Genomic DNA, 144,179 nt, shown 5'->3' on the forward strand with positions numbered 1-144,179 from the left:
ATTATTTTTTGTAACTTAGTTCTTTTTTATTTTTTGTACTTTAGTTAGTTTATTTCATTGTATTTATTTGTAGATATTGTATTTAATTAATTTATTGATAGTGTAGTGTTAGGTTTAATTGTAGGTAATTGTAGGTATTTTATTTAATTAATTTATTGATAGTGTAGTGTTAGGTTTAATTGTAACTTAGGTTAGGATTTATTTTACAGGTAATTTTGTAATTATTTTAACTATCTTAGCTATTAAATAGTTCTTAACTATTTAATAGCTATTGTACCTGGTTAAAATAAATACAAAGTTACCTGTAAAATAAATATTAATCCTAAAATAGCTATAATATAATTATAATTTATATTGTAGCTATATTAGGATTTATTTTACAGGTAAGTATTTAGCTTTAAATAGGATTAATTTATTTAATAAGAGTTAATTAATTTTGTTAGATTTAAATTATATTTAAGTTAGGGGGGTGTTAGTGTTAGGGTTAGACTTAGCTTTAGGGGTTAATACATTTATTAGAATAGCGGTGAGCTCCAGTCGGCAGATTAGGGGTTAATGTTTGAAGTTAGGTGTCGGCGATGTTAGGGAGGGCAGATTAGGGGTTAATACTATTTATTATAGGGTTAGTGAGGCGGATTAGGGGTTAATAACTTTATTATAATAGCGGTGTGGTCCGGTCGGGAGATTAGGGGTTAATAAGTGTAGGCAGGTGGAGGCGACGTTGTGGGGGGCAGATTAGGGGTTAATAAATATAATATAGGGGTCGGCGGTGTTAGGGGCAGCAGATTAGGGGTACATAGGGATAATGTAAGTAGCGGCGGTTTACGGAGCGGCAGATTAGGGGTTAATAATAATATGCATGGGTCAGCGATAGCGGGGGCGACAGATTAGGGGTTAATAAGTGTAAGGTTAGGGGTGTTTAGACTCGGGGTACATGTTAGAGTGTTAGGTGCAGACGTAGGAAGTGTTTCCCCATAGCAAACAATGGGGCTGCGTTAGGAGCTGAACGCGGCTTTTTTGCAGGTGTTAGGTTTTTTTTCAGCTCAAACAGCCCCATTGTTTCCTATGGGGGAATCGTGCACGAGCACGTTTTTGAAGCTGGCCGCTTCCGTAAGCAACTCTGGTATCGAGAGTTGAAATTGCGTTAAATATGCTCTACGCTCCTTTTTTAGAGCCTAACGCAGCCATTCTGTGGACTCTCAATACCAGAGTTATTTAAAAGGTGCGGCCAGAAAAAAGCCAGCGTTAGCTACGCGGGTCATTACCGACAAAACTCTAAATCTAGCCGTAAGAGTTTAAGTTGTCAGGAATGTTTCATCCACTTATAGGAAATTATAAATTACCACTGCAGTGCTATACTGCTTCCTGTACTTTTAATTACACAGAGGAAACAATTTCCAGCAAAAGGAAGCAAGCAATTTGAAGAAAGTTATAGAAGAGATCTAGAAGAGATCTAAATTAATAAAATATAATTCATGTATTCGTAGAAAATACTCAAAAGTCTCATCTCTATCACCACAAACCGCAAATAGGACCAGTATTTTACTAAATATTCCAAACAAGATCAACACATGCACACCTGGGCACAGAATTGCAAATGGTGATTTTTTGTAGTAGAATTTGCAAAATCATGTCTTTATTACAATTTCACTATATAATTACAATTAATATTATTAGAATTACAATTTAACAAAATATAATTATATTAATGTCCCTTTGCTAGTTATAAAGTACCAGTAGCATTCAGTGGGAACTAGCCAGACATCCAAAGGGTTAAATGTAACATCAAATGACAAATGGTATTTTCATTACACAGGGTGTCTGATCAATCACCAGTTTAAAAAACATATTACATATATTACAGGTATGTATATTATCCTCTAGTAACTCCTCTGCATTAGAATAAATCATCATTAAAGAAGTTGATGTTATATTTATACTGTTACTGTTAAGATTCATATCACTATTAAAGTCTCTGTAGAATATCATCTGAAAACTTTTTGTCTGATTTTGGGGTTCCTGACTGGCTATCTGTCTATTGTTTTCACAACTTTATAACTGAGGTTAGACCTGAGTACAGTAATAGTCATTACGACCTTCGGAGGTAATAAGTGTTGTTGATGTCCATAACTCTCCGACAAACAAGGTTTTGGGTTTTTTAAAGAGACTTTATTATATGGCATCTACTTATCAAAGCAACGACTTTTTTGCATTCAACGGCACCAATACGCTCGCCTAAGATCGCCTAACATCGCTGCCGCAGACCTGAATACGCTCTCCAAAGTTACCAAAAAAGCTTTCAAAAAGCTGCGCACCAAGTACGGTGCGATGAGCAGCGGACTATTGTTAACTAACAGTCAATCGATCTTGCTGCTCTTCGGCTTTTTTACAGCTTTCTTGGTATACTGTCACTAAACACCCACACTATACTATACTGTTTTACCCCTATACGGCCGCTCCTGGACCCGCCGCAACTAAATAAAGTGTTTAACCCCTAAACCGCCACTCCCGGAGCCCACCGCAACTAAATAAAGTGTTTAACCCCTAAACCACTGCTCCCGGACCCCGCCGCCACCTACATTATACTTTTTAACCCCTAATCTGCTGCCCCGACACCGCCGCCACCTAAATAAAAGTTATTAACCCCTATCCCGCCGCTCCCGGACCCCGCTGCAACTAAATAGGATTGAGCTCACATTCTATTGGCTGTTCCAATCAGCCAATAGAATGCAAGCTCAATCCTATTGGCTGATTGCATCAGCCAATAGGATTTTTCCTACATTAATTCCAATTGGCTGATAAAATTCTATCAGCTAATCGGAATTCAAGGGACACCATGTTTGATGACGTCATTTAAAGGAACCTTCATTCTTCAGTTGGATGTCGTTTGAAGATGATGCTCCTTGTCGGATGTCTTGAAGATGGAGCCGCTCCGCGCCGGATGGATGAAGATAGAAGATGCCGCCTGGATGAAGACTTCTGCCCATCTGGAGGACCTCTTCTTCCCAGCTTGGATGAAGACTTCTGCCCGTCTGGAGGACCACTTCGCCCGGCTTTGTTGAGGACTTCGGCCTGGTTGGGTGAAGACTTCTCATGGTAGGGTGATCTTCAAGGGGTTAGTGTTAGGTTTTATTAAGGGGGTATTGGGTGGGTTTTAGAGTAGGGTTGGGTGTGTGGGTGGTGGGTTTTAATGTTGGGGGTTATTGTACTTTCTTTACAGGTAAAAGAGCTGATTACTTTGGGGCAATGCCCTGCAAAAGGCCCTTTTAAGGGCTAGTTGTAATTTATAAACCCTAAGCTAGATACAATTTAATTATTAGTTATATTGTAGCTATCTTAGGGTAGTTTTTAGTTTTAAATAGGAATAATTTATTTAATGATAGTTAGTGATGTCGCGAATAGTTCGCCGGCGAATAGTTCCCGGCGAACATAGCATGTTCACGTTCGCTGCGGACAGTGAAAATATGCGATGTTCGGTCCGCCCCCTATTCGTCATCATTGAGTAAACTTTGACCCTGTACCTCACAGTCAAAAGACACATTACAGCCAATCAGCAGCAGACCCTCCCTCCCAGACCCTCCCACCTCCTGGACAGCATCCATTTTAGATTCATTCGGAAGCTGCATTCTTAGTGAGAGGAGGGACAGTGTAGCTGCTGCTGATTTAATAGGGAAATCGATAGCTAGGCTAGTGTATTCAGTGTCCACTACAGTCCTGAAGGACTCATCTGATCTCTGCTGTAAGGACAGCACCCCAAAAAGCCCTTTTTAGGGCTAGAACATCAGTCTGCTATTTTTTTTCCCCTGTGTAATCTAATTGCAGTTGCCTGCCTGCCAGCGTGTGTGTCAGACTCACAGCATATACTGTACCCACTTGCCCAGTGCCACCACTCATATCTGGTGTAACAGTAGTGTACATTTAAAAAAACAACAACACTTTTTTGACTGTGAAATAATAGCAGACAGCTGCCAGTACCCAAGATGGCCACCAATAAGTCAGATGGGGAGGATTAGAGAGCTGTTTTAGGGGGGTCAGGGAGGTTGGGGGCTAAGGGGGATGCTACACCACAGCATATGTAAATATGCTAAAAAATTAAAAAAAATTAAAAACATTTTATTTTAGTACTGGCAGACTTTCTGCCAGTACTTAAGATGGCGGGGACAATTGTGAGGTGGGGGAGGGAGGGGAGCTGTTTGGGAGGGATCAGGGGGTCTGATGTGTCAGGTGGGAGGCTGATCTCTACACTAAAGCTAAAATTAACCCTGCAAGCTCCCTACAAACTACCTAATTAACCCCTTCACTGCTAGCCATAATACACGTGTGATGCGCAGCAGCATTTAGCGGCCTTCTAATTACCAGAAAGCAATGCCAAAGTCATATATGTCTGCTATTTCTGAACAAAGGGGATCCCAGAGAAGCATTTACAACCATTTGTGCCATAATTGCACAAGCTGTTTGTAAATAATTTCAGTGAGAAACCTAAAATTGCGAATGGGCCTAGATCAATACTTTGGGTTGTCTACTACACTACACTTAAGCTAAAATTAACTCTACAAGATGCCTACATGCTCCCTAATTAACCCCTTCACTGCTGGGCATAAAACACGTGTGGTGCGCAGTGGCATTTAGCAGCCTTCTAATTACCAAAAAGCAACGCCAAAGCCATATAAGTCTGCTATTTCTGAACAAAGGGGATCCCAGAGAAGCATTTACAACCATTTATGCCATAATTGCATAAGTTGTTTGTAAATAATTTCTGTGAGAAACCTAAAGTTTGTGAAAAAGTGATCAATTTTTTTTTATTTGATCGCATTTGGTGGTGAAATGGTGGCATGAAATATACAAAAATGGGCCTAGATCAATACTTTGGGTTGTCTACTACACTTAAGCTAAAATTAACTCTACAAGATCCCTACATGCTCCCTAATTAACCCCTTCACTGCTGGGCATAAAACACGTGTGGTGCGCAGTGGCATTTAGCAGCCTTCTAATTACCAAAAAGCAACGCCAAAGCCATATAAGTCTGCTATTTCTGAACAAAGGGGATCCCAGAGAAGCATTTACAACCATTTATGCCATAATTGCATAAGTTGTTTGTAAATAATTTCTGTGAGAAACCTAAAGTTTGTGAAAACGTGAACAAATTTTTTTTTATTTGATCGCATTTGCGGTGAAATGGTGGCATGAAATATACCAAAATGGGCCTAGATCAATACTTTGGGTTGTCTACTACACTTAAGCTAAAATTAACTCTACAAGATGCCTACATGCTCCCTAATTAACCCCTTCACTGCTGGGCATAAAACACGGGTGGTGCGCAGTGGCATTTAGCAGCCTTCTAATTACCAAAAAGCAACGCCAAAGCCATATAAGTCTGCTATTTCTGAACAAAGGGAATCCCAGAGAAGCATTTACAACCATTTATGCCATAATTGCATAAGTTGTTTGTAAATAATTTCTGTGAGAAACCTAAAGTTTGTGAAAAAGTGAACAATTTTTTTTTATTTGATCGCATTTCGCGGTGCAATGGTGGCATGAAATATACCAAAATGGGCCTAGATCAATACTTTGGGTTGTCTACTACACTACACTTAAGCTAAAATTAACTCTACAAGCTCCCTACATACTCCCTAATTAACCCCTTCACTGCTGGGCATAAAACACGTGTGGTGCGCAGTGGCATTTAGCAGCCTTCTAATTACCAAAAAGCCATATAAGTCTGCTATAATGGCATGTCTGGCACACAGTGTTGGGGCAAGGGTCCATCTGACCACTGATAAATGGTCTGCAAAGCATGGTCAGGGCAGGTATATCACCTACACTGCGCACTGTGAATCGGGCGTAACCCTTACACTACCTGATCGATACACCATCATACCTGATGTTTTAAAGCACGTTATTCCAAACAATTTAGGAATGTTAGGTGATTTATACCCTTTATGGATTAAAACCAGACTCTGCATTAACTATGTAATTTCCCATGGGAATTTTGCCATGGATCCCCCTCCGGCATGCCACAGTCCAGGTGTTAGTCCCCTTGAAACAACTTTTCCATCACTATTGTGGCCATAAAGAGTCCCTGTGGGTTTTAAAATTCGCCTGCCTATTGAAGTCTATGGCGGTTCGCCCGGATCGCTCGTTCGCAAACTTTTGTGGAAGTTCGCGTTCGCCGTTCGCGAACCCAAATTTTTATGTTTGTGACATCACTAATGATAGAAATATTTATTTAGATTGATTTTAATTATATTTTTTAGGGGGTGTTAGGGTTAGGGTTAGACTTAGGTTTATGGGTTAATAAATTTAATATAGTGGCGGTGGAGTAGGGGGGCAGATTAGGGGTCAATAAGTATAATGTAGGTGGCAGTGAGTTATGAGAGCGGCGGTTTAGGGGTTAATATGTTTATTTAGTTGCGGCGGGGTCCGGGAGTGGTGGGATCGGGGTTAATAACTTTTATTTAGGTGGCGGCGATGTTGGGGCGGCAGATTAGGGGTTAATAAGTATAATATAGTTGGTGGCGGTGTAGGGGGGCAGATTAGGGGTGTTTAGACTCGGGGTACATGTTAGGGTATTAGGTGTACACGTTCCCATAGGAATCAGGTAGCAGCGTACATGAGCTCTCTATGCTTTCCTACTCCCATTGATTCCTATGGCATCCGCCGCCTCCAGGGCGGCGGATTGAAAACCAGGTACGCTGGGCCGGAATAGTGCCGAGCGTACCTGGAAGATATTTGATAACTTACAAAAGTAGTCAGATTGTGCCGAACTTGCGTTCGGAACATCTGTAGTGACGTAAGCATCGACCTGTGTCGGACTGAGTCCAGCGGATCATATGTTACGTCACCAAATTCTACTTTTGCCGTTTTTTAGGGTTTGATAACTAAGGCGAATCAGGATCGCCACAAATACGCTGCGGAATTCCAGCGTATTTGCGGTTGATGGCTTGATAAATACATGCTTTTGGCTGTAATCACATAATATACAAGTATTAATAGTACCTTATCCTCTTATATACAAATCTAAGAGCAAGTTTTCTCTGTGAAAAAAATCACAAAAAGACAAAGGCGCCTCCTAGTGTAATACAGTTGGTGAAAGAGATTTGATAGGTAATCAAAAAGGTACTCACAAGTGGAGCAGCACCCAATTGTGCTAAATCAAACAGACTGGGATCTCACAGTGTCCCAGCTCACTGACACTGCAAGGAAACTGGTTTCTCCAATGTCTTGCCGGACTGACAGAGCTCAGACTCTCACAAAGAGGTTTACATAAAACCAAATTTTATTAATAAAATAAAAATCTCAGTGTCTCATGACACTACATATTAAAAGTACAAGCAACGCGTTTCTCAGACTGCTGTCTGTTTCATCAGTCTGTTTGATTTAGCACAATTGGGTGCTGCTCCACTTGTGAGTACCTTTTTGATAACCTAACAAATCTCTTTCACCAACTGTATTACACTAGGAGGCGCCTTTGTCTTTTTGTGATTTTTTTCACAGAGAAAACTTGCTCTTAGATCCTGATTTCCCTGACAAAGCAGCTGACTCCAGTCATCATCTGTGTTCCTGATCATTGATCATCCTGGTATTTGATCATATTCATCATTTGGGACTATACCCACCCCAATTGGGACATTTACCATCTATATAACATTGCAGAAGAAGACAGCATTTCCAGATAGGAACCTTTCAGGAATTTCTTATTACTGTATTTGTTATTATTTGTGTTGTATCCTATGTTTCTCATAGTCCCATATTTATAAGAACTGTTTCTTATTTGTTTACATTATTTCGTATAGTATATTTTATTATAGTTATTACATGTAATTTCTTGTTCTCTTCTCTCTTAGCCTATTTACATAATAATCATATAAGGTCCTGTGCGCCCCCTAGTAGTAACACACCCTTAGTCTTACTGATTGTTTCTATATACAAATCTGTCATTTATTTTTTTATGGTTCATCAAAATTAGTTTTTTTTTATTATTATTATTTTATGGACCTCCATTAAATTCTGTGTGGGTGATACTTGGGGGTGTGATTGCTTTGGTTCGCCTTGCTCTGTCTCAGCTGAAAACTTTTCTTGCAGCAAATACACTGTCAGAAAATAGGGTACGGTTGGGGTCCGTTTGTGAACACTTATGGTACAACTGCTGTGGTTGTACCCTCAATGGATCATAAGTACACCTTAAGGAACTTATATGTACCATTTAGGGGTAAATAAGGTACAAATATGTTTCCAACTGTCAAAGGGTCCATGTCTGTACCATTTAAACCCCCAAAAAAGGTACAATAACTTGTGCGACTAAAAGGTTGAGGGGGATGGGTGGTTCAAGGCTGCCAAACCCTGCAAGTCCATATAATTTGTGCACCTTAATTATTCAATGAACACATAACTGGCAGTCACCCAAAATGAATTCAACATACTTGTTATACAGCAAAATAATTTATCTTCAATGGATGTTGGTAATATTCTACAAGTGGGCAAGGCAACAAAAAATACTTAAAGGGCCATAATACCCAAATGTTTAAACACTTGAAAGTGATGCAGCATAGCTGTAAAAAGCTGACTAGAAAATATCTCCTGAACATCTCTATGTAAAAAAGAAAGATATTTTACCTCAAAAGTTCCTCAGTAGCCACCTCCCATTGTAAAGGATTTTTGAAGCAGCATTTTAGTGTGTCTGTCCTGGGACATCTGAAGGGATGAGCATCGTGCACTCTCATATTATTTCACCAATCAGGTAAAGGAAGCTTACTATGAAATCTCATGAGAGTTAAGTCATATCTCATGAGATCACTGTAAGAGTTCATGACCTCAGCACTGCTGATGCTGATTGGCTGCTGTTCATTTCTTCATTTTTTTTATTTTTTTTACCTGCAGCTGGGAGCAGGTGAATATAACTTTTACACAGAACTTACTCTGCTGAGCTGAGGAGATTGTGAAGAAAAATATCTTCCTTTTTTACATAGAGATGCTCAGGTGATATTTTCCTGTTTTTACAGTTATACTGCATCAGTTTCAAGTAATTTAGCATATGAGTATTATGTCCCTTTAACCCATATCTTCAATAACACTGTGTTGCTGGTTCTAAATAGCACACAAGCACTTAACATTTTAAAGTTTATATTTAGAGCATCAATATGATAACTCTTAAACATAAAGCAAACATTTTAACTTAAATTACAAATAAATAAAAAAAGGTTTTAAATTCTATAAATTAAACAAGAGCTGTTTAAGAACCTGTTTAAAAAAAATAAAATAAAATTGTAACCGTTCCCCAGTCACATACATAGACATTGTCTAACTTGCCATAGCGCCATCTATTGGTTGAAAGTTCCTTGACACAGCTCCATCTATTGTGTAACACAGCTCCATCTATTGGTAGAAGGTACATAACTAAAATGTGTACTGGGGAAATAGACTCATTTTCATACATTTTGCATAGAGTGACAATTCAATGTATGGTTTTGAGTTTTATCGTTTATCCCTCTCCTGAATCCCCCTTCTTTTCGTTAGCATTATGTTTTATTATTATGTTGTTTTCTATATGTTTTCTATATATTTATGTTTTATGTGGCGTGTCACCCTAAGTTAAATGGGGTGTTGTTAGAGACTAGTACAGAGGGAAATAAAACATTTTGAGTATCTCCTTCTGGAATTGTTTGTTTAGCCTGGTTATTTCAGAAATTTATGTAGCAGTCTCAGGACCTGCTATTTGGCTACACTATCCAATCTTATCAAACTGCACTATGGCTATTGTAATACTGTCTTAACAAGCACACATTAGGTGAATGTATAATTGAATGTTATATAAAAAATTTGATAAAACAGCATTTTTAATATGCTGAGTTGAGTACAAATGTGCCATCATGAGGTACAAAGGGCTTGTCACTGGGGCAGTACCTTATAAAGGGCAAATTTGCCCCATTTATAAGGGTACATTATGGTACCATAGTATTCAGGTCCAATCTAGTCACCAAAGGTACATATTTGCCTTTGAAAGGTACAATCTGCAAGGGTACCAATATGTACCTATGTTAAAGGGTACAGCGGGTGTACCTTTGAGGGTACTGCCCCAGTGACAAGCTGTTGTACCCCTAAAGGTACAATTTTTGCACATTTTTTGTGACAGTGTAGTCAGCAGCACATACTCTGGTTGTTTCAAAGTAAGTTAGTTAAAAGTGTTTTTATGTAGTCCACTGTTTAGAATCACATAAGGCCTAGAACCGCTAAATAAAATTTGCTGTCGCTAATTTTTTTTCATAGTTCCTCCCTTATACCAACCTGCATAGGCAAAAGATTTCAATATTATATATTAGTAAAAAATAATACATTGCTCCGTAGCTTGAAATTACATTTAATACAAATTGAGACAAGTTATTTGTATGTAATACTATCAGACTTCATCAGGTTATGAGGGGCAGTGGGAACTTTCAATTTTTGATAAAGTTTAATGCTTGTAGTCAACTGAACCTACAGAAATTCTTTGGGCATCTGTATCATCATCAATCATTTGAATTTGCAAAGAATTAGGAATGTCTGCAAACTGAGCATTTTGGTAAGGTTTCTTAGTACCGGGAGGTTATAACACCAGAAATAATAAGAAGTTTGCATGGTGGACATTAAACATGTACTGGTATTCTACATGATACCTTTGTGTTGCCTGTTACTAACCAAGCGTGTACTACTGTTTATAATTTCTGGAACTAACCATTTCATAACATCTCATACCTGTTCTTGTCCACTGATTTGGCATATGCTCTCTTGATTGTGTTTTGATCTTTCCCTTGGACTTCTGATACTCTTCTGGATCTTGGATCCACTACATATACGTAACATGTCCAAGCTTTGTAAGCACAGGATCAGGCTAGATCCCAATTATATTATGATAAATAATAAGGCTGTTCCATCCTCAGTTTTTCTTTAGTAACCCCCGCTATCACAGTTCATAATTGCTCATATAATTAATCACTCGGCAGTGAGAAATTAATGTTTCTTGTCTCTTGTCATTGGTAACAATGTATATGGAGTTTTACTGGGTAAAGGAAAGCAGGGATACTTGCCTAGATGTGCTAATTGACTATTCAATAATTGCTATTGATTTACTTTTGCAATATGGAGAATTTTAATCTCATGCTTTTATTTCCACCAAAATTGTATTGAATTTTGATTTTGCCCTGGAATGAGCTTTACCTAGCAGCAATCAAAAGTCTATCTACTGCTGATGAGTTCTAATAAGAACAAAACAGCTGTCCAGTAGTGATTTTTTGTATTTGCTGCACTTACCCCATTAAGGGACCCCTGTGTGTTAACACAGTATCTGAAGCAAAAATCCTGAGATGTTGCATATCTAATTTGCATATGTTATCCAGAATCCTCTTGTGCATTGGTAACAATATATATGGAGTTTTACTGGGTAAAGGCAAGCGGGGATACTTGCCTAGATGTGCTAATTACCTTTTATAATTTATTGATTTAAAACTAATGAATTTATAGTGGTAGAATGAATGCTTGATGGCACTACTTATAAAATCACTTTAAATGAGGGATATTGCCACTTGAAATATCTGTTAGGCCCTTATATATGGTACAGTATATCTGATGGAATTTTTGCAAAAAGGTATATCCATACCTATCTATATGGATGATTATATATATGATATAGATATATACATTTATATATATAGGAATATCTATTTAGAAATAATTATAATATAATCTGCTATTTATGTGTATAAATGTGTGTAAATGTCTGATAGGTGCTGTGTATCTAGTTAAACTTGAACTTATTCAGCTATAGAAAACTGAAAAATGGATACACTTATAAGCACTTTGTGTTCCCTCTTGTGTATATGTATGTGGTTACGTCAACACGAATAATTCAAATCACACTTTATTAGGAATAATTAAAAATGGGCTGAATTAAAAACAGGTACTAGAAATTGTGAGACTGATAGATATTATGGAGCCCTAGTTAATATATACTATGGGTCACCATTGATAATCTCTTGAAATATATTAAGTCAGAGTCTAGTAATAATGTTCGATGAAAGACACTTGGTATGACAAGGGAATAAGGAGTAACTCATATGTAAATACTGACTTATTAACACTGCTTCTAGATTTTTTGTATTTACTGCACTTACCCCATTAAGGGACCGCTGTGTGTTACCACAGTATCTGAAGCAAAAGTCCTGAGATGTTGCATATCTAATTTGCATATCTTACCCAGAATCTTCTTGTGCATTATTAACAATGTATATGGAGTTTTACTGGGTAAATGCAAGCAGGGATACTTGCCTAAATGTGCTAATTGCCTATGCAATAATTTCTATTGATTTAAAACTAATGAACAAATATGAAAATTCATTCATTTAGTTTACCCTATTGATTAAATGAAGAAACAAAAGAATGAATGAACAAAGTTTATATTCATTTATTAGTTTGTTTGGATAATGAATGAATTTCAGACATAATTAGTTCAAATTCGCTCATGCATTTTACAAGTGAATACTGAAATCTTTTGCATGTTTGCATTCTATTGAACAAATACAAATGCTGTGCAGTAATGGTAAAATAATATATTAAATTGACTGATATATTTAAAATAAAGAAAAATTCCACTGAATATTATTGGAAACATTAATATTTTAAATGTTTAATGTTTAGAATTAAATTTGATGTAATTTTACTGATATTATTTTGCTGACTTATAAGTGATAGTAATTTATTTCCCTTGGAGGGAAAAAAAAAGATTGTGTATCTTTGATGTGAGCTATACCATGCATTCATGGAAAGTTAAAGAAAATGTTCTTAAGGGATTAAAGGCCTATTGGTCTGTTTCCAGCAAATGAGGAACTTAACACTATATACATACATACACTACTTAATTACTGAAATAAGACACAGACAACTTGTTGTTGGGAAAAATGTTTGACCGTCACAGGTCAAAATTTATTTTATTAACTCTTAACTTATTCTAAATATGAACCAACAGATGACTATGATGACGGCAACAGAGATCAACCTAGCCCAGTACCACAGGAGATCAATGCCCCCCCCAACGGGGTCAACAGTTGACGTGGCTCTGCCCACAGGAGATGTAACTGAGAGGTTGCTGAGGTCACATGACCCCCACTCCCCATAGGGTGGGGGAGGGAGAGGGGTTACCTCCTGTGCACATGAGGTCTACTGCCTCCCCTCGCCAACTTTACCATAACTCCCTCTAGTGACCTTCTCCAACTCAACGGGGCTGTGACCTCCCGCAGCCAGGGTGCAAATTACTTCTCCACCTGTTGTAAGGTCCCTCTGCCCCAAGCCGCTCAAACCCAATGGCCAGAGGTAGGAGAGTCTTACCTTACTGCTATGGTCTTATGTAGGCTAAGATAGATTATTCATAGCCCTGACATTGGCTGTTGGTGATTCCACCGCCATCTGTCAAAAGGAAACAAAAGGGGGAAGGGAGGGAAACTTCTCAGCCTTTGTATCCAGATGAAGAAAGAGGAAGCAGCAATGCCTGGTGTCCAGCTTATAAGGTAAGGAGAGGGGCCCATCCCCTAGTCCTGCAATTTTTATTGCCCCAACTATGCCCACCCTCTTCTCCTATCTCACATTCATTTAGCCTTAACCCTTAGCACGCTCCAGGCCCATGCTGGGCCCTGCACTTCCTTAAGGGATTAAAGGCCTATCGGTCTGTTTCCAGTAAAAGAGGAACTTAACACTATATACATACATACACTGCTTAATTACTGAAATAAGACACAGACAACTTCTTGTTGGGAAAAATGTTTGACCGTCACAGGTCAAAATTTATTTTATTAACTCTTAACTTAATCTAAACATGAACCAACAGATGACTATGATGGCGGCAACAGAGATCAAACTAACCCAGTACCACAGGAGATCAATGCCCCCCCCACGGGGTCAACAGTTGACGTGGCTCTGCCCACAGGAGATGTAACTGAGAGGTTACTGAGATCATGTGACCCCCACCCCCCATAGGGTGGGTGAGGGAGAGGGTTTACCTCCTGCAAACTTGAGGTCTACCACCTCCCCTCGCCAACTTTACCATCACTCCCTCTAGTGACCTTCTCCAACTCAATGGGACCATGACCTCCACAAGGAAGCATTTTTCCTGATGCCCTTGCCGCCACCAACCTCAATCTGACTTACAGGAAGGGTGCAGTAGCTTTATGTAGGTTTGCAATAAAGAGATCTAGACCCACATCTGATAAATGTACCTGATCCCTCCTATATAGTTCTGATCTGTCGGCCGTAATGGAATCGTGTCGTACCACGAAACCACCCGACTCTGTGACAGTCCTAGCCATGGAGAAATTCACTTTCTTTATTACTCTATAAGCTGCTCCATGAGCCGCCATGTGGTGCCAATGCCGGCGGGATATAATGTTGGACCAACCCAAGGTGATCCTGGGTATGTGTGTTTTGTTCCAACTAATTTCTGCCTGCATATCCTTTGTTAGGAGTAACACCGGGACAGCACCCAGGTCATTTCCCCCTAGATGAAGTATGAGAATATGAGGCATCCCCCATCTTAACAGGGCTTCTGTAATGATTTCTGGTAACTGTGGCCAACACATGCCCCTATTTCCCAACCATCTGATGGATGTTCTTGAAGAGGAAAAACCTATATTCTGGCCCCCGGGGCATGAGATGCAATGTATGGAAGCCCAGTGGATGTAGGAATGTCCCACGATCCAAATTAGCTTTGCTCCCGATGACATTCCTGTGAAGACACAGCAGATTAGCATTATTTTTTTTTTTCATTTTACACGATTGGCCGGACGTAATCCTTAAAGCAATTAGAGTGCCACCAGCCCATGCGCTTGATGTCCTTGTTTGAGGAACCCATTAACGCAAGCACTGGTGCAATTTTTTGGACATCTAACCCTGCTGCCGCAGCAGTGCTATTCAAGACCCACCTAAATTGGAATTTAGAAAGGGACTTGCCATCTGCGTGAATTAAAAACTCTCCGTGCCTTTTTGGTCGCTGCGCCAAATAAGCATTAATTAGGCACACTGGGCAGCAAGGGCTGTCCGCAACTGTATTAATAGTAAGCCATTGGCCCTTCCTTGATTGGTCCATTTTGGATCGGGGAATAAACAAAAGAATAGCACCTGGGGAAGCCATGACGTGGTCTAATTGCACTCCTACGCCTAATGCAGATTTGTTAAGGGCTACCAACTCCCTTACCCTGAGAGCCGCTGAAAAAGCCAATGTAAATGCTGTGCTGAAAAATAATATTTCAAATGGAGAGTGGCAGACACCCTCCAACTTGGAGACCAACCGCTCAAGCCAATCCCGCATAATGGGCTCTCTGACATCTTTGTGCGTTGGCTGAGATCTACCCCAGCCCTTTACCACTTGTCGGACAAAGAAGGAATTAGTTGGGTTTGGTAAGGCCAATGATCGGTAGAAAAAAGATAGCGCTGCAAGGCGTGACTGAATGGCACCCTTCCGCGCGCCAGTGGCATGTAAACTCACCAGCCATTCACATAATATTGCCTGGGATCCCTCAGTAGTGCCTACGCCCTTTGAGCTGCAAAATTGATCCCATTCGTCCCAGAGTCTGACATAGGAGTACCAAGTGGCCGTGGCTAAGGCGGCCCATACTAGGGTCAATAAGGCTATCCAGGACCTATAAGCTGCCAAAGGAAATCAGGAAATTTTAAACCTATTACGACTGCGTTTGGAACTAAACGTCTAAAAGTCTATCACTCAGATCTAGACAAAGCATCTGCCACTACGTTGTTAACCCCTGGCACGTGTCGAGCTTGAAACTGAATATTGAGCTCTAGGCATCGCAGTACTAGGTGACGAGGGAAGGTAACCACTGTGGCTGACAAGTTGTTGATGGCATACACTACGCTGATATTATCCGTCCAGAACACCACTGTTTGGTAGCAAAAATTTTTACCCATAGTTCTACTGATAGGACTATGTGAAATAGTTCGAGGAGAGTAAGATTGCGGGTCAGGCCTAACGTCGTCCATTGAGTCAGCCACTGACCCGCTACAGTCTGTCCCTGAAAATATGCCCCATAGCCATACGCTTCTGCTGCATCTGTGAATAGGTGCAGAAGTTGACTCAATATTGGTCTGGTGCGCCACAACCACACCCCGTTGAACTGTTGAAGAAAGGACTCCCATACCAATAGGTCAGCTACCATATCCTTAGATATGGAAATGTTGTCCTTGGGCCTACACTTTCCACTAAGCTGCTTTTCCAATCTGCGATTAAAGACCCGTCCCACAGGTATGACCCTGCATGCAAAGTTATGTAGTCCTAAGAGGGGTTGTAATTGATTTAGGGTAATGACCCGTGCTGAAGGAGCCGCTCGAACTGCCTCCAGCATAGCTTGCACTTTCTCTTCTGGAAGTCTACAAAGCATTTTCCCAGTGTCTATCTTTGTTCCCAGGAAAGTTAAACGAATGGTTGGGCCTTTAGTTTTGTCCTCAGCTAGGGGGACGCCAAATTGGGCCATAAGTCTCCGCGTCTCGCTCATTAAAGCCAGACATTCATCCGTGTCATGCTTACAGACTAGGATGAAATCATCTAGATAATGGGCCAAGGAGTCGCTGCCCGTGCTGTGGGCCACTGTCCAATGCAGGAAAGTACTGAATGTTTCAAATAGTGCACAAGAAAGGGCGCAACCCATAGGCAGGCAGCAATCCACATAATACATGCCCTGGAACTTACAACCCATAAGGGAAAATACGGATGGATGAAGGGGCAACAAGCGGAATGCGGATTCTATGTCAAGTTTCGCCAATAAAGCACCCCTTCCCACCTGTCTCACTACGTCTAATGCAATATCAGAGGACTGATATCGCACTGACGTGAGTTGAGGGTCTATGGCGTCATTAACTGAGCTACCCTTAGGGTGAGAATGGTGCTGAATGAGGCAAAACTTCCCCTCTTTTTTGGTCACTACCCCCAGTGGGGACACTACTAGGTTTGTGAGTGGTGGGCAGGAAAAGGGGCCTACCATCTGTCCTAGAGACAATTTTGCCTATGACTGCCTGGGGGTGTTGATAAGCAGAAATCAGGTTCCTGTGTACCCATGAGCCCTTGATTTGTGCGAGTATTGGGATGCTAAACCCCTTGATAAACCTTTCCCACAATAACCTTGCAGCCGCCTGATCTGGATATGCCCGTAACCATGACTCAAGCATGCAAGCCTTCACCGGAGACTCTGCTTTTTTCCATAGGGTTTGCTGCATGTGTTCTTCTGACTGTGGCGTTATCCTTACTTTTGGGGCATTCACATCCTGGATGTGTGCCCGTGCAGAACCTGCAGGTGTGTCTAAAATTACATGAGTTACCCCTTTCACATTCCCTTTCCTGATATGACCAACATGTTCCCCCTCTCTTCCTATTCCTGTTCCCTCTAAATGGCTGTTTATGAGTGGATTGAAGTGTGTAAGCACTATGGCGGCCTATTCGCTGCCATTATTGCGAATCAGTGGCGTCAAATGTTAGAATGGGGTTACCTGACATTTTTTGTCTAAACTCGGAGTCAAAGTCCCTCCATGTCCCCTCCGCATAATATTTCTGGATCCAGTGTATGGTATCTGTGTATTTCAGGATAGCTAAGCTTTGTGAGGGGGTCTTTCTCTAAATAGCATGCCGAGAAGACCCTAAAAAATAAAAGCCATTCATCGAACGTGTCAGGGCGCTTGAATCTTTTAGGCCCTGTCCCGTCCGAGCTTCTTTCCCTTTGTCTATAGGCTTCCACGGACAAGTCAAATATGTTAACATATTTACCCTGTTGAATCCGCTTTATGACCTTTGGCCGTAAATGGGCGTGTAGGGAATACATTTTTGATGGGTGAGAGTCACTGTATACTGCTGCCTTTCTCTCTGATGTGGCAGCATGTGCGTGTATTAAATTATGAGTTACAGAGGGGCCTATTTCTCTTTGAGGGGGCTGTGCTGGTGCTACACTGGTTTGTTTCCCAGCCCTTGACTTATGCCCCTTTAGAATTTTCTTAATCATCCTGAACATCCGCTGTTGACCCTTACTCTGAAGTCCTAAAAATGTGTCACTATCTGAATCAGAGTCTGTATGAGAGAAGTCAGAAGAGTCATGGCGGTCATGCGTAAATTAAATGAACTAACCATGCTCCACCGACCTGTGCTCTTGTATGGGCCAAGCAGGATCTGCTGCTCACTCCTGTGTCACCGATGATGTGGCCGTGGATGGCAATGTGTGAGTTCTGAAAGTGTTCATGGCCACACGATCCCTCTGAGGTACTGCAGAAGCCGATGTTGATGCTGCTTCAGCTGTTCCTAAAACTCCCTGTAAAAGATTTAACAACTGGCAAGCGCTTTGTATATTGAGGTTGGAGGAGTCAGGGTTAGAAACAAGTGAGGGGGAAGGGTCTTGCAAGGAATACAGATTGTGATTAACATGGCCTCCAGTCTCCCTGTCATCAACTAACCTAGCCACCCCTTCACCTGCAGTCCATCCCCTGCCCAGAGATCCCACTGCTGGGGAACAATGTGGCCCTTGTGCAGATCCATCCGCAACACCATCATTCACACTAGAGCGTGCTGCGGTGTGCCCTCGTGCATGGCCATTCATAACCCCTTATTCACACTGGTGCAGACTACCTGGTCAATGGGGTTTAGAGCATTCAAAACAAGTGACCCTGCATTAGGCCCTTGTGCAGGGCCATTCATAACCCCATCATTCACACTAGTGCATGCTATCTGGTCAATGGGGGGGGGAGCATTCAAAGCATGTGACACTGGATTGGGGGGTGCTGCAGGGGGACCAGCACTATTCCCAGCAATACACTCGTCATTCACCACATATGTGTGTGAATTCATCCTGTGCTGAGATGGATCATATCTAGGCAAATTGCTGCTAATAAACTGTAGTGGTTTCTTGGACTGCCGTCCCTTAATAAGTGTGTTTTTCTTATGTGTCACACCCAGCTTTGAATTTCTTGCGTAAACTTTGCCTCTGAATTGTTTCTGAGGCTTTAAGGGCATGGTAACAACTGGCGGCCTACTCCGTGTTTCCCTATGGGCCACATTAACCCTCACATTCATTGGCGTTTTTGTATTAACCCCCAGATGTGACCCCAGTGCCTGCTGAGCTACGCCATCCTTTCCACTGCTGACCCACTCCCTGATGTCCCTACCCTGGCTCCCCCCTCCCAAGGTCGCCTCTTAGTGCTCCCCTTCTCTGAGCTCCTGAGGGACCACCTGTTTCTGCTGCCGCCCGCCGCAATATAAACCGGAAGTTGTTGCTACCGACGCAACCACTTCCGGTGAAATCACCAAGGCTCCCGGTAAACCGGAAGTAGGCCACATGGCCTGAAGATTGGCGAGTACCGGAGAGTAAGGGGGCCACCCATGGGGCTGATTGTGGACTGATCTGTATGGGGGCAGCCCTGGGGGTACTGCAGTGATCTGGCAGGGCCTGCGACCTGCAAAGGTGCTGATTGGTATAAGGTGGGCCCTGGGGGCAAGTTAATGGCTGGCAGCTGGGGGGCGGAGGGCCTACAAGCAGTCACATCTGCATTTGGTGCCCCCCCCCCCCCCAAAGACTTATAAGTGAGAGTCATTTATTGCCTTTGGAGGAAAAAAAAAGATTGTGTGTCTTTGATGTGAGCTATGCCATGCATTCATGGAAAGTTAAAGAAACTGTTCTTTATAAAGTAAGTTGAATAGCACTGCTTTTTAAAATTACTTTACAATTTCCATCTTAAAAGCTTTAAAATCTGTTAAGAAATACCCATGGAACCAAATATAAATACTAAATTCCTAATTTATTGTATATTTTTTTTACTACCATATGCAGTATATACTATATAATTACATCCAATGTGGTTTTGTTTGTGGGAGATCATTTCCATTTTATTTCATTTTTTTAATTTGCCTTTTTCTACTTGTTGTTAATCCTTTTTTACCCATACCAATGCATCTTAAATTACCAGTGATAATAAATTAAAAATAATTAGCATTGCAACCATTAAAGTTGTGTGAACAATCACTTAAAGGGGTATTTTTAGTGTAAAAATAGAAAGTTTTATTTTGGTAGAGCCTTTTATTTAAAAAAGGAGATACAGCTCTTGGCTGACACATATGGGGACTTTTCGATGTGAACATCCCAAATGTAGGGCATGTAATTACATTAAATATGAGATACATTTACCTCCTACATGTTCGGAGATTAATTTGAGATCTACAGAGAGTAGGGTGCAGTATTTAGGGATTACCCAAGGGAAAGTTAGATCAAGAACTAGAGAATAGTTAAATATTATTAAGAACTATACAGAATGTTCAGCATTATCAAAACACTTTATTTATTTACATAATCATTGTAGGGCTACATTTTGCTATAAAAAAGAGGTATACGGAATCTTTAAGTTGAAGATCCTGAACCCCCTAGGTTTCAACTCAAAGTGGCCTAGATTACAAGTTGTGTGGTACGGCTATACCGCTGAAAAATTAGCCTTTGCAAGTGGAATAGTCAGCTCCCCCGTATTACAAGTCACAGCGGTACAGCTATACCACTAGCGTTTTAGCCTATACAGCAACTCTCCATTAAGCAATCAAAAATGGCCTTTTAATGTGGAATTTTCAGGTTGCCCGTATTACAGGTTGTGGGGTCCGGCTATTACGCTAGCGTTAAAGATTATACCGTCACGATCCATTCCACTATCAAATGTTTAAATGTTTAAAAAAACTCATAACAAAAATGTTACAAAGTAATCTAACACGCATAAAATACCTATTAACCCCTAAACCGCCATACCCCGCATTGCAAGTACTATTATAAACCTATTAACCCCTAATCTTCTGCCCACCCACACTCCCCCTAACTTTAAATAAATGTTACAATATAACTACCTTAAAATAAATAAAAACTTACCTGTGAAATAAATACAACCTAAGCTTAAACTATAAATAAATCTAACATTGCTATTATAAAAAACTAAAATCAACACTACGAAAAAAAACATAATTTATGTAAGAACTTACCTGATAAATGCATTTCTTTCATATTGGCAAGAGTCCATGAGCTAGTGACGTATGGGATATACAATCCTACCAGGAGGGGCAAAGTTTCCCAAACCTCAAAATGCCTATAAATACACCCCTCACCACACCCACAATTCAGTTTAATGAATAGCCAAGTAGTGGGGTGAAAAAGAAAGGAGTTAAAAGCATCAACAAAGGAATTTGGAAATTATTGGGCTTTATACAAAAAAATCATAACCACCATAAAAAGGGTGCGTCTCATGGACTCTTGTCAATATGAAAGAAATTAATTTATCAGGTAGGTTCTTACATAAATATTATGTTTTCTTTCATGTAATTGGCAAGAGTCCATGAGCTAGTGACGTATGGGATAGAAATACCCAAGATGTGGAACTCCACAGAAGAGTCACTAGAGAGGGAGGGATAAAATAATAACAGCCATTTGCCGCTGAGAAAATTAAATCCACAACCAAAAAAATAAGTTTTTCTCATAAATGAAATAAAAAAACTTAAAACATAAGCAGAGGAATCAAACTGAAACAGCTGCCTGAAGAACTTTTCTACCAAAAACTGCTTCCGAAGAAGCAAATACATCAAAAAGGCAGAATTTAGTAAATGTATGCAAAGAGGACCAAGTTGCTGCTTTGCAAATCTGATCAACTGAAGCTTCATTCTTAAAAACCCACAACATGGGGGCGGAGCCAACATCGGACCTGACTGGTCGCAGAGCTTCAGAGCTCTCTTCCCAAATTAACCAAAATTAATATAAATTTATTCCTAAATCCCTTCAGAACTCTCCCTAATTAGACCAAATAATCCCTTCTATCTACCCTTCCCTCACACATCTTGCATCTGACCCTGATAACAACTACAGCCGCCAGTATCAGAGAATACATTACCCGGTAGGAGGAATCGCTCCGGGGAGTTTGAGAGAGTAACTGCCTTCCTCAGTGACCCTAACTGATATCCTCTACCCCTTTGGAAACACCGGGCATTAGCCAACAGCCGACACAGACCGGGGCTCATCTTACCTCGCAATCAGTGAGTTCGCAACGGAGCGGAGGAAAAGCCCGCGAATAGCCGCCATCTTTGTTGTCAGTCTCACTCTGGCCACAGAACACAGCGTGATCGCTACCAGTTCCTTGTGGCCCCGGCTCTCTCTCCGACTTGATTCCTCTCAGCAGCACTGCCGGACTCCTCCCGGGCTGCCTCAGGATATCTCCCCACTAGAGAGCAGATCTTGGAGCTGCAGGAACTAACCCGGTTTACAGCACAGGCTTTTTGGGATCTGGAGTCTCCTGCTGGGGCAGCTGGCAGCTGGCCTTATGTGTGAATTCTTCTGGTTCTGAGTGAGTACTGTAGTTTATAGTGGGGCTAAGGAGATTGTTTAAGTCATATCTATACCCAGTCTATAGCCCATGCCTTACACTGCATCTAAATAACGGATATTGGCCTCTAGTTATCAAGCCGTCAACCTCAAATACGCTGGAATTCCGAAGCGTATTTGTGGCGAGGCTGATTCGCCTAAGTTATCAAGCCCTACACCCCGCAAAAGTAGAATATAGTGACGTAAGCTTCGATCCGCCGGACTCAGTCCGACACAGATAGATTCTTACGCCACTCCAGATGTTCCGAACGCAAGTTCGGCACAATCTGACTACTTTTGGGAGTTATCAAAAAACTAGCAGGTAGTCTCGGCACTTTTCCGGCCCAGCGTACCTGGTTTTCAATCCCATAGGAATCAATGGGAGTCTGACCATAGCGAAAGTTCATGTTCGCTGCTGCCCGACATCCCATTGATTCCTATGGGAGCTGTCTACACCTAACACCCTAACATGTACCCCGAGTCTAAACACCCCTAATCTGCCCCCCCTACACTGCAACAACTAAATAAATGTATTACCCCCTAAACCGCCGCTCCCGGACCTCGCTGCAACTATAATAAATATGTGAATCCCTAAACCGCCGCACCCGGACACCGCCGCCACCTACATAATACCTATTAACCCCTATCCTGCCCCCCTTATACCGCCGCCACCTATAATAAATTTATTAACCCCTATCCTGCGGATCCCGGACCCTGCCGCAACTAATAAATTGTTTAACCCCTAAACCGCCGCTCCCGGACCCCGCAGCCACCTATATTAAACTTATTAACCCCTATCCTGCCCCCCCTACACCCCCGCAACCTATAATACAATTATTAACCCCTAAACCTAAGTCTAACACTAACCCTAACACCCCCCTATCTTAAATATTAATTAAATAAATCTAAATAAATATTACTCTTATTAAATTAGTTATTCCTATTTAAAACTAAATACTTACCTATAAAATAAACCCTAATATAGCTACAATATAATATTAATAATTATATTGTAGCTATATTAGGATTTATTTTTATTTTACAGGCAAATTTAAATTTATTTTAACTAGGTACAATAGCTATTAAATAGTTATTAACTATTTAATAGCTACCTAGATAAAATAAAGTCAAATTTACCTGTAAAATAAAAACTAACCTACGTTTCAATTACACCTAACACTACACTATCATTAAATAAATTATTCCTATTTAAAACTAAATACTTACCTGTAAAATAAACCCTAAGATAGCTACAATGTAATTAATAATTACATTGTAGCTATTTTAGGATTTATATTTATTTTACAGGTAACTTTGTATTTATTTTAACTAAGAACAATAGTTATTAAATAGTTATTAACTATTTAATAACGACCTAGCTAAAAGAAATATAAAATTAGCTGTGAAATAAATCCTAACCTAAGTTACAATTAAACCTAACACTACACTATCATTAAATAAATTGAATTAATTAACTACAATTACCCACAATTAAATACAATTAAATAAACTAACTAAAGTACAAAAAATAAAAAAACTAAGTTACAAAAAAATTAAAAAAGATTACAAGATTTTTAAGCTAATTACACCTAATCTAAGCCCCCTAATAAAATAACAAAGCCCCCCAAAATAAAAAAATGCCCTACCCTATTCTAAATTACAAAAGTTAACAGCTCTTTTACCAGCCCTTAAAGGGGCCTTTTGCGGGGCATGCCCCTAAGTAATCAGCTCTTTTGCGATGACTACCCGATGGATGAAGGATTCCTTTAAGTGACATCATCCAAGATGGCGTCCCTCGAATTCCGATTGGCTGATGGGATTCTCTCAGCCAATCGGAATTAAGGTAGGAAAAATCTGATTGGCTGATTGAATCAGCCAATCAGATTCAAGTTCAATCGGATTGGCTGATCCAATCAGCCAATCAGATTGAGCTCACATTCTATTAGCTGATTGTTGGAAGAGGATGTAGCTATCTTAGGGTTTATTTTACAGGTAAGTATTTAGTTTTAAATAGGAATAACTAATTTAATAAGAGTAATATTTATTTAGATTTATTTAATTAATATTTAAGTTAGGGTGGGGTGTTAGGGTTAGTGTTAGACTTAGGTTTAGGGGTTAATAATTTTATTATAGGTTGCGGCAGTATAGGGGTGCAGGATAGGAGTTAATTAGTTTAATATAGGTGGCGGCGGGGTCAGGGAGCGGCGGTTTAGGGGTTAAACAATTTATTTAGTTGTGGCGGGGTCCTGGATCTGCAGGTTAGGGGTTAATAAATGTATTATAGGTGGCGGCGGTATAGGGGGGCAGGATAGGGGTTAATAGGTATTATGTAGGTGGGGGCGGGGTCCAGGAGCGGCGGTTTAGGGGTTAATATATTTATTATAGTTGCGGCAGGGTCTAGGAGTGGCGGTTTAGGGGTTAATAACTTTATTTAGTTGCGGGGGGCTCCGGGGGCGCCGGTATAGGGGGTAGAACAGTGTAGTTTAGTGTGGGTGCTTAGTGACAGCTTATCAATAAAGCTGGGAAAAAGCAGAAGAGCAGCGAGATCAGATGAGTGATAACTATAACAGTCCGCTGCTCATTGCCCCGTACTTGGTGCATGGCTTTTTGACAGCTTTTTTGATAACTTTGGCGAACGTATTCAGGTCCGCGATGGCGATGTGAGGCGAGCTTAGGCAGGTGTATTGGGGCCGGTGAAGGCAGGTAAGTAGACAGCTTGATAACTAGAGGCCATTGAGTCTCATAAGTGAACATACAGACCCACAAAGGCTACAGAGACACTGTATATAATTCACACTATTTACTCCAGCAGCAGCAGCAAGTCTCACTCTGTCTGACATAACTCTTCACATGTCACTAATTTTTCCTGGGTACCTACATACCAGTCTCAGGTTCTTAAGAGTACCCAATTAATCTGTACTACTCCTGAGCAATCTTTATACCTCCCAATCCTGCATGAGGCAATATAAAGGAGCACACTTCTATAAGTAGCAGCAACAATCAGGGCTCAACGATAACATTCAAAGCCAACACCGCCCTTGTTACAATACAAATAGAAGCGACACCACTGGTTTATAAAGGCCAAATAATAAAAGGCTTATACCGCTTGCCAATAAAGAGATATTTACTGCTGTATCCCCCTGCCTCAGGAGTTCGGTGACCTCACAAAAGCCACTGATTGCTGTGCCACAGGAACCCCTCTCCTCCCTTTCCCGCGGGTTTTGTGCCTTGTGGGTCATATCCATACTTCCTTTCCCAGACTAGCCCGGAGGTGGCACTTCCCCAGGAGAGGGGCCACAACTTCACTCTTGACTGCACACGTAGCCCACACTTACACCACAAATTGAACTCTGATAACTTTGATGGGTTTTTTTGTTGCAAGTGCCTGAGATAACAATGGAGGGCTAGGGCACCATGGTATAGAGGCGCTGGCTTGATATCCCCCCAGTTTCCAAAGCCAACGAGGAAGCAATTGCCTTTATTATTTCTTGTATTCTTGAAGCTGACCCTGCTTATTATGGCGCAACCTGCCAAGAGAAAGCCAAAACACCAAGATAATCCTAAAAGAACTCTGACGGACCACTTTCACAGCAAAAACCTGTCAGACCCAGACCTTTCTGGGGAAGACTCTAGGGACTCAAACAATTCTCAGCTCTGAACACGCCAAATCTGACACCTCCCACAAAGACAAAGCTACACTTTCACAAGCTACCTTTCTAGAATCCATTAAGTTGCTTACTGACAAGATGGATGCTCACTATGCTTCACTCAGACAAGATCTACGTCAATCAGTCAGTGAACTAAAACGAGATATATCCTCTCTTGGAGAGAGAACTGAGATTTTGGAAAGAAAGCATGAAGATTTAGTAACTGACCATTCCAACCTCCTGACTTACTCTCAAAGCCTCGCGGAGCAAATCTCTGACTTAGAAACCAAACTGGCAGATTTAGAGGATAGATCTCGCCGGAACAACCTCAGGATCAGAGGCATCTCGGAAGATATCTCCTCATCTGAACTTCATAGCTATCTAACCACCTTATTTAAAGATCTCCTAGGTACAACAACAGAACAAGACCTCCTGATAGCTGGGGCTCATAGAACTACCTAACCACGCAACTCTACTGCTGAGACTCCCAGGGATGTCATTTTGCGCCTGCACTATTTTACTATTAAAGAGAGAATTATCAAATACAGATGGGGATTTCCTGTAAAACTTTTTGTACAACATCAGGACCATTCCTACGTGGTCTCATCTGTAGATCAGGGGATGAAACTTTTAAACACCTTAGGACTCTCCAGGGTATATGACCCTTCCTCCAGGAATCAAGAGAAAGCAAGTGGGCACAATACGACCCCAGAGTGGCGGCCACGAAATACTACCTCTTCACTTCAGGAGACAGAGTAGCTACCTTGAACCTACGGGTGTCTACTGACCTCATTACAACCTGACTGTCTCCCCTTTGTGCCTGCTCCTCTGAAGAGAAAAATATGGGGAATATCGATGAAGAAGAACAAGTATGATAGGGGAAAAGAGGTCTGAAGAATAGAGTGTACATATGGGTACTTATCTTACTCTTTTATCACTCTTTGACCCTCATCCCCTCTAATCCAAGTTTCCTGTTGGACAGTCTCCCTACAGGTAAGCCTAGAGCTCACATACGGGTACTTATCGTACCTTCCTTTAGCTCATGGCTTTCCTTTCATTGTTATCCCACCTACTTTGCATGTCAGTTATTATATCATTTTTGTCTGTTTTATTTTTCTTGTTATGGTCTACCAATTCTTCACCTACCTCGCTATTTCAGAGAAATATGTCTGAACTTTTAAATCAAAAGAGACAATCACATGGTAAGATGGACATTAACTACTCTAATTAAAGGTTAATTTAACTATATTTTGGAATCTGAACCTGTTTATATATGAATATATTTATTTACCCTACAATGTTTTGTTCTAACTAGAAAATTATCTTACTATTGTTGTTTAATTCCATTGTTCTATGCACTTGTTCATTTCCCTTCTCTTCTCACTATCTCTTGAGGTAAATCCCCTTACTGTGACCCCCCAAAACCCCTAACCCCATCACTCTCCCAAGTGAACCTCTCATAGAACCCCCTCTAAGTTCAGCTTACGAAAACTATATGACCTAAAGGTTAGTTGCTCCTACCCATTTAACTCACCATTCGCAAACTGGGGGGATTGTCGTGCTTAGTGCCTCCCCGTATCCCCACATACTACATACTAAATATTACTACTCTTCATCTTTTGCCCTAATACTCCAATCATCTCTTCCTCTCCTTATCCTCTCAAACTTCTCCCTTTAAGACTGCTCCCACATCTATATAAACCAACCCATTGCAGAGCATATACGCCTGTCTCTGCCCCCCCTTCTCCCCCTATCGATTCCACCTAATACCCTGTCTACTTATCATAGTAGACCGTTCACCCAAATCCCCTATCCTTAATTTTTTTAACCAAAGCGGCTCTGGACCGCTGTCTCCCCTTCCCCCCTGAAAAATAAAAAATGTATACAAATATTTAGCTATATCTACACACATTTAGAAACCTCACCAAACAAAATCCAATTCAATCGTGCCCCTCTAAGTTATTGAGGACGGAAGATATTGCCAGGTCCTATTCCTCCTTTCCCCTACCCCCCTCCTTTTTTTTTTTATCCCCTTTTTGTACATCATCCCTCACGATCTCATGGAGGGACTTCACCTATTCACACTAAATGTACAGGGACTGAATTCCCCAACCAAACGCAGTCTTTTATTCAATTACCTATGCAAACACTGCATAGATATTGTGTTCATACAGGAGACTCACTGGACTCCAGCTCCAGGACTAACCCGTACATCCAAACATTTTCCCACATTCATAGAGGCCTCATTTGCCTCTAGAGGGGTAGCTATTTATATAGGCAAAAATATCACTTATGTCCCGATTTACATTGAATCTGAACCCCAAGCTAGATGTATCATTGTTATTTGTAAATTAAATACTCATTAAGTAACTCTTCTTAATGTTTACGCTCCAAACGTTAAACAGGTGAAATTTCTTAGAACACTTCTCAAGTCAGTATCAGCAATAAAACAAGGGGATCTTATTATGGGAGGAGATTATAATCTGATTTGGGATACAAAACTAGATAGAATAGGACCCTCACTTTCTAATATTGATAGATCCACCCACTCTCTATCCTTGGCCTTTCAGGTATTGATGGCACAATATGAATTATATGATACTTGGCGAGCCCTTCAGACGCAAGACAGAGAATACATGTTCTATTCCTCCCCACACAAGTCACATACACGTATTGACTACTTTTTCACTAGTGCTAAATTCCTAGATAATATACACTCCATCTCTATTATCCCTGTTTCATGGTCTGATCATGACTCTCTGCATTTACAATTAAGCACATGTCTGAAGATCCTTCCTCCCCCTATATGGCGCATGCAAGATTGGACTATAACTGACCCTCTTCTTAAGGCCAACCTCCAGAATAAGATTATGGACTTCCTTGACCTTAATGATGACAACCAGACGTCGACACGAAATTTATGGGCCACGCTGAAAGCGGTGATGAGGGGATACCTTATGCAGATTGAAGCAGAGGCCCGCTCTAAGAGCAAGGCCACTTTATCTTCCTTGGTTATTCAACTTCGAAAACTTAGGACTGAGCTCTCCCATGCCTATTCCTCTGCTCTAAATGAGGAAATAGCTGAAATTTCAAAACAAATTCAAGCCTTGGAAATTAAGAAGGTACATAACATGTTGGAAAAATAAAAAAAAAATCTATTATCACCAAGGCAATAAAGCTTCCACCCTCTTAGCTTCTAAACTCAAACACCGAACGGCCCAAGCTATAATAATGTCCATACAACATGCAACAGGGATGAGTGTCTTTGCTCCCGCAGAGATTGGGGATGCCTTCAGACAATACTACCATGCTTTATACAATAAACACTAGCTTAGAACCACCCCCATCTACCTTAAAGGAAATCTCTACTTTTCTTCACTCTCTTTCTCTTCCCTCTCTGACCCTAGAAGACACCACCTTCCTGACAACCCCGGTAACAATAGATGAAGTCACAAAAAATATTCGGAACTTGAAATTGGGGAAGACACCTGGCCCGGACGGTTTTACAGCCAGATTCTACAAAACCTTTGATTCTCTCATAGCTCCCATCCTATTCAGATTCTTCCAGGAGATAATCTCAGGAAAATCTTTTAATCCAGAATTCCTGGAAGCAGTGATCATCACGATCCTAAAGCCAGGTAAACCTCCTGACCTCTGAAGTAGCTACCGCCCCATTTCATTGATCAATCTTGATACTAAGATTTATGCTAAACTCCTAGCCAATAGAACATCAAAAGTTATCTCTTCCCTTATAGCGAATGACCAGGTAGGCTTTATTCCTAATAAAGAGGGCGCAGATGCGACCAGGCGAATACTTGATGTCCTCCATCTGGCATCTCGTGGGGGTGCTCCTTTCCTGGCCCTGTCACTTGATGCCGAAAAAGCATTTGACAGGGTCAGATGATTATCTTTGGGAGACTATGAGAACTTTTCAATTCCCCTGTGCTTTTTTCTCTTCTGTGAAAGCCCTCTATGAGTGTCCCTCAGCCACTGTAAGAGGTGTAGGGTTCCAATCCTCCAAGTTCACCTTGTCTAACGGCACCAGACAAGGCTGCCCCCTATCACCCCTCTTATTCACGCTGGCCATAGAAACCCTTGCCCAATGTGTTAGGCAAGACCCTCACTCCAAAGGCCTCATGATTGGCTCCCACACTCACAAAATATCTCTCTACGCAGACGATATCACCCTTTTCCTGTCGTCCCCCAAGGAATCCCTCCCCGCTGTGCTATCTTGAAGCAGTTTGGTGGGCTGAGCTTCTACAAACTCAATATTTCCAAAACAGAAGCCCTCCCTATAAACATCCCCCTAAAGATCTTAATCTCTTACAGAAATTGCACTATTTTCAGTGGAAAACAACCTCCCTCAAGATCTTGGGAGTAAACCTTAGCCCAGATCTCTCCATTACAATAACTCAAAATTACGCAGATCGACTCCCAGAATTTAGGAGAACCCTGGAGTCTTGGGAGTTCCGGGAGATATCATGGACGGAACGTATTGCAGCGGTTAAGATGTCCTTCCTCCCTAAGATCACATATCTTCTCAGATCTATCCCTTACAATGTTCCTAGGACGCTTCTTAATAGATATCAGAGCTTAATCACCAACTATGTATGGAAGGATAGGAGACCCAGAACCTCGGGTCGTACCCTAGAAAAACCGGTCTCACAGGGAGGCCTTGCTCTACCAAATGTAATCTCATACTACAATGCTGCAGGCTATCGCACATTCTTTGCTGGAATGATCCTGATAGACTGTTAAACTCGTTTACCCTAGAAGCATCACTTTTACCACCTGGTATTCACCTCGCTGACCTTCTATGGATCCCTAATCACCACAGACAGGATATAGATAGATCACACCCAATATTCAAGCACGCACTACAATTCTGGGATCAGATTAGACATAACCCAGCCATTTCCCCTCACCCTTCTCCTATGCTCACTATTTCTGGTGCGCTCTTTTGCCTCCCGGATTCCCACCCTGACTTGTGACCACAAATACAAACACTCCGAGTGACAGACATATATGAAAATGATACATGGCTTTCCGACACTGCTATATGTACTAAATTTCAACTCCCCCCCAGATTTAGCTTTGAGGGATTTCATTTGAGTACCCGTCTCTGTGCATGGGGATACCCTAAGCTGTCACTCCGACCTCTGACAGTTTGGGAGACAGCGTGGCAAGGGGCTCATAACATCAAACACCTCCTTTCCTTCCACTACAGCCTCCTTGCTAGCTCAAATCCCCCTCACAAAATACCACAACATCATGCCTGGGAGAGAGAAATCGGGTTCACTGCATCTATAGATGTATGGCAAGTCAGGATTATGACAACTAAAACACTTCTGCACTGCACCACCTTATGGGAACTCTATTACAAGGTTCTAGTATGCTGGCACCTTGTCCCAAGCATGTTGCATAGGATTTTCCCGTCACAATCCCCTGAGTGCTGGAGGAACTGTAGAGCCAATGGCACAGCCCTACACATTTAGTGGGCCTGTTCAGTAATTCAGCCATTATGGAGGAAAGTGTATACACTCCTTCAAGCAATAGGATTCACTCCTCCCTTTACCCCAGAAGTGTCTCTTCTACACATGCAGATACCCAATCTTACCCAATGAAGCCCTTTTAATATATATTATCATGGCCACAAAATTGGCTCTTGCTAGAGCTTGGAAAGAGGAAAGACCGCCCCCTCTTTCACAAGTAATCTCCACTGTACACTATATTGGACAAATGGAACAGTACTCTTATAGAGTCCTGGATAGAGTTTATGCTTTCCATGAGATCTGGTACCCTTGACTCGCAAAATTCCCAAACTGGGACATAAACCCCAAATCTTCTTCTTAGAACCCTCTTCTACCATCATCCCCCTGTTTTTTTTTTGTTTTTTTTTAATATCCCTACCCCCCAGCAAAAACCCCGTCACTCCTCATATTATCAACTCATTAACAGTAGATATAGCCACATGATACGCTTCCTTTCTAACTCACCCACATAAAAGAGACCCTTATTTTAGCATCTTCCTATACCTTCGTCTCCCCACATGTGAATAGATCTGTCTATTTCCTCCTCCTCCCCTTAACAATTTTACATCTACTCTTTTTGATAATTGTTGACAAATTCTCTATGTAATTTTTGCTGATGCAGTTTCTGTTACATTCATGTTTGTCTCAATAAAAAATTTATTTAAAAAAAAAAAAAAAAACCACAACGTGGAGACTGATCTAATAGAATGAGCTGTAATTCTCTGAGGCGGGGCCTGACACGACTCCAAATAAGCCTGATGAATCAAAAGCTTTAACCAAGATGCAAAGAAAATGGCAGAAGCCTTCTGACCTTTCCTAGAACCAGAAAAGAAAACAAATAGACTAGAAGTCTTCCTGAAATCTTTAGTAGCTTCAACATAATATTTCAAAGCTCTAACCATATCCAAAGAATGCAAAGATTTCTCCAAAGAATTCTTAGGATTCGGACACAAAGAAGGGACAACAATTTCTCTATTAAAGTTGTTAGAATTCACAACCTTACGTAAGAATTTAAATGAAGTCCGCAAAACTGCCTTATCCTGATGGAAAATCAGAAATGGAGATTAACAAGAAAGAGCAGATTATTCAGAAACTCTTCTAGCAGAAGAGATGGACAAAAGGAACAACACTTTCCAAGAAAGTAGTTTAATGTCCAAAGAAAGCATAGGCTCAAAAGGAGGAACCTGTAAGGCCTTCAAAACCAAATTAAGACTTCAAGGAGGAGAGATTGATATAATGACAGGTGTAATACGGGTCAATGCCTGTACATAACAGTGAATATCAGGAAGCTTAGCAATCTTTCTGTAAAATAAAACATAAAGAGCAGAGATTTGTCCCTTTAAGTAACTTGCAAACAAACCTTTATACAAACCATCCTGAAGAAACTGTAAAATTCTAGGAATTCTAAAAGAATGCCAGGAGAATTTATGAGAAGAACACAATGAAATATAAGTCTTCCAAACTCGATAATAAATCTTCCTACAAACAGATTTACAAGCCTGTAACATAGTATTAATCACTGAGTCAGAGAAACCTCTATGACTAAGCACTAGGCATTCAATTTCCATACCTTCAAATTTAATGATTTGAGATCCTGATGGAAAAACGGACCTTGACACAGAAGGACTAGCCTTAATGGAAGTGGCCAAGGTTGGAAGCTGGACATCCGAACAAGATCTGCATACCAAAACCTCTGAGGCCATGCTGGAGCTACCAGCAACACAAACGATTGTTCCATGATGATTTTGGAAATAACTTTTGAAAGAAGAACTAGAGGCGGGAAGATATAAGAAGGTTGGTAACACCAAGGAACTGGTAACGCATCCACTGCTTCCGTCTGAGGATCCCTGGACCTGGACAGGTACCTGGGAAGTTTCTTGTTTAGATGGGAAGCCATCAGATCTATTTCTGGAAGACCCCACATCTGAACAATCTGAGAAAACACATCTGGATGGAGCAACCACTCCCCCGGATGTAAAGTCTGAAGGCTGAGATAATCTGCTTCCCAATTATCTATACCTGGGATATGAACCACAGAAATTAGACAGGAACTGGATTCCGCCCAAGCAAGTATCCAAGATACTTATTTCATGGCTTGGGGACTGTGAGTCCCACCCTGATGATTGACATATGCCACAATTGTGATATTGTCATAAAACAAATGAACGGTTCTCTCTTCAACAGAAGCCACACCTGAAGAGCGCTGAAGATAGCACAGAGTTCTAAAATATTGATTGGTAACCTCACCTCTTGAGGTTTCCAAACCCCTTGTGCTGTCAGAGATCCCCAGACAGCTCCCCAACTTGAAAGACTTGCATCTGTTGTGATCATAGTCCAGGTTGGACGAATAAAAGAGGCCCCTTGAACTATAAAATGGTGATCTAACCACCAAGTCAGAGAGAGTTGAACATTGGGATTTAAGGATATTAATTGTGATATCTTTGTATAATCCCTGCACCATTGGTTCAGCATACAAAGCTGGAGAGGTCTCATATGAAAACGAGCAAAGGGGATTGCGTCCAATGCTGCAGTCATGAGACCTAAAACTTCCATGCACATAGCCACTGATGGGAATGACTGAGACTGAAGGTTCCGAGAAGCTGAAACCAATTTTAATCGTCTCTTGTCTGTTAGAGACAGAGTCATGGACCCTGAATCTATCTGGAAACCTAAAAAGGTGACCCTTGTCTGAGGAATCAAAGAACTTTTTGGTAAATTGATTCTCCAACCATGTCTTTGAAGAAACAACACTAGTTGATTCATGTGAGATTCTGCAGAAAGTAAAGACTGAGCTAGTACAAAGATATTGTCCAAATAAGGAAATACCGCAATACCCCGTTCTCTGATAACAGAGAGTAGGGCACCGAGAACCTTCAAAAAGATTCTTGGAGCTGTAGCTAGGCCAAATGGAAGAACGACAAATTGGTAATGCTTGTCTAGAAAAGAGAATCTCAGAAACTGATAATGGTCTGGATGAATCGGAATATGAAGATAAGCATCCTGTAAGTCTATTGTGGACATATAATGCCCTTGTTGAACAAAAGGCAGAATAGTCCTTATAGTCACCATTTTGAAAGTTGGCACTCTTACATAACGATTCAAAATTTTCAGATCCAGAACTGGCCTGAAAGTATTTTCTTTCTTTGGGACAATTAATAGATTTGAATAAAACCCCATACCCTGTTCATGAAATGGAACTGGTATGATTACCCCTGAAAGCTCCACACACTTCAGAAAAGCATGAGCCTTTACTGGATTTACTGGTATGCATGAGAGAAAAAACCTTCTCACAGGAGGTCTTACTCTGAATCCTATTCAGTACCCTTGAGAGACAATACTCTGAATCCAATGATTTTGGACAGCATCTGTCCAAATGTTTTGGAAGAATCTTAATCTGCCCCCTACCAGCTGAGCTGGAATGAGGGCCACACCTTCATGCAGACTTGGGGTCTGGCTTTGGTTTCTTAAACGGTTTGGATTTTCTCTACCTTGAAGCTAGAAGTTAGAAGCTTTAAATTTACCCTAGGGTCTTTTATCCTGAGACAAAAAAACTCCCTTCCCCCCAGTGACAGTTGAAATAATCAAATCCAACTGAGAACCAAATAACTTATTACCTTGGAAATAAAGAGATAGTAATCTAGACTTAGATACCATGTCAGCATTCCAATATTTAAGCCACAAAGCACTTCTAGCTAAAATAGCTAATGCCATCACAAATAAAATGGTTAGCATGTTGAAGCAAGCGAACAATGCTAGACAAATCAGGATCCGTTGATGCAGCTGCAACATCAGCCATAGAAATGGCAGGCCTGAGGAGATAGCCAGAATATAAATAAGCTTTCCTTAGATATGATTCAAGTTTCCTATCTAAGGGGTCTTTAAAAGAAGTACTATCTTCCATAGGAATAGTAGTACGGTTAGCAAGAGTAGAAATAGCCCCATCAACTTTGGGGATCTTTTCCCAAAACTCCAATCTAACAGCTGGCAAAGAATATGATTTTTAAAACCTTGAAGAAGGAATAATAGAAGTACCAGGCCTATTCCATTTCTTAGAAATCATATCAGAAATAGCATCAGGAACTGGAAAAACCTCTGGAGTAACCACAGGAGGTTTATAAACAAAATTTAAACGTTTACTAGTTTTAATAACAAGAGCACTAGTTTCCTCAATATCCAATGTAATCAATACTTCTTTTAACAAGGAACGAATATACTTCATTTTAAATAAATAAGTAGATTTGTCAGTGTCAATATCTGAAGAAGGATCTTCTAAATCAGATAGATCCTCGTCAGAACAGGATAATTCAGTATGTTGTCGGTAATTCGAAATTTCATCAACTTTATGAGAAGTTTTAAAAGACCTTTTACATTTATTAGAAGGCGGAATGGCAGACAAAGCCTTTTGAATCGCATTAGCAATAAAATCTTTTATATTCACAGGTATATCTTGTACATTACAGTAGATGTTGAAGGAACAACAGGCATAGTACTATTACTGATGGAAACATTATCTGCATGTGAAAGCTTATCATGACAACTATTACATACCACATCTGGAGATATAATCTCCACACATTTACAACAAATGCACTTAGCTTTGGTAGAACTGTTATCAGGCAGCAGGGTTCCAACAGTGGTTTCTGAGACAGGATCAGATTGAGACATCTTGCAAATGTAAGAGAAAAAACAACATATAAAGCAAAATTATCAATTTCCTTATATGGCAGTTTCAGGAATGGGAAAAAAATGCAAATAGCATAGCCCTCTAACATAGAAAAAGGCAAGAGGCACATAGGAATGGGGTTTTAAATAATGAAATTATTTGGCGCCAAGTATGACGCTGTCAGGATATTCACCTGAATTGCTGAATTTCCTAATTCTATTTAGTGGAAGTCCAGATACTCTGTAACAGGAGGAGATCCTTTGGAGTTGAGACAGTCTGTGTGCAGCTCCGGCGTGTGACGTCACACCTGCAGTGTTACCGAAACCGGAAGTGTGAAACTGTCAGCTCTGGGAGAGCAGGAGTTTCAGGGAGACAGATTGATCCTTAGAAATTACTCCAATGAGATGGTAAGTGAGAGAGGATGCTCAAAAGGTGATAGCTGGTGAGAGAGGTGAGGTCTGCACAACAGAGATACCAGAATATGCAGGAGCTGGATAATTCTGAGCTAGTAGAACAAAATAATCAAGCAACTATTAGACTGTGGGAGGAACTTTTATACCTGATGATAGACACCTCCTATTAAAGGGAAAGCAAGGATAGGTGAAAGCATGACAGTACTCCCCCCCCAAGGATCCACACCGAGGATCAAGGTCCAGGACGATCAGGATGAGAACGATGGAAACGAGAAACCAGACGTCTGGCAGATAAATTAGAGGCAGGCTCCCAAGTATCATCTTCAGCTGGGAAACCTTTCCAATGGACCAGATATTGGAGAGTGCCATTCATCCATCTAGAATCCTTAATAGACCCTACTTCATATTCCTGTTCCGTGGACTGAGGTGAAGGGACTGATACAGAGGGGGTTTCCTGCTCCCTTATAGGTATAAACGGTTTCAAAAGAGAGACATGAAATGTCGGGTGTATCCTGAAGTTTTCCGGTAAGGAAAGCTTAACAGCATTTGGATTGATTATTGACTCAATTTCGTACGGTCCAATAAACAGAGGAGTCAACTTACGTGATGGGTAAGGAAGTCGAAGATTCCTTGTTGACAACCATACTTTGTCACCTATGGCATAGGAAGGAGAAGGTGAATGTTTGAGGTCATAATAAAACTTTTGATATTCTTTCGTCTGTCTGATATTATTTTCAATAGAAAGAAAGGTGTCAGCAATGGTGTTGACAAATTGGTTGACTAGAGGACTTGAACCATTCTTGAGAGCGTCATAGTGGAAGTGGGGGTGGAATCCATAGTTGATATAGAAAGGAGAATGTTTAGTTGTGGAATGTACGGAGTTATTGTAAGAGAATTCTGCATATGGAAGTAAAGACGACCAATCATCCTGGTGTTCGTTAGTAAAACAGCGTAGAAATTGTTCTAACCATTGATTGGTTCGTTCCGTCTGTCCGTTCGACTGAGGATGGAATGAGGTACTTAGGCGTTTTTGTATATTAAGTGCTTTACAGAGTTGGTTCCAGAATCTACTAGTGAATTGGGAGCCTCTATCAGAGGTTATACTGAGAGGAACTCCATGAAGTTTTATGACATGTTGAATCAAATGATGAACTGTTTCAGAAGCTGTGGGTAGTTTGGTTGATGGAATAAAATGAGCCATCTTGCTGAACAAATCAACGACAACTATAATATTAGTATAACTTGATGATTTAGGCAAATCCACTATATAGTCGAGAGCTATATCCGTCCAAGGACGTTTAGGAGTGGGTAGAGGTTGTAACTCACCATCTGGTTTTTGGTGTCTGGGTTTTGACACAGTACAAATTCTACAGGATAGGACGTATTCTTTGATGTCCTTGTTAATATTAGGCCACCAAAAGTATCTGCCTATCATTTCGGAGGTCTTTTTTATTCCTGGGTGTCCAGCCAAGGGGTTGTCATGGTTGGTTTTAAGAATTTGAGACCTTAATGTTTTTGGAACATAAACTAATTGTCCATGATAAAGAAGGCCATCATTGGATAGAGATACCTGAGATGATGGTATTTCATTATCACTTAGTTGGTGTCTTTTAAAGAGTGTTACGGAGTCATCCGTGAGACCTATAATATGTTCAGCTGGTATGATAGTTTGGGGACCTTGAATTTCCATTGGCTTTTCATAAATTCTAGATAAGGCATCTGCCTTTTGATTTTTATTACACGGCCTATAAGTGATGACATAATTAAATCTACTAAAGTAAAGATTCCAGCGCACCTGTCTGGATGTTAAGGTGCGATTGGTTTTCAGGAACTCTAAATTCCTGTGATCTGTATAGATCAATATAGGAATTTCAGTTCCCTCCAATAAGTGTCGCCAGTGTTCAAATGCTGATTTTATCGCCAGGAGTTCTTTTTCCCCAATTGCATAGTTAAGCTCTGCATTATTCATAACTCTGGAGAAATAGGCAATTGGATGGAGAGGATGCTTTAAGGTTTTACGTTGGGAAAGTACCGCTCCTACAGCATGGTCTGAGGCGTCTACTTCCAAGACAAACTGGAGTGATGGATCAGGGTAGGATAATATGGGAGCTGTTGTGAATTTCTCTTTCAATATATCAAATACCTCCTGAGTTGATTCAGTCCAAAGGAATTTAACGTTATTTTTTGTTAGATTAGTGAGAGGTTTTGCTAACTGAGCAAAGTTCTTGATGAACTTTCTGTAAAAGTTCGCAAAACCCATGAAGCGTTGTATTTGTCTCTTGGTAGTGGGTACGGGCCAGTCAAGGATAGTTTTTATCTTAGAATTTTCCATGTTAATACCTTCTGCTGAAATTACATAACCCAAGAATGTGATGGTTTTAGAATTAAATATACACTTTTCAGGCTTAGCGTATAAGTGATGTTGTCTTAATCTAGAGAGTACTGTTCTTACATGTTTAATATGATCGGTCTGATTTTTTGAATATATAAGGATATCGTCTAGATAGATGACGACAAATACATCTAATAGGTCTTTAAATATGTCGTTAATTAAATATTGAAACGTTGCTGGAGCATTACAGAGGCCGAATGGCATCACGACATACTCATATAAACCATAACGAGTACGGAATGCCGTGAGCCATTCGTCCCCTTTTCTAACTCTAATGAGGTTGTATGCACCTCTTAGATCCAACTTAGTGAAACAAGTAGCTCCCTCTAGACGTTCAATAAGCTCGGGTATAAGTGGAAGGGGGTAGCGATTTTTTACTGTGCGTTTATTTAACTCCCTATAATCCACTATGGGACGGATAGTTCCATCCTTGTTCTTTACAAAGAACATACCAGCCCCCGCAGGAGAGGAGGAGGGTCTGATAAAGCCCTTTCTCAAATTGTCTTCAAGATAACTTTTTAAATAATCAAGTTCAACTTTGGATAAAGGGAAAATGTGCCCACAAGGGATGTCTGCACCTGGAATTAACTCTATCGGGCAGTCATACTTCCTATGTGGGGGAAGATTTTCAGATTCCTTTTTACAGAATACATCCTTGAAATCTGAATACTCTGTGGGTATTTCGTTTTCTTGAGTATGTAATATATGATGGCTAGTGTTACAGGTTGTAGTGCAATAAGGTGATGTGAAATGAATAGTAGAATTAGACCAAGATATTACAGGATCATGCAATTTTAACCAGGAGAATCCCAGAACTACTGGATAAAGCGGGGAGTCGATTACATCATAAGAAACATATTCTATGTGTGAGGATTGTATGGCTAACAACAGTGGAATGGTTTGAAAAAGAATTGGACCAGAGGAAATAGGGTTTCCGTCAATAACACGAGCTAAAACAGGATTCTGCTTTTTAATTAGTGGAATTTTATTTACAGTGACAAAATGTGAATCAATATAATTAGCGCTTGCTCCAGAATCAATAATCGCTTGACTGGTTAGCCGATGGTTCTCCCACTGTAAAACAAGGGGTAAGAGGAAATGAGTGGTTGAAGATTGTTCTGAACTACAACAGTAGGTAATGTCTATGTTCTTACCCTTCCTTTGACGAATCAGAAGAGGACAGTCCTTGACAGTGTGTTGAGCGGCACCACAGTACAAGCAGAGGTTGTTATTTTTTCTTCTTTGCTTTTCTTGTGGGTTCAAGGGACCTCTTATTACGCCAATGTCCATAGCTTCAGGAGTAGACTGTGGTACTGGTCTATTGTAAGAATGTGAGGCTCCAGATGTGATGGGACGTTTTGTAGTGAATTCAACTGAGCCTCGTTCATGCCTTCGTTCACGAAGACGCCTATCTAAGCTAATACTTAGATTAATTAATGCATCTAATGTGTGGGGTAACTCAACTCTCGCTAACTCGTCTTTGAGTGAGTCAGACAAACCTAACCTAAATTGGTTTCTTAAGGATAACTCGTTCCATCCACTATCCTTGGACCACCTCTTAAACTCAGCTATATAGTCCTCCACAGGTTTCTTATGCTGTCTCAGGGCTCTCATTGAATTCTCAGCAGTTAACTGGAGATAAGGATCATCATATAGCTGAGACATGGTTTGAAAGAAGGTGTCCAAGGACTGTAGAATGGGGTCGTTAGTTTCAAAGAAACTGTTAGCCCAACTGCGGGGTTCACCCTTAAGATATGAGATTGTTGTAAGGACTTTTACCTGCTCTGTAGGATAAGTGTGAGGCTTAAGAGTAAAGAGCAGATAACAGGCATTTCTGAATTCCCTGAATGTTTTTCTATCCCCTGAAAAGACATCAGGTGGGTTTACATTAGGTTCAATGGTATGGGATACCTTTTGTTTTTCAGCAATCTCTTTAATATAATTTTTTAAAGTGGTGTTCTCTTGCTGGAGTGAGTTTAAGGCTTGAGTAATGTTTTCTACCTTATCTGTTAAGGTCTGCACATGAGTAACTAAGTCTACTGGATTCATTATTGTGGCTTGATTATTATGTCAGGATATTCACCTGAATTGCTGAATTTCCTAATTCTATTTAGTGGAAGTCCAGATACTCTGTAACAGGAGGAGATCCTTTGGAGTTGAGACAGTCTGTGTGCAGCTCCGGCGTGTGACGTCACACCTGCAGTGTTACCGAAACCGGAAGTGTGAAACTGTCAGCTCTGGGAGAGCAGGAGTTTCAGGGAGACAGATTGATCCTTAGAAATTACTCCAATGAGATGGTAAGTGAGAGAGGATGCTCAAAAGGTGATAGCTGGTGAGAGAGGTGAGGTCTGCACAACAGAGATACCAGAATATGCAGGAGCTGGATAATTCTGAGCTAGTAGAACAAAATAATCAAGCAACTATTAGACTGTGGGAGGAACTTTTATACCTGATGATAGACACCTCCTATTAAAGGGAAAGCAAGGATAGGTGAAAGCATGACAGACGCACAGCGTAACTGATTTTTTTTTGGCACTAACAACATCTGCAAATGACACACTCGCGTCATTGTTGACACAACCTTGTTCAAGGAACTCGGTGTCAACTAAGACACCGGAAATGACGTATTTGCGTCATCGGACGTAACTTTGCTCCAAAAAAAAATCCTTGCACCAAAAATGATGCAATAAACTTCGGCATTTTGCTCCCTCACGAGCCTAATTTTGCCAACGAAATTTAATGAGAAAACAGTCAATAGAAAAAAGATTATACCCCAGGTAAGAAAAAATATTTTCCTAAATATGCTTTTCCCAAATATAACAACTGTCAGTCTGCAAAAAGGAAATATACATAAACCATACCATTCTATATTTAGAACTTTATATTAATACATAAAGTGCCAAACCATAGCTGAGAGTGTCTTAAGTAATGAAAACATACTTACCAAAAGACACCCATCCACATATAGCAGATAGCCAAACCAGTACTGAAACAGTTATCAGTAGAGGTAATGGAATATGAGAGTATATCGTTGATCTGAATAAGGGAGGTACGACTGATAACAGAGAACCTATGAAATAGATCTCCCGTGAGGAAAACCATTGCATTCAATAGGTGATACTCCCTTCATAACCCTCTGACATTCACTGTACCCTGATAGGGATCGGGCTTCAAAATGCTGAGAAGAGCATATCAACGTAAGCACAAACTTACTTCACCACTTCCATAGGAGGCAAAGTTTGTAAAACTGAATTGTTGGTGTGGTTAGGGGTGTATTTATAGGCATTTTGAGGTTTGGGAAACTTTATATAGATATGTGTGATACCATTTCATTACAAGAATTAAAATTTGATACATTTGTCAATGAAGGTAATAGAAATACAGGTATCTCTCTCAAAGCTACATCCAGTTTCTATCCTATACACAGTAGGGGATGAATAATTGAAACATTCTTTAATCGAATAGAAAAAGGCTTGTAAGCCAAAAATCTACTGAATGTTCTACGGAACATAATCTAAGTAGGAAAGGGAAGTTAGCCCTCAAGCAGTTACAGGATGACTCAGACATCGTAATAAAGAATGCGGACAAGGGAGGTACAGTGGTGGTTCTCAACAAATCCACATATATTGAGAAAGCACTAAGGCAACTTTCTAACACAGACAATTACACAGTATTACAAAGAGATCCAACTAATATTTTCAAAAAAGTTTCTGGATGCAAAGACAGCAGAATATTTCAATGTGGATAATCCTAGAATACCTCTGTTCCATCATTCACCTAAAATCCATAAAACATTAACTCAGATACAGGAAAGTCCTATAGTAAGTTGGATAGGTCCCAATGGCTGGACACTATATTACAACCCCTTGTAATTTCCTTACCATCATACATAAAATATACCAAACATGTTCTGAATATAATGGAGAATGTCCAGTGGGAAAAAAACTTAGTGTTGGGTCACAGTTGATGCTGTATCTCTTTATTCATCCATTCCTCACGAGGAAGGCCTGAAAGCAATAATCTTTTTTCTCAGACATTACACTGATTATTCAGGAGAATTTCAAGATTACGTGCTAAGAATCAACAAATTTTTGTTGACTCACAACTTTTTTGAGTTCCAAGGGGTGTTCTATCTCCAGAGATGTGGAACGCGATGGTAGCTAAATTTGCCCCATCATACGCCAACCTATTTTTAGGTTGGTGGGAATTTTTCCACATATTTGGAGATAGAAACCCCTATACTGAGTATATTTGCACGTACGGGAGGTACATTGATGACCCCCTGTTTATTTGGAGTGGCCCACAATCGGATGTTGGGAAATTTGTGGATCATCTCAATTCTAACGTAATTGGCCTCAAATTTACATATGAATGCCACACTAGGGAGATCAATTACATTGATCTTACTCTGGTTGGCAATTCCCTGCTTCAGTGGCTAAAGGAGAATTCACTTGATTGAGGAGGAATTGCTCAGAACAAATTGATTATTGCCATGAAGCAAGGGAATTAGAGAACAGACTAAGAGAAAGAGGTTATTCTCGAAAGATAATTGCTAAAGCAAGAAATCAGGTAGACAGTCGTCTCAGATTGTCTTTTTAGCAAATAAATCATAACAAAAGAACACATTCAAAGGAGTCAACTTTTTAACTAGTTACAGTACCCACCCAATTCCACAGATTGCTGCTATAATTCAGAAACATTTTCCAATTTTAGCAGCAGATGATAAACTGACTGACTTAGTAAAGGCAGGGGTTAGGTGCACTTGTAAGAAATGTTTAACCTTGGGCTTTCTACTTTCTCCTACTGCTCTCAAAACTAAGTAGTCAAGCTCAAGCACATGGATGATTAGTAGAGGTATGTACAGCTGTGGTCACAGGAAGTGTCTTCCATGCAAATTTCTTGAAAAAACTAAGACCTTCACATCTTAAATAACTGGAGAGGAGTTTGAAATTAGAACATGCATGAATTGCATGTCGTCCCAAGTTATATATTTGTTGAAATATCAGACATGTGGGTCCAATATATTGGACTTACTTCAAGAGATATAAAGTCACGTATCCGCGAGCATATCTCAACTATAACATGGGGCAAATCCACCACTCCTCTCGTACGCCACTTTGTAGAGAAACATAATAAGAAAATACATACACTGAAGTGGTGTGCAATTGAACATGTTAAAATACCCAAGAGAGGTGGTAACATTGACAAATTACTGGCCAAAAGAGAGATCTTCTGGATGTTCAAGTTGAGAACTAGACATCCAGAAGGACTAAATTCCAGATATCAATTATTGGGAATAATAAACTACGCATTTATCTTTAACAAAATGTCATTGCTAATTTTAGAAGTGGTCTAACTTTAGTGGTCTAATTTTAGAAGTGGTCTAGATAGAGTCCTTTTTTAACCAATGTCATCAGTTATATTGTATTCTAGTTAGAATATATACATAAGGGATACATTCAAAGGATTAATTTAGTTAAATCAAAAATAAAGAAAACATAGCAACATATTTCTTATGGTTTATGTACAGTGCAATATGAATTTTCAGTATACATAATATTGTTAACTTTTGTTGAGGAATCAGCATTTTAAGAAGTCAGATGAACCATGTATTATGCATTCTACATGTCTTTTGACAAAATATACAAAAAAATGGTTTGATATTTGGATATTATGGTTGCATTGTATTTAATGCTTAATGTGACTCTTATTTGTCTAAATGTGTATTATGTTATTCGGATTAGTTTTGCTATCTCATACGTTTATCCTGTGTAAAAGGCTATAATCCTAAGGTGATTTAAGATACATGTTGGTTTAGATAACTATAACCATGTCTCATTCAGTTTGAATATTAATAACCAAGTTATTTTAGCTGTCATAATTGTTATAATCTTTAGGCAATGTGATCTTGATGTATAATAACTGTCATTCAAATGGTGAAAGTATAAAGAAATAGTTTTTTTCACATTCCTTAATGAAAGGCTGAAGAGGGAGGGTTTGCACTTTCTGACAACCAATGAGGATTGTTTTTAAGCTTTTTAAACAAATGGAATAATGCATACATTAGGCTATGATTATGGCAGTTCGCCAAAACACATAAGCCGCTGTGCTGCGCTTTCCGTTCCTATCTGTTTTGGGTGGCTTGCTATCCTACTTTTAATAGAATTCAAATAAATCGTTGTTTTATGGAGCAAAGGGTTCTTCTATTCTTTTTTTTTTTTTTTTTAGACATTATGGGCCAGATTATGAGTCGAGCGCAAACGTTTGCATGCAAGCGATAAGGGGTTTATTGTGGGGGGTTGCACTCTTTGGGCTTACCACAGATAGTAGGAGTTGAAAGTAAACGTGAACGCTTGAGTGCAATCACAATTTACACTAGAATGATTACCGCGTCCTCTGAGCTCTGGCTAATTGTTTTGTGAAACAAAAAATTGTGACAAAACACATCAAAAATACATTACAAAGTACACTTACACTCATAATAACACCATCTAATAATTAATTTTAATAAATTGCACACAAACGTTATAAGGACTCAAAGATATGAGGTCTCAGGTGCTAGGGATAAGAAAGGCAGGTAAAAGGCTTTAACATTGAGATCCATACATATACATGTCTAAAGATGTATATGCATTTATATATATATATATATATATATATATATATATATATATATATATTTATGGTTTATGATAAAGGATGAGCTAGCTGAAATGTGTCAGCCTGCCTGCAGGTCTACGCTATCTTGTTTTATGGATATGCTAGATTTTTAAACTTTTCAATAAAGGAGCTTTTTTTAACCGAGTCTTTATATATATATATATATATATATATATATATATATGTGTATATATATATATATGTATATATATATATATATACACACATATAAACACATAAATACATATATAATAACAACAGAGTGACCGCACCACCTAATAGGTATCAAATGCTCAGGCACGGGATGGAGTCTGGTCCATGACTCTTTAAACATATAATATTAAATAATCCCAGCCAATGAGTTTTAGTAATTTTTACAGCAGAATATTTGAATAATTTCACACCATGTCATAATCAATCTGACATTCTGTAGAGAACTGTTAAAGAGAACCAAAGATGCACTCATACAGATCCACACAATCAAATTTTGGTGGATGGGGATTGTGTGGATCTGTATGAGTGCATCTTTGGTTCTCTTTAACAGTTCTCTACAGAATGTCAGATTGATTATGACATGGTGTGAAATTATTAAAATATTTTGCTGTAAAAATGACTAAGACTCATTGGCTGGGATTATTTAATATTACATAAATACATATGTACACATATATAGACATAGATATAAGTGCATTGCAGCCCTGTGCATTAAGTAGATGAAAACATAGAAAAACATATTTATACAATATTCATACACCTAGATTACGAGTTTTGCATTAGATGCTGTGCGGTGCTAACAAGCAGTTTTCCCTTACCGCTCACTTACCTGCAGCGCTGGTATTACAGGTTTTTACAAACCCGGCGTTAAAAGGCAAGAAGTGATCGTTGAGCAAAATTTTGCTCCTTACCACACTCCAATACCAGTGCTGCTTAAGTCAGCGGTGAGCTGGTGTAACATGCTCGTGCACGATTTCCCCATAGGAATCAACGGGGAGACCCGGCTGAGAAAAAGTCTAACATCTGCCAAAAAGCAGTGTAAAACTTAGTAACGCAGCCCCATTGATTCCTATGGGGAAATAAAAGTTATATAAACCAAAGTTAAAGAGAGAATTTGTAGAAACAACATAAGTAACTACACACAAGACAGGGATTTCAGCACTTTGTTTTATTTGGTTCAAATAACCCAGCCAAACTTAAATATTTGGTGTTTTCTACACTTGACTTCAATGTCACAAATCCCCTTTTGGTTCCCTAACCTTACTACTGTGTTTATCACAGTGCAGTATTGTTCGTGCATGCATACAACAGGTTAGAATTAGTGATGTCGCGAACAGTTCGCCGGAGAACAGTTCCCGGCGATAATAGCTTGTTTGATCCCCCCCCTATTCGTCATCATTGAGTAAACTTTGACCCTGTATATCACAGTCTGCAGACACATTTCAGCCAATCAGCAGCAGACACTCCCTCCCAGACCCTCCCAGCTCCTGGGCAGCAGCCATTTTAGATTCATTCTGATCCTGCATTCTTAGTGAGAGGAGTGATAGTGCTGCTGCTGCTGATTTTATAGGGAAATTGATAGCTAGGCTAGTGTATTCAGTGTCCACTACAGTCCTGAAGAACTCATCTGATCTCTGCTGTAAGGACAGCACCCCAAAAAGCCCTTTTTAGGGTTAGAACATCAGTCGTTTTTTTTGTTTTTGTTTTTTTCTTTGTAATCTAATTGCATTTGCCTGCCTGTCAGCGTGTGTCATGCTCACAGCATATACTGTGCCTAATTGCTCAGTGCCACCAGTCATATCTGGTGTAACATTAGTGTAAATTTTAAAAAAAAACCTTTTACATCAGTCTGCTAGTGTAATCTAATTTCAGTTGCCAGGCCAGCCTGCCACTGCCAGTCTGTTTGTCAGGCTCACAGCATATACTGTGCCTACTTCCTCAGTGCCACCAGTCATATCTGGTGTAACATTAGTGTAATTTTTTAAAAAAAAACTTTTACATCAGTCTGCTAGTGTAATCTAATTGCAGTTGCCTGCCGGCCAGCGGGTGTGCCAGGCCCACTTGCCAACTAGTGCCATCAATCATATTTGTTATAACAGTAGTGTAAATATTTTAAAAAAAACTTTTTTGACTGTGAAACATCAGTCTGCTAGTGTAATCTTATTGCAGTTGCCTGCCTGCCAGCGTGTGCGCCAGGACCACTTGCCAAGTTAGTGGCACCATTCATATTTGTTGTAACAGTAGTGTAAATATTTTTTTTTAAAAAAAATTTGACTGTGAAACATCAGTCTGCTAGTGTAATCTAATTGCAGTTGCCTGCCTGCCAGCGCGCGTGCCAGGCCCATTTGCCAACTAGTGCCACCAATCATATTTGTTATAACAGTAGTGTAAATATTTAAAAAAAAACTTTTTTAACTGTGAAACATCAGTCTGCTAGTGTAATCTAATTGCAGTTGCCTGTCTGCCGGCGTGTGTGCCAGGCCCACTTGACAAGTTAGTGGCACCACTAATATTTGTTGTAACAATAGTGTAAATATTTTTTTTAAAAACTTTTTGACTGTGAAACATCAGTCTGCTAGTGTAATCTAATTGCAGTTGCCTGCCTGCCAGCGTGTGTGCCAGGCCCACTTGCCAAGTAGTGCCACCAATCATATTTGTTATAACAGTAGTGTAAATATTTTTTTTAAAAACTTTTTTGACTGTGAAACATCAGTCTGCTAGTGTAATCTTATTGCAGTTGCCTGCCTGCCAACATGTGTGCCAGGCCCACATGCCAAGTTAGTGGCACCACTCATATTTGTTGAAAAAGTAGTGTAAATATTTAAAAAAAAAAACTTTTTTGATTGTGAAACATCAGTTTGCTAGTGTAATCTAATTGCAGTTGCCTGCCTGCCAGTGTGTGTACCATGCCCACTTGCCAACTAGTGCCACCAATCATATTTGTTATAACAGTAATGTAAATATTTTTTTAAAAAACTTTTTTGACTGTGAAACATCAGTCTGCTAGTGTAACCTTATTGCAGTTGCCTGCCTGCCTGCCAGCGTGTGTGCCAGGCCCACTTGCCAAGTTAGTGGCACCACTCATATTTGTTGTAACAGTAGTGTAAATATTAAAAAAAAACTTTTTGACTGTGAAACATCAGTCTGCTAGTGTAATCAATTGCAGTTGTCTGCCTGCCAGCGTGTGTGCCAGGCCCACTTGCCAACTAGTGCCACCAATCATATTTTTTATAACAGTAGTGTAAATATTTTAAAAAAAACTTTTTTGACTGTGAAACATCAGTCTGCTAGTGTAATCTAATTGAAGTTGCCTGCCTGCCAGCGTGTGTGCCAGGCCCACTTGCCAAGTAGTGCCACCAATCATATTTGTTATAACAGTAGTGTAAATATTTAAAAAAAAAACTTTTTTGACTGTGAAACATCAGTCTGCTAGTGTATCTTATTGCAGTTGCCTGCCTGCCAGTGTGTGTGCCAGGCCCACTTGCCAAGTTAGTGGCACCACTCATATTTATTGTAACAGTAGTGTAAACATTTTAAAAAAAACTTTTTTGACTGTGAAACATCAGTCTGCTAGTGTAATCTAATTTCAGTTGCCAGGCCAGCCTGCCACTGCCAGCCTGTGTGTCAGGCTCACAGCATATACTGTGCCTACTTCCTCAGTGCCACCACTCATATCTGGTGTAACATTAGTGTAAATTTAAAAAAAAAAAAATTACATCAGTCTGCTAGTGTAATCTAATTTCAGTTGTCAGGCCAGCCTGCCACTGCCAGCCTGTGTGTCAGGCTCAAAGCATATACTGTGCCTACTTCCTCAGTGCCACCACTCATATCTGGTGTAACATTAGTGCAAATTTTTTAGAAAAAAACCTTTTACATCAGTCTGCTAGTGTAATCTAATTTCAGTTGCCAGGCCACCCTGCCACTGCCAGCCTGTGTGTCAGGCTCACAGCATATACTGTGCCTACTTCCTCAGTGCCACCAGTCATATCTGGTGTAACATTAGTGTAAATTTTAAAAAAAAACTTTTACATCATTCTGCTAGTGTAATCTACTTGCAGTTGCCTGCCTGCCTGCCAGCGTGTGTGTCAGGCCCATTTGTCAACTAGTACCACCAATCATATTTGTTATAACAGTAGTGTAAATATTTAAAAAAAAAAACTTTTTTGACTGTGAAACATCAGTCTACTAGTGTAATCTTATTGCAGTTTCCTGCCTGCCAGCGTGTGCGCCAGGACCACTTGCCAAGTTAGTGGCACCATTCATATTTGTTGTAACAGTAGTGTAAATATTTTTAAAAAAACTTTTTTGCCAAGTTAGTGGCACCACTCATATTTATGGTAACAGTAGTGTAAACATTTTTAAAAAAACATTTTTGACTGTGAAACATCAGTCTGCTAGTGTAATCTAATTTCAGTTGCCAGGCCAGCCTGCCACTGCCAGCCTGTGTGTCAGGCTCACAGCATATACTGTGCCTACTTCCTCAGTGCCACCACTCATATCTGGTGTAACATTAGTGTAATTTTTTTTAAAAAAACTTTTACATCAGTCTGCTAGTGTAATCTAATTTCAGTAGCCAGGCCAGCCTGCCACTGCCAGCCTGTGTGTCAGCTCACAGCATATACTGTGCCTACTTCCTCAGTGCCACCACTCATATCTGGTGTAACATTAGTGTAAATTTAAAAAAAAAAAATTTTACATCAGTCTGCTAGTGTAATCTAATTTCAGTTGTCAGGCCAGCCTGCCACTGCCAGCCTGTGTGTCAGGCTCACAGCATATACTGTGCCTACTTCCTCAGTGCCACCACTCATATCTGGTGTAACATTAGTGTAAATTTAAAAAAAAAAAAATTACATCAGTCTGCTAGTGTAATCTAATTTCAGTTGTCAGGCCAGCCTGCCACTGCCAGCCTGTGTGTCAGGCTCAAAGCATATACTGTGCCTACTTCCTCAGTGCCACCACTCATATCTGGTGTAACATTAGTGCAAATTTTTTAGAAAAAAACCTTTTACATCAGTCTGCTAGTGTAATCTAATTTCAGTTGCCAGGCCACCCTGCCACTGCCAGCCTGTGTGTCAGGCTCACAGCATATACTGTGCCTACTTCCTCAGTGCCACCAGTCATATCTGGTGTAACATTAGTGTAAATTTTAAAAAAAAACTTTTACATCATTCTGCTAGTGTAATCTACTTGCAGTTGCCAGCGTGTGTGTCAGGCCCATTTGTCAACTAGTACCACCAATCATATTTGTTATAACAGTAGTGTAAATATTTAAAAAAAAACTTTTTTGACTGTGAAACATCAGTCTACTAGTGTAATCTTATTGCAGTTTCCTGCCTGCCAGCGTGTGCGCCAGGACCACTTGCCAAGTTAGTGGCACCATTCATATTTGTTGTAACAGTAGTGTAAATATTTTTAAAAAAACTTTTTTGCCAAGTTAGTGGCACCACTCATATTTATGGTAACAGTAGTGTAAACATTTAAAAAAAAACTTTTTTTGACTGTGAAACATCAGTCTGCTAGTGTAATCTAATTTCAGTTGCCAGGCCAGCCTGCCACTGCCAGCCTGTGTGTCAGGCTCACAGCATATACTGTGCCTACTTCCTCAGTGCCACCACTCATATCTGGTGTAACATTAGTGTAATTTTTTTTAAAAAAACTTTTACATCAGTCTGCTAGTGTAATCTAATTTCAGTAGCCAGGCCAGCCTGCCACTGCCAGCCTGTGTGTCAGCTCACAGCATATACTGTGCCTACTTCCTCAGTGCCACCACTCATATCTGGTGTAACATTAGTGTAAATTTAAAAAAAAAAAAATTTACATCAGTCTGCTAGTGTAATCTAATTTCAGTTGTCAGGCCAGCCTGCCACTGCCAGCCTGTGTGTCAGGCTCACAGCATATACTGTGCCTACTTCCTCAGTGCCACCACTCATATCTGGTGTAACATTAGTGTAAATTTTTTTAGAAAAAAACCTTTTACATCAGTCTGCTAGTGTAATCTAATTTCAGTTGCCAGGCCACCCTGCCACTGCCAGCCTGTGTGTCAGGCTCACAGCATATACTGTGCCTACTTCCTCAGTGCCACCAGTCATATCTGGTGTAACATTAGTGTAAATTAAAAAAAACAAAAAACTTTTACATCAGTCTGCTAGTGTAATCTACTTGCAGTTGCCTGCCTGCCAGCGTGTGTGTCAGGCCCATTTGTCAACTAGTGCCACCAATCATATTTGTTATAACAGTAGTGTAAATATTTAAAAAAAAACTTTTTTGACTGTGAAACATCAATCTGCTAGTGTAATCTTATTGCAGTTGCCTGCCTGCCTGCCAGCGTGTGTGCCAGGCCCACTTGCCAAGTTAGTGGCACCACTCATATTTGTTGTAACAGTAGTGTAAACATTTTAAAAAAAACTTTTTTGACTGTGAAACATCAGTCTGCTAGTGTAACCTGATTTCAGTTGCCAGGCCAGCCTGCCACTGCCAGCCTGTGTGTCAGACTCACAGCATATACTGTGCCTACTTCCTCAGTGCCACCACTCATATCTGGTGTAACATTAGTGTAATTTTTTTTAAAAAAACTTTTACATCAGTCTGCTAGTGTAATCTAATTTCAGTTGCCAGGCCAGCCTGCCACTGCCAGCCTGTGTGTCAGGCTCACAGCATATACTGTGCCTACTTCCTCAGTGCCACCACTCATATCTGGTGTAACATTAGTGTAAATTAAAAAAAAAAAATTTTTTACATCAGTCTGCTAGTGTAATCTATTTTCAGTTGTCAGGCCAGCCTGCCACTGCCAGCCTGTGTGTCAGGCTCACAGCATATACTGTGCCTACTTCCTCAGTGCCACCACTCATATCTGGTGTAACATTAGTGTAAATTTTTTAGAAAAAAACCTTTTACATCAGTCTGCTAGTGTAATCTAATTTCAGTTGCCAGGCCACCCTGCCACTGCCAGCCTGTGTGTCAGGCTCACAGCATATACTGTGCCTACTTCCTCAGTGCCACCAGTCATATCTGGTGTAACATTAGTGTAAATTTAAAAAAAAAACCTTTTACATCAGTCTGCTAGTGTAATCTAATTGCAGTTGCCTGCCTGCCAGCGTGTGTGTCAGGCCCATTTGCCAACTAGTGCCACCAATCATATTTGTTATAACAGTAGTGTAAATATTTAAAAAAAAAAAAGTTTTTGACTGTGAAACATCAGTCTGCTAGTGTAATCTTATTGCAGTTGCTTGCCTGCCAGCGTGTGTGCCAGGCCCACATGCCAAGTTAGTGGCACCACTCATATTTCTTGTAACAGTAGTGTAAATATTAAAAAAAAAAAAAAAATTTGGACTGTGAAACATCAGTCTGCTTTTTTGTGTCAGGCTCACAGCGTATACTGTGCCCACTTGCCCAGTGCCACCACTCATATCTTGTTTAATAGTAGTGTAAGTGTACATTTAAAAAAAATAAACTTTTTGGATTGTGAAACATCAGTCTGCTTTTTTGTGTCATGCTCACAGTGTATACTGTAAGGAGGATAGGTGAGAATTGGCGCTTATATCAACCCTAATGCCAAGTATAGAAGGGTCTCTCTCTAAGCACCCTGAGGAGGATAGTAGAATAATTTAAGCGGATATACTGGCGCTGAAAGCAGGGTAGTACACAAATACAATATACGGGTAACCTAAAAGGGTCTACCTTAGCAGGAATATAATCGTTATAAAAGTTAATAAATGGTTATAGCCTAATATATATCTAAGAAAATATATTTAATAGTGTAAAATTACAATACAATCAAGATTAAAAAATCAGTGTTAATAACATCAGTACATATATACTAAAAAGTAATTAATGGGGCCCTTTAAATTAGTTTGAAAAAACATACAGAAGGCACCACTCATATTTTGTTTAATAGTAGTGTAAGTCTACATTTAAAAAAAAAAATGACAGGCAGAGGTAGGCCACCCCACAGCTGCCGTCATGGTCGTGGTGCAGTGATTCCCTTTGACCCTACAATAATGCACAGTGTTCAGAGGCCACGAACCATGAACGCGAAAAGTTCTGAGGAGGACCTAGTTGACTGGCTAACACAGGAAACCCAATCTTCACAGCTTCCGCTCGGAACCTTGATGCACCATCCACCTCCAGCTTAGCTTCGGGCACCTCTCAAATGACCAGAGCCACTCGCCCACCTGCCACCGCCACCACCAACACTAGCACCACAGCCACTTCACTCGATCTGTCAGAGGAGTTATTGACACATCAGTTGGAAGAAATGAGTGATGCGCAACCATCATTGACAGAGGATGTAGATAACAGTGATATGTCTCAGTCAGGCAGCATTACAGACATGGACGTACGGTGTGAGGATGATGATGATGTTGTACCCGCTGCTGCTTCCTTTGTTGATTTGTCAGATACAAGTGAAGCGGTTGATGATGATGCATCCGTGGATGTCACGTGGGTGCCCGCTAGAAGAGAAGAAGAAGAGGGGGAAAGTTCAGATGGGGAGACAGAGAGGAGGAGGAGGAGACGAGTTGGAAGCAGGGGGAGGTCGTCGCAAGGAAATAGTGGCACAGTCAGACAGCATGCATCAGCAGCCGGGGTCAGCCAGACAGCACGCCAATCAACGCATGCTGTTGCCACCATCAGAATGCCGTCATTGCAGAGCTCAGCAGTGTGACATTTTTTTGTGTGCCTGCCTCTGACAACAGCGATGCCATTTCCAACCTGTGCTTAAAGAATCTGAGTCGTGGGAAGTCCAACACCCACCTAGGTACAACTGCTTTGCGAAGGCACATGATCTCACATCACAAAGGCCGATGGGATGAACACATGAGTAGAAGCAGCACACAAACTCAAAGCCGCCATCCTCCTCCTGGTCCAGCATCTTCAGCCACATCAACCACTGCTGTACTCCTTGCCCCCTCTCAACCATCCCCCACTTACTCTCTCTTCCATAGCAGTTCCTGCTCATCTGCCCACAGTCAGGTGTCTGTCAAGGACATGTTTGAGTTTAAGAAGCCAATGTCCCAAAGTCACCCCCTTGCCTGGCGTCTGACAGCTGGCTTGTCTGAACTCTTAGCCCGCCAGCTTTTACCATACAAGCTGGTGGAGTCTGAGGCATTCAAAAAAATTGTATCTATTGGGACACCGCAGTGGAAGGTACCCGGCCGAAATTTCTACTCGATTGTGTGAAAGGAAGTAATGGCATGTCTGGCACACAGCGTTGGGGCAAGGGTCCATCTGACCACTGATAGCTGGTCTGCAAAGCATGGTCAGGGCAGGTATATCACCTACACTGTGCATTGGGTAAACCTGCTGACGGCTGCCAAGCATGGAATGCGTGGCTCTGCAGAGGAGTTGGGGACACTGCCACGACTTGCAGGCAGGCCTGCTGCCACCTCCTCTACTCCTCCTACTCCATCCTCTTCCATAACCTCCTCGGCTGAGTCCTTTTCTGCTGCTGCGTCTTGCTCCACATCAACGGCAACCCCCCAGCTCCCCAGGTACTATTCCACATCCCGGATACGGCAGTGTCACGCCGTCTTGGGGTTGACTTGCCTGAAAGCAGAGAGTCACACCGCAGCAGCACTCCTGTCTGCCCTGAACGCACAGGTGGATCAGTGGCTGACTCTGCACTAACTGGAGATCGGCAAAGTGGTTTCTGACAATGGAAGTAATTTGGTGGCGGCATTGAAATTGGGCAAGTTGACACATGTGCCGTGCGTGGCACATGTGTGTAATCTGATTGTACAATGCTTTGTGCATAAGTACCCAGGCTTACATGACGTCCTGAAGCAGGCCAGGAAGGTGTGTGGCCATTTCAGGCGTTCCTACACGGCCATGGTGCACTTGTCAGATATCCAGCGGCAAAACAACCTGCCATTGAGGCGCTTGATTTGCGACAGCCCGACACGTTGGAATTCAACACTCCTAATGTTTGACCGCCTGCTCCAACAAGAAAAAGCTGTTATCAAGTATTTGTATGACTGGGGTGCTAGGACAGCCTCTGGGGAGCTGGGGGAGCTCATGCGCAATGCCTGTAGGCTCATGCGTCCTTTTGAGGAGGTGACAAACCTAGTCAGTGGCACCGAAGGCACCATCAGCGACATCATACCATTTGTTTTCTTCCTGGAGCATGCCCTGCGAAGAGTGCTGGATCAGGCCGTAGATGAGCGTGAAGAGGAAGAGTTGTGGTCTCCATCACCACCAGAAACAGCCTTATCAGCATCGCTTGCTGGACCAGCGGCAACGCAGGAAGAGGATTGTGAGGAAGAGGAGTCAGAGGAGGAATGTGGCTTTGAGGAGGAGGAGGAAGACCAAGCACAACAGGCATCCCAGGGTGCTCGTTGTTGTCACCTATCTGGTACCCGTGGTGTTGTACGTGGCTGGGGGGAAGAAGATACCTTAAGTGAGATCAGTGAGGACGAGAAACGGGACATGAGTAGCTCGGCATCCAACCTTGTGCAAATGGGGTCTTTCATGCTGTCGTGCCTGTTGAGGGACACTCGTATAAAAAAGCTGAAGGAGAACGAACTGTACTGGGTGTCCACGCTACTAGACCCCCGGTATAAGCATAAAGTGACTGAAATGTTACCGAATTCACGCAAGTCGGAAAGGATGGAGCAGTTCAAAAATAAATTAAAAAGTAAGCTTTACACAGCGTATAAGGGTGATGTCACAGCACAACGGGAATCTAACAGGGGAAGAGATGAAAGTAATAATCCTCCTCCCATGACCACGCCGGCAAGGACAGGATGCTTTCCAGATGTTTTGTTGATGGAGAACATGCAGACCTTTTTAACTCCTATGCATCGCCACAGCCCTTCGGGATACAGCCTCAGAGAACGACTCAACCAACAGGTAGCAGACTACCTTGCATTAACTGCGGATCTCGACACTCTGAGGAGCAATAAACCCCTTGACTACTGGGTGTGCAGGCTTGACCTGTGGCCTGAGCTATCCCAATTTGCAATCAAACTTCTGGCCTGCCCCGCTTCAAGTGTCCTGTCAGAAAGGACCTTCAGTGCAGCAGGAGGTATTGTCACTGAGAAGAGAAGTCGCCTAGGTCAAAAAAGTCTTGATTATATCACCTTTATTAAAATGAATGAGGGATGGATCCCGAAGGGACTGACATTGGGCGATACATTCGAGTAAAAAAGGCCTGATGAGATGAGCTGCCTTGGGCTAAAAATGGTCCACACGCTGCTGTATTTTATCTTCGAATGCCGGATGACTTGCGTGACTTATCTGCCAAAAACTAAGGTTCAAGCCGCAATGTTTTAGGGCACTTTCTAACTGTCAAACAAACATCAATTTTTCTGGCCTCTGCTACAGCAGCGGCTGCAACAATACCTAATTTTTCAGGCATGTGTACATGCCTAATTTTTCTGGCCTCTGGTGCTGCACTGTCGCTTCAAAACCCAAACCAAAAAAAGGCACATAACAGAGATTAAACTGCTAAGAATAGTACTACTTAACACACCATTCATATCTGGTGGCACAGTAGATTGCATGCGCAGTGCCCCAAATTTGAAGTAGGAGGACTGACCAAGCATCTTTGTCCATCTCCCAGTTCCTAAAAATTATCTCCGGGCTCCTAAAATCGATGCCATACCTGTACTCGATTGTGCAAAAGAAAGTCATGGCATATGGGGTCTTTCATGCTGTCGTGCCTGTTAAGGGTCGGGGACCCTCGTATAAAAAGGCTGAAGGAGAACGACCTGTACTGGGTGTCCAAGCATCTTTTTCAATCTCTCGGTTCCTAAAATCCATGCCATATACACGTCCCCAGATAGGGGACACCGCAGTGGAAGGTACCCGGCTACAATTTCTTTGCACAAAAGGCAATCCCGGACCCCAACCTGTCCTCGATTGTGCAAAAGGAAGTAACCTTACCATGGGTCCCAGTCCACACGTCTTGTAATTCTCTGTCTGGGAAATTATATATCTATCAAATCTATCTATTTATCTATCAAATCTATCTAACTATCAATCGTATCTATCAAATGTATATTGCATCTATTGATCTATGTAATTCGTATTTATCAAATGTATATTGCATCTATTGATCTATGTAATTCGTATCTATCAAATGTATATTGCATCTATTGATCTATGTAATTTGTATCTATCAAATATATATTGCATCTATTGATCTATGTAATTCGTATCTATCAAATGTATATTGCATCTATTGATCTATGTAATTCGTATCTATCAAATGTATATTGCATCTATTGATCTATGTAATTTGTATCTATCAAATATATATTGCATCTATTGATCTATGTAATTCGCATCTATCAAATGTATATTGCATCTATTGATCTATGTAATTTGTATCTATCAAATGTATATTGCATCTATTGATCTATGTAATTCGTATCTATCATATGTATATTGCATCTATTGATCCATGTAATTCGTATCTATCAAATGTATATTGCATCTATTGATCTATGTAATTTGTATCTATTAAATGTATATTGCATCTATTGATCTATGTAATCTATGTATCTATCTATCTATCAAATATATCTATCTCGTGGCCAGACTGTTTTGTGACAGCCACTTGTGTTTCGGCCAAATTTGAAGTAGGAGGACCGACCAAGCATCTTTTTCCATCTCCCGGTTTCTAAAATCCATGCCATATACACCTCCCCCGATAGGGGGACTAACAGGTATTAAACTGCTAAGAATAGTACTACTTAACACACCACTCATATCTTGTGGCACAATAGATTGCACGCGCAGTACCCCAAATTTAAAGCAGGAGGACCGACCAAGCATCTTTTTCCATCTCTCGGTTCCTAAAATCCATGCCATATACATGTCCCCTGGTGCCGCAACTGCCTCTGAGAACCTTACCATGGGTCCCAGACCGCACGTCTTGTAATTCTCTGTCTGGGAAATTATATCTATCAAATCTATCTATTTATCTATAAAAATCTATCTAACTATCAATCGAATCTATCAAATGTATATTGCATCTATTGATCTATGTAATTCGTATCTATCAAATGTATATTGCATCTATTGATCTATGTAATTCGTATCTATCAAATGTATATTGCATCTATTGATCTATGTACTTCGTATCTATCATATGTATATTGCATCTATTGATCTATGTAATTCGTATCTATCAAATGTATATTGCATCTATTGATCTATGTAATTCGTATCTATCAAATGTATATTGCATCTATTGATCTATGTAATTCGTATCAATCAAATGTATATTGCATCTATTAATCTATGTAATTCGTATCTATCAAATGTTTATTGCATCTATTGATCTATGTAATTTGTATCTATCAAATGTATATTGCATCTATTGATCTATGTAATTTGTATCTATCAAATGTATATTGCATCTATTGATCTATGTAATTCGTATCTATCAAATGTATATTGCATCTATTGATCTATGTACTTCGTATCTATCATATGTATATTGCATCTATTGATCTATGTAATTCGTATCTATCAAATGTATATTGCATCTATTGATCTATGTAATCTATGTATCTATCTATCTATCTATCAAATCTATCTATCTCGTGGCCGGACTGTTTTGTGACAGCCACTTGTGTTTCGGCCAAATTTGAAGTAGGAGGACCAACCAAGCATCTTTTTCCATCTCCCGGTTCCTAAAATCCATGCCATATACACCTCCCCTGATAGGGGGAGTAACAGGTATTAAACTGCTAAGAATAGTACTACTTAACACACCACTCATATCTGGTGGCAAAATAGATTGCACGCGCAGTGCCCCAAACTTGAAGCTGGAGGACCGACCAAGCATCTTTTTCCATCTCCCGGTTCCGAAAATCCATGCCATATACACGTCCCCTGGCGCCGCAACTGCCTCTGGGAACCTTACCATGGGTCCCAGCCGCACGACTTGTAATTCTCTGTCTGGGAAATTATATATCTATAAAATCTATCTATTTATCTATCAAATCTATCTAACTATCAATCGTATCTATCAAATATATATTGCATCTATTGATCTATGTAATTCGTATCTATCAAATGTATATTGCATCTATTGATCTATGTAATTTGTATCTATCAAATGTATATTGCATCTATTGATCTATGTAATTTGTATCTATCAAATGTATATTGCATCTGTTGATCTATGTAATTCGTATCTAGCAAATGTATATTGCATCTGTTGATCTATGTAATTTGTATCTAGCAAATGTATATTGCATCTATTGATCTATGTAATTCGTATCTGTCAAATGTATATTGCATCTATTGATCTATGTAATTCGTATCTATCAAATGTATATTGCATCTATTAATCTATGTAATTCGTATCTATCAAATGTATATTGCATCTATTGATCTATGTAATTCGTATCTAGCAAATGTATATTGCATCTATTGATCTAAGTAATTCGTATCTAGCAAATGTATATTGCATCTATTGATCTATGTAATTCGTATCTAGCAAATGTATATTGCATCTATTGATCTATGTAATTCGTATCTAGCAAATGTATATTGCATCTATTGATCTATGTAATTTGTATCTATCAAATGTATATTGCATCTTTTGATCTATGTAATTTGTATCTATCAAATGTATATTGCATCTATTGATCTATGTAATTTGTATCTATCAAATGTATATTGCAGCTATTGATCTATGTAATTTGTATCTATCAAATGTATATTGCATCTATTGATCTATGTAATTTGTATCTATCAAATGTATATTGCATCTATTGATCTATGTAATTCGTATCTATCATATGTATATTGCATCTATTGATCCATGTAATTCGTATCTATCAAATGTATATTGCATCTATTGATCTATGTAATTTGTATCTATTAAATGTATATTGCATCTATTGATCTATGTAATCTATGTATCTATCTATCTATCAAATATATCTATCTCGTGGCCAGACTGTTTTGTGACAGCCACTTGTGTTTCGGCCAAATTTGAAGTAGGAGGACCGACCAAGCATCTTTTTCCATCTCCCGGTTTCTAAAATCCATGCCATATACACCTCCCCCGATAGGGGGACTAACAGGTATTAAACTGCTAAGAATAGTACTACTTAACACACCACTCATATCTTGTGGCACAATAGATTGCACGCGCAGTACCCCAAATTTAAAGCAGGAGGACCGACCAAGCATCTTTTTCCATCTCCCGGTTCCTAAAATCCATGCCATATACATGTCCCCTGGTGCCGCAACTGCCTCTGAGAACCTTACCATGGGTCCCAGACCGCACGTCTTGTAATTCTCTGTCTGGGAAATTATATCTATCAAATCTATCTATTTATCTATAAAAATCTATCTAACTATCAATCGAATCTATCAAATGTATATTGCATCTATTGATCTATGTAATTCGTATCTATCAAATGTATATTGCATCTATTGATCTATTTAATTCGTATCTATCAAATGTATATTGCATCTATTGATCTATGTACTTCGTATCTATCATATGCATATTGCATCTATTGATCTATGTAATTCGTATCTATCAAATGTATATTGCATCTATTGATCTATGTAATTCGTATCTATCAAATGTATATTGCATCTATTGATCTATGTAATTCGTATCAATCAAATGTATATTGCATCTATTAATCTATGTAATTCGTATCTATCAAATGTTTATTGCATCTATTGATCTATGTAATTTGTATCTATCAAATGTATATTGCATCTATTGATCTATGTAATTTGTATCTATCAAATGTATATTGCATCTATTGATCTATGTAATTCGTATCTATCAAATGTATATTGCATCTATTGATCTATGTACTTCGTATCTATCATATGTATATTGCATCTATTGATCTATGTAATTCGTATCTATCAAATGTATATTGCATCTATTGATCTATGTAATCTATGTATCTATCTATCTATCTATCTATCAAATCTATCTATCTCGTGGCCGGACTGTTTTGTGACAGCCACTTGTGTTTCGGCCAAATTTGAAGTAGGAGGACCAACCAAGCATCTTTTTCCATCTCCCGGTTCCTAAAATCCATGCCATATACACCTCCCCTGATAGGGGGAGTAACAGGTATTAAACTGCTAAGAATAGTACTACTTAACACACCACTCATATCTGGTGGCAAAATAGATTGCACGCGCAGTGCCCCAAACTTGAAGCTGGAGGACCGACCAAGCATCTTTTTCCATCTCCCGGTTCCGAAAATCCATTCCATATACACGTCCCCTGGCGCCGCAACTGCCTCTGGGAACCTTACCATGGGTCCCAGCCGCACGACTTGTAATTCTCTGTCTGGGAAATTATATATCTATCAAATCTATCTATTTATCTATCAAATCTATCTAACTATCAATCGTATCTATCAAATATATATTGCATCTATTGATCTATGTAATTCGTATCTATCAAATGTATATTGCATCTATTGATCTATGTAATTTGTATCTATCAAATGTATATTGCATCTATTGATCTATGTAATTTGTATCTATCAAATGTATATTGCATCTGTTGATCTATGTAATTCGTATCTAGCAAATGTATATTGCATCTGTTGATCTATGTAATTCGTATCTAGCAAATGTATATTGCATCTATTGATCTATGTAATTCGTATCTATCAAATGTATATTGCATCTATTGATCTATGTAATTTGTATCTATCAAATGTATATTGCATCTATTGATCTATGTAATTCGTATCTGTCAAATGTATATTGCATCTATTGATCTATGTAATTCGTATCTATCAAATGTATATTGCATCTATTGATCTATGTAATTCGTATCTATCAAATGTATATTGCATCTATTGATCTATGTAATTCGTATCTAGCAAATGTATATTGCATCTATTGATCTAAGTAATTCGTATCTAGCAAATGTATATTGCATCTATTGATCTATGTAATTCGTATCTAGCAAATGTATATTGCATCTATTGATCTATGTAATTCGTATCTAGCAAATGTATATTGCATCTATTGATCTATGTAATTTGTATCTATCAAATGTATATTGCATCTTTTGATCTATGTAATTTGTATCTATCAAATGTATATTGCATCTATTGATCTATGTAATTTGTATCTATCAAATGTATATTGCAGCTATTGATCTATGTAATTTGTATCTATCAAATGTATATTGCATCTATTGATCTATGTAATTTGTATCTATCAAATGTATATTGCATCTATTGATATATGTAATTCGTATCTATCAAATGTATATTGCATCTATTGATCTATGTAATTTATATCTATCAAATGTATATTGCATCTATTGATCTATGTAATCTATGTATCTATCTATCAAATCTATATATCTCGTGGTTGTGCAAATGGACTGTTTGCGGTTGTTTGCGGTGCGTTACACGGGGAGTTTGGTCTGTCACTGTGAAGCGGGCGTAACACTTACACTACCTGATCGATACAACATCATACCTGATGTTTTAAAGCACGTTATTCCAAACAATTTAGGAATGTTAGGTGATTTATGCCCTTTATGGCTTAAAACCAGACTCTGCATCAACTATGTAATTTTCCATGGGAGTTCTGCCATGGATCCCCCTCCGGCATGCCACAGTCCAGGTGTAAGTCCCCTTGAAACAACTTTTCCATCACTATTTTGGCCAGAAAGAGTCCCTGTTGGTTTTAAAATTCGCCTGCCTATTCAAGTCAATGGCGGTTTGCATGGTTCGCCGGTTCGCGAACAGTTGCGGAAGTTCGAGTCTGCCGTTCGCGAACCGAAATTTTTAGGTTCCTGACATCACTAGTCAGAACTCTGCTAACAATATAGCTATGCATAGGAACCTCAACATTTGTTGTTGAGGTTCCTATGCATAGCTATATTGTTAGCAGAATTCTGACCTGTTGTATGCATGCACGAACAATACTGCACTGTGATAAACACCAAATATTTAAGTTTGGCTGGGTTATTTGAACCAAATAAAACAAAGTGCTGAAATCCCTGTCTTGTGTGTAGTTACTTATGTTGTTTCTACAATTTCTCTCTTTGACTTTGGTTTATATGCTTGTTTAAGGGTCTACACTAATATCCTTCTTACAAGGTTTTTTCCTAAGTCAAATTGTGATACTTAGGTTACTTAAAAATTGATACTTGATGCCTGTCTCCCCTAATGTTTTTTTTATGAAATAAAAGTTATGTCTACACCTAACACCCTAACATGAACCCCGAGTCTAAACACCCCTAATCTTACACTTATTAACCCCTAATCTGCTGCCCCCGACATCGCCGACACCTAGATTATATTATTAACCCCTAATCTGCCGCTCCGGACACCGCCGCCACCTACATTATAGTTATGAACCCCTAATCTGCTGCCCCCAACATCGCCGACACCTACATTATATCTATTAACCCCTAATCTGTCACCCCTGACATCGCCGATACCTATATTATACTTATTAACCCCTAATCTTCCGCTCTGGACACCGCCGCCAACTACATTATACTTATGAACCCCTAATCTGCTGCCCCCAACATCGCCGCCACCTACATTATATTTATTAACCACTAATCTGCCGCCCCCAATGTCGCCGCCACTATATTAAAGTTATTAACCCCTAAACCTAAGTCTAACCCTAAACCCTAAAGCGGATTGGAACAGCCAATAGAATGTGAGCTCAATCCTATTGGCTGATTGGATCAGCCAATAAGATTGAACTTCAATCCTATTGGCTGATTGCATCAGCCAATAGGAAGTTTTTCTACCTTAATTCCGATTGGCTGATAGAATTCTATCAGCCAATCAGAATCTAAGGGACGCTATCTTGGATGACGTCACTTAAATTTACCTTCATTCTGTTTTAGTCATCACCAGAAGAGGATTCTCCGTGTTGGATGTCTTGAAGATGGACCCGCTCGCGCCGGATGGATGAAGATAGAAGATGCCGTCTGGATGAAGACTTCTGCCCATCTGGAGGACCACTTCTGCCCAGCTTGGATAAAGACTTCTGCCCGTCTGGAGGACCACTTCACCCAGCTTGGATGAAGACGTCTCCCGGGAAGTCGATCTTCAGGCGGTTAGTGTTATTTTTTTTTAAGGGTGTATTGGGTGGGTTTTATTTTTAGGTTAGGGACTTTGGGCGGCAAAAGAGCTAACTGCCTTTTTTTTTTATTTTGGGGAGGGGCTTTTTTATTTTGATAGGGCTATTAGATTAGGTGTAATTAGTTTAAATATCTGTAATTTGTTTATTATTTTCTGTAATGTAGTGTTTTTTTTTTGTACTTTAGCTAATTTAATTTAACTTAGCTAATTGTATGTCATTTATTTAATTGTATATAATTTAGTAAATGTATTTAATTATAGTGTAGTGTTAGGTGTTATTGTAAATTAGGTTAGGTTTTATTTTACAGGTACTTTTGTATTTATTTTAGCTAGGTAGTTATTAAATAGTTAATAACTTTTTAATAACTATTCTACCTAATTAAAATAAATACAAACTTGCCTGTAAAATAAAAATAAACCCTAAGATAGCTACAATGTAACTATTAGTTATATTGTAGCTAGCTTAGGGTTTATTTTATAGGTAAGTATTTAGTTTTAAATAGGAATTATTTAGTTAATGATAGGAATATTTATTTAGATTTATTTAAATTATATTTAAGTTAGGGGGTGTTAGGTTTAGGGTTAGGCTTAGGTTTAGGAGTTAATAACTTTAATATAGTGGCAGCGACGTTGGTGGCAGCAGATTAGGAGTTAATAATATAATGTAGGTGTTGGCGACATTGGGGAAGGCAGATTAGGGGTTAATAGATATAATGTAGGTGTAGGTGATGTTGGGGGCAGCAGATTAGGAAATTTATAACTATAATGTAGGTGGCAGCGGTGTCCGGAGCGGCAGATTAGGGGTTAAAAATGTTATTATAGTGTTTGCGATACGGGAGGGCCTCGGTTTAGGGGTTAATAGGTAGTTTATGGGTGTTAGTGTACTTTTTAGCACTTTAGTTATGAGTTTTATGTTACGGCGTTGTACCATAAAACTCATAACTACTGACTTTTAAATGCGTTATGGATCTTGACAGGGTAGGGTGTACCGCTCACTTTTTGGCCTCCCAGGACAGACTCGTAATATCAGCGCTATGGAAGTCGCATAGAAAAAAGACTTTACGAAGTTTACGTAAGTCGTTTTGCGGTAAGGCCAAAGAAGTGTGAGGTGACCCTAAACCTACAAGACTCGTAATAGCAGCGGGTGTAAAAAAGCAGCGTTAGGACCTCTTAACGCTGCTTTTTTACACTAACGCACAACTCGTAATCTAGCCGATATTTAATAAAGTGTTATAGTGAAGATTTACTGTAAATATGTCAGATTCCAATGTTCTGCACATGTTCTAAGTATTTATAAATAGATATTCTTATATATATATATATATATATATATATATATCTGTAAATATCTATACCTATATATAACCATGTATATATAGATACATAGGTATAAATATATATTGTAACAAAAAACATCAGATATATATATATAAATATGTATAACATATTCTGCTATGTGAAGTACACTGGAATATATTCATATTTGCATGTTGGGTTAGCACGCATGAGAATATGTGATTGGGTTTTCGCTAGAGTAGGGTGTTTTTTCCACTTTTTTCTCCATTGACTTCTATGGGGAAATACATGAACAAGCACGTGATATTCAAACTTTGGCTTTTTGCATTTTTCGGGTTTTGCGAGAGCGAAAACAGTTTACTTTAAACTTATAATACTAGCACAACCCGATGAGAGCAAAAAGCTTACTTCTAGCGCAATTAACACTCGAACAGGAGCGTTAAATAGCGCTCTACTTGTAATCTGGCCCTATGTTTATTATAGATTATTGATGAGAGGAAATAAATCAAAAGAATGATGTCATAAATAAGATGGTTCATGCATATATTTATTTTTTTAATAATTTATTTGTTTATTTATTTATGCAAGATGGAGAGTACGTGTGGGTAGTCAAAGGTGCTATAGATATTGAAAATATGTTATGTGCTACAGTGAAACATTAATTTAAAGAGTTTTGTATAACTAATATTTTAATATGATTTCCTAACTATGGTTAATGTTTTGTAGGGTAATTATAGCTTAAAAATTATAAGCCTTATTCATAGAGAACATTTTAATGTTACTTTCCAAATATGGTGTATTTAACAAAGACGCTATTTTTAAAAATGTGAGCCAGGCAGCTATTTAAATCCAGATGTTATTGAAGCCACAATATCTAATATTATGGATGGCATATCTGAAATTGGTCAGAAGTATGGATAGATCATAAATCTGCTGTTTTTATTTTGTATCTGAATATCCTTACTCTTATGCAGCTTTTTTAACGTATTAATAAAGATTGTGGCATTTTAGGGTGCAAGAACCATAGGATGAAAACCATAATTTGCCAAAAACAAAGATATCTTGATTGATGTTGCCATTATTTTGCTGTAGAAATGAATCATAACCAGTTCTCTTAAAGTTAAGAACAGAAGCATCTCAAATATTATTCCAAAGTTTGGTTAGTTTGCTCAGTCTGGCAGTTGGTCTGAGGATGATAAAAAGAGAGATATGTAAACTGGAGCAAAAATGTTCTGAAAACTAAAAGTAAACTGAGATGCTCTGTCTGATAATACATCAATCTCAGTGTAATCCATGTCATCTGAAGAACTCTTTCAAAAATAAAACAGCAGTCGTACTGGCAGAGGGTAAACCCACAGCAGTAATGAAATTTGCCATCTAGGATAATGTCATGGCCATCTGAAAGATGAAGATCCACAATGAAGTCCACCAACAGCAAGGACCAAGATCTCTTAGGAATCATCAAAGGATATAAAGAACAAGCTAGAGCAAGGATAGAAAGCTTCATTCTAGCACAAGTGCCATAAAATAGTACAAACTTTCAAACATTCTCTTCCAATTTAGGCTCCCTAAAGGGGGGAATTCAACTTCCATGTCTTCCTAATTCTCTCATGCACAGCAGCTGAAGAATCTTGATGATTTTGCATAGATTCCAGTCAAACTTGAGATGGAACAAAAATATTCCCTGTATAAATCAGAATCCCATCAACAGACATCAAATAAACTATAGAAACAGGAGGAGAATCCACCTTATCTTCAAAGTCTTGTTAGTAGTTATAGTTCTGGCTCTCCAGTGTCTGTTGGATTAAGATGCACCCCCCCCCTTGTAAATGCTGCACAATCAAAGTGGTATAAATAAGGAATGTGTTGTGAGATAAACTTGTCAATGGTAATGGGTCCTATATATGCAGATCACAAACAATCCTCACTGCTGGCATCTTAGTTACACGAGCAAACTATCACCTGAGGCCTAAACCAGTTTCCTCTTTGAACAGAGACGCTGGCAGCGTATCACACAGCACATTCCTTCTTTATACAAGTTTGATTTGCAATATTTACAAGTCAGAGTGTCAGTCAGATGCTGCGGAGCCAAAATGCATAGTAAATTTGGTAGAGGAAGAATAATGGTCTGGGTGCTTTTTTAGGGCACATAGCCCAAACCTCAATACCTCTCTTAAAATTTGGAAATAATTGGAGCACCGATTGTGAGCCAAACCTTTGCAAACCATCATCAGTTTCTGACCTCACAAATATTATTTTAGCTGAATGGGTACAAATTCCTTCATACATACTCTAAAAGCTTGTGGAAAGCCCTCCCAAAAGAGTTAATGCTGCTATAGTTGCAAAAGGGGGGAAGTAGCTCCATAATAATGCCCATGGTTTTGAAATGGGATGTCCAACAAGTTCATATAGGAGTGATGGCAAGTTGACCACATACTTTTGGTATTGTATAGCTGCCTTAGAAAAAAAACTATTTTCTTAAGCTTGTGTGTGCTTTTTCATATAATTTAAACAGATGTCCATATTACATAGATTAACTGTTTTAATTGTAGGTCTTCCACTAGATTAGAATAGTTTGCCAAAAGAAAAGAAACACAATCCCCTTAACGTCCATATAATATTTTCACTTGAGAATTCTGATAAATTGAAATAGGGGTTCATCTAAAGGGAAAACACACCCAAAGCCTTTTACCATTTTAATACCTATCTTGTTCTAACCAGAATATTTTATAAATTCTACTATGAACTGCATCAGGACATTAGGCAAATGCTAGATACAGTATAATGATATATTCAAAGTAAAACTAACTTGAGAACAATATACAGTATTTTTAAAATTATTTTGGGCCAGATTAGGAGTGAAGCACAAACGTCATTTGCACCTAGGTGAAGTTGAAAGTAATGCGATTGCTTGACCACAATTAAAGTTAACGCTCGTCTGGTTAGCGCCTCCTCAGAGCTGTGGTTAACTGTTTTATGAAACAAAAAAGTGTCACAAAACACATCAATAATACACTACAAAGTACAGTTACACTTATAATAACCACCTAATAAAAATTCTTGAAAAAATAAATATTGCACATAAAAGTTATAAGGGCTCAAAGATAGGAGGGGGCCGATTTATTATGCTGCAAATGCAGCAGTCTCGTCGGAAACATAAGGACCGCTGCTCCTTAACTTGTCTGCCACCTCTGATTGGCCGCGAATGTGCAGGGGGCGGCATTGCACAAGCATTTTCACTAGCTTATACTGGCCTCGCTTCCATTGAGTCGTTAAAAATGGAGCCGTAAGCTACCGAAGCGGCCGACAGCTAAAAGTAATTTACGGCTGCATTTTAGTACCAGGTTTCCATTGAAAAGATTAGCGTGTTGCGTGCAGTCGCTCTTTTCGTGTAGCTGTAAGTTAACGTTGTGTTAACGCTTCCATCTGACGTCGGATTTCTTGAAAATCAATTAGTTGCTAAGGTAACCCGACCTTACGCTATAGAATTTACGTTTAACGTCCGTGCTTATTACCTGTGATCGCCTCTCAAGAAAAATAAAAAAACACTTATCCATATTTTTAATAATCAAATACTATTTTCTAATATAATTATATTTAACACTTCATAAATATAAGTAATATTTCTTGCTGCCCTAGGCATAGGTCTAGTTTGCATTCTGTAGATATGTTCTTGCATATATTATTATATTTAAATATATACTGATATTTCTATTAGAATATAAGTTCAACTATTTCTATACATGAGACAACAATAAATATTACTTATAACAATTTATTTCTACATTAAAACACTTGCATTATTTGCAAGTTTTATAATTTCAATAGAAAATAGGTCTCAAAAAGCACAATTTTCCTCTTTTACACCTAGTTGAGCTGGGGGAAATATATCTCAATGTATCGACAGCCTCCGACAATGTATTAACGGTTAGCGCTTTCAATGGAAACCTGGTATAATTTATCGATTAACGGCTTCTATTACTTTCTATGGGACGCGAAAATCTTTTCGGCAGCCGAAGTCCGGCAGCCGATATTGAGGTATAACGCGCCATTGGAAACAGTCGTTAAACGCTATTGCTTTCGACAGCATATTTAACGGTTTGCGAGTGCACGCAAACTGAATTACGACTCAATGGAAGCGAGGCCATAGTCGGCATTTATCAATGTGCGGCGGACATGATCCGCTCAATGTTAAATCAGCCCGTGGTCTCAGGAGTTAGGAAAAAAAGCAGGCAAAGGGCTTTAACATAAAGATACATACATTTACATGTTTAAAGGTAGATATGTATGTATGTATATATATATATATATATATATACAGTATATATATATATATATATATATAGCATATACTGTATAACTATATATATATATATATATATATATATATACACAGATGTATTTATGTATTTATATGTGCATATATGTATTTATAGACATATATACACAAATAAATACATATGTTTATATATATATATATATATATATATATATATAATGCAAATGAAGAGGGAGTCACTCTCAGGGTCTTGTTCCAATATACCAATGTATTTATTAACGTTTCGGGGTCTCCCCTGTTTTAAAAAAATAAAAATAAATATAAATATATATATATATATATATATATATATATATATATATATATGCATTGGAACCCTTTGCAGTTAAGTAAATGAAAACATGAAATTCATATTTATGCAATATTCATATTTAATAAAGTGTTATAGTATGTATTTACTGTAAATATTTTACATTCTAACGTTTTGCATATAGTAGAATATGTTTTAAGTATTTATAAATAGATATTCCTATCTATATCTGTATATATTTATACCTAAAAATAGTCATCTATATTTATAGGTATAAATATATATTGTACCAAAATACCATATATGTAGATATACTGTAGGTATTTATGAATAAATAGAACATATTCTGCAAAGTGAAGAACATTGGAATGTGAAAAGTTAATATTCTCATGTCGGTTTAGCACTCTTGAGAATATGCGTTAGTTTTAGTGCACTGATAGGGTTTTTTCAACTTTTTTTCTCCATTCACTACTATGGGGGAATAGGTTATCGTGCATGCAATATTCTAATTGCACTAGAAGTAAGCTGTTTGTGTGCGTCAGGTTAGCGCAAGTGCAATAACTTTTTACTTTCAACTTGTAATACCAGCGCAACCCAACACGTGCAAAAAGTTTCTTCTAGAGCCATTAGCGTTCTAGCAAAAATAGCGCTTCACTCGTAATCTTTCCCCTTATTGTTTAAACATTGTTCATTGTATGCATGTGTATTTAGCAGTATGGAGGCAGTGTTTGTAACTATGTACAACATTGCTATAAACAATGTTGCAGCTGGATAAAAACATGTGTATGCGCCTAATCTCACCTAGGATTACTCTTTAACAAAGGATACCAAGAGCACTAAGCAAAATTGATAACTGAATTAAATTGGAAAGTTGTTTAAAATTTCAATACCTGGATTTAAGGGTATATTTATATTTAGTTCAATACCATTTTAACTTTATCTTTTATAATGTGTACTTTATCCAGACCAACTTTACTAGTAATACATCTTCTTCCCCCATTTGTGGAGTCAGATTAGAGTAAGCATAACAATTCATAAATATTCACTTTACCTAATATGAATGTGACCATTATATCAGGGATAGATAGTTCTCTGAATCTATTCTTTCCTGTCACTAGATTAAGGAAATGGGATGGGACAGGATATGAGAAACTTCAGGAAATCTGTCTTCTGCCAGCACCTACTGATACATCCCATTTTTTAACAGAGCTTGACTTTTACTAAGATATATTTAGTAACATTCCTTTTATTGCAATTCAAGAATTTTAAGGATAACACAAAACAGGCTACCAACCTGATAACAGTTGAACAATTTGATTAAATCAAGTAATTTTACACAAAACAGTTTTACCTCAAGCTATAAGAAAAGATGGTGAGAAAGTCCAAGACACTTAAAGGGACAGGAAACCCATTTTTTCTTTCATGATTAAGACAGAGCATGTGATTTTAAACAACTTTCCAATTTTATTTTGTTATCTAATTTGTTTTGTTCTCTTGGTTTCCATTTTTATTATTTTGTTGTTGCACAATCTCAAAAGGTTAAATAAAAGGACGTTTAAATAATTCTGATGGTTCCATGCAAAGTACAGTGTTTCAAGCTATGTACTCTTAATCATGATTAAGAGCATGAAGCTTGAAATGTCCCCACTGAGCAGGGACCCGTCAAAATGAAATGCAGAGTCACTTAACCCTCCCATAGTCTGTCTAAATAGGAATGAAAGGGGAAAAGTTACAATAAGATAAGAAAGTTAAAAGACATATATGTTAATTATAAGGACATTTACTCAAAATATGTCTGCAGTAATGGGCATAAATTGTTTAAATAATTGCACAGTATACATCAGATTTGATATACGTGCATGCTCCTGCTACTTTTAAACTAATGCAGAGCAACAGGAGTATGATATTGTGTTAATCTAAGGCATGTGAAAAAGATTTTTGACTTGCATGACCCTTGCAGAGAGGGGTCCACAAGATTTAAGTGAGGAAATACATTAGGACCCTTACAGTTCAGATTAACAGAACAAATAGGGGCCGATTTATCACGGCCCCTAATACTTTTATTTCCGTGCAAGCATTTAAGTTCGCTGGAAACAGGAGTTAAGAAGCAGCTGTCTTAAGAGGCACATACGATTGGGTTGATTGACACCCCCTGCTAGCGGCCGATTGGTTGCAAATCTGCAGGGGGCGGCATTGCACAAGCAGTTCACCAGAACTGCTTGTGCAATGATAAATGCCGACAGCGTATGCTGTCTGCATTTTTCGATGTCTGGCGGACAGGATCGCTACAACAGATCATGTCCGTCAGACACATGATAAATTGGCCCCATAGATGCCAACAGTCCCTGATTTCCAGGGACAGTCCCTGGATTTTTTTGTATATCTCTGGATTTTTTTGTCCCCTCCAGGAGATTTGGAGGGCTGCAGCTGAGCTGCGGCATGTGTAACATAAGTTAATGGGGAGGAGCTGCCGGTGAGGTGAAGCAAGTACTCTGCTTGATCACTCACAGCAGGTCTCTATATATAGTCTATTATTTAAATATAATTAGCTCCTACTAGAATATCGTTATTATTATTGGTTGTGTTTACATATTTTTTGTTTCTCGTGTTTGCAAATTTCCATCACAAAATTACTAAAGCGAAGATATTTTTTTCTGTAACGCTAAAGACTAGTTTTAACAATTCAATCCAGATCTCCATAATGTTTAAAATATACACACAAAAAAACCCCATCTAGTCTTATTTCCTGTGGGGAAAATATTTTTATACTGTATATACAATAGCATTACTATAGTCTTAAGGGCCGATTTAAGGAGCAGCGTATGCTGCCGTTTACTGGTGAGCCTTCAGGCTCCTCGGAAACTTAAGTTAAGAAGCAGCGTTCTTAAGACCACTGCTCCTTAACTCATACACCACTTCTGAGGCGCCGGACAGCAATCATCCTGATCACATATGATTGGGTTGATTGACAACCCCTGCTAGCGATTGATTGGCCATGAATTTGCAGGGGGTGACATTGCACACGCATTTTACTAGAAATGCTTGTGCAATGATGAATGCCGACAGTGTATGCTGTCGGCATTTATCGATGTGGGGCAGACATTAATAAATAGGCCCCTTAGTCTCAACAAAAAGTCAAATAGAGTTATATTTTCAGTTGGTATCAACATATCGTTTTGCTCTATGTGCTCTTTCAGGCCCTGATATTCTAAACTGCAACAATGCAGCAATATCTTCAAAAGGGATCCGTTGTCATAACAAGAAAGTCAGTGAAATATTCAAAATGGCTGAAATCAGTGTCTGAAAGCAGTATCGCTGAGAGGCGTGTTACTATACATCTCAATCGGTGGTGATGCTGGTGATATATTCAATGCAGCATTGCCACCTACATTGAAGATTTAATGTAAAGGATTCCTTTTACATATATCACACAACCAAGTAAATGTATGGCAGCCTACAAGAATGAAAAGAATAAAGAAACAATGTATTAATTAAAACAATTAATTCCTGTGTTTATTCCTTACTCTTTTAACTCAAAAACAGCAACCCAAAAAGCCTGCTACACAGTCTTACAGTATTAACCCATCATGCGCCAAAAATGTCTGTTTTTTAAATAAGCTAAAAGGGAAAAAAATACTTTTATTGGCTGATACAATTTTAATCAACCAATAGGAATAGAGTAAATTCTATTGACTGATTTAAAAAAAAAAATCATATCAACCAAAAGAAAATACTTTTTTTCCCTATTGGATAATTTAAAAAAATGTAGACATCTTTCTATTAGCTAATTTGGAAAATTTTGAAAAATCAGCCAATAGGAATACCAGCACACCTCTATAAAATGGGGAACTGGCTTAAAAAAATTCAGTGTGCTGCCAGAGAGCATGAAAATAACTTAAAAGAAGAGGATCTACCTCTGCAGAAGAGCTTAAGCCAACAGGAGGACCACAGAAGCCACTGCAGACCAGAGGACCAGATCTGCCACCAAGAACCAAAGAAGTCTCCATCAAAGGATCCATATTTAGACATGTATATGTATGTATCTCTATGTTAAAGTCCTTTGCCTGCCTTTTTTATTTTTCAACACCTCATCTTTGAGCCCTTATTTTGTGCATTTTTTAAAATAATTTTTATTAGATAGTGTTATTGTGAATGTAACTGTACTTGTAATGCAATTTTAATGTGTTTTTTTGCAACTTTTTTTGTTTTTCTAAACAGTTAACCAAAGCTTAGAGGATGTGGTGATCATTCTAGTGTAAATTACAATTGTGCTCAACTTGTAATACGAACGTTAAACCCAACACGCACACACTCCTGTGATATCCTGGCCCTCTGTCTTCTACACAGAAACATTTTTTGTTTCAGCAAATGCACAGTCTATATTGTGTAGGATCACTTCTAATACAGCCCCCCCTCCTCTGATATCACACATGAGTGGCAATGTCAGCAGAGTTTGGTGAAGCTGCAATCCCTTTTGTTTCCTATGGAAGAAATATCACTACTCATCGACACAGAAAGGTTAAACCCACTTTTTTTCAATGTATCACCAGACCCACAAACTGTGAGACTGGCTAGGCCAGTCTGCTGATGTTTTGAACATCAGGGCCGCCTCAGTAAGAGATACATTTCTAATGTTGTATGATACTTTTCATCTAATAAGGCATATGAAACAGTTCTCCTTTAGTAAAAATAAATATGTTAAATCAAAGTAAAAATAAAAAGAAACAGATTGAGCAAAAAAGCAAATTAATTGTTTTCTTGCAAAATAAGCACTCAGGGAGATAAGAGAGCTGACATATTGGTATACTGCATTCTGTCCTCTTCTAAGCATGAGCAAAGATGACTGCCTGTTTTTCTTGCATTCTCTAAACACTAAGGGCCAGATTACGAGTGGGGCAGTAGTTTGTGCTTGCTTTCAAACGTTAAAAATGATAGAAGTAATTTTTTTGTGGTTGGAGATTTGCACTTGTATTACGATTTGAAATGAAAAAGTTTGTGCTCTCGCATTTGCAAAGTTGTGGTAACAGATAGACTTTGAGAAGTTGTGAATGCAAAATCACATTCCCCTATAAACTTCAATGGAGCTGAAAAAAGTTGAAAAAAACCCACAAGTGGCCCAAACACAATCACGGTTATATAAAAGTGCAACATAAAAAGATAAAATAGCATATTTCATAATCCAGTGTTCTGCACATAGCAAAATATGTTTTATTTATTGTTAAAGAGATAGTTAAATATATATCTAATGGATTTTTGCATAAATATATATTTATACCCATACATATACACATAAATATATAGGTATAGATATATACAGATATATATATGAATATTTATTTATAAATACTTACAACATATTCTGCTATGTGAAGAACATTGGAATGTGAAATATTTACGGTAAATACAAATTATAACTTTATTAAATAGGAATATTGCATAAATATGATTTCTTTCCAATGGCATAGAGAATCCACAAATCCATTCAATTACTAGTGCTAATTCAACTCCTGGCCCCCAGTTGGAGGCAAAGAACATCCCAGCAAAGTTTCAAGTATCCTCCCACTACCCACAATCCCCAGTCATTCTTTGCCTGTGTAACATTGTAGCTGATGTTTCGAAGAAGGTGTCTGAAGAAATCAAGTTGTTAATCCTTAAATGGGTACTTTTCCCTGCAAACAAGGATTGGCGTTATGCTGTGTCCATGTAATTCTCTTTAGTAAGATTAATGGTGGCTTTTAGCAGTTGGAAGACGGCGAAGTGGTCTTTGATTACCTTCCAACATTTTTGCTACCCTTATATAGAAAACCAGGGTTGGTTACTCTGGGGTTTTTTTATATACAGGTCTATGTCAGTGAGGAGTCTGTTGCACCTGTTTGCTGTACCTGCCCTACAACGGATCCATAGGTAAGTGCCTTTACCTTATAGGTGAGAAGGATGCAGCAATTAGGAGTTCCTTGTTTTTTTTTAAAAAAAGGATACTTAGAGAACAAGGTGGATCCTTATGGGACTGAATATCCCTTTTAAAGTTGAGGATTTATTGGGCAGCAGTTCAGTGCATTGTTTCTGTCATGAGAAGGCTTTTTTTTATTTTGGCTAAAGGGATTTGTTTGTACAAGTTTACCTTTTATTTAGTTTGGGTAAAATTTATTTAAGAAAGTTGTTGGACCGCACCTTACTTTTGAATTTGCGATCATGTGACCGCTCTGTTACTTCTTGAGTGCTAAACAGTTTGTCTCTAGCCGACTGTTTGGATGCCGGATTTTCAAGGAAACAGACCAGATTTTCTAACATTAGATTGTTTTTCCTGCCTGTCGCTTCTCTCTAATGTTTGCAGCTTTCTAGGATCTGCAGTTTGAACAGTATTTATCTGCTGGTGTGGATTGGATTTCAGGTTACCGGTTGGGTGAGTCTCTCCATCATGGCTGGGGAGTAGAGGTGCCGATTTTAATCATTATTTATCTATACTTAGAATTTTGTTCTTATTTTTTATATTGAAATTAGAGTATAAGGGAAATAAAGTGCTATTTTATTTACTATGGATGCCGATCCCAAGCTTTCTCTGTCATTTGATAAATGTCTTTATTGTGCAGATGCCCAGGTTATATCTCCTGTGCAATTTTGTTCCCCTTGCCTTTATAAGGTTTTATTATCAAAGGATAAGGATTCCTTATCTGAGCCTTCTTTTTCTCCAGATAATGTTGTTCAGGGGTTGTCTCAGCCTTCTTTTAACATGTCCCAGTCTTTGACAGATTCCCATGCAGTGCCCTGTGGTTCCTCTCAGTCAGTCTCTGGGAGTGTTTGTTTGCCTAAAGGTTTTGCTGCGCAGTTAACCTCTGCAGTTTCTGCATCCCTAAGTGCTTTACCTAGTTCTGGTAAAGGGAAGAGGAAATCTAAGAACATTTCTATGGGTTCTGATTCTGCCAAGACTGATTTGGTTAGTCTTTCTCAGTTATCTAGTGAGGACCATTCCTCTACAGCTTCTGAGGGCGAGATCTCTGATTCAGAATCTGCAGTTCCTAGTACAATAGATTCTGAGGAGGTAAAATTTAGATTTAAACTGGAGCATCTCTGTTACTTTTGAAGGAGGTTTTAGCTACTTTGGATGACACTGAAATTGTTGCGGAGGCTCCTAAAAAGGCTAATGAACTGAATAGAGTTTTTGTTGTCCAACCTAAATCTGTGGAGGTTTTTCCTGTTCCAGATTGCATGTCTGACATTAAATCTCAGGAATGGGAGAAGCCGGGTGTTACTTTTAACCCATTTCCTGTGTTTAAAAAGATGTTTCCTGTGGCTGATTCAGTGCGAGATCTGTGATGCACTGTTACTAGAGTAGAGGGCTCTATATCTACCTTAGCCAAGAGAACTACTATTCCTCTCGGGGATAGTTCCTCTTTTAGAGACCCTATGGAGGGTTATTTAAGAAAAATATTTCTTCATCAGGGTTTGCAGTGGCAACCAGGTTCTAGTATTGTAACAGTTGCTGGTGCAGCCTCTTATTGGTGTGACACTTCAACTGATCTAATTTCCGAAGAGATTACTATAGAGGAGATCCAGGATAGGATCAAGGCTCTAAAGTTGGCTAAGACTTTTATCTGTGATGCCAGTATGCAAGTTGTTAGGCTGGGAGCCAAGATTTCTAGTTTTGCGATACTAGCCCGGAGAGCCCTTTGGTTAAAGTTTTGGTCTGTGGATGTGACTTCTAAATCCAAGCTTCTGTCTCTACCTTTTAAGGGTAAGACTTTATTTGGTCCTGGTCTGGCAGAGATCATTTCCACGGTTACTGGTGGAAAGGGAGTTTTTTTTACCACAGGATAAGAAAATTAAAAGTCAGACTTCTCATTTTTGTTCCTTTCATAACTTCAAGATACAGAGATCGTCCTCGTCTTCTAAATCTGAGGCTTAGTCTGCATGAAGGGGTTACCCCCGATCCAATTCTGGATCAGGTAGGAGGCACGCTTTCCTTTTTTTAGCAGGCTTGGATTTGCGACGTTCCAGTTCCTTGGGCAGTGGATGTAGTCTACCAGGGATACAGGAACAGATTCAAGTCTTGTCCCCCCAGGACAGATTCCTATTATCAAGATTATCTGTAAAACAGTTAAAGGGAGAGGCCTTCTTAAACTGCGTAAGGGATTTGTTCTCTCTGGGAGTAATTATCCCAGTTCCTCTAGCAGAACAGGGTCAGGGATGTTATTCAAATCTTTTTGTAGTTCCCAAAAAGGAGGGAACATTTCGACCCACTCTAGACTTAAGGTCTCTCAACAAGTTTCCCAAGTTCCCACCCTTTAAAATGGAGACTATTCGTTTTATTCTCCCTCTAGTCCAGGAGGGTCAGTTTATGACCACTATAGACCTACAGGATGCATATCTTCATGTGCCTATTCACAGTGAACAATTCAAGTTCCTGAGGTTCACTTTTTTGGATCAACATTTTCAATTTGTAGCCCTGCCTTTTGGCCTCACCACTGCTCATTGAATATTTACAAAGGTTCTATGGGCTCTTTTGGTTGTGGCCAGATCTCTAGGGATTGTGGTGGTTCCTTACCTTAATGATATCTTGGTCCAGGTGACATCTTTTCAGTTAGAAAGATCCCATACAGATTCTCTGTTAGCTATGCTCGGCTCTCACGGGTGGAAGGTTAATCTAGGGAAAAGTTCATTGGTGCCAAGTACTAGGGTATGTTTCCTGGGGATAATCATAGACTCAGTATCTATGAAGTTTTTTTGACGGAGGTCAGAAAATTCAAGCTTCTGGAGGCCTGTCACTCTCTTGAGTCCTCTGTTTGTCCATCAGTGGAATGGAAGTAATTAGTCTCATGGTGGCATTTATTGACATTGTTCCATTTGTTCACTTCCATCTGGGACCTCTACAGTTAAGTATGCTCAATCAATGGAATGGAGACTACTCGGATCTCTCTCATAGGATAGTTTTAGACTCTCAGACAAGGATGTCTCTGTCTTGGTGGATCTCTCAGGATCATTTGTCTCAGGGCACTTGTTTCCAGAGACCTTCTTGAGAAAATTGTGACCACGGATGCCTCCTGTTAGGATGGGGAGTAGTTTGGGGGTCCCTAAGAGCTCAGGGACTTTGGACTCAGGAGCAGTCTGCTCTCATTATAAATATCCTAGAATTGAGAGCAATTCTCAATGCTCTATCAGCTTTGCCTCAACTGAGTTTAGTCCGGTTTATCAGATTTCAATCAGACAACATCACTTCGGTGGCGTATATCAACCACCAAGAGGAACCGGAGCTAGTTAGCTATGAAGGTGGTGACTCACATTTTTCAGAGGGCAGAGTCTCACAATTTTCCTCTTTCTGCCATTCATATCCCAGGGGTGGACAACTGGGTAGCAGATTACCTGACCAGGCAGATGTTTCATCCAGGGAAATGGGCTCTCCATCCGGACATTTTCTCGATGTTAACCCTCAAGGGAGGAGTTCCAGAGCTGGATCTAATGGCACCTCGTCTAGACACCAAGCTTCCAAGATATGGAGCTAGATCAAAAGATCCTCAAGCATCTCTTCGTATGCAAATTACTATGACCCTGGGGAAGTCTCCCTATGGCTGATGGGGAAAACCAGATGTGGACTCCTTGCCCAGTGTGCTTTGAGGAATGTGGCTGCACCTCACTGACAATGCCCATAGGAGGACAAAACTATCATCTTGGGTTGTCATGTTCCTTGTTTAGAAAAGAATTGCCTGGTATTTCGGGGCTTGACTGACCTAACTTGGCGGGACCAGACTGATATACTTCAGGAAAGTTTTCCTCAGTGAAAAGCACACTGGTCTAAAAGAGGCTGCTTCCAGGTGGTAAATTGCCATAGAACAAGCCACTGAGCTGTTGTTCATTCCTGGTAGAGCGCTTCTCTCTTCGTATGCAAATTAATATGACCCTGGGGAAGTCTCCCTATGGGTGATGGGGGAAACCAGACGTGGACTCCTTGCCCAGTGTGCTTAGAGGAATGTGGCTGCATCTCACTGGTGAGGCCCATATGAGGCTGAAACGATCATCTGGGTTGTCATGTTCCTTGTTCAGAGGAGAATTGCCTGGTATTTCGGGGCTGGACTGACCTTACTTGGCGGGATCAGACTGATATACTTCAGGAAAGTTTTCCTCAGTGAAAAGCTCACTGGTCTAAAAGCGGCTGCTTCCAGGTGGTAAATCGCCATAGAACAAGCCACTGAGCTGTTGTTCGTTCCTGGTAGAGTGCTTCTCTCTTCGTATGCAAAGCTCTGGTAGACACCATGGCAGTGCCATGGGTTTTCGGTCTATTTTATCTGTTTCCTCTAGTTGCCCTCCTTCCTCGGGTGATAGCTCGTATCAAACAGGAGCAGGCTTTGGTGATTCTAATAGCTCCAGTGTGGCATCGCAGAACTTGGTTTGCGGACCTAGTAAGGATGTCGTCATTTTCCCTGTAAAAATTGCCTATGATAAAGGATCTTCTACTTCAGGGTCCCTTCCTATATCCAAACTTAGTCTCTCTGAAGTTGACTGCTTGAAGATTGAATGCTTAGTCTTGTCCAGATGAGGTTTTTCTGTGAAAGTTATTGAGACTATGATTCAGGCTCATCTGTCTGTTACTCTCAAGATTTATTATAAGGTATGGCATAAATACCTTCATTGGTGTGGATCTGGGGGGTTTTCTTGGAGTTTGGTGAGAATTCCCCGTATTCTGTCCTTTCTTCAGGAGGGCCTGGAGAAGGGTTTATCAGTCATAACCATAAAGGGTCAGATTTTGGTTCTGTCAATTCTTCTGCAGAAGTGTCTGGCAATTTTTCCAGATGTTCAATTTTTTGTCCAGGCTTTGAATTGCTCCTCCTTGGAGTCTTAATCTTGTTCTTAAAGTTCTGGAGTAGGATCCATTTGAGCCTATGGGGGATATTTATCAAAGCATCAACTGATAATACCCTGGAATCCCGCGTCATATTTGATGCAAGATTGATCTGCCGTAGTTAACAAAGCATCAAGATCGTCAAATGTTGAAATGTGTGACGAAATCCGACGCAGATCGATGCTTGCCTCCTTACAGATGTTTTTAAATCACATTTGACTCTATTTGACCCTTTTCCCAATTTATCAAACATTTAACAGGTATGCTCGCGTCTATTCCGACGCAGCGTACCTAGTTTTCAATCCGCCACCCTTGAGGCCGCAGATGCCATAGAAATCAATGGGAGTATGAAAACACAGAAAGCTTATGTTCGATGCTGCAAGAGAATGAAGTGTGTTACATAATAAAAGTAAATTAGAAACGTTATTAAAATTGTATACCCTTTCTAAATCAAACAATATTTTTGCTCCACATGTGGTGCACTAGTAGATATAGGGATACAAATGAAAAATACATTACTACTTATGGAATATGTTACAACATTGTCTCTCATTACTAAGCAAGGGGGCAATATTATTTCCCAAAATCTGTTGCAAAGTTTTGCCCCAAACTTGTTGCACTAATAGATATAGAGCTAAAAATGAAATAAATACACAACATAATATAGCTAACTTCCTTTTTTAAAAAAAATAAAAAAAAAATAAATCTATTTGCACTTGTTTAAGCCATGTAATACAAGTCCCACTCTCCACTTTGCACCAAATTTGACGCAACACTTTTCGCACCAATTATGCCGCAAACTCCTAAACAACCCACACACTAGTGAATTTTTCAACCACTTTTTTTTTTTTTTTCAAAGCTTTATTGGGAATTAAAGGAAAGAGCAGTACAGACATCAAAACATGATAAAATACATAAAGGTTAGACTCAGCGTCTGTTATAATAATCAGTACACAGCTACAAAGTCTTCATAAACCTTGAGTGGAATGGGAGTAATAGATAGTTCGTGAGCCGTTCCCACTTCCCATTCATAATTAGTTTGATGTATGCTAAACAGAAAGAAAAACTCCACAACTGTGTCATAATATACAACTTAATTAAACAAGAAATAACTCAGAGGTAAGAAAGCCGGGATTCCTATGTTGAGGACAAGGAATCCTAAAGAGAGAAAGGGAAGAAAAGAGAGAGAAAAGAAAAAGAGAAGGGAAAAAAAAAAAAAGGGGGGGGGGGGAGAAGAAAGGGTGGGAGGAGGGGAAGGGGGGGTCATAAGGGGAAGGGAGAAGGGAAAGTCCACCAGCCTCCCAATGAAAGGAGGATTTCTGTCTTAGCCACAATAAATCAGAAGGAAGCGCCACGTCGTCTAACCTGATGCGCCTTATGTGATAACACTTGGGACAGAGAACACCTGTTTCCAGCGATCAAGCATGAGTTCATGTACTTCTGCCCTATCGTCTCTCAGGTATCTATACCTTTCAAGCTGAAGGTATCTCTCTACTTGGAGGGTCCACTCCCGTAATAAGGGAGCTTCAACACTCTTCCACTTCCTAGGTATGAGAGATTTAGCGCTATTAAGCATAATGAGGAAAAGCTGCTTTGTTGGTTTGTCCCTAAACTTGGGGAGGCCGTGATATAATAGTAGATTAGGTGTTCTCGTCAAGGGGGACCCAATCACTGTCTCTATTTTATCCAAGACTGGGTGCCAGTATGGTTCAATATGTCTGCATCCCCACCATATGTGTATGAGGGTGCCCTGTTCCCCGCAGCCGCGCCAACATTTCCCGTCTGTTTGTTTGTATATTTTTTGTAACCTATCAGGCGTAAGATACCACCTTGATAAGTACTTGTAGTTGGATTACAACACTCTAGCCGAGACAGAAGCTTTTGTGTGGGTACTAAATATCTCCATTCTTTGGTTGTAGGGGGAGGGTTAAGTTCCTTGTTCCACTGTTGCACATACCCAGGGAGTGGTGTATCCCTATGTGAAAGAAGTAAATGGTAAGCTATAGAAGTCGTGTGTCTAGTTGTATGCGGTAGTAGGCACAAAGACTCCAGTGCTGTTGGTAGTTATTTGTTTACCACTTTTATCTGTCGACAGAAAGTGCTGAAGTTGTGTATAAAAGTACCAGGACAGTTCTAATCCAGTGCATTCCAACTCAGTTCTATTTATAATTTTCCGTTCCGAGAGAAGTTGGTGGAAGGTCACCTGAGAAAATAGTGTTTTGTCAGTCCGCGTCCTTTGTGAGCATATAAAAGGTAAGTCTGGGTTATCTAAGAATGGTGTAAGTGGTGAGGGGTTAGAAGTTATGTGAGGGTGTTCTACTATGATGCGGTCCAAACATGCAAAAAATTCTCTTAGAAATGGGTAATTGTTTATCAGTTTTGGTCTGGATTTAGCTGAGACCCATCCCAGGGTTCCCATATTCTGAGTTCCCACAATTGTTTTACAAATTTGGACCCACTTTTGATTAGAATATGCATAATCACATGATTTATGTCACCAGCCAATCTGATTCAAATATACATTTTAAACTATCACTAACAAATCAAATTTCTCGATACTTGTGTCATTGATCACACATCAGAACTTGTAAGTGGCATTTGTTACATTGGGGCCTATTTATCAAATGTCTGTCCGACATGATCCGATCAGCAGATTATGTCCGACAGACATTGCTGAATGCGAACAGCATTACGCTCTCAGATGTCTGGCAGTGCTGCAGCAGTTACATTTACCAGATTTATGGCAGTGCAGGGGTTACATTTGTCATATCTCAGGAATGTCTCTCACATATGACACAGCCAGTGGACACTGTTTGCATGTGTAGCTCTACCAATGACCCTACTAATGATCAAATAAGCTTTTATGTGACAATAAGTTTGAGTGCCAAGCAGTACATTACTTGTACAGATATTATTAATGATAATTACCAGCACACACACAGTATATACAGTATGTATATACACACAAATTATATATATATATATATACACACACACACATTATATATATATATATATATATACAGGGAGTGCAGAATTATTAGGCAAGTTGTATTTTTGAGGATTAATTCTATTATTGAACAAAAACCATGTTCTCAATGAACCCAAAAAACTCATTAATATCAAAGCTGAATAGTTTTGGAAGTAGTTTTTAGTTTGTTTTTAGTTATAGCTATTTTAGGGGGATATCTGTGTGTGCAGGTTACTATTACTGTGCATAATTATTAGGCAACTTAACAAAAAACAAATATATACCCATTTCAATTATTTATTTTTACCAGTGAAACCAATATAACATCTCAACATTCACAAATATACATTTCTGACATTCAAAAACAAAACAAAAACAAATCAGTGACCAATATAGCCACCTTTCTTTGCAAGGACACTCAAAAGCCTGCCATCCATGGATTCTGTCAGTGTTGATCTGTTCACCATCAACATTGCGTACAGCAGCAACCACAGCCTCCCAGACACTGTTCAGAGAGGTGTACTGTTTTCCCTCCTTGTAAATCTCACATTTGATGATGGACCACAGGTTCTCAATGGGGTTCAGATCAGGTGAACAAGGAGGCCATGTCATTAGATTTTCTTCTTTTATACCCTTTCTTGCCAGCCACGCTGTGGAGTACTTGGACGCGTGTGATGGAGCATTGTCCTGCATGAAAATCATGTTTTTCTTGAAGGATGCAGACTTCTACCTGTACCACTGCTTGAAGAAGGTGTCTTCCAGAAACTGGCAGTAGGACTGGGAGTTGAGCTTGACTCCATCCTCAACCCGAAAAGGCCCCACAAGCTCATCTTTGATGATACCAGCCCAAACCAGTACTCCACCTCCACCTTGCTGGCGTCTGAGTCGGACTGGAGCTCTCTGCCCTTTACCAATCCAGCCACGGGCCCATCCATCTGGCCCATCAAGACTCACTCTCATTTCATCAGTCCATAAAACCTTAGAAAAATCAGTCTTGAGATATTTCTTGGCCCAGTCTTGACGTTTCAGCTTGTGTGTCTTGTTCAGTGGTGGTCGTCTTTCAGCCTTTCTTACCTTGGCCATGTCTCTGAGTATTGCACACCTTGTGCTTTTGGGCACTCCAGTGATGTTGCAGCTCTGAAATATGGCCAAACTGGTGGCAAGTGGCATCTTGGCAGCTGCACGCTTGACTTTTCTCAGTTCATGGGCAGTTATTTTGTGCCTTGGTTTTTCCACACACTTCTTGCGACCCTATATATATATATATATATACAGGGAGTGCAGAATTATTAGGCAAATGAGTATTTTGACCACATCATCCTCTTTATGCATGTTGTCTTACTCCAAGCTGTATAGGCTCGAAAGCCTACTACCAATTAATCATATTAGGTGATGTGCATCTCTGTAATGAGAAGGGGTGTGGTCTAATGACATCAACACCCTATATCAGGTGTGCATAATTATTAGGCAATTTCCTTTCCTTTGGCAAAATGGGTCAAAAGAAGGACTTGACAGGCTCAGAAAAGTCAAAAATAGTGAGATATCTTGCAGAGGGATGCAGCACTCTTAAAATTGCAAAGCTTCTGAAGCGTGATCATCGAACAATCAAGCGTTTCATTCAAAATAGTCAACAGGGTCGCAAGAAGCGTGTGGAAAAATCAAGGCACAAAATAACTGCCCATGAACTGAGAAAAGTCAAGCGTGCAGCTGCCAAGATGCCACTTGCCAACAGCTTGGCCATATTTCAGAGCTGCAACATCACTGGAGTGCCCAAAAGCACAAGGTGTGCAATACTCAGAGACATGGCCAAGGTAAGAAAGGCTGAAAAACGACCACCACTGAACAAGACACACAAGCTGAAACGTCAAGACTGGGCCAAGAAATATCTCAAGACTGATTTTTCTAAGGTTTTATGGACTGATGAAATGAGAATAAGTCTTGATGGGCCAGATGGATGGACCCGTGGCTGGATTGGTAAAGGGCAGAGAGCTCCAGTCCGACTCAGACGCCAGCAAGGTGGAGGTGGAGTACTGGTTTGGGCTGGTATCATCAAAGATGAGCTTGTGGGGCCTTTTCGGGTTGAGGATGGAGTCAAGCTCAACTCCCAGTCCTACTGCCAGTTTCTGGAAGACACCTTCTTCAAGCAGTGGTACAGGAAGAGGTCTGCATCCTTCAAGAAAAACATGATTTTCATGCAGGACAATGCTCCATCACACGCGTCCAAGTACTCCACAGCGTGGCTGGCAAGAAAGGGTATAAAAGAAGAAAATCTAATGACATGGCCTCCTTGTTCACCTGATCTGAACCCCATTGAGAACCTGTGGTCCATCATCAAATGTGAGATTTACAAGGAGGGAAAACAGTACACCTCTCTGAACAGTGTCTGGGAGGCTGTGGTTGCTGCTGCACGCAATGTTGATGGTGAACAGATCAAAACACTGACAGAATCCATGGATGGCAGGCTTTTGAGTGTCCTTGCAAAGAAAGGTGGCTATATTGGTCACTGATTTGTTTTTGTTTTGTTTTTGAATGTCAGAAATGTATATTTGTGAATGTTGAGATGTTATATTGGTTTCACTGGTAAAAATAAATAATTGAAATGGGTATATATTTGTTTTTTGTTAAGTTGCCTAATAATTATGCACAGTAATAGTCACCTGCACACACAGATATCCCCCTAAAATAGCTATAACTAAAAACAAACTAAAAACTACTTCCAAAACTATTCAGCTTTGATATTAATGAGTTTTTTGGGTTCATTGAGAACATGGTTGTTGTTCAATAATAAAATTAATCCTCAAAAATACAACTTGCCTAATAATTCTGCACTCCCTGTATATATATATATATATATATATATATATATATATATATATATATATATATATATATATATATATATATATAAAATAAAACAACCTTGGGGACCAATAGGAGATGTTTTGAAACATGTAAATAATAAACATAAGGCTATTTCACTCATTGTCCCACAGCTACATTTGAAGTGTGTGTATTTGAGCACCTATAATCTGACACACATTTTACACTGATCACTGCAGATAAAGCAGGCACAATGCACACTTGTTTTGTTTGACCTGCAGTGGGGAAACCAATGAATTCCCAATTTGCTTCTTTATCTGTGGCTGCCAGAATATAAAGCACATTAGGGAAGGGATACTACTCTCACACACACATTGGTTATAAGTTTTCACAAACTTACTTTGCTTTCCCTCTCACTGACTGTTAGCTTCGCCCAGCACTTCCTGCAGAGGTCTGATGATGTCATCATCTCACTTCAGCTCCATAGTAAATGGGCTAGCAGGAGGAGGGGCAGTGCAAGTCCTAGGTTAACTGTGAGAGCACCAGCAGGGAAATGCAACTTTATTTGTTATCTGGTTGTAAATAGAGGAGAGTAAAGAGATTAGCTGGGACCTCCTAAGTGGCAGATCTCCAGGGTCCAGTGGCTGCAAATGGTTTATGCGACATTTGGGACCCTGGATGTTCCGTCACTTTTAAAATTAAAAAAAAAAAAAAAAATTCTTTTTAAATCACTTTTTTTGCCCTGGGGGGCACAGCAATTCCATTCGGGTGTGTATTGCCCCCCAATGCCCCCCCCCCCCCTTAGAGCCGACCCTGCATGAGCTATCAAGCAGTTTTTATAGGAACAAGATCTTCCTGTCTATAAATCAGTCCAGATTGGAATGCATAAAAGGAACTGTTTGCAGAAAGTCTGTGTTGTGTGATTATTTCATAAGGTTTATAATGCAGTTTAGCAAATGTTTTTGTTCATTTAACTTAGTTTAATTATATATTCTGTGTTGTGTTATTATTTGATACTGTTTATAATGCTGTCTAGCATTTAAAGTTTTCATTTCAAAGCTTTAAAAATAATGTATTAGGTGTTACTTATGGCAATTTTGAGAGGGGCCTGGAATCTCATTCACTTCCCATTGACTTACATTATAAACTGGGTTTCAATTTACAATGGTTTCGATTTACAACCAATCCTTCTGGAACCTAACCCCGGCGTAAACTAAGGGCACACGGTGTAATATTTTAGACAATGATTTTAAAATTCAAATTGATGTTTGATTCAATATAATCTTAAGATGATAGCTCAAAGGGATAGTCCATCTAACATTAAACTGTCATGATTCAGATACAGCAGAAATTATAATTAACTCTTTACTGTCATGCTATTTTCAGTGTATTTCTTCCTTCTCTTGAATTTATTTTTCAATAAGAAATGTTATCTTATATGCCAGCTCATTTTATAACACCTGTGTAGGGGTGTTTTTTAAAACTAGATTTCAAGCAGGAGGGGTTACACAGGTACAGAGAGAAAACTGGACCAGCTCTTAAAATATCCATTGATTGCAAATAAATACATATGATACCCTGATTACATGTTATATTCGCAATTATTCCTGCTCAGAATAATAATATATTTACACTATATACATATAGTGGTATAAATAAACACAGAGATATGAAAGACAACATTGTTTAGAACAAAAAAAGGAATTTAGGGACATGTAAATATGTTTGCAAAAGATTTCTGACATAACACACACACACACATATATATACATATATATTTATATATATATATATATATATATATATATATATATATATATACAAGTATGTGCAAAGATATATGTACAAATACTAGCATTAATAATCATTTATAAAAACAAATGAGATAAAATCATATCATGACTTCTAGAAATGCAAATACACAATAATTTATGTGAAAGTATCATATAACAAATAAATAAAAAAATAACTTTCTATGAGATATTGTTTGTTGAGGTATAAATCTAGCTATTTCTTGGACATTAACAGATGAAAAATAAAAGATTAGCTTTAGAGAAATGTGCTTGTTCATGGACAGTAATGAATTAGTATAAATAAATCTGGGATAAAAACAGAATAACCGCGACATCGATGACAGTTAGTTAACAACAGTCTAATGCTCATCACGCCGTACTTGACGCACGGTTTTGAGGTTTTTTTTTATAAATAAGGTCGACGTATGTGGATCCGTGGCAGTGATGTCTGTTGAGTGTATTGATACCAGCGAATACACCGAGATTGACGCTTTGATAAATATACCCCTATGCATTTTGTTGATATCACGTTATTGTCCTGGAAGGTTTTGTTTCTGCTGGCAATTTCCTCTGCCCGTAAAGTTTCGGAGCATTTGGCTCTACAATATGATTCTCCTTATCTTATTTTTCATGCGGATAAGGCGGTTCTCTGTACTATATTAGAATTTCTACCTAAGGTGGTCTTGGAACACAATATTAACCAAGAAATTGTTGTTCCTTCCTCTAAGAAGGAGCAGCTATTGCACAATCTGAATGTTGTGTGGGCTTTAAGGATCTATTTACAGGCTACGAAAGATTTTCATCAATCTTCCGCTCTTTTTGTTGTCTTTTCTGGTAAACAGAGAGGTCAGAAGGCCATTTCTTCTACTCTCTCCTGGTTGAGAAGTGTTATTCGATTGGCTTTTGAGACAGCTGGACAGCAGCCTCCAGAGAAAATTGTGGCTCACTCACATGGAACAGATTTGTAAGGAGGCCACTTGGTCATCATTTTCAAAAATGTTCAAATTTGATGTTTTTGACTCAGCTGAGGCTTCTTTTGGGAGGAAAGTTCTTCAAGCGGTGGTGCCTTCTGTTTAGGTTCGGCTGTCTTGTGCATCCCTCCCTTCCATTTTGTGGACTCTAGATTTGGTTTTGGTTCCCACTAGTAATTGAATGGATTCGTAGAATCTCCATGCCATTGGAAAGAAAACATAATTTATACTTACCTGATAAATGATTTTCTTTCCTGGCATGGAGAGTCCACGACTCGCCCGTTTTTTTTAAAACTGCTTTTTGTCATTTTTTTAAACCTCAGGCACATCTATACCGTTTGTGTCTTCTTCTCTTTCCATAATTCCTTGGCTGAATGACTAAGGATTGTGGGTAGTGGGAGGATATTTGAAGCTTTGCTGGGGTGTACTTTGCCAGGAGTTGAATTCCCACAAGTAATTCAATGGATTTGTGGACTCTCCATGCCAGGAAAGGAAAGAATTTATCAGGTAAGTATAAATTACGTTTTTTTGTGTGTTTTCATCTACTTGACTGTAAAGGGTTACAATGCACCTCTATATATATATATATATATATATATATATATATATATATATATATATATATATATATATATATATACTCTGTATATACATGGGTGCACTTATGGAAATACATATATACATGTAAATACAGAAATACATATGTATTGACTGTAAAGGGTTACAATACACCTATATATATATATATATATATATATATATATATATATATATATATATATATATATATATATATATATATATATATATATACGTGGCCCTGTATTTAGATTACAGCACTACAAGTTTCTATTCAACATTGCGCATGTGAGGATCGCAATGAACTTGCTCCTTGATGTATTATATAGAGGTGCATTGTTGATCCCCTACCCTAATATAGATCTTTAGATATATGCTTGATTGGGTGTTGTCCATTTTGTCGATGTGTTGTGCGGGTTTATGATAAGCGGACTTGTGGTCATTGTAGCTGTCTCTTGATTGGTGGGCAGTGTTGCATCATATAGGAACTATTAGACAATGTGGGCGTGTTTACACATGCTGTTTGGCATTTAATTCTTTTTACATTACTTTCATAGGCATTTATCAATGCAACATTTTTTAGGTCTCATGATTGATAGATGTAGCATTGTTCTGGGAGTGCTTACAGTATACAAATATAAGCATTTAGTGCTCTGCTACGTTTCGGTATATATTGTGATTGCGGAATTGTTTTTATGGCCATTTAGCAACAGGATGCAATTGATTCCTCTGATTACACTTCTTTTTTGCACACACTATTTATTAATTTATGTTTGATTATCTGTACACACTTCAATATGAGTTTTTCATTTACATTTTCAGATTATCTATGTGCATCTCTATGGTTACTATGATGTTGTCGCTTCCTTTTTTATGCTATATAAGCTCACTTTTTGTCACTTTGTTTGGTTTGATGAAGAATTGTGTTTGATCCCCGAAATGTCACTTTTTTTAATTGAACATTAATTTCTTGAGGAAGTCCAGCCAGTGTGGATCTTTGCTACAGTATATATATATATATATATATATATATATATATATATACATATATATATGTACTGTATATGTATGTATCTCTATGTTAAGGCCCTTGCATGCCTTTTTTTTCTAACACCTGAGACCTTATTTCTTTGAACCCTTATAACTTGTTTTTTAAAATGTATTCAAGCCAACAGTTAACCAGAGATCGGATATCGCAGTAATCATTCTAGTGTAAATTGTGATTTCAGTTGTAATATGAGCAGAATGTAACTTGCGCACAAACGCTATCGCTCCACTCGGAATCTAGCCCTAAGCCAACTCAACTCAAGCTAGATATAATTTATTGTAGAGACTCCAGTCCCTTTATAGAGCTGTGATAGTAGTAATGGACACTGTACAAATGGAAAAAAAAAAGAAGAAATAAAAGGCAAAACATGAGGAATAATTGCAATGATTTGTATTAATTATAACCCACTGCTTGGAGTTTTCTTTATTACAACAATGAAACAGCCTGTTATATAGTCAACTTGATTTTGGTTAACACTCTCACATTTGTACTAGGACTAGTTGTCCTTTCCACATTTTTTGTTTTTTCAAATCCTCTGACAAATTTCTGGAAAAAAAATCTATCGGCTAGATTACGAGTTTTGCGTTTTGGGTGAAAAAGCAGCGTTATGGCTCTTTTTCACTACCTCTGGTATTACGAGCCTTGCAGGTTTAGCTGCACCACACACTTTTTTGGCCGCAACATAACTACCGCAGCTTTCAAAAAGTCCTTTTTCAATGCGACTTCTACAGCGCCGGTATTACGAGTTTTCCTGTCCGGCCAAAAAGTGAGCGGTACAGCCAATACCGTCAAGATCCATACCGTAAACTGAAAGTCAGTAGTTATGGGTTTTGCGCTACAAAGCTGTAGCATAAAACCCATAACTAAAGTGCTAAAAAGTACACTAACACCCATAAACTACCTATTAACCCCTAAACCGAGGCCCTCCCGCATCGCAAACACTAAAACAAAATTATTAACTCCTAATCTGCAGCTCCAGACATCACCGCCACTAGAATAAACAAATTAACCCCTAAACCGCCACACTCCTGCATCGTAAACACTAGTTAAATATTAATAACCCCTAATCTGCTGTTATTAACCCCTAATCTGCTGCCCCCAAAATCGCCTCCACTATACTTAAGTTATAAACCCCTAAACCTAACCCTAAGTCTAACCCTAACCTAACACCCACTAACTTTAATATAATTAAAATAAATCTAACTAAAAATTACTATCATTAACTAAATAATTCATATTTAAAACTAAATACTTACTAAACCCTAAGCTAGCTACAATATAACTAATAGGCAAGTTTGTATTTATTTTAACTAGGTAGAATAGTAACTAAATAGTTATTAACTATGTACTAACTACCTAGATAAAATAAATACAAATTTACCTGTAAAATAAAACCTAACCTGAGTTACACTAACACCTAACCTTACACTACAATTAAATAAATTGCATTAATTAAATACAATTAACTAAATTACAAGCAAAAAAACACTAAATTACACAAAATAAAAATGAAATGATCAAATAACTAATTACACCTAATCTAATAGCCCTATCAAAATAAAAAAGCCCCCCCCCAAATAAAAAAAACCTAGCCAATAGCTAAACTGCCAATAGCCCTTAAAAGGGGCATTGCCCCAAAGAAATCTGCTCTGCCGGCTTTGATGAGGACTTCTGCTGCTTCGTTGAGGAAAACTGTAAGTGGATCTTTGGGGGTTAGTGTTAGGTTTTTTTAAAGGTTTATTGGGTGGGTTTTATTTTTAGCTTAGAAAAAGAGTTAAATGCCCTTTTAAGGACAATGCACATCTAAATGCCCTTTTCAGGGCAATGGGGAGCCTAGGTTTTTGTTTTGGGGGTTTGGTTGTGTAGGTGGTGGGTTTTACTGTTGGGGGGTTGTTTGTAATTTTTTTTACAGGTAAAAGAGCTGATTTATTTGGGGCAATGCCCCGCAATTGGCCCTATTAAGGATTATTGGCAGTTTAGTTTAGGCTAGGGTTTTTTTTTATTTAGGGGGGTTTTTGTATTTTGATAGGGCTATTAGATTAGGTGTAATTAGTTTAAATATTTGATCATTTCTTTTTTATTTTGTGTAATTTAGTGTTTGTGTTTTTTTGTAATTTAGTTAATTGTATTTAATTAATGTAATTTATTTAATTGTAGTGTAAGGTTAGGTGTTAGTATAACTCAGGTTAGGTTTTATTTTACAGGTAAATTTGGATTTATTTTAGCTAGATAGTTAGTAAATAGTTAATAACTATTTAGTAACTATTCTACATAGTTAAAATAAATACAAACTTGCCTGTGAAATAAAAATAAAACCTAACGCCTAGATTACGAGTTTTGCGTTGCTAACTTGCAGTTTATTCTCACCGCTCACTTACCTGCAGCGCTGGTATTACGGGTTTTTATAAAATCAGCCAATCAGAATTAAGGTTGAAAAAATCCTATTGGCTGATGCAATCATTGAACTTCAATCCTATTGGTATATCTAATCAGCCAATAGGATTGAGCTTGCATTCTATTGGCTGTTCCAATCAGCCAATAGAATGCAAGCTCAATCCTATTGGCTTATTGGATCAGCCAATAGGATTTTTTCAACCTTAATTCCGATTTACTGATAGAATTCTATCAGCCAATCGGAATTTAAGGGACGCCATCTTGGGTGACGTCACTTAAAGGTACCTTCATTCAGCAAGAAGACGTCGGAAGAAGAGGATGCTCGGCGCTGGATGTCTTGAAGATGGAGCCACTCCACGTCGGAAGGATAAAGATAGAATATACCGTCTGGGTGAAGAATTCTGCCTGTCTGGAGGACCACTTCTGCCCATCTGGAGGACCACTTCGTTGAGGACACCTTGCCGCTTGGATGAAGACTTCTCCCGGTAAGTGAATATTCGAGGGTTAGTGTTAGGATTTTTTAAGGGTGTATTGGGTGGGTTTTATTTTTAGGTTAGGGCTTTGGGCAGCAATAGAGCTAAATGCCCATCCAAATGCCCTTTTCAGGGCAATGGGGAGCTTAGGTTTTTTTAGTTAGACTTTTATTTGAGGGGTTGGTTGTGTGGGTGATGGGTTTTACTGTTGGGGGGTTGTTTGTATTTCTTTTTCAGGTAAAAGAGCTGATTTCTTTGTAAAAGGCCCTTTTAAGGGCTATTGATAGTTTGGTTTAGGCTAGGGTTTTTTTTTATTTTAGGGAGACTTTTTTATTTTGATAGGGCTATTAGATTAGGTGTAATTAGTTTAAATATCTTGTAATTTGTTTTTTTGTAATTTACCTAATTGTATTTAATTTATTTAATTGTATTTAATTTAGGTAATTTATTTAATTGTAGTGTAGTGTTAGGTGTTAGTGTAACTTTGGTTAGGTTTTATTTTACAGGTAAATTTGTATTTATTTTAGCTAGGTAGTTAGTAAATAGTTAATAACTATTTAGTAACTATTCTACCTAGTTAAAATAAATAAAAACTTGCCTGTAAAATAAAAAATAAACCCTAAGATAGAAACAATGTAACTATAGTTATATTGTAGCTAGCTGAGGGTTTATTTTATAGGTAAGTACTTAGTTTTAAATAGGAATAATTTAGGTAATGATAGGAATTTTATTTAGATTTATTTTAATTATATTTAAGTTAGGGGGTGTTAGGGTTAGACTTAGGTTTAGGGGTTAATACAGTTAGAATAGTGGCAGCGACGTTGGGGATGGCAGATTAGGGGTTAATAAATGTAGGTAGGTGGCGGCGATGTTAGCCCATAAAGTTTATTTTTTTTTTTAAATGTATAGTTTTGCTTATTTTTAAATAACATTGCTCTGACCTAACCAAGCCCCAAAGATTTATGAGAATTACCGTCAGCTACCTTCTCCAGCTTGCTCCTGTTTGTGTAAAGTGTCTTTTCATATGCAAAAGAAGGGGAAATGGGGAGGGTCTTATTTCCCACTTGCAGTGGGCTTTCCAGCTACCTTTTCAACAGAGCTAAACTGAGAGCTTCTAAGTTTTTAAACAGTTTTATACTGGATTTTTATATCAGTATCTGTGCATCTTATTTTTTATAGCATGCACTTTTATGAAAATGAGTGTATACTGATCCTTTAACTAGTGTTTGGGAGGCGGGAGTGCAGCGGTTTAGGGGTTAATATGTTTATTATAGTGGCGGTGATGTCCGGAGCAGCAGATTAGGGGTTAATAATTTTATTTTAGTGTTTGCGATGCGGGAGGGCCTCGGTTTAGGGATTAATAGTTAGTTTGTGGGTGTTAGTGTACTTTTTAGCACTTTAGTTATGAGTTTTATGCTATAGCTTTGTAGCATAAAACTCACAACGACTGACTTTAAAATGCGTTAGAAATCTTGGTGGTAGAGGGTGTACCGCTCACTTTTTGGCCTCCCAGGACAAACTCGTGATACCGGCACTATGCAAGTCCCATTGAAAAAAAGCCTTTACGAAATTTATGTAAGTTGGTTTGCAGTAAGGCCAAAAAAGTGTGCGGTGCCCCTAAACCTGCAAGACTTGTAATAGCAGCGGGCGTAAAAAAGCAGCATTAGGACCTGTTAACGCTGCTTTTTCACCTTCCTGCAAAACTCGTAATCTAGCCGTAAAATATCTACAATGTAACTATTAGTAACTATTCTACCTAGTTAAAATAAATACAAACTTGCCTGTGAATTAAAAATAAAATCTAAGCTAGCTACAATGTAACTATTAGTTATATTGTAGCTAGCTTAGGGTTTATTTTACAGGTAAGTATTTAGTTTTAAATATGAATTATTTAGTTAATGATAGTAATTTCTAGTTAGATTTATTTTAATTATATTAAAGTTAGTGGGTGTTAGGTTAGGGTTAGACTTAGGGTTAGGTTTAGGGGTTTATAACTTTAGTATAGTGGCGGCGACGTTGGGGGCAGCAGATTAGGGGTTAATAAGTATAATGTAGGTGACAGCGATGTTAGGGGTGGCAGATTAGGGGTTAATAAGTGTAATGTAGGTGGAGGCAATGTTAGGAGCGGCAGATTAGGGGTTAATAAGTGTAGGTAGGTGGCGGCGATGTCGAGGGGTGGCAGATTAGGGGTTAATAAGTATAATGTAGGTGTCAGCGATGTCGGGGGCAGCAAATTAGGGGTATTTAGACTTGGGGTTTATGTTATGGTGTTAGGTGTAAACATAAATTTTGTTTCCCCATAGGAATCAATGGGGCTGCGTTACGGAGCTTTACGCTCCTTTTTTGCAGGTGTTAGGCTTTTTTTCAGCAAGGTCTCCCCATTGATGTCTATGGGGAAATCATGCACGAGCATGTAAAACCAGCTCATAGCAGCGCTGGTATTTGAGTGCGGTATGTAGCTCAATTTTGCTCAACGCTGAGTTATTGCCTGCTAACGCCGGGATTTTGCAAACCTGTAATAGCAGCGCTATAGAGAGATGAACAGTGACAATAACTTGCAAGTTAGCACCGAGCCGCTCATAACGCAACACTCGTAATCTAGCCGAAAGTGTTTTAAAACAGGATGTAAATTCTAAACCTTATGCAAATGTCCACAAAAACATATAGGTTTGAAATAAAGAACAAATTTGCTACCACAATCTGGCACGTGATTTAGTAGATATCAATTCAAGTGTGCAAATTAAGTTTTAACAAGTATAAGGCTGCTTGACAGCTACAGGGAATTATTACAAGTGCATTACCCCTGTCCACCCACAAGCTGCTAAAAATGCAAAAGTTTTATTTGGCAAACTCTAATGGATTATAATTAAGATCATAGATATGAAAACACTTTCTATCCCTCTATCAATTTTCATGAAGATTGTTCTGTTTGATTTGTCTGTTGCATAGTCTAAAAACTCTAATTTTGTCATATAAAAAGCATGTAATTTTTTTTAACATCTTATTAAAAAAATGCTAAACTGATTTATTTCAGGTTTTCAGGTATTGTACTAAATCCAATAGAATTTCCACCTTTTAGGAAAATATGTTCTGCCATGTGAGTTATAAGCCTTTGAAAAAGAATATATTTATATATGTCTGTAATATAAGAAATAATCAGCTAGATTACGAGTTTTGCGTTATGGGTCATAACGCTTCTTTTTCACTACCGCTGCTATTACGAGTCTTGTAGGTATAGCTGTACCGCACACCTTTTTGGCCGTCATGCAACATAACTACAGCACCTTTCAAAAAGTCCTTTTTCAATGGGACTTCCAAAGCGCCGGTATTACAAGTTTGGCGGTCCGGCCAAAAAGTGAGCGTTACAGCCTATAACTACAAGATCTGTATCGACACCTGAAAGTCAGTAGTTTTACGCTACAAAGCTGTAGAATAAAACTCATAACTAAAGTGTTACAAAGTACACTAACACCCATAAACTACCTATTAACCCCTAAACCGAGGCCCTCCCACATTGCAAACACTAAAATAAAATTATTAACCCCTAATCTGCCGCTCCGGACATTGCCGCCACTATAATAAACAAGGAAAATAAGACAGAAGAAGGCGCCAACATAGTGCAAAAATCAGTAGGATCAGACACGCTATTACTGCAAGTTGAAGGATACTCACAAGATGTCAGACACTTGAGAAGTGTCAAAATGGTCTCCTGGACCCTCAGAGTCGTCCAGCTAACTCCCACTCCAGTGTGGTATGATGGTTAGTCAAATCCGTCCTCTTACTTCAGGCAGACTGTATTAGCTTCGGTAGTTATCAGTGCTCCAAACAGCTGACAGGACTGCAATGAGCTCCGGATCCAAATGTGAGATTAGCGCTCACAGTCTAGAGCAACTACCTGGATCAGTGTATACCGGGCAATGATACCAAAAGGTAAAGATCAATAAAAATACCAAAAGGTAAAGATCAATAGATGCAAATATATAAATAAAAGTTTGTGGCAAAAGTCTCTAGTTAAAATAAAGAAGACTTTATTAGGCACAACGTTTCTCGGTCTGTACGTGACCGTTTCCTCAGGTGCAAAAGTGTATAATAAAACCACAGTAACCACAAACTTATAAATCCCTAACTGGCGTCTTCAAAATCACACCGTGCTTGCGTGTAGGTGTGTCCGAAATCTGGAAGTTCAATAGTTGTCTGGAACACCAATCAGGTGTTGATTGCTAAACACACCTCTCAAGCTAGTCTATCGTAATGATATTGCTGTTTGCAATGAAGCTTGGATGGAAAACATTACCCAGCCAGTATTACAACTGTTAGAAATAAGTGTTGTAGCATGATATAAACTGCCAGATTGGACAAACCTACTGTTGTAGCGTGTTGACATCTAACTACATGAGATTGTGCATTAAAAAATATTCTTCTATAAGGATGCTGAAATGCATACTAATCAGAAAAAACATATTAACAAAATAGACTGATACGTGCTAAAAATCTTAATATGTCATAACATAATCAGAAACCATCATGTAAAATCAACATTCATAGAAAAAGTGTATATATATACATGCATATACATGATACTCAATAGTTTAAAATACAAAGATGTGAAGTAAATAAATAAAAATAATAACATTAAGAAAAAATATTTTTATATATAGACAGTCCTCTTATAGGATTAAAATTGTAGGATAAGATTCCTCCAATACGTGAATCTAAAAAACCTATATTGTGTGGTATTGCTAAAACATGTTCAAAGCCGGGCACCAATAATTCTGATGACCCTGCACCAAGAACCCTAAATATAAAACCCCAAGCCAGAGTCCATATATGGATGTGACCAAAAAATAACACGCTAAGTGTAATTCTATTGTGGATCTGATAGAGTGGGACTAATCTAATGTCAATATACTGATAATGAATTAATATTTATAAATGGTCAAATATATAAATAAAAATTATATATAAATAGTATATATATAATATAAAAAATGTGTAAAATAATTAAAAAAAATATATATCTCAAAAGCCTCATACACATCCACCATAACAAAAATGGTGGTTGTGATCAGGGCCGCCATCAGGGGGTGACAGGGGTGACTCCTGTCAGGGGCCCAATGAGCCAGGGGGGCCCCATGAGGCAAGAACTAAATTTGGGCAGCCACCAGTGGGTACTACAGCAGAGTGCTAATTGAGCATGAGAAATGTTATTACAAGGAGTAAAGTATTATCATTTGAGAGGATTTCTTAGTGTGCACTAAACCACTATGCACAGTGTGAGACAGACTTGGCACTTTGTACAGTGTGTACCTGAGTCAGACGGCAGATCACTTTCATTTGCAGAGGAGGTAGTACTTACTTAGCAAATGTTTTTTATTTCTTTGTGCAATTTTGGATTGTAACTTCAGTGTGGTAGTAGTTGTTTGGTGGGGCTAGGGGTCCATAAAAACAAATTTTTTTAGCAGCAGTGTATTTATGATTATTTGACAATGCTGTAGAAATTCTATATTTAAAACCATGCAGAAATGTTTCCTCCTCAATACACAAATGGTAGATGCATTACATTCCAGTTTACTGCCCCTTTATGCAAGGACTTTCCAGATGCAAGGAGGCATTTTATCTAAGATTTTAACATCTGCATACAATTTTATACTCTCAGACTAAGATTGCTCAGTGTTTGAAATGAGACAGGTTAACTTAAAACTGTTCAGTTTACACTACAGCTGACTTAATTTTGAAATACATATCAACAAGCCTAAATCCTGCATTTAACCAGATCTAATGGTATGAGTACCACAGCTTATTGTCCCACCAAGACAATATAGAGTACAGCATTTTCAAAATCCATAAGTACAGCTGACAGCTGGGAATATTTGTACACTATATTTGAAGTGGTGCTCTTGGTTGGGGAAAATGGGGAAAAAACAAACATATGTCAACCTTTTAAAGGTACTTTTCTTCATCTAGCCATCTACCCAGCTCATTAATGTACAATTTTGAATTCACAGAATTATTTTTGTTTGCACATTTACAAATATGATTCTTTAAAAAGTGATCTATTAATTTCTATAATTCTTTTATCATGCATGTCACACACTGTTGATTTAGGGGATGCAAGGTACATAAATGTTTCCTCCTGTGAGTGTTTCTGTGGGTGTCTGTGTTTATATATTTGTACTTTGGTTTGTTTCTCTAGGAGTGTGTATGCATTTTTTATCTGTGGGTCTCTCTGTGAGGGTGGGTGTGTATGTATTTGTGCATTTTTCTGTGGATCTCTGTGAGAGTGTGTGCATATGTCTTTGAGCTTTTTCTGTGGGTGTCTCTTTGAGGGTGTGTGTATGTTTGTCTTTGTGCATTTTCTCTGGATGCCTCTGATAGGGTGGGTGTGTATGTCTGTGTTTTCTGTGGATGTCTCTGTGAGGGTGTGTGTGTGTGTATGTATGTATGTATGTGTTTTCTGTGGATGTCTCTGTGAGGGTGTGTGTTTTATGTGGGTGTCCCTGTGAGGGTGTGTGTATGTCTTTGTGTGATTTCTGTGGATGTCTCAGTGAGAGTGTGTGTATGTATGTCTTTCTGTATTTTTTATGTGGTTGTCTCTCTGTGTGTGTATGTCTTTGTGTGTTTTCTGTGGGTGTCTCTCTGTGTGTGTGTGTGTATGTCTTTGTGTGTTTTCTGAGGCTGTCTCTGTTGGTGTTTCCTTGGGTGTATGTGCAAGTTTAAGTTTGTGTGGGTGTGTCCATTGTTTGTTCCTTTTTAAGACATTTTGAACTTACTACTAATTATTCACATCTTTCTACAGACTTTGAGACTAACAAGACCTTTCCGGAAGTAACCAATCCACCATTTAACCTTTAAATTATTGTTTAGGCAGTTCAGGGCCCTTCATTTCAGCCACTGCATGCTGTTGTCATAATTTAGTTGTCATCTTCCTTTACAAAAAGATAATCAGAACTCATATTTTGTTTTCTAAATCTCCTTTTTTTTACAAAACTGTAGTTCACCTCATTACTTGTCAGGTCAATGTAAACAAGTGCTGAGTGTCTGTTTGGGTGTCTGTGTCTGAGTGTGTTTCTTTGCGTGTCTGCTGGAGTGTCTATATGTGAATCCTTATGTGTGAGTGTGTTTGTGTGTTTCAGTGTACGAGTGTGTCTGTGTGTGTGTATGTCACTACCATTACAACATTTCCAAGTTTAAATAGACAATTAAAAATAAAGTGCATATACGTTTTAGTCACTTGGTCAAAAATTGCACATGTAAAAGGAAGGGGGGGGGGCCTGATCAATGGATGAGTCAGGGGCCCCAAAATTTCTAGTGGCGGCCCTGGTTGTGATAGTAGATGAGATGATAAAATAATTCATTAATTAAGTCTCCATGTGGGCACAGACGGCATGGCACATCTCCTGCCAACCAGGTATCCCTACAACATTATAAAATGTAAGGGACAAATATTACAATATATGAGGTATCCGTGTGAATGACTGCACCGAAATGTACAATCAAAACAGGATATATATATACTGAAAAATAAATGAAAATAAATCAATCAAAAATCAATTAGCCCATGATATGCATCCTCATGCAGGGTGCCGGTAACATGGCATAATGTGTTGTATATATATTCTATGTGAAGGGACTCGGAACACTTCAGTTAAAAGCAGCCATATCAATGTTTGCATTCAAGCCACCAGGAGACAAGGTACGAAGTTTCCATATCCAAAACGTCTCCCTTTGCCTTAAATGCAAATATCTGTTCCTATCCCATTTGGGGTTAACCTGCTCTAATGGAAAAATGCAAAATGAATTAAATGCACCTACATGGCAATGGTTGGCATGTCTAGGGACACTGTGGTTTGCAATATTTTTACTTATATTTCTCATGTGTTCACCCCATCTTTTTTTGAGGGGTCTCGAGGTTCTCCCCACATGCTGAACCCCACATCTAAACTCTAACAGATAGACTAGAAACGCTGAATCACACGTAAAATGTGTTTTAATGCAAAAAATTTCCTTACTAACATGTGATACAAATTCAATTCTCTTACTGTTAGTATGTTCACAGAGACCACAGTTGGCCCTATTGCATTTAAAAAAAACAGGTTTACCTAGGAATCCATTACCAAATCTAGTAATTTTTTTGCCAGTCAGATGACTCTTCTTCATTACAATTTTACTGGGAGCCAATAGGTTTTTTAATGTTGGGGCCCGTCTAAAAGTGCAAACTGGCGAATTCCCTATACTGTCCCTCAAAAGAGGGTCCCCTGACAAAATATGCCAATATTTGCCTAGAAATGTTTTGATCTTAATATGATTGTTATTATATTGTGTTATAAATCTAACCTTCTCCTTTCCAAATTCATTAATTTTAGCTAAAGTATCCTCCTTGTTCTTGATAAAAAATTCCTCTCTGCATTTATTTCTTGCTCTCATATAACTTTTTTCAAGCATATCTTTGGGATAGTGTTTCTCAATGAACCTATTTTTCTGTACAGTAGCCTGATGATCAAAAGTTTCTAAGTCAGTGCAATTCCTGCGAATACTACAAAATTGATTATAAGGGATGTTTTTCTTCCAAGGTAGATGATGGTTGCTTTTGTAGTTCAAATAACTATTCGCATCCACTGACTTAAAGAAAGTTTTGGTGGAGATGTTCCCTAGAGTGTCCCATGCCACTATCAGATCCAAAAAATCTATACTAGTAGTATCGATTTTAAAAGTAAACTCAAGACCCAGTACGTTCTTATTTAAACTATCTATGAAATTCTGAGCTTCTAGGGCATTTCCTTCCCATATAAACAGGAGATCAGACTAGGTTCACCCCATATGAGGAGGGGTAGATGTACTGTTCCTCAAAAAATCCCATAAAGAGATTAGCAAAACTAGGGGCGAAGCTAGTCCCAATGGCCGTTCCCTTGATCTGCAAGTAGAATTTTTCTTGATAAACAAAATAATTATTTTTTAATACAAAAGAAATACATTCCAGTAGGTATTCCCTCTAGGCAAATATTGGCACATTTTGTCAGGGACCCTCTTTTGAGGGACAGTATAGGGAATTCGACAGTTTGCACTTTTAGACGGGCCCCAACATTAAAAAACCTATTGGCTCCCAGTAAAATTGTAATGAAGAAGAGTCATCCGACTGGCAAAAAAATTACTAGATTTGGTAATGGATTCCTAGGTAAACCTGTTTTTTTTAAATGCAATAGGGCCAACTGTGGTCTCTGTGAACATACTAACAGTAAGAGAATTGAATTTGTATCACGTTAGTAAGGAAAATGTTTGCATTAAAACACACTTTACGTGTGATTCAGCGTTTGTAGTCTATCTGTTAGAGTGTAGATGTGGGGTTCAGTATGTGGGGAGAACCTCGAGACCCCTCAAAAAAAGATGGGGTGAACACATGAGAAATATCAGTAAAAATATTGCAAACCACAGTGTCCCTAGACATGCCAACCATTGCCATGTAGGTGCATTTAATTCGTTTTGCATTTTTCCATTAGAGCAGGTTAACCCCAAATGGGGTAGGAACAGATATTTGCATTTAAGGCAAAGGGAGACGTTTTGAATATGGAAACTTCGCACCTTGTCTCCTGGCGGCTTGAATGCAAACATTGATATGGCTGCTTTTAACTGAAGTGTTCCGAGTCCCTTCACATAGAATATATATACAACACATTATGCCATGTTACCGGCACCCTGCATGAGGATGCATATCATGGGCTAATTGATTTTTGATTGATTTATTTTCATTTATTTTTCAGTATATATATCCTGTTTTGATTGTACATTTCGGTGCAGTCATTCACACGGATACCTCATATATTGTAATATTTGTCCCTTACATTTTATAATGTTGTAGGGATACCTGGTTGGCAGGAGATGTGCCATGCCATCTGTGCCCACATGGAGACTTAATTAATGAATTATTTTATCATCTCATCTACTATCACAACCACCATTTTTGTTATGGTGGATGTGTATGAGGCTTTTGAGATATATATTTTATTTAATTATTTTACACATTTTTTTATATTATATATATATACTATTTATATATAATTTTTATTTATATATTTGACCATTTATAAATATTAATTCATTATCAGTATATCGACATTAGATTAGTCCCACTCTATCAGATCCACAATAGAATTACACTTAGCGTGTTATTTTTTGGTCACATCCATATATGGACTCTGGCTTGGGGTTTTATATTTAGGGTTCTTGGTGCAGGGTCATCAGAATTATTGGTGCCCGGCTTTGAACATGTTTTAGCAATACCACACAATATAGGTTTTTTTAGATTCACGTATTGGAGGAATCTTATCCTACCATTTTAATCCTATAAGAGGACTGTCTATATATAAAAATATTTTTTCTTAATGTTATTATTTTTATTTATTTACTTCACATCTTTGTATTTTAAACTATTGAGTATCATGTATATGCATGTATATATATACACTTTTTCAATGAATGTTGATTTTACATGATGGTTTCTGATTATGTTATGACATATTAAGATTTTTAGCACGTATCAGTCTATTTTGTTAATATGTTTTTTCTGATTAGTATGCATTTCAGCATCCTTATAGAGGAATATTTTTAATGCACGATCTCATGTAGTTAGATGTCAACACGCTACAACAGTAGGTTTGTCCGATCTGGCAGTTTATATCATGCTACAACACTTATTTATAACAGTTGTAATACTGGCTGGGTAATGTTTTCCATCCAAGCTGCATTGCAAACAGCAATATCATTACGATAGACTAGCTTGAGAGGTGTGTTTAGCAATCAACACCTGATTGGTGTTCCAGACAACTATTGAACTTCCAGATTTTCGGACACAAGCGCGGTGTGATTTTGAAGACGCCGGTTAGGGATTTATAAGTTTGTGGCTACTGTGGTTTTATTATACACTTTTGCACCTGGGGAAACGGTCACTTACAGACCGAGAAACGTTGTGCCTAATAAAGTCTTCTTTATTTTAACTAGAGACTTTTGCCACAAACTTTTATGTATATATTTGCATCTATTGATCTTTACCTTTTGGTATTTTTATCGATCTTTGCCCGATATACACTGATCCAGGTAGTGGCTCTAGACTGTGAGCGCTAATCTCACATTTGGATCCGGAGCTCATTGCAGTCCTGTCAGCTGTTTGGAGCACTGATAACTACCGAAGCTAATACAGTCTGCCTGAAGTAAGAGGAAGGATTTGACTAACCATCATACCACACTGGAGTGGGAGTTAGCTGGACGACTCTGAGGGTCCAGGAGGCCATTGTGACACTTCTCAAGTGTCTGACATCTTGTGAGTATACTTCGACTTGCAGTAATAGCGTGTCTGATCCTACTGATTTTTGCACTATGTTGGCGCCTTCTTCTGTCTTACTTTCCATATAGATTCTCGTCTTGGGTCACCAACACGATTCGGTTGAAGAAGCAGCTTGCCTTCTGCTGTTTGGATACGTTCATCAAAGATTTGAACTTTTGAAAGGACATTCCGGATACTAAGTATCTAAACCCTTGTATTTTAATTTTATGCACATTGCCAGCATTATGTTTGTAGCTCACCTCGGGATGAGTGTTTAACCCTTTAACTACTGGTCTTATTCTATGTAGGATTGCATTCTATAGATCCTGCAATCACATGTTTATATTTTATTTTATGTGATCAACAACATAACTTATTTGTTCACGTTACGCATATTTGAGTAATACGACCATTGGTGCACTGATTTGTATTTTTTATTTTTGCTACTATAATAAACATATTAACCCCTAAATTGCCATACTCCCGGGGGGCGGAGCCAAGCCACGCTGGGAGATGGCTGTGTAGAAGGAGAGCTCTTAAACCCTCAGGCATAACAACTAAAATAAAAGGCACAGAACGACTCAAATTAGACCCATAACGGAGGATATTACATCTTAAAGTACCCCACAACCGAAAACAATCCCCAATATCCTGATTCTGGACATCTTATAGGGGACAGATGAAGAGAGCGCAACCGCGCCATTTCTACTCCCACTTGGCAGCGAGAAGGCCGTCAGTGACACATAAATATACGGAGCTCTTAACACCGGAGACCGGGTGGATTACAAGGATCATATCACCTACCGCTTGCACGCCCAAGTGCAAGTAAAGGATCGCCGACATCAAGCCCCCCGGCCTCGGGACATCGGGTGCCGCGATACAGAGTAAACCCGGTAAGCAAATAGTCCCCCTGCTTGCACACTTTTTTGCATGGCCACGGTGACCGAGGGATAAGTAGAGGCATTAATCCTGATTAGAGATCTGGGAACTTACATATCGCCAAGTGCTCGGACCTTTTAACCCCACCTTGCTCCATATAATCTAAGCAGCGATACACCGCACAGATATCACTTGCCCACATCCAGCCCAGAGAGGTAGGCCCCGCTGCACTCATACCTGCCACGCTACTCATAGAACTTTAAAGACGCAATCAGAAGCCAGGACTGGCTTGGGACTAGATCTACCCACGAAAGGCCATAAAAGGTTTCAATATGAGAAACTTAAGCTGAAGTACATCCTGCACAACACCGATAGTACTCCCACGCCAATTTTAGTGCACCCCTTCTCAACAAAATTTTCATAATATCACTATTTCTGCTAGCGGAGCATAGGATAATTTTATACCGCATCTTCCTTTTGCTCACTGCACCTCAGCAGCATCTGAAAATTGCCATTGAGCAGGGCCCAGACTGCCACTAATTTGCCTCATTACTCTCACATCTTACTGCTTTCCCTAGCAAAACTGCCAAAAGTGGGCCTGCACAACTGGTTCTCCTAAACCCCTATTCACTGATAGGGAGAAACCTGAGGGATGCCCTATAAGAAGCAAAACAAGGCTACCACACATACCCCAGTGCGCACCTTAAACAAATACCTGAAACAAGTGGGTCTGAATACTACCCCCCCATCTGACACAGAGGGAGCTACAAAGCCTGATAAAGGGGATACAACACAAGAAATAGAGATGCAGGCATCACAACAAATCACAAAAGAGGATCTGCGCCACCTTTCCTCAAAAGATGACATAAAAAATGCTGTTTTAGAAATGCGCACCCTCTTTAATGAACTTAAAAAGGACATTAACACTCTGGACACCAGAGTCACTCAGGTTGAAACCACCCAAGCTTCAACTCTGGCCACCACTCAGCTCATGGATACTGAAATCAAAGACCAAGCAGATGCACTGCAGCAACTATCTTACAAACTAGAGGACCTGGACAATAGAGGGCGCAGGAACAACCTGCGCATCAGGGGGGCCTCAGAATCTGTACACCCCCCTGCTATAGAAGGATACTTGCAGAGTTTGTTCCGCACCCTGAAAAACACCCCTTCCTCTCCAGACATAATGCTAGAACGCGCTCACAGAGCGCTTAGGGCGAAACCACCCCCCAAAGCGCCCCCTAGAGACATTATTGTCCGTTTCCTAAACTACAAAGACAAGGAAGAAATTCTAAGGTGCGCCCGCACCAATCACCCGGTACAACATGCGGGTGAGGAGCTTCAGATATTCTCAGATCTATCTCCAACAACCTTACAGAAAAGGAGAGACTTAGGACACATAACATCTAACCTGAGAGCCCACAAGGTTCCTTACCGCTGGGGCTTCCCAGTCTCCATAGTGGCAACTCATAACAACAAGACAGCAATATACAAAGCAGGAGAAGATGTCCAATCATTCTACGAATGCTTAGCACTAGAAAATCTGCGTCACCCCCAAGAAGTAACCCCTGGATCCTCCAGTCGGGCCCTCTAACCTAAGTGACTCCGGCTTATTATTAGCCATGGACTGATATCTGGACTAACCACCCAATTTGTTTAATTAAAATGTTACTCAACTCATAGTTTAAATATTGTTTAGAAAAGCTAATTGCTGAGTTTAAATTTTCGTTTGAAGTTTCCGGGACACTGGGTAAGCTCCTCTTTACACTTATGTTTTCATTGACATATGCCTCTGTATGATTTTTAGGATAAAAATAACTACATATCGGTATGGAGACATACCTGTAGTCAGTGAGTATATGTCTAATGCTTTTTAACTCCATTACCCAGCCAGCCTATTCAAAATGTTATTCAACCTGTAGATTCAATGTTATATAACTTTCTAAAATACCAGTGTCATCTTATCTGTGGACCCCTTTTACACCACATCCCTTCCCCCCACCCTCCTTTACCCCTCTGACCCAACCCTCTCTACCCTAACTCACCTCCCTCCAATCATACATCATTGTTCTGTGCCAAATTTACGTCAACTCTTGAACATATGGCAAATTTGCCACCAAGAGTTTCTACATACTTTAATTGTTGTTATTGCCTGGGGATTACAACCCCAATTTCCTTTGTTTGTTACTTGTTATTTAGAAGGTTACTAAATTTATGTAGACAACCATTTACGGACCTTCAGTGTTCTGTTTGTTCGATACAAGACACTTTCTTCATTTACTTTATATCTCTAATCTATAACTCCTACTTTATTCTATCCCCCTATCCACCTTCCCCCTTCAAAACTTTCCCCCCTCCCTCCCCCTTTTTTTTTTTTTTTTTTTTCTTTCAGAATGAACCACCAACATAGCAAGTTCGGATCACATGGCCTCACATTAACCTCAATTAATGCCAAAGGTTTGAACAACCCAGGTAAGCGGTCTATAGCTTTCAGAGCCCTAAAAAATTTGCATAGCCACATACTCTTTTTTCAAGAGACACACTTCCGCAGAGGCAGGGAACCCAAGTGGTTTAATGCCCAATACCCCACTGCCCTGTTCGCGTCAGGCCTCTCTAAAAAGGGAGGAGTAGGGATTTTGATACACCACTCAGTCCCGCTAAAAATTGCACATGTAGAAAAGGACACAGAGGGTAGATTCCTGCTGATAACGGGAACATTATATGACCATCCGATCACCCTTATTACTCTCTACAGCCCGAACACAGAACAGCATCTATTCCTACAAAAGGTTTCGAGGCTCATCTTAGACTTCGCGAAAGGAACAGTGTTCCTCTCAGGTGATCTTAACATATCCATGGAAACGTCATTAGACACATCCAATGGATTAGACAGTACCCCTACCAAAACTCTCAAATCAGTTAAATCCACTATCTCAAGTCTTGCTCTACACGACATATGGAGAACATTGCATCCATCAACTAGAGACTACACATATTATTCTCCTCCACATAACAAATACTCTAGAATAGATTATTTTCTTACGGATTCCATCGGACTTGACATGGTAACATCTTGCACTATAGGCCCGATTACTTGGTCAGACCACGCCCCAATCACATGTGAAGTTCAATGGCCCGATCTCCCACCCACGACATATATATGGAGACTAGACGATACACTACTAGACAACCCTGTAATAAGCTCTGAAATCCAAAAATCTCTTACAGACTATCTACAACATAACAATCCCTCACAGACCTCAATAATAAACTTCTGGGAGACTCATAAGTGTGTTATCCGGGGAGAATTTCTCAAACACAGAGCCCGCCTTAATAGACAGTATAGATTAAAACACACCCAACTTTTGAACACGGTTACACAACTTGAAGCTGCACATAAAAAAGCCCCGTGGGACAGGGAGGCTAAACTTAGATTGGAAGACACTAGGAGGGAGCTCCAGACCCACCTAAGAGAGTCCTGCCAGCGCAAATTCTTAGCAATAAAACAACAATACTATGAGGGAGGCAATAAACCGGGGAAACTGCTAGCCAGAGCGACCCGTAGAAAACAACTCAAAACATATATCCACAGTCTCCAGAACCCTGATGGCACAACACTGAAAAGTAGTAAACAAATTGCAAATTCTTTCAACACGTACTATAAAGCATTATATAATATACCGCACAAGCTTGACCAAGGGGAACATGCAGTCCCAACAGACACTAAAATTCAGCTCATAGATCAATACCTATCAGACCTTGAACTGCCAAGACTAGATCCCGACCAGAAGAACTGCCTAGACGAGCCCATCACTGCCTTAGAACTTTCTAAAGCCCTTAAAGATTTCCCCACCGGGAAATGCCCGGGCCCAGACGGCTACTCGCTAAAATACTACAAAACTTACAGCAAAACACTAAGCCCACTGCTACTCCAATTGTTCAACAACCTGATAACAGAGCCCACTTTAGCTGACACAATGCTCGAAGCACATATCTCACTTATACCCAAACCCGGCAAGCCCCCTACCTCCCCTGCGAATTTTAGACCCATATCCTTGCTGAACATGGACATCAAAATCCTAGCAAAAATCCTAGCGAACCGCCTCAATAAGTATATCCCCTCTCTTGTCTCTTCTGACCAAGTGGGCTTTGTACCCGGTAGAGAGGCAAGAGATAACACTTCCAAGGTCCTCCAAATTATTAACTTTGCCCAAATTGAAAAGGTACCATTGGCCCTCCTGGCGACTGACGCAGAGAAGGCTTTCGACCGGGTCGATTGGCTCTTCCTGCGCCGAGTCATGTCAGCAATGAATATCGGTTCAGCTTTCACAAACATGGCATTTGCATTATATTCTGCCCCGAACGCACGTATTAGAGGGAACGGTATTCTGTCGGATAGATTTGACATCTCCAACGGAACCCGACAGGGATGCCCCTTATCCCCCTTATTATTCGCCCTTTCAATAGAAGCGCTCGCTCAAAAAGTTAGACATAATGCAAACATAAAGGGAATACAAATTGGAAATGAAGAACACAAACAGGCCCTCTACGCCGACGATGTCCTTTACACACTTACAAACATTGAAACATCTGTCCCTGAACTTCTGAAAGAGATTAATGAGTATGGCAAACTGTCTAATTTTCACCTAAACTTAACTAAATCAGAGCTTCTTAACATAAACGCCCCTACTGAACACATAGACTTCCTATCAAATAACTATAAGATGACACTAACTCCCACCAAATTGAAATATCTTGGTATATACCTTTCTGCAAACCCCTCTGACATTTTTAAAAACAACTATTTATCCCTACGTAAAGAGATAGTCAATGACCTGTCTTCATGGAGTAATAAATCACTCTCATGGTTAGGGAAGATAGGCCTCATCAAAATGAATATTCTACCACGAATATTGTATGTAATGCAAACAGTCCCGATTCGCTTACCGAACGACTTCCTACCCCAACTCCAAAGCACCTTAGAACAGTTTATATGGAAGGGTACGAGACCGAGAATACCCAGACGGACATTGTATCTTACTAGAGATAAGGGAGGACTAGGCTTCCCAGACCTAGCTTCTTATAGGAGGGCCATTTTTCTACAAAGACTGACTGAGTGGTCACAGAACTCCATGCAAAAAAAATGGGTCGGAATAGACGGACAAATACTACAACTAAATAATGTTGGATCCCTGGCGTGGATACCTACGAATAAACGTCCCAAGCTAATACAAAAATACCATATAATACATGAAACACTAACTGTGTGGGACAAATTGATAGCCACCAGCACACACATATCGTCCCCTGTCTCTCCAATGCTCCCCATAATAGAAAACCCAGAGTTACCATACTATGAAGTCGGTAGACGCACAAACTCCCCCTATAGATTAAGAGCGGGAATCTTACATTACGCACAAGAGGGGGGCAGACTACTATCACAACTAAAACTACAGGACCAGTCTGGTTCAGTCTTCTCTTCCTGGCTAAGATACCACCAGCTTTCTCACTTCCTACTCACCCACAAACAAAAACATAATTTTCTCAGAACCCTGACGCCTTTCGAGTCCTTGTGCACCGAAATTACTCCTCCTAGAAGACTGATCTCAAAGATATACAAACTCTTACTCATACCACCAGACACCCAGCTACCTACATACACTAGGACATGGAATAGAGAACTTAGAAGCGAGGTTGGGGAGGACGATTGGCTTAAAGCCTTTGCTTTGACCAAGGGGTCATCGGTATCAGCCACTGTACAGGAAATACACCTTAAACTATTAACCAGATGGTATTATACCCCTGCAAAACTTCATCAGCTCTTCCCCGCGGTTAGTGCCACATGTTGGAGGGGGTGTGGAGAACAGGGCTCCATTGTTCACATATGGTGGTCCTGTCCCAATCTTTCCAGATTTTGGGAGGCAGTTATGAAGGAAATATCAGAAAAACTGAATATAACCATTCCCAACACCCCCGAGACCCTGCTATTCTTACACCTCCCCAATATCAAAACTACACATAGCCGAGCTCTCCTTTTACTTATGCTTACCGGTGCGAAAAGGATTATTCCTAGAATGTGGAAGTCAAAAGATATACCTACTCTGACTGACTGGCGGGCCGCCGTCAATGACCTTTTGATTATGGAAAAATTGCACTACTTCAGGTGCAACCAAATGGTGACATATGAACTAATGCTAGCTGCCTGGTCTCCTGCCCCAGCGTAAAATCTAAAGGGGTCTACCTCCTTGTTCGAGAACAAAGCTCAGACCCTTGCCATTCTCTGAATTTTTTTTTTTTTTTTTTTTTATCTCTCTCTCTCCCTTCTCCCTCTTCCTCTTCCTCTTCCCAATTATTCATAACTTTTCTCTCTTTTACCTTTCCTAAGTGTGTCTCGATAGATCGAGACGGTATAACAAGTATTACCATATAGCACATACAGAATTGTTCAACTAACAGTTATAAAAATGTCAAGCTTTTCATCTTTGTACTCAGGTTTTGCGCTCCCACAAATTGCTCCCTTTGTATTTTTATTCTATGTACAATGTCTTTATTCATTTTCAAATAAAGCTTGTTTTAAAAAAAAAAAAAAAAAAAAAAAAATTGCCATACTCCCGCATCACAAACACTAGTTAAATATTATTAACCCCTAATCTGCTGCCCCCAATGTCGTCGCCACCTACATGCACTTATTAACCCCTAATCTACTGTCCCTAACATTGCCGCAACCTACATTACTGTTATTAGCCCCTAATCTGCTGCCCCCCAAATCGCCGCCACCTAACTACACTTATTAACCCCTAATCTGGTGCCCCCAATGTCGCCGCCACTATACTAAAGTTATTAACCCATAAACCTAACCCTAAATCAAACCCTAACCCTTACACCCACTAACTTTAACATAATTAAAATAATTCCAAATAAAAATTACAATTAATATCTAAATTATTCCTATTTAAAAATAAATAAATACTTACCTGTAAAATAAAATCTAAGCTAGCTACAAAATAGCTAATAGTTATATTGTTTCTATCTTATGTTTTATTTTTATTTCCCAGGTAAGTTTGTATTTATTTTAACTAGGTTTATTAGTTAGTAAATAGTTATTAACTATTTACTAACTACCTAGTAAAAATAAATACAAATTTACCTGTGAAATAAAACCTAACCTGTCTTACAGTTAAACCTAACATTACACTAAAATTAAATAAATTACATTAATGAAATACAATTAACTAAATTACAAAAAACCTCCACTAAGTTACACAAAATAAAAAAGAAATGATCAAATATTTAATCTAATTACACCTAATCTAATAGCCCTATCAAAATAAAAAAGCCCCCCCCAAAATAATAAAACCCCTAGCCTAAACTAAACTGCCAATAGCCCTTAAAAGGGCCTTTTTCTGGGCATTGCCCCAAAGAAATCAGCTCTTTTACCTGGCAAATAAAAATACAAACAACCCCCAACAGTAAAACCCACCACCCACACAATCAACCCCCCCAAATAAAAACCTACCTAAAAAACCTAAGCTCCCCATTGCCCTGAAAAGGGCATTTGGATGGGCATTGCCCTTAAAAGGGCATTCAGCTCTTTTACATTGCCCAAACCCTAAGCTAAAAATAAAACCCACCTAATAAACCCTTAATAAAACCTAACACTGGGGGGCGGAGCCGGCTCTGCATCTGAGCGGTCGCATTTTACCATAGCTCCGGTCTGATTCAGAAAATTTATTTACTTTTGACCGCTCAGTGCAGCCTAATTCACTTTTAAACCGAGGAACAAGCTATAAGAAGATCCTACAAGTCTCTAGTAACCCAATTACAGAGGATCGCTATCTACTACACCCATGAAAGGTTTCTGAGCAGATACTAGGGAACGGCCATTTTTCTCCCACGAGGTGTCCTATTCTTATTTCACGTTCTACCGGACATTGGATTAGCAGCAGGGGCACCTGGTGAGACATGGAGGAGTTCCAAGCTGCTATAATGGCCCAGCTTGAGGCTTTCGGCAGCCTGATGTCCTGTAGATTTAAGGACTTAACTGACGTACTAGGGGAACAGGTCGCGCCATTAGCCCATAGCGTGGTGCCGCAACTGAACCTGGAGCTCCCTTTAACTCATCCCTCCTCTCTACTACCTCTCAGGCAGGACCCCACAATATGCCATAGAAGATTTGATGCCCAATCAACTTTAACGGCGGTGGAGCAATCTAAGCACATCACAGCCTTTAGATGGGAAGTTCCAGCTGCTACCGGGAACTCCATAATAAGGCCAGAGAGGGAACCCCAGAATACGGAACCCCAGCTCCTACCCTCCGCTATATTACATCCCACAGCCGCAGATGAGCACGGCATTTTCATGAATGCTGATCACGGAGAGCCAGTCACCAAGTATCTGGAACCACATGTCACTAGACTCCAGGAGGGGAAAGCGACACAGAGAGTGAAACAGCCCGCCGAGCGTACTTATGAGAATATATATCGGATCATCTCAGAAAATTGTAAGTACTACGCTGAGCCAGGGAACATCTTTTCTGATCAAATGACAACCGGGAGGCAACATGAACTTTATGTTTGTGACTGTATAGAACTTTACACAGTTTGGACTGAAACTACCCAGTATCACATTTACCCTATAGCTGATTCGGGACCTCTACGAACAGGGATAACAGGAGCTTGGCTCTGCATAATCGAGGGTATAGCCCCCGTAATAACCAGCAGTCCCACCACATTGCTGACCTTAGGAACACTCTATGTAGCCAACCCTAAACGGCTCAAAGCTACAGCCCAACTGAGCAGACTACAACTCCCCAGAAATAGACTGAACTGCAGGTTTGGCATAGGATAATCTTGTGCTGGAGGACACCTCATTACACATGCCCTAGATTTGCATGTCAGTTCTTTTATTTTTGCAAATGAAACAACGTTGTATTTCTAATTTAGTTTTAAATGTTTTACTGTTTATTCATTTACTTTTTCTAATATGGCAAACTATATTTTACATTAGATATTAGTTACCACATGCATGCTGCTCATTGGGAGTGAGGTTTTGTGATATATTTTGAGACATGGTCTTAATTACCCTAGTCCGGCGATGTATAGTCAGAAAAGTTATGGAATCTGTCCTTTACCTTTTTACTTTAGCTGTAGTGAAGGCACGGACATGCAGCAAATAATTAATATACGAATTTTTGTAGATTCTAAAGTAGATTCAGGTTGATTTAGTCATGGATGTTCATGCTGTCATTATTATTTGTAAACTGGCGTTGCTATTACACTAGAACAATAGGGTATAAACGTAAGCAAGTGCTGTTGATATCGGCAGAATACTGGGGCATATCCTGCTGGAATGTACACTTAGCCTAATATGTATGACAACCCGGTGTAAGAACGAATATAGTTTTGAAGACCTTCTGTATAGCTATTTCTGAAACCCCACTTTGATATAGTTAAGGTTATTAATTATTACGGAGATATATGATCAGAAGTGTCATAACAGTTTATAGCCTATTAGTTATATCACAAACCTTTATGCTCTGAATTCTCCTTAAACATGCTATTGCACGTTCATACTAGCCATTAATCTATGTATCTATGTATATATTACCATCCTCTAGTGACACATTCCCTTTTAGATCTCTAGTTACACTAAAGTGTTAATAGAAGTATAGCCTCCACTAACAGTCTAAGATATAGACATGGTCTGTTCTTTCACTTGCCCGCAAAGAGGTGTTTATGTCTCGGCATCAGTGGGTACGCTTAATGTATTTAATACTCTTTACTGTTATGACTGTTTATGGTCTCACGCTATGCTTATGCTTTATTATACTTATATTTCTAGGATTTAACATTGCTTGTGTTGAGTTTAATATTAATCCAAAATTATTTCTCTAGTGAGCTCCTCCCCTCCCTTTCCCGCCGGTACTGGTTGCCTGCGGGTCATACCCCTATTCCCTTCTCCCACATCGCCTATAGCTGGTAATTCCCTAGGGGAGGGGCTCACCTGGAAATACCTCATGTTCCAAACTTATTAATGTCCCCCCCCCACTTAATAATGCTGGGGGTTACCCCCATCTATTTTGTAGAAAGTCAGTTTATACGGTTGGTCAGGATGCCGTGGTTTTATGGGTTTAATTTTACTCCAGTTCTCATATTTCATGTGCTACGATCCATCCTGGTATATAAAGCTCTATCTCCAGGTCATAATGAGACTAATGAAAGCTCACCACTATATTCCTCTAATTATGTATTCCACCTTATACTCTGCCTAGATATCATTAAGAAACTTACTTGGCAATTAAAACTAATGCTCACTTAGGATCCCGATTATAGTTTATATAAGCTTGACATCCCGACTGGCTCCGCCCTCCACCCCCTCCACCCCCCCCCCCCCACATTATATTTCGAGCGGCTCTTGCCCGCTGCATCCCCCTCCCTTTTAAAATATAAAGCTAATCCCCCTAGACCTAATTGTATCTGAATGGACACCTCAATTCGTCTGCTATATGGCCTGGGGAGGACTATTTTTGTTTTATTGTTATTACTTTTATTATAAAACTGAAGTCTTACTGTAAACTGCCCAAATTTTATGACCTTATGTGTGCTATCTGGATACATTATACCCTTACTGTAGGGTTTTGTTGTAAAACTTATCTAATAATATTGTATTTGCCCTTCTCTGTAAATGTTTAGGGGCATAACCTTTGATTGTATCTGTTTGAGACTTCAATAAAAAATATATTTGAAAAAAAACAAAACAAAAAAAAAACCTAACACTAACCCCCAAAGATCCACTTACAGTTTTGGAAGACCGGACATCCATCCTCATCCAGCCAGGAGAAGTCTTCATCCAAGCAGCAAGAAGTCCTCAACAAAGCCTGGAGAAGTCTTCATCTAAGTGTCAAGAAGTCGTCCTCCAGGCGGGCAGAAGTCTTCATCCAGACGGCATCTTCTGTCTTCATCCTTCCGACACGGAGCGGCTCCATCTTCAAGACAACCGGTGCGGAGCATCCTCCTCATATGGTCCCAGCCGTACACTGAAGGTTCCCTTTAAGGGACGTCATCCAAGATGGCATCCCTTGAATTTCGATTGGCTGATAGAATTCTATCAGCCAATCGGAATTAAAGGGTAAAAAATCCTATTGGCTGAACAGCCAATAGAATGCGAGCTCAATCTCATTGGCTGATTGGGTCAGCCCATAGGATTGAAGCTCAATCCTATTGGCTGATTGCTTCAGCCAATAGGATTGTTTACCCTTTAATTCCGATTGGCTGATAGAATTCTATCAGCCAATCGGAATTCAAGGGACACCATCTTGGATGGTGTCCCTTAAAGGGATAATAGGAAAGAACAGAAGAAGGCGCCACAATAGTGCACAATCAGTGGAATTTGAAGTCCCACGCACAAGACAGGTATTACTTACTAGATTAAAAGCACTTGAGAAGTGCCACAGGTGCAGTCTGGACTCTTAGTAGCTGCCCAGCAAGCTATCCTCATGTTGTTATTAGCAAATTCTTTAAATCCAACTCCAAAGTCAGGATATGGTGACAGTAAATCGCTATGCGTATTTCTCTGCTACTCAAACTGGTAGTGTTAGCTGCTCCAAGAGGACAGTTCATAAAAAAGTATGTGATGACAAAGTCGTAAAAACAACAACTTCAGTTTATTAAAAACAAAGTACACAACGCGTTTCCCGGTGCACAGACTGTTTCATCAGGTGTATGTTTGATGATCAGGGCAATGGGGAGCTTAGGTTTATTTAGATAGGATTTTATTTGGGGGGTTGGTTGTGTGGGTGGTGGGTTTTACTGTTGGGGGTTGTTTGTATTTTTTTTTTTAAACAGGTAAAAGAGCTGATTTATTTGGGGCAATGCCCCACAAAAGGCCCTTTTAAGGGCTATTGGCAGTTTAGTGTAGGCTATGTTTTTTTTTTTGGGGGGGGGGGGCTTTTTAATTTTCATAGGGCTATTAGATTGGGAGTAATTCATTTTTATTGTTGATCATTTCTTTTTTAATTTTGTGTAGTTTAGTGTTTATTATTTTTGTAATTTAGATAAATGTATTTTTTTAATTACATTTATTTAATTTTATAGAAATGTTAGGTGTTAGTGTAACTCAGGTTAGGTTTTATTTTACAGGTAACTTTGTATTTATTTTAACTAGGCAGCTAGTCAATAGTTAATAACTATTTACTAACTAGTCTACCTAGTTAAAATAAATACAAACTTAGCTGTGAAATAAAAATAAAACCTAAGATAGCTACAATGTAACTATTAGTTATATTGTAGCTAGCTTAGGTTTATTTTACAGGTAAGTATTTAGTTTTAAATAGGAATTATTTAGTTATTAATAGTAGGTTTTATTTAGATTTATTTTAATTATATTAAAGTTAGGGGTGTTAGGGTTAGGATTAGTTTAGGTTTAGGGTAAGACTTAGGGTTAGGTTTAGGGGTTAACATATTTATTTAGTGTTAGTGATGTGGGAGGCCAGAGGTTTAAGGGTTAATAACTTTAGTATAGTGTCGGTGGCGACGTTGGGGGCGACAGATTAGGGGTTAATAAATTTATGTAGGTGGCGGCCACATTGGGGATGGCAGATTAGAGGTTAATAAATTTATGCGGAAGTGAAATGATGACGTCGCTCAAACCAAGGGGTGTGCAGTTGCTGTGGTCCAATCCAGGTGAATCTCCAGACAAGCCCATAAAGTAATCGGCGTGCACTGTTGGCGTGGTGCCAACCAGAGAAAGGAGCCGAGCCAGCCCCAAAATATATATGCAAAAACAGGGTATAGGCAGCACTCCAACAAGATACCTTGAGTAAAAGAAAAAAATCTTTATTTCACATGTTAAAACCAGCACAAAAAAACCGGCATAAATTTATGTAGGTGGCAGCGACATTGGGGGTGGCAGATTAGGGGTTAATAAGTGTAATGTAGGTGTCGGCGATGTCGGGGGCGGCAGATTAGGGGTGTTTATACTCGGGGTTTATGTTAGGGTTTGGTGTAAACATACATTTTCTTTCCCCATAGACATCAATGGGGCTACGTTACGGAGCTTTACGCTCCGTCATTGCAGGTGTTAGGCTTTTTTTTAGCCGTCTCTCCTCATTGATGTCTATGGGGAAATCGCGCACGAGCACGTCAAAGCAGCTCAAAGCACCGCTGGTATTTGTGTGCGGTATGGAGCTCAACGCAGCCATATCGCCCGCAAACGCCAGTTTTTTGCGAACCTGTAATAGCAGCGCTATTAAAGGTGAGCGGTGGAAAGTTATTAGCGAGACACTCATAATGCAAAACTTGTAATCTGGCTGAATGTTCCTAAAATGTTACCACTTGGGTTCCATAGGTGGCACACAGTCTAAGTGATATATCTTACTTGATACAAAATGAAGTAAAGTCCCAATAAGAAGGCCTCAAGTGAAGTTCTTTGGCAGCTGCTCTTCTTGAATACACAAAAACTAAAATCTGTAGCAATATAAAAGCAAAGTTGTGCCTCCTGGTGCAATAAAGTTTCCAAATGTGGATATCCCAAATGTGAAGCAAATATACTCACAAACGGTGAAGCACCAAATGTGCTAAATGGAGCCTACTGAGATCTCTCAGTGTCCAAGCTCACTGATACCAGGAGTGGTGTCGGCTACTCCCAGCTAACCTGCTTGGCCAACAGTTAGGATCACAGATGTAAGAACCAAAAGGTATTTTTGATAAAACATCATTTATTAAAACACTTTAAAATAATTAGAGTTGAAAACAATGTATAGCTCTTACAAACAGATACGCTTGAATATAAAATAATTACAGTACATACACAGTAAAACACATTTTTAAATACTAGGCGATAAGCCTGCCCAGAGGGCAGTCTACGGTTAAAAAAAAAAAAAAAAAAACAGAGCTAAAGTTACAAAAAATAAAAAAAAGTAAAATTACAGAAAAAAATAAACAAAGCTATCCAAAATAAATGTAAACATAAACTAAAACCCCTATAAAATAAAAATCCCCCCCCAAATAAAAACAGTGTGCAATGGAAGATCGCATAAAGAGGAGCCTCCACGCCACTGAGGAGTGCCGCCGCTGAAGATCACCACTGAGAACCGTAGCTGAGGATCTGTGCATCGGGAAAGCCAACTCCGCACCTCTACTCTGCGCAGCCTTCGCCTTCAGGAATGGTGAGTACCTATTTGGGGCTTAGTGTTAGGATTTTTTTTTTTTTTAAAGATTAGGGATTTAATGGTCTGTAAAAGATCTGATTACCCTTTTAAGGGCAGTAAAAGAGCTGAATGCCCATACAAAGGGTAGTTTAGGATTTTTTAGTGTTAGGTTTTTTTATTTTGGGGGGTTTGGTGGGTCGGGGTGTTTTACTGTTAGGGGGGACTTAGTATTTTTTAAATGTAAAAAGAGCTGTTTAACTTAGGGCAATGCCCTACAAAAAGGCCTTTTTAAGGGCTATTGGTAGTTTCGTTTAGATTAGGGGGTGTTTTTATTTTGGGGTGGGATTTTTTATTTTCATTTTTTTATTTTCATAGAGATTAGGTTTCATTTTTTTATTTTTGATAATTTTGTTTATTTTTTTCTGTAATTTTTGAGCTTTCTATTTTTTGTAATTTCAGATAATTTTTTTTGTAATTTAATGTTAGGTTTTATTTAAGTGTAACTTAGTATCGGGGTTAATTTAGGGGGTGTTAGGTTAGGGGGGTTAGTAATTAAATTAGTTATTTGCTAGAAAAATAAGAGTTTGATCAAGTTCAGATCCAATTCCTTGGTTATTTCATCTCGAAGGAGGGTTTTGCCATGGATCCTGCTAAACTCACCATAGTTCTGGAATGGCCTCAACCTACTTCTCTAAAGGAATTACAGAGGTTCTTGGGTTTCTCCAATTATTACTGCAAGTTTTCTCAAACAGTCGCTCCTCTCACTGAATTAACAAAATGGAACAAAGACTGTAAACATTGGTGCCTTCTCTAGTCTGAAAAAAGCTTTCTGTTCAGCTCCTGTGCTCCGCCATCCTGATCCTGACCTACAGTTCACTTTAGAGGTTGATGCCTCTGAGATAGGAGCTGGATCAGTTCTTACCCAAAGAGATCCTTTGACTTCCAAGTCACACCCTGTAGCCTTTTTCTCTAAACGCTTTACTCCTGCTGAGAGGAACTACGATGTGGGTAATCGTGAACTCTTATCCATTAAGATGGCTTTGACCGAATGGCGTCATTGGTTAGAGGGCACCGCCAATCCCATTTAGATTCTCACCAACCACAAGAATCTGCCTTATCTAGAGACCGCTCATCGACTCAATCCTCGACAGGCCAGGTGGGCCTTGTTCTTTTCCCGTTTTAACTTTGTGGTCTCTTATCTTCCTGGGACCAAGGACAAGAAGGCGGATGCCCTTTCCCGTCAGTTCCCTCACTCAAATGACTCATCTGAAGCTCCTATTGAACACATCATACCTCCCTCCTGTGTGGTTGCTCAACTAAATACCACCCTTTTGCAAAGATTGCAACGTGCCCAGTCTAGTAAACCTCCTGGAGTCCCCGTGGCCTTCGATATCCTCTTTGTACCTCTGAACCTACACACCCCTGTGCTAGCCTGGGCTCATGATAGTAAACTCTCAGGACATCCTGATTTGACTAGGACTTTTAAACATCTTTCCCAACACGTATGGTGGCCTACTATGAAGTCTGACACTCAGGAGTATGTGAAAGCCTGCACAACTTGTGCTGCCAACAAAATTCCCCGATCCTTGCCTTCTGGCTTACTCCAACTATTGTCCATTCCTAAACAACCATGGACACACATAACAATGGATTTCATTGTGGACCTTCCTCCTTCTGACCACCATACCGTTATCTGGGTTATGGTGGATCGCTTTTCCAGATTGGCTCATTTTGTACCCCTAACCAAACTGCCTTCTGCCCAAGAATTATCGTCTCTTTTTCTCTTGCATGTGGTATGACTTCATGGAATCCCTGTGAATATTGTTTCCGACAGAGGTCCACAGTTTATCTCTACCTTTTGGAGAGCCTTTTGTAAGTTGATTGGAACCACTGTTTCCTTGTCTTCTGGCTACCATCCTCAGACCAATGGACTAACTGAGAGAGTAAACCAGGATCTTGAAGCCTATCTTAGAGCCTTTGTCAACGCTCGCCATACCAACTGGTCTGAGTTGTTACCCCTAGCTGAGCTGGCAAGAAACACTCATTGGCACTCTTCTCCTAAATGTTCTCCATTTCAAGCTGCAGCAGGGTATCAACCTTGTGTCTTCCCTCTTTCTGCTCAGTCCACTGGGGTTCCTGCTGCAGACCAACACGTCACTGGACTCACCACAAATTTGCCAACGTATTCGCTCTCAGCTACTTTCAACTGTCTCTATATATTAAAAGTTTGCTAATCATCATAGAGCTTCTGTACGTGCCATCCCTGTGGGAGAACATATTTGAGTCTCCACTCGATACATTCGTCTACATCAACCCTGTCACAAATTGGGGCCTAGGTTTATCGGTCCTTACAAAGTCCTGAAAAGACTGTCTCCTGTTGCCTAAAAAGTGCTCTTGCCGAAAATCCTGCACATACACCCAGTTTGCCACATCTCTTTATTACATCAGGAATAGATATACCCGGCTCCAAGCTCCTTCTCCTCTGCTCCTAGTCTGTGGTGACCCTGAATATGAGGTAGCTAAGATCCTGGACTCCAGGTGCAGGTGCAGACAACTGCAGTATCTGATACACTGGAAGGGTTACTCTGAGGCAGATCGGTCCTGGGTTCCTGCCCGTGATGTGCATGCTCCATCTTTGGTCTCCAGATTCTATGCTGCTTGTCCTTTGAGGCCGGCTCTAGTTCCCGGAGGGAACCCTTGAGAAGGGGGCTATGTCATGCCATGCCGCTCTAGCCGTTGCTAGGGGCATCTCCTTCTCTGCTCGTTGCCAGGGGCTGTGTCGGGTTCAGATGCGTGCAGCGCTGACGTCATTGCCGCATGCTCCTCTCTCTCAGATGCTGGTTCCGGATTCCTGTGGCGCCAATCCTGCGTCTATGTAAGTCCCTCTATAACGATCTATCCCTGTCCAAGTATAGGTGTTGCTTTGTGTGCTCCTGGGTGTGATAGATCGTTACTTCAGTACTGCCTTAATGTGACTGCCTATCTGACTACTTTGCTGCTATACCCCTGAATTGCTGGATTGATATACTGCTGCTGAACTCTGCTTTCTGACTACTCTGCCTGTTTAACCCCTAAATTGCTGGACTGATATACTGCTGCTGATCCCTGCCTGTCTGACTACTCTGCTTCTTATCCCCTGTTGTTCCGGATTGCCTCTTTGTTGCTGAACCCTGCCTGCCTGACCATTCTAGTGGTGTGCCTTTGACTGCTTTACTGTTGCCGAACCCTGCCTGCCTGACCATTCTAGTGGTGTGCCCTTGGATTGCTCTGCCATTGCTGCTTGGGACTGTCCTTCCTGTGGTGAGTGCCGCCCTCCTCATCTTACTAACTTTCTCTGTTCTGGGATATTCCCTATCATTCTGGCTCGACGTCGGGCTAACAAGACTACTGGCCGAGTTCGGTCTGATAGAGGAGTATCCCACGAGCATTACATCTGCCATTTTCGGAATCCACCAGGATGCTGCATATATATATATATATATATATATATTTATACATATACAACACACAATGGGACAATCCCAGGTACCACGTCAAGGTCTCTTCCAAAACCTGGGTCCCTAATACAGCCATACAAATGCAAGCTCTCAATTAAACAAACTGGGAACAAGTCAGGATTTACAGACTTATGTAATCACCCGAGACATATACAAAACACGGAAGGGGACTGCACTCTCATACTGGACTGGGTACACATTCCATGACCCTGCAAAATGCTAATCCCTGGGTGTCATAGCACTCTCAGGAAGCTGTGCTGTCCCCAGAGTCACATGCATTTAACCACAGACAAGTCTGGGTGCAAGACCCATAGGAAAAATTACAAAATAAAGCTTGCATTTGACCTTGACGTGGTACCTGGGATTGTCCCATTTGGCCAGATGAGGTAAATAACTCTTCCAGTTTTGCTTTTTATCTTAGCAAAGAGCTTGTAAGTGAATGCTGGACTTTCTCTGTGTGTTGTATTAATTTATTTTGTAATTTTCCCTATGGGCCTTGCGCCCAGACAACTCTGGGGACAGCACAGCTTCCTGAGAGTGCTATAGCACCCAGGGCTGAGCATGTTGCAGCGTTTTGTATACATGCATATTTATATATATATATATATATATATATATATATCTTTTGTATTATTTTTTATTTCAATAATTGTTATCAGACAGTGTTTATATTAGTGTAATAGTATATTTGAATGTATTTATGCTGATTTTTTCTTCCCCTACCCTTTACACAAGTTCTTTAGATGTGCTAATCTCGCAAGCGTAAATCATAAATACATTCTCACGTTCATGTGTACTTTCAATAATTTATATGAGCACCCTTTCCAATGTGTGCTAAAAGCCGAAAAAAGCTGACTTTGCACAAACACAATAGTTAGAGCGCAAATTGTAATGTAGACCTTAATTACTTACAGGATTGAGATACTTATTTATTTTTGCTTGTTGGTCAGCATAAAGACTGTGAACATTCTTGTATTTTTTGTGTTTATGCAAATTGAATGTGCAAAATTAAATTATTATAGAATTATCACAGATGTAACTCTAATAGCCAGCCTTATTCAAACAAACATTCTTCTAAAATATTAGAATACTGTTGTCATAAAAAACATAAACATATTAAAATTCAGAATGTTTTATTTTCAAACTGAAATTTAAGCCATAGATAGATAGATAGATAGATAGATAGATAGAAAGAAAGATAGTTAGATAAATGATTGATAGATAATAGATAGATAAATAGATAGATGATAGAAAGATAGATAGATAGATGATAGGTGGATAGATAGATAGATAGATAGATAGTTGACAGATAGTTAGATGGATAGATAGATAGATGATAAATAGATAGATAGATAAATAGATAGATGATAGATAGATCAATGGATAGAGAGATAGATAGATAGATAGATAGATAGATAGAGAAATAGATGGCTAGATATATGATAGATAGATAGATCAATTATAGATAGTTGACAGATAGATAGAAAGATAGATAGTTGACAGATGATAGATAGATAGATAGATAGATAGATGATAGATAGATAGATTGATAAATAGATAGATGATAGATAGATAGATAGATAGATGACAGAAAGAAATATAGATACAGATAGATAGATAGATAGATAGATAGATAGATAGTTGACAGATAGATATATAGATACCAATAGATAAATAAATAGATAGATAGATAGATAGATAGATGATGGATGGATAGATAGATACTGTAGATAATAGACAGATAGATATATAGAGATAGATAGATAATAGATAGATAGATATAGATAGATCGATAGATAGATAGATAAATGGATAGATAAATAGATAGATAATTTATAGATAGATAGATAGATGATAGATAGATAGATAGATAGATAGATAGATAGATAGATAGATAGATAGATAGATAATTGACAGATAGATATAGAGATACTGATAGATAGATGATAGATAGATAGATAGATAGATAGATAGATAGATAGATAGATAGATAAATGGATAGATAATAGATAAATAGATAGTTGACATATAAATATATAGATACTGATAGATAGATAGATAGATAGATAGATAGATAGATAGATAGATAGATAGATAGATAGATAGATTATAGATAATTTATACATAGTTGACAGATAGATAGAAAGATAGATAGTTGACAGATAGTTATATAGATAGATGATAGATAGATAGATAGATGGATGATAGATGGATAGATAGATAGATAGATAGATAGATTATAGATAGATGATAGATAGATAGATAGATAGATAGATAGATGATAGATAGATAGATAGATAGATAGATGATAGATAGATAGATAGATAGATAGATGATAGATGGATAGATAGATAGATAGATAGATAGATAAATAGATAAATAGATAGATAGATGATAGATAGATATATAGATGCCAATAGATAGATAGACAGACATACAGACATATAGATAGACAAATAGATAAATAGATGATAGATAATGTATATATAGATAGATGATAGATAGATGATAGATAGATAGATAGATAGATAGATAGATAGATAGATAGATAGATAGATTGATGGATGGATGGATGAATAGATGATAGATAGATGATAGATAATTTATCGATAGTTCACAGATAGAAATATAGATAGTTGACAGATATATAGATAGATATATAGATAGATGATAGATAGCTAGATAGATAGATAGATAGATAATTTATAGATAGATAGATAGATAGATATATAATTTATAGATAGATAGATAGATAGCAGTCCATCAATACAAAATGTTTGAGCATATAAATAATACACAACAAATTAATTCAGCTCGTAGATATGTTAAGGGTAGAAGAGGAGGCAACACAAATCGTTCAGGGAATTTCTGTCAAACTGAAGGAAATGTAAAGTCTGTGAGAAAAGAGATAAAAGAAAAATGCAATTACACTTGGAACAATACAACAGAAGAATAGCCAAAGTAAATTCTAACAGAATAAAAAGAATCCTTGCAAGGAAAGAGCATTTAAAACAATATAATTCTATATCAAAATTCAGATTGGATCATACTTGTCATCATACAAATCTGCAACTTCCAATAGAAAATTATTTCAGACATTTGCAATAAGATTGAGCTTGCATTCTATTGGCTGATTGGAACAGCCAATAGAATGCGAGCTCAATCCTATTGCCTGATTGGATCAACCAATAGGATTGAACTATTATCTTAATTCCGATTGGCTAATAGAATTCTATCAGCCAATCGGAATCTAAGGGACGCCATCTTGGATGACGTCACTTAAAGGTACCTTCATTCAGTAAGAAGACTCCAGATGAAGAGGATGCTCTGCGTCAGATGTCTTGAAGATGGACCCGCTCCACATCGGATGGATGAAGATAGAAGATGCCGTCTGGATGAAGACTTCTGTCCGTCTAGAGGACCACTTCGCCCGGCTTGGATGAAAACTTCTCCCGGCTTCGTTGGGAACTTTGGCCCGGTTTGGATGAAGACTTCCTTGAGGATGGATGTCCGGTCTTCAGAACATTTAGTGTTAGGTTTTATTAAGTTTTTTTAAGGGTGTATTGGGTGGGTTTTATTTTTAGGTTAGGGTTTGGGCCTGCAATAGAGCTAACTGCCCTTTTAAGGGCAATGCCCATCCAAATGCCCTATTCAGGGCAATGGGGAGCTTAGTTTTTTTTTAAATAGTATTTTATTTGGGGGGGTTGCTTGTGTGGGTGGTGGGTTTTACTGTTGGGGGAGTTGTTTGTATTTTTTTTTACAGGTAAAAGAGCTGATTTCTTTGGGGCAATGCCCTGAATAAAGGCCCTTTTAAGGGCTATTGATAGTTTAGTTTAGCCTAGGGTTTTTTTTATTTTGGGGTTTTTATTTTATTTTGATAGGGCTATTAGATTAGGTGTAATTAATTTAAATATCTTGTAATTTGTTAATTACTTTCTTTAATTTAGTGTTTGTTTTTTTGTACTTTAAGTAATTTAATTTATTTAATTGTTTTTAATTTAGTTAATTTATTTAATTGTAGGGTTAGGTTAGGTGTTATTGCAACTTTAGGGTTAGGTTAGGTTTTATTTTACATGTACTTTTGCATTTATTTTAGCTAGGAAGTTATTAAATAGTTAATAACTATTTAATAACTTTTCTACCTAGTTAAAATAAATACAAACTTGCCTGTAAAATAAAAATAAACCCAAAGCTAGCTACAATGTAACAATTAGTTATATTGTAGCTAGCTTAGGGTTTATTTTATAGGTAAGTATTTAGTTTTAAATAGGAATTATTTAGGTAATAATATTAATTTTTATTAAGATTTATTGTAATTATATTTAAGTTAGGGTTAGACTTAGGTTTAGGGGTTAATACATTTAGTATAGTGGCGGCGACATTGGGGCGGCAGATTATGGGTTAATAAATGTAGGTAGATGGCGGCGATGTTAGGGACGGCAGATTATGGGTTAATAATATTTAACTAATGTTTGCGAGGTGGGAGTGCAGCGGTTTAGGGGTTAATATGTTTATTATAGTGGCGGCGACGTTGGGGGCAGCAGATTAGGTGGCGGCGACGTTGGGGGCAGCAGATTAGGGGTTAATAAGTGTAGTTAGGCTGCGGCGACATTGGGGGAGGGAGAGTAGGGGTTAATAAATATAATGTAGGTGTCGGCTATGTTGGGGGCAGCAGATTAGGGGTTCATAAGTATAATGTATGTGGTGGCGGTGTCCGGAGTGGCAGAATAAGTGTAAGAGTAGGGGTGTTTAGACTTGGGGTTCATGTTAGGGTGTTAGGTGTAAACATAAAATGTATTTCCCCTTAGGAATCAATGAGGCTGCGTTACTGAGTTTTACGTTGCTTTTTGGCAGGTGTTAGACTTTTTCTCAGCCGGCTCTCCCCATTGATTCCTATGGGGAAATTGTGCACAAGCACGTACGACCAGCTCATCGCTGACTTAAACAGTGCTGGCATTGGAGTGCAGTAAGGAGCTCAATTTTGCTCAATGCTCACTTCTTGCCTGTTAACGCCTGGTTTGTAAAAACCTGTAATACCAGCGCTGCAGGTAAGTGAACGGTGAGACAAAACTGCTCATTAGCATCGCACAGCTCATAACGAAAAACTCGTAATCTGGCCAAAAGTAGTTTATTGTTAGCACCAGTCAACATTGTAGGCTTAAGGGACACTGAACCCAAATTTTTTTCTTTCATGATTCAGATAGAGCATGACATTTTAAGCAACTTTCTAACTTACTCCTATTATCAAATTTTCTTCATTCTCTTGGTATCTTTATTTGAAATGCAAGAATGTAAGTTTAGGTGCCGGCCCATTTTGGTGAAAAAACCTGGGTTGTTCTTGCTGATTGGTGGATAAATTCATCCACCAATAAAAAAGTGCTGTCCAGAGTCTGAACCAAAAAAAGAAGCTTAGAAGCCTTCTTTTTTAAAAAAGATAGCAAGAGAAGGAAAGAAAAATTGATGATAGGAGTAAATTAGAAAGTTGCTTAAAATTGCATGCTCTATCTGAATCACGAAAAAAAAAAATGTGGGTTCAGTGTCCCTTTGTGACTAAGATCCCAATTTGAATATTAAAACACTAGTCCTAAAGCCCGTGCACATGGGCCACTTTTTGTAGTACAGCGGTCACACCCCTTGCTCTCTCTCTTCCCCCTCTCTTTTGCTCTCTCTCCTCCTCTCTTTTGCTCTTTCTCTCTCTCCCCCCTCTCTTTTGCACTCTCTATCTCCCCTATCTTTTTTGCTCTCTTTTGCTCTCTCTCCGCCTTCTCTTTTGCTCCCCCTCCCCCTCTCTTTTGCTCTCTTTCTCTCTCCCCCTTTCTTTTGCTCTCTCTCTCCCTCCTCTCTTTTGCTCCCTCCCCCTCTCTTTTGCTCTCTCCCCTCTCTTTTGATTTCTCCCCCCCCACCTATTTTGCTCTCTCTCCCCCTCTTTTGCTCTCTCTCTCCTCTTTTTTTGCCCTCTCCCCCCCTCTCCTTTGCTCTCTCTCCCCCCCTCTCCTTTACTCTCTCTCCCCCTCTCCTTTACTCTCTCTCCCCTCTCTCTTTTGCTCTCCCACTCCCCTCTCCTTTGCTCTCTCTCCCCCTCTCCTTTGCTCTCTCTCCCCCTCTCTTTTGTTCTCTTTCTCTCTCCCCCTTACTTTTGCTCTCTCTCCACCCCTCTCTTTTGTTCTATCCCCCTCTCCTTTGCTCTCTTCCCCCTCTTTTCTCTCTCCCCCCTATTTTGCTTTCTCTCCCCCACCTATTTTGCTCTATCTCCCCCTTCTTTTGCTCTCTCTCCCCTCTCTTTTTTGCCCTCTCTCCTCCTCTCCTATGCTCTCTCCCCCCTCTCCTTTGCTCTCTCTCCCCCTCTCCTTTGCTCTCTCTCCCCTTCTCTCCCCTCTCTCTTTCGCTCTCCCTCTCCCCTCTTCTTTGCTCTCTCTCCCCCTCTCCTTTGCTCTCTCTCCCCTCTCTCTTTTGCACTCTCTTCCCCCTCTCTTTTGATCTCCCTCTCCCCTCTCCTTTGCTCTCTCTCCCCCTCTCCTTTGTTCTCTCCCCCCTCTCCTTTGCTCTCACTCCCCTCTCCTTTGCTCTCTCTCCCCTCTCTCTTTTGCTCTCCCTCTCCCCTCTCCTTTGCTCTCCCCCCCCCTCTCCTTTGCTCTCTCCCCCCCTCTCCTTTGCTCTCTCCCCCTTTCTTTTGCTCTCTCCCCCTCTGTTTTTCTCTCTCCCACCTCTTTTGCTCCCTCTCCCTCCTCTTTTTCTTTCTCTCCCCCACCTATTTTGCTCTCTCCCCCCCTTTTGCTCTCTCTCCCTACTCTTTTTTGCCCTCACTCTCCCTCTCTTTTGCTCTCTCTCCCCCCTCTCTTTTGCTCTCCCCTCTCTCCTTTGCTCTCTCTCCCCCTCTCCTTTGCTCTCTTTCCCCCTCTCCTTTGGTCTCTCTCCCCCCTCTCCTTTGCTCTCTCTCCCCCTCTCCTTTGCTCTCTCTCCCCCTCTCTTTTGCTCTCCCCCTTCTCCTTTGCTCTCCCTCCCCCTCTCCTTTGCTCTCTCTCCCCCCTCTCCTTTGCTCTCTCTTCCCCTTCTCTTTTGCTCTCCCCTCTCTCCTTTGCTCTCTTTTCGCCACTCTCCTTTGCTTTTGTCTCTCCTCTCTCTTTAGCTCTCTCTCCCCCCTCTCTTTTGATCTTTATCCCCCTCTCATTTGCTCTCTCCCTTCTCTCTTTAGCTCTCTCTCCCCCTCTATTTTGCTCTTTCTCCCCCTCTCATTTGCTCTCTCCCCTCTCTTTAGCTCTCTCTCCCCCCTCTATTTTGCCCCTTCTTCCCCCTGTCTTTTGCTCCCTCTATCTCTCCCCACTCTTTGTCGCTCTCAGGCCATGCCCACTCCCGTTCAGCCACGCCCACTCCCAGTCTGGCCACGCCACCGTTGAGGCACTCCCGCCAGTCATGCCCTCTCATCACGCCCGCTCCACCCGACCACGCCCCCCAACGGCCAATCTGATCCGAAGTTGATCCTAAAGGCCAGATATAGAGATAGATGATAGATAGATAGATAGCGAGATAGATAGATGATAGTTGGATAGATAGATAAATAGATTGATGATAGATAGATAGTTTATAGATAGATATATAGATAGATAGATAGATAGATAGATAGATAGATAGATAAATAGATGAATAGATAGATAGATTAATAGATGATAGATAATTTATAGATAGATGATAGATAGACAGATAGATAGATAGATAGATAGATAGATACTTTATAGATAGTTGACAGATAGAAAGATAGATAGTTGACAGATAGATATATAGATAGATGATAGATAATTTATAGATAGATAGATACATAGATAGATAGCAGTCCATCAATACAAAATGTGTGAGTATATAAATAATACACAACAAATTAATTCAGCTCGTAGATATATTAAGGGTAGAAGAGGAGGAAACACAAATCGTTCAGGGAATTTCTGTCAAACTGATGGAATTTCTGTCAAACTCCCCCCTCTCTTTAGCTCTCTATCCCCCCTCTCTTTCTCTCTCCCCCCTCTCTTTTGCTCTCTCTCCCCTCTCTTTTGCTCTCTCTTCCTTTTCTTTTGCTTTCTCTCCCCTCTCTTTAACTCTCTCTCTCCCCTCTCTCTTTTGCTGTCTTTCTCTCTTCCCCTGCTCTCTTTAGCTCTCTCTCCCCCCCAAAAATGTTGGCCCCTCTTCCCCCTCTCTTTTGCCACTTCTATATCTCCCCACTCTCTGTCGCTCTCAGACCACGCACACTCCCGGTCAGCCACACCCACTCACGGTCCGGCCACGCCCCTGTCACGGTACTCCCGCCGGTCACACCCCCTTGCCATGCCAGCTCCGTCTGACCATGCCCACAACCACGCCCCTGCAACGGCCGATCTGATCCAAAGTTGATCCTAAAAGCCAGGTATGTTTGTCCTCGTGCAGTCTCTACTGCGCATGACTGCATCTGACAAACATACCTGGCCTTTTATTATATAGGAAGATCCAAAAAACTACAAAAGGGGAGGTGGCGCCAAAGGGCTATCTGGCAATTAATTGTATAATAAAGATATAAATAACGTATAAAAATAAAGTATATAAATAAATAAAGCAAATAGCTATAGATGTGTATTTCAAAAATAAACAGTTTAATAACACTTTTAAATAATATTCACAATAATTTGCAAAGTTAAAAAATTAACTAAAACACCGGTGTCAGATTACTCCTACATTAAAACGTTGAGGACTATGTCACTAGATATTTCAATACTCTTGCATAAAAAATGCAATAATGTACAATAAACATGCAATACTAATAAAAAATGTAACATTAAATACTTAAGCAGTGGTTATTGACAAATACATTCTATAACTTCAAGACTCGGCGGTCTGTCAGTTTTAATATGTCAACTTAATTAGAATGATCGTATTGAATAAGATCAGTCTTGGGCTTTTTTGAAAAGTTGTAATAAATTTCATTCAAAAGTACAAGTGGAATTTAAGCACAATCTGTAACACAACGGCTTTCTCATAAATCGGTAATAAAGCCTCTGATAGCCGACAGTGTCTTTTGATTATAACAGGTCTCGGAACTTATTCACACTTCAATTGGTGGTGGGGATCCTTCCGGTCACAACTAGGGTAAGCTTTGGGATAGTTCTCACTTACCCGGTGTTCCGGTGTTGGAGGCGGTCACTTTCATCCACTCGCCTGAGATCCAGCAGGATTTTGCTGTGTTAGTTATAGCAAACTTGGACGACAAGCTACTAATTCTTCTAAGTGTGCACACTTCCGTAGGTTTCTGCTCCTACCGTCTGCTCAGTGATGCAAGTATTCACTAATACTGGCTTAACGGTCCTGGGAGCCAAAGAGGTCTGTGTCTTTCCAAACAAGCTGGATACTGGTATGGTCTCTACGCGTTTCAGCTCTCCAGGGAGCCTTCTAATTAAGTTGACATATTAAAACTGACAGACCGCCGAGTCTTGAAGTTATAGAATGTATTTGTCAATAACCACTGCTTAAGTATTTAATGTTACATTTTTTATTAGTATTGCATGTTTATTGTACATTATTGCATTTTTTATGCAAGAGTATTGAAATATCTAGTGACATAGTCCTCAACATTTTAATGTAGGAGTAATCTGACACCGGTGTTTTAGTTAATTTTTTAACTTTGCAAATTATTGTGAATATTATTTAACCCCTTAATGACCGGACCATTTTTCAATTTTCTTACCCTTAATGACAATGGCTATTTTTACATTTCTGCAGTGTTTGTGTTTAGCTGTAATTTTCCTCTTACTCATTTACTTTACCCACACATATTATATATCGGTTTTCTCGCCATTAAATGGACTTTCTAAAGGTACCATTATTTTCATCATATCTTATAATTTACTATAAAAAAATATAAAATATGAGGAAAAAATTGAAAAAAAACACACTTTTTCTAACTTTTACCCCCAAAATCTGTTACACATCTACAACCACCAAAATACACCCATTCTAAATAGTTTCTAAATTTTGTCCCAAGTTTAGAAATACCCAATGTTTACACGTTCTTTGCTTTTTTTGCAAGTTATAGGGCCATAAATACAAGTAGCACTTTGCTATTTCCAAACCACTTTTTTTCAAAATTAGCGCTAGTTACATTGGAACACTGATATCTTTCAGGAATCCCTGAATATCCCTTGACATGTATATATTTATATTTAGAAGACATCCCAAAGCATTGATCTAGACCCATTTTGGTATATTTCATGCCACCATTTCACCGCCAAATGCGATCAAATAAAAAAAATTGTTGACTTTTTCACAATTTTTTTCACTAACTTTAGGTTTCTCGCTGAATTTATTTACAAACAACTTGTGCAATTATGGCATAAATGGTTGTAAATACTTCTCTGGGATCCCCTTTGTTCAGAAATAGCAGACCTATATGGATTTGGCGTTGCTTTTTGGTAATTAGAAGGCCGCTAAATGCCGCTGCACACCACACGTGTATTATGCCCAGCCGTGAAGGGGTTAATTAGGGAGCTTGTAGGGAGCTTTTAGGTTTAATTTTAGCTTTAGTGTAGTGTAGTAGACAACCCAAATTATTGATATAGGCCCATTTTGGTATATTTCATGCCACCATTTCACCGCCAAATACGATCAAATAAAAAAAAAAACTTAAATTTTTCACAATTTTAGGTTTCTCACTGAAATTATTTACAAACAGCTTGTGTAATTATGGCACAAATGGTTGTAAATGCTTCTCTGGCATCCCCTTTGTTCAGAAATAGCAGACATATATGGCTTTGGTGTTGCTTTTTGGTAATAATAAGGCCGTTAAATACTGCTGCGCACCACACTTGTAATATGCCCAGCAGTTAAGGGGTTAATTAGGTAGCTTGTGGGGTTCATTTTTAGCTTTAGTGTAGAGATCAGCCTCCCACCTGACACATCCCACCCCCTGATCCCCCCCTGACCCCCCTCAAACAGCTCTCTTCCCTCCCCACCTCACAATTGTCACCGCAATCTTAAGTACTGGCAGAAAGTCTGCCAGTACTGAAATAAAAATATTTTTTTTAATTTTTTTTATTTTTTGGCATAAAGTCTGCAGTGATAGATCCCCCCTTACCCCACAACCTCCCTGATCCCCTCTTACATCTTTCTAACCCTCCCCCTCTGTCTATATGCCGCCATCTTGGGTACTGGCAGCTGTCTGCCAGTACCCAATTTGCCCCCCAAAATAGTTTTTTTTTACTTTTTTAAAATAAAATATATGTTTGCTGTAGTGTAGCTGGCCCCCCTAAATAATATTCAACCCTCCCCCTCCCAGATCCCTTATTAAAGAACAAAGATGCCACTGCATCTAGATCGATCTTTTTTTTTTTTTTTTTTGAGTGGGCGCCAATATTGAGGCATTACTACAAGACCTTGTAAGCAGCTGGAAGCAATCAAGATCGCTTCCAGCACTTCAGACAACAGAGGACGTACCAGGTACGTCAACTGTCATTAAGGGAAGTTTTTTCTATGACGTACCTGGTACATCCTCTGTCATTAAGGGGTTAAAAGTGTTATTAAACTGTTTATTTTTGAAATACACATCTATAGCTATTTGCTTTATTTATTTATATACTTTATTTTTATACGTTATTTATATCTTTATTATACAATAATTGCCAGATAGCCCTTTGGAGCAACCTCCCCTTTTGTAGTTCTTTGGATCTTCCTTATTCTGATTGCACATGTGGTGAGGAGTGCAGTTAGGAGGTCGGCTTTTCTGGTTTTAGCCTATTCGCAGCTTGCACACACCTTGTATCCTTTTATTATATAGGATAGGTAATGTTTGCAGTATTTGCATTTTTTTTTTATTTGCAAGTGGATGTGTGCCAATACCCTCTGTTTTGTGTTTGTGTGTATATATATGTGTGTGTTTGTGTGAGTTCTAAATTGTATATTATTGTTGTAATTTTGCTTCTAAAATTAAGTAGAAATATAGAACTAAAAAATAAAACCACTGTTAAAAATAACATATTTGTATTTCTATTTATTATTAATGTGTGGTTTGGTACCATGAAACACAAAATCCCTGTTCCAATACATTGGAAGCTGTGGAAAAAATATGATATGCATGTTCAATTGTTTTGGTCTTGTTTTCTAAGACTTTCTAATCCTTTGTAGTTCCCACAGTTTGAATAAGTAAAAACACCCATGTTATGTATTTCAGTGTTGCAAGAAAAACTAGTTAAATATTAGGGATGGGCGAATGTGTTTATATTCTAATTCGAATGTTAGAACAAATGTTATTGTAGAAATTCGATTTACATAATCGAATATTGATAAGAACTAATATTCTCAAAAATTCTATAATCGAATACTATTTACAGTTTTCGAATGTCACTTTCAAATTTGAATGTTCATAATTAGATCAAATGTCCACATTCGAAATATCGAATGAAACAATAGTTCATGTGGTAGGGAATTTAGTAATTTGATAAATAATAGATACAAATATATCAATTCAAATGTTTCTATATTGAATATTGCATAATTCGAATGTTACATTTAAAAAAAACATTAGAAATACTATTACAAATATATAAATTAGAATTTTTTGAATTTGAATATTGCATAATTTGAATACATGAAACGAATGTTAGAATGTTGTACAAACATTCAAAATTCAAAATGAACGAACAAATGTGTTAAAATTTGTTTCATTTTTCGAATGTTGCAAAACATTCGCCCATCCCTATTAAAAATAAGAAAACTATAGTATTTCACAAGCTTTCCAGTGGTGGGTTTGAACTGTGTATTTCAAAGACCTTCATAGAAGCAAAGAAGCCAAAGCAAACCATGACTAATTGATTAAATAATGATAAAGACAGCCTAATGAGACTGAATCCAGGCTTTCCACTTAACTAATAATATCAATTTAAGACATGTGTTTAAGTAATTATTTCATATAATTGTATGTAATTTAATAATTAACATTTTTCAGATATCCAAATACTTTATTATAATTATAATAATAATAAATGGGTGTTCTGATGATGATATTTAAGTTATTTAATGATGATATTTAAGTTATTTAAGTTATGTACAAGTTGCACATTTTAAAGACTCATTTAAACTGTATTTTTAGTCAGGGATTTTTATTTACATGAGATCTGATCATGTGCAAATATTTAATAATGGAAAAAGACATGCAATGTCATTTGGAATAGGGTTGAATGTGATTTTAAGAGGCCAAGGCTGTTGAAATAAAAAAGTAAAAAATGTAGGTGAGCATCTGCAAGAAAAGGTTTTTGCTGAGGGATTGGGATATCACTACCTAATTTAGTCTGTCACAGTATTGGTGGATATAATTTTGTATAAAGTAATTGTAAATCCATACAAAAAAGAGCTTAATAAATATCTTCACATATAGAATTGATTAGATAGATAAAATAGAGATGTACATGGATGAAAAACCAATATGAAAATATTTTCTCATGGATAGAATTCTACTGGCAAAACACAGAAAACAACTCTTGAATAGAATGGAAAAGTTTCAAATTTGAAACCAGGAATTTGTTACGGCCACCCAAACCTTCAGATAACAATAGTTTGTGTTCAGATGCACTATGCCCAATGAATCACATGTATATTGTTTGATAAAGCCAGGAAATTCATAAGAAAAAAACATACATTGATTCCAGAGTTCAAGCTCACAGACAGACTTGCAAAGGCCAAGAGATTCTGAAAATAATACATCACACTTTTAGTGATTGTTTTTTATTACATTATCAATAACTTCATGCATGAACTCATCAATTCTAGCATATATTCCATTAGTTTTAATTCCCCACTTGACATCTCCTAAATTATCAATTACATTATATATTACATGTCACATGACATCACTATTTTTATATCAGGTATTGCAAAGTTTACAATTTATAAAATTTTAGAATTTAACACCTTAAAAAGAATTTAAAAAAAGTTTAATTATTAGAATTCTAGCATGCTTATGTAATTACTAAAATTTTATAAATGAAGGGAGTTTGGTATAAAAAAATCTTTGCACGTTTTAAAATAACCTTCGATGTTGAATTTAAGCTATAATATTAATTTTATAGTATTCTAATTTAAGCATTCAGGGTTAGATTACAAGTTTAGTGCAAATAAGTGCTCCTTATCATGTGTTAACTTGCTAGATGGAGGCTTTTTGCATGTGTTGGGATGCACTCGAACTACAATTTGAAAGTAAAATGTTTTTGCGCAAGCGTAAACCCGATGTACACAAAAAATGATCGCAACAGCATTATCTTCTATAGAAGTCAATGGATGGCGAAAAAAAAACTAACACCCATACTTGCGTGCTAACCCAACCATGTATATTCAAGAGTATTAAATGCGACAAAAAATATTAATATTTTATAATCCAAAGTTAGCAGAATATGTTCTATTTATTATTAAATACACACACACATATACTGTACAAATATATATATATATATATATATATATATTTATCTGTATATACCTATACCTATGTATCTATTCCTATATGACCAGTATTATAAATACAGTATATATATATATATATATATATATATATATATATATATATTTAATAAAATAATAAAATGTACATTATTTTCTATCACCTAGATTACGAATTTTGCATTGCTGCTTTAAACACTGAAAAAATGGCAATTTCAGCGTAAAAGCAGTAATGCACTACTGGGAGTCGTGTTGGTATAGCTATACCCCAAGCATTGTAGCCTGTAACGCAATGTCAATCCCGCACTCAAACAACGAATAGGATTTCAGTAGCTCTCATCCTATTGGCTGTTTTGAACAGCCAATAGGATTTCAGAAGCTCTCATCCTATTGGCTGATTTCAATTTGAAGAATCAAATCAGCCAATAGGAATGCAAGGGACGCCATTTTGAAACGGTTACCTTGCATTAAACTTCAGTGTACAGCAGCAACCGTATGAATAGAATGCTCCGTGCAGGATGGGATCCAGGATAGCTCCGCTCCGCGCCACCGGGATGAAGATAGAAGATGCCCCCGGCATGGATGAAGACCTCACCGCCTGGATGAAGACCTCGCCGCCTGGATGAAAATTTCTCGCCGCCTGGATTTCCGGACTTCAGAAACTGTGATTAGATCTTCTGGGGTTAGTATTAGGTTCTTTTTTAAAAAAAATTAGTTTTTTTTTTTTTAGTTTAGGGTTTGAGCAATTTGTAAAAGAGCTAAATGCCCTTTAAGGGCAGTGAAAAAGAGCTAAATACCCTTTTAAGGGCAATGCCCTTACAAATGCCCCTTTAGGGGCAATGGGTAGCTTCGTTTTTTTTAGAGTTAGGTTTTTTATTTTGGGGGTTGGTTGGGTGGTGGGTTTTACTGTTGGGGGGGACTTTGTATTTTTTACAAGTAAAAGAGCTGATTTCTTTAGGGCAATGCCCTACAAAAGGCCATTTAAAGGGCTATTGGTAGGTTATTGTAGGCTAGGGGATGTTTTTATTTTAGGGGGGCTTTTTATATAGGGCTATTAGATTAGGTGTAATTGTTTTTATTTTTGATCATTTCTTTTATTTATTTTTTGTAATCTTAGTGTTTTTTATTTTTCGTGATTTTAGTGTTTATTATTTTTGATAAACTTAGATTTTTTTAATTTTTCGTGGGATTTCTTTTTTTGAGTTGCAATTTAGATTTTTTTTATTTTTTTCGTAGTGTTAGGTTTTTGGTTTTTTTAAAAAAAAAAATTATTGAGATATTTGTAAGATACAAACAATAGTACATGTCCAATGAGAAACAAGAAAAGAAGTGAAAACAATGCACATATTGCATACAGTGAGTTTACAATAGTACAGCCTAGATTAGGATACCATATAGTACTTAAGCATATCCTGAACATGTAGAAGTTGTTAGCAGCTAGCTTTCTAAACACTTGTACAAGAATAGTATACATGAGCACAGAGTTATAATGTAACATAGCAAAATGAATCACATAAAAAATATAGTTCAAGCACAATTGTAACTTTAGAAGATTGCTCACAGTAACAAAAACAAATGCATCTTAAATACGTTTACTGCTCTGGTTATAATCTCTCTACATATAACTTCAATAATAGCATATATGTATATATTATGATATCTCATTTTTATACATAATATGATTATGTGGTAACAACTGAACTGGTCACTTTTGGACCAACTGAATCGCTAGAATCATAACTAATGGTAGTTACATAGGGACCGCTCTTTGGCCACATAGTATAATTTATAAAGTTAGTATTTTTTATTCTATAAACCTCCAAAACTGTCTAAAGGCCATGGTAAATTAACAGATAAATATGAATATTTTGACTAGATGGTAGGTGTTACACTGATTCCTAATGGAATTATCTGTTTGAAGACCTCTCTTGGGACAACAGCTTTGTAGTGGAGTTCTGACTGATTCTTTCCCAGCTAAATTGTCAATCTCATTATAAGATGGGAGTGGTGGTTATGGCTTCAGTAGTGAGAAAGTATAATCCTAAAGTTCTATGGTGGAGTAAGCAATAGGGTCTCCCATTTAGGATTGTGATAATTAGGGCTTTCCATCTCTGGAGAACATGCATTTAGTACTGTCTGACTATTCAGGTCCTCAAGTAGTTTTCCCATGCTATGGGGTATCATGTAGTTAAACTGTGGTGGGTTGGTTTGTTACTAACAGCTTAAGAAAGGGGCTGAAAAGGGTAATCCTCCTCTCAATTGGAATTCCACCTCTGACCACTTTAGGAATATAGTGCTCTCTAGAAATAAACAAGAGCTAGTCAAACAATGTTGTACATATAAATTAAACTTAGGATGAAAGCCATTGTAATTAGCCAGTTCTAAAGCTTAGCTGTATAAGCACCAATCAAATAGGCAGCAGCCTAGGGGACAATACTAAACAAAAGATATAAGAAACGTATATTTCAAGGAAGAGCTGGTGAGCTTTCTAATGTCCTGTGTACTGGGCTTTACCACACACCAACTATGCGAGTCTATTAGTGCCCCCAAACCCATACATTTCAGACTAAAAAGTCATTATTGGGAGGCGTAAATAGGGTATATACAATCTACACAGTCCTGTCCGAGTGGCGCAAATGTGGGAACAATGGCTGTATTATCCAAACCCTAAACGCTTGGCCACAGATACAGGGCTTTAACAGAAAGGATGGTGGTCGGGGTTATGTAGGAAACAATACCAGCAGGTATAAATGCGCATCTGTACCCCATCCACCTGGAACAAGGAGCGGAGAAGTGTGAGGGCTTGATGTCATCTTAGGTAGGCTTCCGGTACTCACTAGTGAGAGTTAGCATGCATAGTTCAGCTCCGGATTACAGCATCGGTCCATCCTATGTTGCGGGCGGGCGGTCGCATCTGCCGGATCCAGAAGTGGTGTCACCTCCGCTGTGCTCACTAGCCAAGGCTGATTAACTGTGGGATGAGGTATTTCAAAGCCCCCAGGGTCACACTCAGCTTCCTGCTGCTTCACATGCATTAATTTCGTACATGCCGAGCAATTTTGAACGGGCTCCGTCTCACAAACTTATTAAGGATTACTGCGTAGCTTGCCTTGCTCTCTAACAGCCACCATATTAGGTTCCAATTTCCCACATTCTTGAGGCTGAAGTTTGATTAGAGATCGTAAATGGGTATAGTTGTTGTCCATTTGTTTGAGTTCTAAAAGAAGTGAGTGACTTCTGTGTTGCTGCAAAAGTCATGTTAAGGGATCACTGTGTTAAAACAGTATTTGAAGCAAAAAAACTGAGATTTTGCATATCTAATTTGCGTATCTTACCCAGAATCCTCTTGTCCATTGGAAGCAATGTATGTGGAATTTTACTGGGGATTGGAAAACGCAAGAGGGGAACTTGACTAGATGTGCTAATTTTCTGTGCAAAAATTTGTATTGTATATATATATATATATATATATATATATATATATATATAAATATATATATATAAATATATATATATATATATATATATATATATATATATATATATATATAGTACATATACAGTATATATATATACAGTACATAGCTGTATAGTGTTAACAGCATTTGGTAAAATTATTCTCCCAGTTTGAGAAAAAGTCCCTTTCTTGTGGATATAATACTGATTTAAAAATATTTAAAAACAATATGGCAATATAGCAGGCTAGTTGCAAGCAGAGGGAATTGTGTATACAACCCAAATGCCAGACTATTACCTCACCAATGCTTTCACACTGTGGGTATTAGTCAGTTTCTTTCTGTGCCTCTGTAACACCACTTGTAGGACTCTCCTTCAGCTTATTTAAACGTTAGCTAGTTCTGCTAATTATCCAATGCACGTTTTCCTCGACCCAGCCATCTTTTTCATCATAATGTCAGAAATAAAATTTCTAGGATAAAAGGATTTCTGAGTGTGCACTAAACCACTATGCACAGTGTGAGACAGACTTGGCACTTTGTTTGTACAGTGTGTGCCTGAGTCAGACGGCTGATCACTTTCATTTGCAGAGGGGGTAGAACTTACTTAGCAAATGTTTTTTTATTTCTTTGTGCAATTTTGGATTGTAACTTCAGTGTGGTAGTAGTTGTATGGTGGGGACAGGGGTCTATAAAAACACAATTTTTTTAGCAGCAGTGTATTTATGATTATTTGACAGGGCTGTAGAAATTCTATATTTAAAACCATGCAAAAATGTTTCCTCCTCAATACACAAATGGTAGGTGCCCTTTTGGCAGATATACATATATATATTACATTCCAGTTTACTGCCCCTTTATGCAAGGACTTTCCAGATGCAAGGAGGCATTGTATCTAAGATTTTTACATCTGCATAAAATGTTATACTCTCAGACTAAGATTGCTCAGTGTTTGAAATGAGACAGGTTAACTTAAAACTGCTCAGTTTATACTACAGCTGACTTAATTTTGAAATACATACCAACAAGCCTAAATCCTGCATTTAACCAGATCTAATGGTATGATTACCACAGCTTATGGTTCCGCCAAAACCATATAGAGTACAGCATTTTCAAAATCCATAAGTACAGCTGACAGATGGGAACATTTGTACACTATATTTGAAGTGGTGCTCTTGGTTGGGGAAAATGGGGAAAAAACAAACAAACATGTGTCAACCTTTTAAAAGTACTTTTCTTCATCTAGCCATCTACCCAGATCATTAATGTACAATTTTGAATTCACAGAATTATTTTTGTTTCCACATTTACAAATATGATTCTTTAAAAAGTGATCTCTTAATTGCTGCATTTTTTTTATCATGCATGTCACACAATGTTGATTTAGGGGATGCAAGGTGCATACATGTTTCCTCCTGTGAGTGTTTCTGTGGGTGTCTGTCTTTATGTCTTTGTGCTTTGGTTTTTGTGTCTATGAGTGTGTATGTATTTTTTTTCTGTGGGTCTCTCTGTGAGGGTGGGTGTGTATGTCTTTGTGCATTTTCTTTGGATGACTGTGAGGGTGTGTGCATATGTCTTTGAGCTTTTACTATGGGTGTCTCTGTGAGGGTATGTGTATGTTTGTCTTTGTGTATTTTCTCTGGATGCCTCTGTGAGGGTGGGTGTGTATGTCTGTGTTTTCTCTGGATGTCTCGGTGAGGGTGTGTGTGTGTGTGTATGTATGTATGTCTGTGTTTTCTGTGGATGTCTCTGTGAGGGTGTGTGTTTTCTGTGGGTGTCTCTGTGAGGGTGTGTATATGTATTTGTGTGTTTTCTGTGGATGTCTCAATGAGGGTGTGTGTATGTATGTCTTTCTGTGTTTTATGGGGTTGTCTCTCTGTGTGTGTTTTCTGTGAGTGTCTGTGTGTGTTTGTCTTTGTGTATTTTCTGAGG

The sequence above is a fragment of the Bombina bombina genome, chromosome 4 (assembly GCF_027579735.1).
Source record: "Bombina bombina isolate aBomBom1 chromosome 4, aBomBom1.pri, whole genome shotgun sequence".
Classification (NCBI taxonomy): Eukaryota; Metazoa; Chordata; class Amphibia; order Anura; family Bombinatoridae; genus Bombina; species Bombina bombina.